This window comes from Ceratotherium simum, chromosome 40 (genome assembly GCF_057802395.1).
Source record: "Ceratotherium simum simum isolate JZ-2026a chromosome 40, ASM5780239v1, whole genome shotgun sequence".
Lineage (NCBI taxonomy): Eukaryota > Metazoa > Chordata > Mammalia > Perissodactyla > Rhinocerotidae > Ceratotherium > Ceratotherium simum.
The window spans coordinates 9,402,348-9,546,526 of record NC_141939.1 but is presented as its reverse complement, the minus strand read 5'-3'; the positions used below and the strand labels follow the sequence as shown (position 1 = coordinate 9,546,526).

At 40.4% G+C, this 144,179-nt stretch overlaps 2 protein-coding genes across 6 annotated transcripts; one reads left to right on the top strand and one right to left on the bottom strand.

Annotated features, from left to right (window-relative positions):
- Window positions 1-44,863: 44,863 nt before the first annotated feature.
- TMEM182 (transmembrane protein 182) lies at window positions 44,864-121,654 on the bottom strand. 4 transcript variants are annotated; one of them, XM_087426306.1, is made up of 6 exons: window positions 121,492-121,654; window positions 105,365-105,472; window positions 99,511-99,610; window positions 97,625-97,723; window positions 64,056-64,193; window positions 44,865-47,503 (listed from the first exon to the last, which is right to left on the bottom strand). In XM_087426306.1, exons 4-6 carry the CDS (start codon window positions 97,665-97,667, stop codon window positions 47,283-47,285), a joined length of 402 nt encoding a protein of 133 aa, XP_087282432.1. In that variant the 5' UTR covers window positions 97,668-97,723; window positions 99,511-99,610; window positions 105,365-105,472; window positions 121,492-121,654; the 3' UTR covers window positions 44,865-47,282. The 4 variants fall into 4 exon arrangements, with proteins under 4 accessions (XP_004435929.1, XP_087282432.1, XP_087282433.1 ...); XM_087426307.1 differs by having other exon boundaries at window positions 105,365-105,464; XM_004435872.2 differs by lacking the exons at window positions 105,365-105,472; window positions 121,492-121,654 and adding an exon at window positions 99,850-100,498 and having other exon boundaries at window positions 44,864-47,503.
- SLC67A2 (solute carrier family 67 member 2) lies at window positions 121,330-142,213 on the top strand. 2 transcript variants are annotated; one of them, XM_087426304.1, is made up of 6 exons: window positions 121,330-121,506; window positions 125,771-125,858; window positions 127,054-127,097; window positions 132,767-132,896; window positions 135,719-135,871; window positions 139,070-142,213. In XM_087426304.1, exons 1-6 carry the CDS (start codon window positions 121,348-121,350, stop codon window positions 139,858-139,860), a joined length of 1,365 nt encoding a protein of 454 aa, XP_087282430.1. In that variant the 5' UTR covers window positions 121,330-121,347; the 3' UTR covers window positions 139,861-142,213. The 2 variants fall into 2 exon arrangements, with proteins under 2 accessions (XP_087282430.1, XP_014647073.2); XM_014791587.2 differs by having other exon boundaries at window positions 135,662-135,871.
- Window positions 142,214-144,179: the final 1,966 nt, after the last annotated feature.

Genomic DNA, 144,179 nt, shown 5'->3' with positions numbered 1-144,179 from the left:
TTTGGAAATGGTTGAAAAGAACCTGGGTCCCTGGGGGTGCTGTGGAGCAAAGCTGCTAGACCTGCCTTGAACTCTCTATCTACTGACTTTCATGTTTGTGAGAAACAAATTTCATTTAGGTTGTTACTCTTTGAGGTTTTTCCTCTACTTGCAGCCGAATGTAATCCTAATTAATATGCCAGATTTACATAGCTAGAGTGAAGTAGAGATGTCATGCAATTATCAAATGCTTTGGGGAAAATTTGAATTTATACTTTAAAGTGGGAAGAAACATCACAGCTTATTTAATGTAGGCATTTACAAACCGGATATCCATTTGCTAAAACCAGCCTAGTGTGAAAAACAAATTTTAGCTCTTTTAATTGGGGCTCATATGTCTCCAGTTTGCCTCGGGCTCAAGCATGGCTCTCATGTACACCAGGCTTGCTGTACACATTTCTATACCTGCCTGGCTTCTTACATATTTGAAATTGCAATGACTAATTTATTCTAATCCAGATCCTTTATTTTTACATATGAGGAAGCAGAGACCAAGAAAAGTAAAGTAACCAGTGATTACAGGAGAATAACTACTAGTATCCCAGGCTGCTGGCTCCCAATCCAGGCTTCTTTTGATTGTTGGCGCACAAATAATCCCATGTGAATCACCCTGGGAAGAAATACTCACTGTGGGGATCATTCTTTCTGCATCCCTGCAGCCTCCCTGTGGGCCTAGCCCTTTCCTACCATAGCAGCTCCAGCAGACAGACCAGTGACGGTTCAGCCTGCAGTTGACTTCCAGTAGGATAGCTAAAGTCATCTTCATGCTCGACTGCCTAAACCTTGCCTCCACATGGGAACCTGGAGAGGCTGCATGGCTATGCTTTGGCAGTTGCTCTCAGCACTCATTTTTTATCACACAGATTGAGGGACCAGTGTATTACATTCTCAACTCTCTGTCATCTCATATCACATTAACGTGATATCATTTTAGTCTATTAGAGTGCCATAACAAAAAAAGAGAGGTGTTAGAGCATGACAGCACCTGTCAGAGTGTTGCAAATACTTATTTGAAATATTGGATTAAACCAGTTTCATGTGACATTAGTGGTGGCAACTTGTCCCTGTAGAGTAAGTTCATTTGTTGGCACTATGTAAATGAAAGTGTCGCATGCAGGCTATCATTAAAGAAAATGTCCCCTCACAGAATTATGGAATCAAAGAATGCTGGCATTGAGAGGAGCGTGGAGACCACTAAAGACCATGCTACAGCATTGCCCTGCTTTGAGGGCTTGCCGTCTCCCCATTTTCCAATGCAGAGCTCACCAGTCACACTGCCCATGAACAATTGCTAAGCTTCTCCAACCACATGGGTGAACATCGATGATTGATTTTTTTCAAATAGGGCTTTAAAATATCACAGCTTACTCTGTAATCTAGCTGCATCTGTATTTCTTGTGTTTCCTTGACTGTAGACGCCTTGAAAGAGTAGGGATGATCTTGCCCTCTTCCTCTTCGCCACAGCACCCGGGATCAGGCTTTCATTGTACCAACAGCACAGTGTTTATTGACTGATGATCTAGTGCAATTATTTTTTTTTTTAGCAGAGGAGGATAGCAGTCAGCATAAAAGAGTTATTCAGAAGGGGGCAGATGATTTAGTCACATTCTTTAAAGCACGTATGTCTTTATTATACAGAGCAACAGTCTCACTCCAGATGTATAAGGATATATGCAGACTCTACGAATTAAGATTAGGCCTTCAAATCTAAAAATGGGATGTGAAGTTATCAATCTGGAATTCGAAAACTTTAATTTACAGAGACATATTATTACAGGTGGCAGAACACAAAATATTCACTTTCTTACATCCCAACTATGATCTAAATTGGTGATGAAATACTAGGAAATATGAGCTATTCCCACTAACAGGCTCCTTGGAGAATAATACCATCGGTGATGATGACCATGGTGGGGATGATGATAAGGCAACACCAGCCATAGGAAAGAAAGCTCAAGGGCCCAAGCCACGGTCAAAGCAGAACGGGCCCTCAAGTGGAATTACAACCAGCTTTTAATGTTGATAACACTGCCGGCCTCTTTCCTTCCGGTTTCCATTTTCTCTAATGTGGGATCTGAAAAGTTTAGAAGAAGGAACTGTGACGTCAGCTCCATGCTCTAGGGTTTGCTGAACAAAAAACGAAGAGTTTAATAAATTTCACTAAATTTAATGCAGCCTGATGAAGAAATAGAACATTACATCTCCTGAGAAGCCCCCTCCCTGCCCTCATCAAAGGTGACCACTGTCCTGACTTCCATGGAAATCACGTCTTTGTTTTTCTTTGTCCTTGCACCCTATGAGCATGCATATTCCTAAATACCATAGTTTGGTTTCACCTGCTTTGAAACGTCTTTTGCTCAACATTATGTTTGTGAGATTCAACCATGGTTTTGTTTCCACCTGTAAGTTTGTTTGTTTTCAGTGCTGTATATTATGCCACTATATAAATATATACAATTTATTTATCCATTTTATTGATGATGGTAATGTGGAGTTTTTTCCTGTTTGAGATAATATCCATAATACTGTTAAAAACATTGTTGCATATATATATGTGTGTGTGTACTAAGATATACATATATATATAAACGCATATGTATATCTTAGTGCACACGTGCATGCACATTTTGAGGGTGTACATCTAGGCATGTAATTTTGGGGTCAGAAGTTTTGATTATCTTCAACTTTAGTAGATAACTCTAAGTTATTTTCCAAAGTGGTTCTACCAAGATTTGCCATCATTAACACTGTACAAGAATTAATGTTGCTTCTTTTCCTTGAACACATTATCAGTCTTTTAAAATTTCAGCCATTCTGGAGGTGATGTGCCTGGTGTATCTCATTCTGTGTGCATGTGTGTGGATGTTCCTGATTGAAAATAAGGTTAAGTATGTTTTAATAGATTTATCAGACTCTTTTGAGAGGTTTCTTTCCAAGTCTCTTCCTTATTTTTTGATTGGATTGTCTGTCTTTCTCTTACTGACATAAAAGAGTTCCTTCTACATTTTCAATACTAACTTTTGGGGTTATATGTAATACAAGCATATGCTCCAACTCTGTGACATTTCTTTTCATCCCTTAATGAATGTCTTTTGAGGAAAAGAACTTGTGAAATTTAAAATCATCACTCTCATACAGCAACTAGAAGGACGTGCGAGCTATGACAGACAACTATCTACTGGGGCTTTGGGGGAAAAAATAAATTAATTAATTAAATTAAAAAAATAAAAATAAAATAAAATCATCACTCTATTCTACTTCATATGTATGGTCATCTATCTTCGTGATAATAACACATTATCTTAATGTGTAATTTCTTAAAAGTCTTATTCTAGTAAGTTCCACCACCTTGTTATTCTTTTTCCAATAACGCCTTACCCATTCTCAGACCTTTGCATTTCATAGCCATTGTAAAACAAAGCAATAAATTTCCACAAAAATAAAAGTTGAATTTTGATTGCAATTGCTCACAACTCTAGATCAATTTGGAAACAATTGGGGTATTTACAAAATTGGGCCTTCCAATCCACAAGCTTGATATATCCCTCCATTTATTTAGGTCTTCTTTAGTTTCTCTCAATAAGATTTTAAAGTATTTTGCGTAGAGGTCTTGGACGTCTTTTTTTTAGATGTATTTCTGGGTATAATTATGTTATTCTAAATAGTATCTTTTTCATTTTAATTTTCTAATGATCTGTTGTTGGTAAGTAAAAATGCAATTTATTTATGAATATTTTGTGTATTATCTAAGTACTTTGTATATTTATATATTTGTATTTTTTATAGACTAAATGTTTATGTTCCCCTCAAATTCATATGTTGAAGCCCTAACCCCCAGTATGATGGTACTTGGTGGTGGGGACTTTGGGAGGTAATTAGATTTAGATGAGGTCACGAGGGAAGGACTCTGCCCTTATAAGCAGAGGGCTAGAGATATCTACCTCTCCCCTTTTCTCTCTCTCTTCCTCCCTCCTTCCCTCCCTCCTCCACTCGCTCTCTGTCTCTCTGCACCCGCACACCAAGGAAAGGCCGTGTGAGCACACAGCCAGAAGGTGACAGAGCTTTCACCAAGAACCAAGTTTGCTGGCACTTTGATCTTGGACATCCCAGCCTGCAGATCTGTGAGAAATATGCGTCTGCTGTTTGTCATCCAGTCTATGGTGTTTTGTTATAGCAGCCTGGGTTGACCAAGACATATACTGTTCAACTCTCTTGCTGAACTTCTTAATTATAATAATTTATCTATAGGTTCTTCTAAAATTCCCACATATGTAATCATATTTATATCATATAATTGTGGCTTTTTTATATATTCTTTTCCAATTATTACACTTATTTCTTTTTCTTACTCTATTCTATTATTTGAGTACATCAAGTATAAAATTGAATAGAAATGGTGACAGCAAAACTCTTGTCATTTTCTGATCTCAAAGAGAAAGCTTTCACATTTCACCCTAAATATGGTGCTTGCTGTAGGCTTTGTATAGATTCTTTTCAAGTTAAGAAAGTTTTATTCTATTGCCAGTTTGCTGAGTTTTTCTAAAATTATGAATGTATATCAAATTTTATTTAAAATTTTCTGCATCTATGCAGACGATCATATGCTTTCTCTCCTTTACTCTGTTAATATGATGAATTACATTGATTTTCAAATGTTAAATCAACTTTACATTCCTGGAATATACCCAACTTGTCACAATGGATTATCTTTTTTATAATTTGCAGAATTAGATTTGATATTATTCTGTTTAGAAGTTTTACATCTATGTTCATGAGTAAGAAGGACCTGTAATTTTACTTTCTCATATTGTCCTTACCAAGTTGTAACAACGAAGTTACACTGGCATCTTAAAATTAGTTCTGGAATGTTCTCTCTTTTTTCCCCTATTCTCTGTAAGAATTTATGAAATACTGATAATATTTATTCTTTAAATGCTTGATAAAACCCACTTCTAAGCCACTTGGGCCTGGAGTTTTATTTGTGGGAAGGTTTATAATTACACTCCAATTTATTTAAAAGTGAAAGGATGATTAAGGTTTTATATTTCTGCTTTAGTCATTTTGGTAACTTGCACTTTCCTACAAATTTAACCATTTCATAAAAATTTTCAAATTTATTGACATAAATTTATGATGTTCTGTTGTGATATTTTTAATGACTGTAGGCTTTTTACTGAGGTATTCTTTGGCATCCCTGTTATTGTTTATTTGTGCCTTCCTACTTTTTTCTAGATCTATTTCACAGGTGTTATTAAAGTTACAAACTCTTTTCAGTTAATAATTTATTATTATTTGTTACTATTTCAATTAATTATTAATTATCCTATTTTTGTTTGTTTTCTTTTTAATATTTTCAGCTTTTTTTCTCTCACTTTATTTGAGTTTAATTTGTTATACTTTTTCAAATGTTTGGCTTGAACATTTAGTTCATGTATTTTCAAACCTTCTTCTCTAACAAAGGCACTTACTGCTATAAATTTCTAAGTGTGGCTTTAGTTGTACTCCATAAGTTTGATATATATAGTAATTTCATTATTCATTGTCTGATTTTTATTGTGATTCTTTTGCTTTGATGCATAGATTTTTCAGACTATTTTGTTTTGTTTTGTTTTTGTACTTTCAAACTTATGAGGACTTTGTGGGGGTTTTTGTTATTGTTTTTATTGCTTTCTAGCTTAATTGCACTGTGGTCAAAAATACATGCTGCATGATTTCAGTCCCTTGAAATCCTGAGACTTGCTGTGGAAGATTGCATTGTTGCTGAAAACATTTACTGCCCCTTCCTCTGATGCTCCTCTCTGCAGCTGAATTCTCCTCCTGTACCACTGACGTCAATCTTAAGCCATATATCCTGCGTTATCCAACCAAATGTAAGTGGAAGGGACATGAGCTACTTCTGAGATCTCTTTTCCCTCTGCCAAAAGATAGTCAAGTGTCCCAGATAGAGGCAGCTACGCCAGCCTGAGTCATATAATGAAGACATGGAGAAGAGCCAGAGGCATTCTTAATGATATTTGGGGTCATTTGGACTACAGCATAATCTAGAGTGATAGGCAGATGCTAGGATAGCCTTCCATGACCTCTGCCTCCTGGATCCATGCCCTTGGGCAATGCCTTACCTTGAGAATTTAAGGACTCGTTTCCCATAAACAGAGTGCAGCAAATGTGCTGGGAAGTCACTTCTGAGATTAAGTTACAAAAGGACCGTGGCTTCCATCTTGGCCACCTTCTCCTATCCTCTGGTTCTCCCTCTCTCTCTTCCTGTCTCCCTCTCTCTCTATCATCAGCAGCTGCCATATCATGACGATACCCAGGAAGCCTATGCAGAGATTCACATGGCAAAGAGCTGAGGCCTGCCAGCAACTACATAAGTGAGCTTGGAACAGATCTGAGCCAGCACATAAGTGAGTTAGGAAGTGGATTCTTTAGCTCCAGTTGAGACTTGAGATGATTGCAGCCCTGGAAAATGTCTTGATTGCAGCCTCATGAGATTCCCTGAGCCAGAACCATCCCACTTAGTCACTCCGAGACCTCTGACCCATAGAAACCATGAAATAAATGTTTGTTGATTTAAGACACTAAGTTTTGGGGTAATTTCCTATGTATCAATAGCTAAAAAATACACATTTTGGTACCTGGAAATGGGGTGCTGCCATAAAAAAATGTGGGAATAGCTTTGGAACCAGACAGTTGGTGGAAGCTGGAATGATTCTTAGGAGCATGTTAGAGAAGCATACATTTCCTTGAACAGACTGTTAACAGCACTTTGGATTTTGAGGACACCAAGTGAGGACCTATAAGGAAATGACAAGCATATTTTTGGAAACTGGAGGAAGGGGGATCCTAGCTGTATAGTGGTGGAAAGGTTTGCAACATTTTCACCTGCAGTAACATGGAAAGTAGAACATATGTGAAATGAACTAAGGAGATTTCCAAGCAAGTTGTTGAAGGTACCAACTGGTTTCTTTTTGCTGCTTATAGTAAAATGGAAAAGGAGAGAGACAAATTGTGTGAAGGACTGTGAATCACAAAGGAGCCAGGACTCGCTGGATTTGAAAATTCTCAGACCCTCAAGTTGACAAACGATGCTACAGTTAAGAAATGGCTTCCAAGTAAAGTTCAAATCCAGGGTACTGTCAGCCAAATATGGTCTAGAGACGAAACTGAAGGTGGGATCATAAAATCGTCTGTTAAGACCTCAGGGAGATCACAGTTGGTGCTCCAGAGTACTATTCAGTCACACAAAAGGCCATTTAAAAAGCTTAAAGGTGTACCTCACAGATCCTCTCAGCTGAAAAATAGGACTCTAAAAAGCTTAAGATCTTACTTGAAAGGGATTTGGAGGTGTAGCTGTTGTTTACCGAAGTGAACCACATGGATTCTAAGGAGGTCTACAAAGTTTTTGAGAGAATTAAGAGAAATACAACTGGCTTGGACTGAAAGAGTCAGAGACCATACAAAATAAAGAGAGGCATTTGAACCCCCCTCCCACCATTCTCCTGGTAGGAAGCAGGCTCAGAAAACCACTTAGATGCAAACAAGTGCTACAGTTCATGAAAAAAGAAGAATTATTTTGAGGATGGAATCAAGAGGCATGGAGAATTTTTTTGCAGGCTTGAGACCTAATCAAGAAGCTTCCAATATTTTTTTCAACTAGATTTCAAAATTGCTATGGACCAGGGACTTCTTTATGGCCCCAGTTTCCCCCACTTTTGAACAAAAATGTCTATAGCAATTATCCTATGCCTGTCCCAGCATTGTATGTTGGATATGTGGGAGGACAGATAACCACTCTCCTTAGTTTCACAGATTTGCAGATAGAGAGGAGCTGTACTTGAGGAGTTATTCTTAAAGAACTAGACCTGAGGCACCTCATCCATACCCAGACTTAACTCAAATAGTGGAATTCTGAACTTTGAGCTGAGGTTATAATGGGATGAGAGTTTTGCAAGCCTTGAGAGGGTGTGAATGTGTTTGGTAGGTTAGAGGGAGAAGAATCATTGGGGGCCAGACAGAAGATTGTATTAGGCAGCCTGTAAGACGGCCCCAGTTATCTCCACTTCCTGATATGCACATCCTTGTGTAATCTCTTTCCCTTGAGGCTGAGCTGGATTTAGTGACTCACTTCTATTGCATAGAATGTGACAGAGTTGATGAGATGTCACTTTTGAAAGTATATTTCAAAACAGATGGTGGCTTCTGTCTTGAGCACCCTCTCTCACTCTCTCAGTTGCTTGTTCTGAAGACACCTGCTGCCACGTTGTGAGGTGCCCTCCTCTATGGAGAGGTCCATATGGTAAGGAACTTATGTCTGGCCAAAAGCCACAGAAGACCTGAGGCCCACCAACAGCCACATGTGTGATTCTGGAAGTGGGTTCTCCCTCAGTCAAGCTTTGAGTTGATTACAGCCCTGGCCAATACCTTGATTTTAGCCTTGTATGGGACCCTGAGCCAGAGCACCACCCTCCGACATCCAGCTAAGCCACTCCCTGATTCTTGATTCACAGAAGCCATAAGGTAATAAACAGTGTTATTTTAAGCCACTAAATTTTGGGGTAATTTGTTATAGAACAGTAGATAACTAATATAACTCAAGCTAACTGATAATATTGCTTTATGGACTGGAATAAAGTAATTTTTGTTAATGTTACATCATGCTTAAACACACACACACATTCTGCAGTTGTTGAATGGCTTTTGAATCTGTAAAAACCTTTCAGTCATTATCCCTTCAAATTTTGCTTCTGACCCATTTTCTCCTCCATTTGTGGTGGTATTCCAGTTAAACATTTCTTAAAACTTCACAGTGTGAACTCTATGTCTCTTACCCTCTTTTTTAATTTTTCTAACCTTTTGTTTTTCTGTGGTTGAATTTGATGGTTTCTTGTGAGCTATCACCCAATTTAATTATTTTTATTTTTATTTTTTGGTGAGGAAGATTCACTCTGACCCAACATCTATTGCCAATCTTCCTCTTTTTTTTTTTTTTGCTTGAGGAAAATTAGCCCTGAGCTAACATCTGTGCCAGTCTCTCTCTATTTTGTTTGTGGGTTGCCACCATAGCATGGCTTGATGAGTGGTGTAGGTCCACGCCTGGGATCCGAACCAGCAAACCCAGGCCACCAAAGTGGAGCGTGTCGGACTTAACTACTACACTATGGGGCCAGTCTCTATCACCCAATTTATTCTACTCTTTTTAGCTGTGTCTAATCTGTTCATAAAACCATCCTCTGAGATTTAAATTTCAGTTACTATATTTTTAAATTCCAGAATGTCCACCTGTCACTGACATCTCCAATATCCTGACCCCTGGATAGTCTGGTTTTTTCTTTGGTTTTATGTTCAGGATGTCTTATCACTCCAAGTTTCAATAAGATAAATTAATCAAATTATTACCCAGTTTTCTGGGTATTGGATTTGCAGAATTACATAGAGAAATAAGTCTAGGCCTTCACAGATGTTTGATGTTTGCTTTTCCCAGGTACCTGGGGACACTCATACTCTGGGATTCACTCCAATGTCAGTGATTGAGGTGCCATCTTCACAAACATATTTCTCCTCAGTTGTAGCAATTGTGGGTCCAAACCCAAAGCGGAGGTGCTTCACCAGAGCACTCCCCCTTTAAGCAGATCCTAGATACTAGTCCTTGTTGGCTTAGTCCCAAGAGGTTGTCAAAAACAATGCTCAGTCTCTCCTTCTTTCAGTCTCTCCTGTATGAATCATTATTTGTCCTTTGGGGAAAAGATGGCCAAAAGCCAATGTCAACTCTTTAGACCTCTGTCCTCCCTTTAATTCCAAACCACAATATAAATGATTTTATGTCATTACTAAAACATTAATAGGAAGCTCGCTTGGATCATACAGAGTCAAGGGGAAAGTAACTGACATCTGTGAGCAACTACGAGGTGCCACGTGTTTATTATATGACATCTCATTTCATCACTTTAAAAAGGTGATCTGTAAGGTAATTCTTTATCCTTATTTTTACATAGAAAAACCTGAGATTCTTAATGATTAATGACTTGCCATGATTACAGTCAGCAAATGGCAGAAATAGAACTTGTATACCAAGTTTGTCGACTTCAAAGACCCAGTTTCTAGTATGCTGCAATATTGTGATTTATAAGAAATATGTATTTGGTCATTCAGATGGCCCAAATATATTTCTCATATGTATTTGATCTTTGCCCATGTCTCCTGGCTCACAGCAACCAAAACCTTTGGAATTTCCTCAGAGATAAGAGTCATAGGAGCATCTTTTGTTATAATATTTGGTCTCTTGTCCTCAGTTCCTGAAATTGCTTCAGAGCCATAAAGGTGAAATGGATGTCTTGCTATTCATAACAATCCCCTTTCCACCACAGCTGGGTTTATGTTAATGAGGTGACTTGGAAAGCACCCTAAGCATGGGGGCTGGCTGCCAGGGGAACCAGTCATGAATAGAGGGCTGGAACTTTTAGTCCCATCCCCTGACCTCCAGGAAGGGAAGAGTGGCTGGAGATTGAATCAGTCACCAATGGCCAATGATTTAATCAACCATGCCTACACAACGAAGCCTCCATAAAAACCTAAAAGGAGGGTCAGAGAGCTTCCAGGGTGAGGAACCAGAATGTTTCCACGTGCCACCATGCTGGGCCCCAAACTCCACCGGGACAGAAGCTCCTGTGTTCCTGACCTCGACTGTGCATCTAGCTATTGAGTCCTATCCTTTAATATCCTTTGTAAGGAACCAGTAATTTACTGAGTAAACTAGTTTCCTGAGTTCTCCAAGGCACTCTAGCAAGTTAATTGAACCTAAGGAGGGGGTCAAGGGAACCTCTGATTGATAGCCAGTTGGTCAGAAGTATAGGTTACAACACGGACTTGCCATTGGCATCTGAAGTGGAGGGCAGTATCGTGGGACTGAGCCCTTGACTTGTGAACCTGATGTTCTCTCTGGATAGATAGTGTCAGAATTGAGTTGAATCATAGGACACCCAAGGTAGGACCAGACGTAGGACATCTCTGGTGTCAGAGAATCGCTTGTTGGTGTGGAAACACGCCCTCACACACATACACATTAGAATTGGGTGCAGAACCTTTATATGCTCTCTATGCTAACCTCTCCTTAGGCTCCCATTAGAGTTAGAAAAGAGAAATATTTTCAACATTTTAGATGCAAAGAACACAATAAGCAATAATCCACTTTGCTGAGCCTCTGACAAACTCTTTCTGCTTCTTATGACATATGACATTCACAATAAAGAGAGCAACAAAGTCATAATTGTAGAATCTGGTCAAGAATAATCTATACTCATGGTACTCTAAGAGTGGTCTGCGGACAGCCTGGTCTGCTAGTTATTTCCAGTTCCCGAGGAGAAAAGGACAGGCAGTCGAGAGCAAGCATTCAGAAACCTGCACAGCAATTTGGCATTGCCACAACATTCAGTGTGTGGCCAGTGGCCTTCTCTGCTTGAACAGGTTTAGATTTATCTGGGATTTGCTGAGCTCATGCACTGAGTCACATGTGGCATAGCACATGCTAGCCCGGCACAGTAAGACACAGTAGGACAGGAACCACTGGAAATTTTTAAAACATGTCTTTCACGGCAAATAATTTGAGGAGCACTGATCATTTACTGGTGTCAGTTTATGGGCTCCTCTGGGTAGGCACCCTTGCTTTGCTTTCTGATGAGAGTCACCCAAGCAATGGTTGACTCTTGGACTGGTCACTCCTGCTGCGAGCCGATAGGTCTAGGAGCCTGTGCATGGTGCCAGCTCTGGCAGGCTTATGTCCATGGAGGCTGGCTTCTCTGGTGGCTACTGGGACAGGAAGGTGACAAGACCCAGAAGTGGGGGGAACATCCCCTGGGGTGGTATTAATAAACTGGGGATGAGAGAATAGAGAGAGCTGGTAGATAAATTCTTTTGCCTTTCTCTCCCCAGGCAAGAATCTGAGCTTGTTACAAAGTGATGTCCAGCTCAGCAGTTCAGCAGCGCACACCGCCGTATGTGTCTTCTCTCCTTTCCTGCTTCCTGTTTCTTCTTTCTCTCACCCCAGCATCCCAGGGACTGTACACCCCAAGAAAGTGTTAGCATATAAGCTTTTGCCTCAGGCTCTGTTTCTAGAGAACCTGGACCAAGACGTGTATTATGTAAAATGAACTGATGAAATGCTTTTCTAATGCTTTAGACGGGTGGTTCTCAAAGTGTGGGCCCCAGACCAGCATCATTTGTGAAATTGTTAGAAATGCAAATTCTCAATCCCACTCCAGAACTAGTAAGTCAGAAACTCTGGGGATGGGACCCAGCAATCTGTTTTAACAAGGCTTACAGATAATTCTCTTGCAGGCAAGTTTGAGAACCACCACTTTAAGCTGGCAATTAGAACTGGAAAAAGCTTCTTCCTTTACAAAGTGTAACAGTGCTACCACACAAAATTGGGGTTCTCCTACCCAACGCGCACACAAAAAGCCAATTTTATGGCATCAGCTTTTGGGAAAAGAGAACAGCTTTATTGCTAGATTGATCTGCAAGAAGACAGGTGGCATATGCCCTCAGATTTGTCTCCCCAGGACTTGGGGCAAAATTTGTGGGATTAAGGGGACAGGGGTCTGAAGTGTAGAGATAGATGACTGGAGGTAAGGGGAAGTGAGGTAATTGATGATCTTTGCAAGCGTGGTCAAGCTTCATGGCTCTTCATAGGATGAATGTTCACAAAATGGTGGTGTTAGCATGATCTGAAGGTGGACTTTTTAGCCCTTGGATATTAATAGGGTCATTTATCAGGCATTTTTACAGGCCCAGTTGATGCGTTAGTGGTCTCAACCACTCTGAACTGGACAAGGGGGGACACTGAACTTGTTCCTGAAAGACAGCTCTTAATTACTCTGTTGATAAGATGGGGTCAGGTGAACTGGTCCTGGTAGGCCCATGGTTACAACAGTACACTAGAAGCTTAGCTCAAGAATGGACCATTTCTTAGGTGATATTCATGACATTAACTTGACAATATTATAATGGTTTATAATCTAGTAGCTAAAATATAACATTTCTGACATAGTACCAGATTAATTAAAAAAAGAAATATTACATATAAAACTTGTCATGACTTCTATTTTTTTAAATCTTCACTTTTATTTTTTTTAAATCCTTCTTTTATTTTGTTTATTCATAACTTAGACCAACACAGAGAAAATTCAACCCTCCAGATTAATGCTCTTGCTTTTTTAGAATGGGACCATCCTTCTGTTGTGGAATTTATTTTACATTTCATTGCATCCTTCCTTCTTGCTTTACTCTCTAAGATAGCTTTCTAAGATAATAACTACTTTGTTTTAAATAAAGAATATTAAAACTAATTTTTAGACTTTTGCAACACTCCTGGAGATCCATAGGGACCCCTGGGCTGTTGATCAGCCACATCAAGGTTTAGAACCCCTGCTCTCATCAGTACCTGGGTGCATGTTAGTGATGAGGTTCAGGGCAGGCCACCCCAAGATGTGCCACTCTAGTATGCAGATTATTTTGAGCTGAAGACAATAAAGGCTCAGAAAACTCAGGAAGAACATTTGGCCTTCCCCCAAATTGCCTAAAATAATTTAAGATAGAAGGCCTGTCCCTAGGACAGGCCATCACCATAGATAACTCTGGGTATGGATAGACTGGGAGGGTCCTTGCTAAGCCCATTCTTATCAAAGCTCTGAAAACCAAGTAAAAGTAGAAGTTATCCTTTGTAAGACACATTTACGTTTATAAGGGAAATCTCCATTTGTAAAGGTATCTCTGTCTCTGTACCAGGAAGAAGGGGAGATGACCTTCTCTCTAGAAACTCTTATCCATGCAGAAGGCAAGGACTTCAATCTGCATATTAACCTTACTCTTATGTACTGTGCTTTTCTGGTAATCTGACTCCCCCCACCTCCAACATCCTCCTTCCTCTTTACCGGAATATGCTATTTAAGATGAGAACCTCTGCCATTTTGGTGAGTTACCCAGTTTTTCTTGAGTCTCTCCCATGTATACATGTTATAAAGCTTTGTTTGATTTTCTCCTGTTACTCTGTCTCATGTCAATTTAATTCATACCCCAGCCACAAGGACCCGGAGTGGGCAGAGGATAGTCTTCCTCCCCTACATTAGAATCACCTGAAGAGCTTTTCAAACATACTCATGCATCAGCCCTAAACCAAAGAAACTGATTTAGTTGGTCTAGGGGTGGGAACTAGGTATTGTCTATTTCAAAAGCCCTGAGGGGGTAGTCTGATGTGTAGCCAGGGTTGAGAAACACTTTGAGGCCAACTCGAGCTCACAGTGTGCTTGCTTTTTGCTCCTTGACCCCATAAGCCCTGGGGCAAGCACACTATTTCCTGTGTTTCTGCCTTTCAAAGGTAATTTAAAAGGACAGCCACCACTACCAACACCTCACAACAATCATCAAGAGTTCTAGTAAAACTATATTCTAGAAGTTGAAGTCAAAGGACAAATCAGAGTCCAGTTAAAATTACTCTCAAACTGCACCACCAACAGATATAGGGCTTCAGGTTTCATTAAAAATGCTTGCAATCTTCTCAGGGACTTGCTATTGCCTCTTGTATTCCCTGCTCCATGCTGTAGTCAGAGCAAACTTGGTGTCCAATAATCCCAACCCAAGGACTGCACCCTGGTGTTCTCCAAGGTAGATGGCAGTGCGGGAGGGGTCTGCACACTAGCCCAGAACATGAACTGCCCTGCTCCATACAGCGCTTGGGTGCAATCTCAGGGGGCTGAGGCCTAGCTCCCAGGAAGGCTTCAGAGACACAGGCCGCCCTGAGCCAGCACCCCAGACTCCACACCCCAGCCTTCAGCTTTATCTTGTGCATTGGTTTGTGCTGAAATTTTTGTGTTTGATTCTCACCTTCTATTCCCTTAGTGAAAATCCCATTATCTCTAACAGCTGTGTGTCAAGAAAAGACATGCAGGGGCCAGCCCGGTGGTGCAAGTGGTCAAGTGCACGCGCTCCGCTGCGGCGGCCCGGGGTTCGCTGGTTCAGATCCCAGGCGCACATTGCTTGGCAAGCCATGCTGTGGCGGCATCCCATATAAAATGAAGGAAGATGGGCAGGGATGTTAGCCCAGGGCCAGTCTTCCTCAGCAGAAAAAAGAGGAGGATTGGCAGATGTTAGCACAGGGCTGATCTCCTCACAAAAAAAAAAAAAAAGAAAAGAAAAAACATGAATTTTGTGTAACAACAGAAGGCCACCATATTTGTTTTTCCAGGTAGCCTTAGGCAAAACCATTTTATCTCTCTTTATTTATTTATAATATAAAGACTTAAACCTCATGCAGAAAGAGGGTAGGTCCTTTTGGATGGGAAACTTTTGAAAGAAAGAATTAAATCTCTACAGCAGAGAAGGAAGTTTATAATGACATATTTTTTAAAAAACAGCCTGGGCAGAAGAATAGTACAAATTTGCCACTAAAATATTATTTGCAATTTATCATTTCTAGATAAATTCATAAAGTGAAAGAAAACCAGGAAAGTGACATACACTGCTTGTGTAAACCTTGAAATTGATTTCAGAAGCACCAGCACTCACTACAAAAGAACTTCACAGTTTAATTAGGATGGCTCAAATCCAGCATCTATATTTAGGATAAGCTGGAAATTACAGTGTAGAAATGAAAATCATCCAGCAACAGTCTAAATGGGGGAAAAAAATCTATGACAAAAAACACCACAGCTTTTCTCAGCTAACCATAAAATTTCTTAACTTTTGCTTTTCATTGGACACAAAACGAATAATCTCTAAGGATTTTACCTGTTCAGCTGAGGAATGCATTTTAACTAAAATTCTCTAAATATGAATTTCTAAATCTACACTTATACATATTACCCAAATTCTCTTTAATACCTGTATGATCTGCTTAAGTACAGATAAATTTGGCATTTAACTTATAACATATCAGGGAATCTCATTAAAATTCTGAATGTATATAAACATATTTTGTACCGTTAATATTTTGGCTTCTTTTTTTAAGTGGTTGGCAGAGTTCTCATGGCACTATATCATTAATTCCTTAAATATTCTTGTTTTCTTCTCATCATTGGTATATCATCAAATAAATTAGTTCAAACCCAAAATGTGACAGAAAGAACCATATGATTGATTTTTTTTCTTTTTTTTTTTACTTCACGAAATGTTTTAAATGATTTTGTACAAATTATATTGGCTTAACATCCAATAATTTATTAGAGGAGCACATGATTATTTATGACCATAATTATGGTTTTTGGATGCGAACAAGGGTGTTTTTTTCTTCCTTTCTCTTCTTTACAGTGACCTGGGTCTGGGTTTAAATGTGCTTGTCAGTAATTTCCCTAAAAGCAGTTTAAATGCTCTAAATAATGTACTCAAAATTGTTAAGAAAATAAACCGCTTTAGTGAGCTGACCTCGTCAGCAGAGATGCTCTATCACACAACGACTATACAGCCAGAAAGATGCAGGGAGAAATCAGAATCACAGCAATAGAGTCTGAACTTCCTTCAAATTAAAGTTACTTTCCTTGGCTGAAGGTTTAATTTTAAATTACAAGGAAGGAAATACTCCAGGTAAAATAGCTCTTCACCAATTTTAACTAACATATAAATTGCGGCTATTGGGTTTAGAGATTGAGGATGCACTCGTCACATATTAGGACTTACTTTCTCCTTATTTATTAATCTTGCAATCATTCAAACACTGCCCTACTCCGTCATTCTAATGTCAGGCCTCTCATTCTACGTGATCAGTCAAATTTAAAAATGGCCTGAAATTCACCAAACTCCAACTCTGAAGACCCAGTGTAATTACGTTGAGTTTGCCGGCTGGTTGTGTCAATGTTAATTGACAGCCACTACTTGACAGGTGCACCAATTAACTCACTTAATCCTCATAATGGTACTTCAGGATAGTTGTTCACATTCTGCAGATGAGTACACTGAGGTTGAGCATGACTCAGTAATCTGGGGCCAGAGCCTTGATGTAGAACCACTTCCAAGTCAACACTGCTATCCCCTGTGCTGTGCCTGTCACCACGCTGGGTTTCCGGTGAAGCAATTTTGGAACAATGTAGCTGATCAATCCAGGAGGAGCTTCATATTAAGAAGAAAAAATGGGCACTTCCTGTTTCTCTGAAACTATCTTAGTAATTGAAGATGAAACCAACAAAGTCAATTGTTCTCTTTTGTGGAGAAAGCAGGAGAGTTGGATGAGTGTCAAGGCTGAAATATACACCTTAGGCTGCCATCCTTTTCTATCAAATTAGCCAAAACACCCTGAATAAATTAGTGCTTATTTTAACTCACATCGAAAACCTTCAGTCTCCAACCAAAAACCTGTCTTATACTTTTGAACTAAGCAATCTAGAGGAGAGCTGGTGATTTCCATGACAAGGCAGGCAAACCAGGCTGGTCAGATCTTGTTGGCCATCCTCCCTACAGGCACTGAACGGACGCCAGGGTGAGGGGCTGTGGGCAAGATGAGCTGCCAGCTGGCTTGACGTTATTCATTTTGCATGTGCAGACGCTGCTGTGTCTGGCAGGCGCCAGGAAAATGCAGAGAATTCAAGGAATAGGAGGGGCCAGGTCAGTTACAAGGTGGAGACTCACCGGAGAAGGAAATGCTGTGCCTAACACTGCCACCAGGTGGCCTTTCCTGGGAGAGATTAATTACAATAAAAACAAAAACCTCCTCCGAGTTTATCTTGCAAACGATCAGAATCTAATTAAGTCTCAGATCTATCAGCAGTTTACATGCCAAATGGCACTGGAGGCTTCAATCACCAAATCCAGAAGGCATGAATCTTCAGGACAAATAATACACTTTCTTCAACAAATTAATGGCAGGAAGAAAAAAAAAGAATGAAAGGAGGTAGTAGGAAGGCAGGGAGGAGAGGGAAAATGACTTTAAAAGACACTTAAGAGATATAGCAATGAAATGCCCTCACTGTGTGCATCTCATTTAGATCCTGATTCAAATAAATCAACTGTAAACAGATATTTTTTAATTAGTTGGGGACAATTGGATATAGCCTGAATGTCAGATGATGTTAAGGAATTATTAACTTTGCTGATAACAGTATTGAGGTTTATTTTTAAAAGAGGGGCCCTTTAATTAACAGATAGATAGTATCCATTGGTGAAATAATATAGTAGCAGGGATTTGTCCGAAAATATTCCAGAAAAAAGTGGGGTTGAGAATAGACTAAAGGGGATTGGAAGAATGTTGATATCTGTGGATTCCAGGGAATGGGCCCATGAGAGTTTATGACACTGTTCTTTATATTTGTATGTTTGAAAATATCTTCAATAAAAAGGTTTTTTAACTGCTAATTTACAGGGAAAGTTATTGATAACTGTAAGTTAAATATATATTTTTTATCCATCCTGTGGCACATTTTCTTGAGCTCACCGCTTTTCTCTTCACACACACAGATACACATATTTACCATATCAGCTGCTACTCCATTTCACACGCGTTACTGTAAATACTATACATCAAACCCTACAAAAGAAAGTTGGCTTCTGAAACCACAACTTTATTAAGCCAAGAATCCACAATTCCACTTGAAAAGTCTCGCAATGTAAGGAGTCCATTTTGTCTCCTCTGGTTAAAGGCTTTTCTCAGCGAAACCCTTTCAACTCTGTAAGGTATACATTTTCCTCTTCATTCATTTCTACCACATGACAAGATAGAAAACAAGCATATGAGATTATTTCTCTTTTTAAATATCTCATTCCTTGAACACATCTTAATATATTTTTCTAGGACTTGGGGAAAAAACCCAACCTCTTTGCTAAAAATATAACACAGTATCTGAACTCTGAAAGTCAAATTAACATTTCGTATTTCAATTCCATTCTGTATTCAACTTTTTTGTTGTACCCTCACAATAAGACTTCATTTACTTGTCCAGGAACTAAAACAAATCAGAGCATTCTCATGAAATTGGGCGCCAGTCGGCTTCAATTTTCTGCTTTGAATTTTGTAAGAACAAGAACTACGACCACAGTACAACCATGGGTTTACAAGAGTTTAGAGCTATGAAGGACAAGGAAAATTTTCCCAACAGGTAATGGTAGTAAAGATTTTTTTCACCGAATTAAAAACATTCTACTAGAAAACTAGCTACAAAAAATATTGCTCTCCAAATCATTTCTTAGTTTTTGGTGCTTTGGTTTTTTTTTTTGTTTGTTTTTTAATAGACTTTATTTTATTTATTGATTTACTTTTGTTCTTTATTGTGAAATTTTTGTTTTACATTACTGTTTGTCAGTCACCATATAAACGCATCCCTTCTTGGGGCTTTGTTTTATTTTGCTTGAGGGTGGGTGGGGGCGGGAGGTAAGTAAATATACTAAATACGATCAGTGCAATGGTAACTCTCCTTGTTAATACATTTCGTGTTTCTGAATCAAGGAGATCACTTCAGGTGATTAAAAGGTACTAAGAAATCATTGGATATCTTTCAGTTTTCCCTCAAATTGCCATTTCCCCCAGCACAAGACAGGAGGACTGGTTTTGCCTCACCCCTTTCGGGAATGTCTCCATCTCCGATCATACACTCTGCAGGGAGCCTCGGAGCCTCTCCTTGGTCTCTCTCAAGACTGAAGCTGGTCTATTGCCACCCAGAGGACCGGGGCTCTGCACTGCAGCCGGGGCGCAAATCCCAGCGCGGTCAGCTACTCACTTGGCGAGCAGAGCACTTGACTTCATCCCTGGGTTTCCTCGGTTTTAAAATGGGCATGATCATACCATTGTTGTGAGGATCCAGGGCAGAGCCCTGGCAGAAAAAGAACAGGGCAGAGCCCCCAGGGAGCTCAGCCGCCCCGGGGCGCGCGCACATCCCCCCACGGGCACGCGCACATCCCCACGGGCACGCGCGTGCAGCGGGCGCTGGGTCTCCGCGGGGCAGCGCTGCGCCTCCCGCCTGTCCTGTCCTTCCCCGTGGCGAGGCTCCGGGCCCACTCCTCCCTCTGCCTAGGAAGCTTCTCCCGCTCTGCCTGCTCCCCAGGCCAACTCCTGCTTCTCCTGCGTCCCACCCTCACCGCCAGCCCCTCCGGGAAGCCCTTCTCCGCCCCGAATTGACCCCTGCTCCTGGAAGGTGAAGTCCCTCTGCGCGTCTCCCGGTGACTCTGGGGTTTTGCGTGTTTATTGGTGGGGGACAGTAGGTGCTCAGTTAAACACCACTCCCGCTAGACTGTAAGTTCCAGCAGGGAAGGACATTGCCTGTTGGAGCCACTGCTCCGCCCGAGGGCGTGGCACACAGTAGGTCCAGAATAAACACGTGCGACAGGAGGACAGGAGGGTGGAGAAGAGACAGGGCTTCATAGAAACCCGCCGAAGGACAGCCAGCCCATCCTGTGGGAGGGAGGCGGTGTTCGGGGAGGCTTCCAGGAGGAAGTGCGCTCCTCTGGCGTAGCGGCCGGCTGTAGACCCCCACAGAGATGCAGGAAGATCAGGGCAACAGGGCTGAGGCTATGGATGGCTTACAGTGTGTCCAGCACTGCTGTGCAGCCAGCGCCTACCAATTCTAATCCTTCCAGCGGCCCTGAAGAATTGGGAATTGGGATTATTTCCCCTTTACAGATGCAACAGTAGAGATACAGGGAAGTTACATGAATGTCCAAGGTCGCACTGCTAGCGAGCGATGGAGCCGTTCATGGACAGACTTGGGCAAACGGGCCTGCCCCCCCTTACCACCATGCTGTGCCGTGCCGCCGGCCCAGTACCTGTGACAGCCCCCCCATCCACAAGGGGATGGACAGCTGCACGGAGACCCACAGCCAGAGACGGAGTAACAGGAAAGACGCGGAGGAGAAGGTCTTTCCTCCTAAAACCGTATTGCAAGCACGTACTTTTTTTGGTTATTTCCTTCAGCTTGTAGAACAGGACTACGTGTTAATAGGTGCTTAATAAATAACTGTTAAATGATCAAGTAGAAGGCTCTTCCCTCACATACTGCTAAATTGGTTCCTGATAAAGAACTGCCAGATTTCTATAATTGCCAGGAAAGAATTAACTAGTAATAGTACTTATAAGAGTACTCTTAGAATTCTTATTATACTTATAAGAATATTTGTTATAAAAATAGGAGCTGTGTAACTTTCGACAAGTTACTTAACCTCTCTGTGCCTCAGTTTCTGCCGCTGCCAAGTGGGGTTAATGAGAGTACCTGCCCCGTGTGGTGGTTGTGAGGGTTAAGTGAGAAAATCCGTTCACTCGGTAACTGCAGTCATCACTCAGTATGTCACTAGTACACTAGGACTGGCCACTAGGACTGGTACACGAGCAGCTCCCAAGGCCCAGGAGGGAACAGGGACGACATCGGAAGACAGCCCTTTGGCTTTCCCAGGGAGCACAGCCCTTGACTGTCACCCTCAGAGCCACACTGTCTCTGCCCCCAGGACGTAGGTAGCCTTCCCCACCTTGGCTCCAGCCGTTGCTGTTTTCCCCCTCGGGGAAGACTTGCTGCTTTCCATCAAGTGACCAGAGCAGTTGTAGCAGTTTGGGTCTCAGAAGAAGAGACATGGGACACTCGCAGCAACACCCTGAAGGATGTAACTGTTAGGGTGGAAAGCCCTTTAACCTTAGTGATTGGACCTGGGTCAATGCCAGAGGAGTGGGCAACCCTTCTCCCCATCACCCTCCTCCACCCCTCCCCTCCCTGTCCCCCTGCCCTGGCCGGCCTTTGCCCTGTAAAACCAGTGCAAGATCCTCAGCTGAGCTGTCAGCAGAAGGCAAGGCAGGGCCGCGCAGAAGACAGCCACAGGAAGAAAAGACATTTGGCCCAAGGCATTGGCCTGGCTCCAGCCTGTAGTGACCGTCCCATCTCCCAGTCAGGAGGGCCTGGTAAGCAGATCAGGCCTCCCGCCTGGATGCAATTAGCCATCGACAGGCTCCGGGAATCTGTATGCAAATGTACCCATAATGCAATCTTAGTTATTTTCCAAAGCCATAATTTTGTTTTTAAAAAAACCTCATGCAGGGATAGAAATATCCGAGACAAGGTGGCCTCTGCTGACCACCAGGTCACCATAGAGGTTCCTGGTCACAAACCGCTATCCATTAATCACCCTGACAGGAGCAATTACAAAGCGGACATTCTACAAAGGGAATGCTGCATTTCCTTGCTGCATGTGAACTGATGAGGGAATGGATAATTGGAAGCATTTTTGGAAAAACAAATACTATAATCCCCAGTTCCCTTTAATTATAAATATAAGCAGGTATACATTTCCTCCATTCATTCAATAAATATTTATAAGACATGGTATGGTAGGAGAGAAACATTTACACAATCAGCGTTTAGCAGTAAGAGTAGTAGAGAAACATTTAAGCATTAAGCATTTAAGAGAAAAACATTTAAAAACACGTTCAAGACTTGTTCTCTGCTTCCAAGTGGCTTACGACTAATTGGGAAGATGCATTATATACAAGTGAAAAGATACATGGCAATATAAACCCATGTGTGATAAATGTTCAGTGAACGGTTTAGACCAGCAGTGATGTGAGAGCTTGGAGAGCTCACAGTGCTGTGAGATGTTATTGACAACTGAAGAAGTTTCAGGAAGGGGCTGGGACATAAAGAGAGACTTGAGTAACAGAGAGGAGAGGAAATTCCACGTAGAAAAGAGTGAAATTTATTAGGAGAATCGCCTGGTTTTAGAGAAGCGATTTCTCAGGGAATTGTGAGAAGTAACATGAATTAGGTAGATTGGAACTATCGTGAACAGAATAAATCTCCAATTATGTATCAGGTTATGGACTGTCATTTGCTAACGAGAGAGATTGACTCTGGGTGACTTTAATAAAAAGGGAAAAAAAAGATTATTTATTAGAGGATGTCAGGATATCATATGATGGGGCAGACCTGAGCAGCCAGGGCTCAGGATGGGCAGAACTGGGCTGTGTCTGGGAACCTCAGCATCAAAAGTTCATAAGGAGAGGGGTTACCGTTCATGGGACTCAGTTTCCATGCCTCCAGATGTCTCTTTATTTCAGGTTTCATATTCCTTGGAATAGCATCCTTCTGTGTACATTGGATGGGAAGCCTACACTCTGCGTCAACAGCTACAGCCAAGGGGTGGTGCCAGTGGCTCTGCTATGTGTTAGGACAGTCCCTGGAGAAGGGAAATGGCTGTGATGCAGGCAACCACCGAGAGGCATCGATGGTAAGTAAATACATGCCAGGTGCCAGGCACTTTGCTATGTGGTGACATCATCTGACTGTGAAGTTAAATCCGTCCTGGGATGGGAAGTCATGAAAATGTGCAGCAGGGAAGAAACAAAATTCGTAAAACAAAATACCTAAAAATATGGCTTTAAGAAGAGCATTCTATCAGTAGAGTGCACTTTGGATTTAAAGGCAGAACTGACGAGGTCAGAGATCTATGTGACCGTTGATTCGCAACCAAATCTGGAGTGTATGTGAAGGCCACGTCGTCCTGGGCCCCTACACTCTACAGTTCTGATGACATGGGTCTGGGGGGCTTGGAACCGGTGTTTGGGCAAAGCTCCCCAACATTCTCAGGAGCCCCTGAGGTAGGAAACCAGACTAGTAATCCTGCCAACAAGCAACACAGAAGGAGCAGGCAAACTAAGGAGAAGGTGCAGCATTCGACAAGGGCATTGCCTTTCAGGGATCTGTTTGGATAAGGGAGACAGTGATGAAGGAGAAGTTGAGGGGAATCCAACAATTCAAGGCTCAGGGAAAGGGAACAGCACCAACAAATGGGATAAAGCAAGCACAAAGGGACGTTGGACCATAAAGATAAGGATGTCGCATTAGTGTCCTAACGGGACATCCGAGCAGAGACAGTCAGTAGGCATTGGGGCCCACACGAGATAAGTGAGTTATCTTCCCAAGGGTTATAATTTATACATGGGTGATAATGTTTGAACAGAACTATTCAAAATGAAACTAAATATTAAGATAATAATGGAATCTAAACAGTGTTTCAGTGATGTGTCTGGATTCAGATTTAACTAACCGTACTAGGAGTTTTTGTGAATATCATTTTATTTAACCTTCGCAATTACCCTGTCATGGAACCGAGCATCGATGCTCTCAATTATGTAAATTGTCCAAAGTAACACACACGTGAGGATGCGGAAGTGAGAATCTCAATCCAGATTTTTGGATTCCTGAGTTCTTTCCATGACATCAAGTTACCCCCCCCCACACACACACAATTAAAAAACAAACAAAAATATACCTATCCAGACAGCCAGCAAATAGGACAAAAATTTATATCATTATTGACACTTTGAAATGCAGATATCTATCTTTTCAATGAAGACTATCTGCCCCTTCTGTGTTGCTTGTTGGCAGGATTATTCAATATGAATAACTGTTCTGTTTCTTATAACTGGAAAATCCAGGTGAACTAGAGAGTTCAGAGACAATAGTCATTGCACATTCACAGCACTGGAGTCAGTGGAGGGAGTGTTTTTAATTCCTCTGTGTCATTGCTATGTAGCCTGTGTGCAGTTTTGGTTCAAGGTCTTTTATTTGGGGCTCAGCTCACTAAAATGCAGCTCCTTTTCTTCTCCCTATTTTAATAATTCCACAGTGACACCTGCTGGAAAGAAAGAATGGCTCAGCCCCCGGTCCCCCGCCAGAGAGCTCCACGGAGAGCATGATGCATGGTGTGTAGCAGGCGGCCTTTGGTTCTCCCCATCCTTCTCCACGTAGCCGCTCTTGTATCACTGGAGGGTAGAGCTCTGCCTGGGTGATTAATACCCTGATTCTGGTTCCCTGCAGAGCAGGGCCAGGGTTCCATCTGGGGCCTAAAGCAGCAAGCCCTCCAAGGGACTGGCAAGTGAAGGGGACATCCTACAATTTTGTCACCCTGTGACTATCCTAGCTTCCTTTCCTGTCTCTGCTTGTAGCCATTCACTCCCTCCATACACCCCACCCTTGACACCGCTGTTTGTTTCTCTGTGGATCGCTGTGGTTCTGTACTTAATAACCAAGTAAAATCGAATAAAAGTCCCCTGGCATAACTGAGAACACGACGACTTCTGCGGAAAGTGCCAAAATGTTTTAGAAATAAACGGCAGACAACAGAGTCGTTGCATATTTCACGAGGCAGGGTAGTAATTTATGTAATGTATTTTTAACCGTGAGAAGTGCTGGGGGAAACCACTTAAATATAATGTGAGTTGAAGATTTGTCAGTTATGTAGTTCATGCAGTGGCAGATCTGGAAAATGTTATAAAAATTGAAGGATTACCAACAGAGAATGCCTAAAATCGGAGCTCTTATTTGAGTTCTGACTCCCCCTATCTCTGGGAATGTTCTGCTTTCTGGGAATATTCTGCTTTCTGAGAAAAGAATTGGAGTTATACATCATCTGTCAAATGTTCTTTTTTGATTACATTTCTTCATTTTTGTTTTTATCCCTCAGCACTCTTTCAGCCTCTCTGTGATGCTGAGGAGGCCTGACACTAACTCGGTGCCCTCTCTTCTCTGTGCCGGAATATCATTGGTTCCTGCCCCTTTTTAGGTGGACAGACCCTTTGGAGTACAACAGAGCATTCGCCAAATCTGGATCCCCTCCACGGAAGAGTTGTATTGGAATAAATAGTCTTGAATTTCCCCCTGGAATTAAGGCTGGATGGATTGAGGCCACAACAATCAGGAATATACAGTGTCTTAAGCTGTGGTGACGTCACACTTTGGCACACACCTTTCCCCAAAGTTACCCGAGGATATAACTCTCTATCACATGCCACCCCCGTATCCCCCCTATTCCCACTATCCATAGAGATGTGCTCAAAAGCTTTTTGGAAAGTTCCCGGGTTTTCAATGGGAAGATTTCTTTATAGACGAAATGAGCCCTCTAGTGGCACTTTTGCAAGTTACAGCCTCTATTTTGATGGTTTTGAGGATGCTGGTTCAGTTTCTTCTTTCTTCTAAAGTCGCACCCAGCTAGTTCTCACTATGAATTGATGTAAATCCTATTCCTTGTACTTTTCCCCCAAACAATTCTACACTCCTTTTCCCAGTTTGCAGCATCCCTGGGAATCTTTCTTTTGTCTGTTAAAATCGGTGCAACTCATTCTCGCCGACTGGCTGCCAGGGGATCAGTTGGGGGATCCTCTGACTGCACGCACTTCTCTGCTGGAGGATTGCTGGCCTTGTGACTTCATAAGTCGTGTGCGGAGAATCATAACAACGCAGTGGAATCCTCCAGGTGGACTAACAACACTTCTCTTTGAACAGAAATGTCACGCACACACGGCCCTCCTCACAGAGGGCTTATTTCACAGTCTGGCCAGGAATGGCAGCTACCAGTGCGTTTGAGTTCTAAGATGTTTCAATATTTACCCAAAAAGTCATATTGTCTGCCATGTCAATCATATATAACACCTACATTTCCGCTTGTATAGTGCTCCAAGCAAACTGAACAGACCAATTTTGACTATTTAAAACAGGGTTCTGGGAAGTGTAAAGCTTTAGACCCTCACAATGGAGATGATGTGAAGTCACAAAAAGCAAAGAAACCAGAAATCGACGCTAACTCACATGTGCACGGTGGTAGCTGCTAATTGCCCTGTCTCCTTCTGTTCCAGGCATTGACATCAGTAGAGAAAATCCACATAGCCTTCTAAACAGCTTTGGTGTTCTCCTTGGGATCCTGATCAGTCATAAAGTGGCATGTATCTAGCAACCACTGTTTACGCTATGTGAAACAAACAGTTACAAAGGCAAAAACAAGAATCTTAGTGACCATGGTGCTCACGGTCAAATGAAGGAGGGAGCAACTGATGAAAATCAGTTGAGAGCCTGTTTATCAGAAGCATAGAAACACAAGCACAGTTACTACGAGTTACTCAGTGCTGACTGGGGTATTTCTACTACCGAATGCCTGTTGTTCCCTCGGATGAAATACAGGACTTGGTTTTTACTACCTTGGAGAAGACAGCTGGTCCTTAACCATTCTTGACTTCTCTCTCTCTCTCATTTTTAACATCCACAATGTATCTCAAATTCATTCTCTTACCACCCTTCCTCTGCCAATGGCTTGGGTGAGGTCTCAAGATCTCTGCCTAAACAGCTGTGAGACTCCCATGGGCTCAGATTCCTTTGTCATCTCACCCCAGGCCCTCTCATCCTTTCTCCACAGAGCCCCAGAACTGTTTCTAAGACGTACGTCTGATCTCATCCCCACTTTAACAGCCATCAGTTACCTCCTGTTGTCCTCCACAATAGTTTCCAAAGTGTTTTCAGGATTTTGACTCCTCAGGATGTTACCACTGACAAATGAGAAGGGTTATCCATTTGGGAAATGGCAGATGTGTGTTGTGAATTACCGAGTGGGGCAGAGGGAAAGATAGAGACAGTACATAGGAGTTTCCACCCTGGAGTCCTCTGGAAAGCCTTCCCTGACCATCTGCAGCTGAATTAAGTCCTCCCTCCTCTGTACATCCTTAACATATTATACCCACTTACCCCATGACACAACACTATGTAGTTGTGTGCTTTACACCCTGTTAAAATATGAGCCCTTGAAAGGAGGAACTATGTCCATCATATCTGTAGTCCACTGTACCAGGCAGCAGAACTAAGAAAAAAATATAACGACTTTCTTGAATCAACAAAATTAGATCCTAAGTTCAAGCTATTTTATTTGTCAAAAGTCATAATTGAGCTTCATAGTTTTCTGTTTTGAAATTTAAGACTTATATAACCTAAATCAAACTGGGGAAATGTAAACACAATGTCATTTTTGGAGGCAGAATTGGATAATTTGGTTTATAATTAGGCTTATCAAGTAGAAGGAAATAAGACTTCTTGAATTTGTAAATGGTCATCTGAAAATATTAATTATTATTTCATAGTAATATTAATTTCACTGTACAGGGGTTTGTAGCCCATGAGTGGAAATCCACTAGTTATTTCTTCTTACCGAAATATAAGGAGCTGAAACAATGTGCCTTGTTCATTTTCACTTAATTTTATTCTGGTAAAATGAAGGTGTAGGTTAAGATGGAGGGCTGCCTCCTACCTGACATAGATTTGCTACAAAGATAAGAAGAGATGTTAACGCTGGGGCAGGGCCAGCGTCATGGGTGAGCGACCTGTGCAGTTATACAGGGCCCCACACTTAGAAGGACCCGCACTTGGTTGAGTGCTCTGCTTTTGAAATGTTTAATAATTTTTCAACAAGGTCCCTATTTTCATTTTTGCACTGGACTCCGTAGATTATGTAGCCAGTCCTGCCGCAGGGAGCTCTCAGAAGCTGCTTCTGCGTCCCTCAACAGGCGACTTCCCTGGAAGTCCTCTGCCGAGAGCAGAGAGAGACACCAAAACCAGCCTGCATTGCTGGGTCATTGGAAAGCACAGCAACGGAGCTAGAACCAAATCCACGTAAGCCCCTCTTCTGCTACCCGGTCAAGTGTGCAGCTAACCCTGCATCATGGCTCTTTTGCTCCAGTCTCCACCGTGGCTTTATTAACCACATTTCACAAGCGGGTACCAGTGGTTCCCTCAAGGTGGCATCACAACAGCTCTGGAGCCCGACAGAGCCCTCAGCAGCATGGCCACACAAAGAGTCTACAAGGCCTGCACTGGCCTCTTCCGCCCTAACTCTGCCGTCAGTTCTAAGAGTTCTCATATTTTCAACAACGGAATCTCCACCCTATTAAAAACAGCAAATTGTTCTATGGAATATCTGTAGAAGTTAGTCAACGCTTTCCTGTTTGTGCTTTTCTAGTCTCTAGTTCCAGTTTTGCTTATTTGTCTTTATAATTCTTGACATTTTTGGAATTACAACCCCCTAAATTGAAAAAAAACATCCACAAACTTCACCTTCTTATGCCTAACATTTGTTTTTAAAATTGAATTGGGTTGGAACTAATGTTCTAAGAATTCTCTATTATGGATGAAAAAATTAGAAACACCACGGGGTATTATAGAACTGGGAATGAAAACTACCTGAGAAAACAGTTAACACAGGAGGGAGGTACCGTAATAACATAGAGCCCTCATCTGTGTTTCGTATTCATGCACGGGGTAGGCGACATATTGCAACCAGAGAGCAAGGCGATGCTAAGTTTGTGTGCTGCACTCAAGGGAGGTCCTCTGTCTCTAATCTGAGCATTAAATTAAATGTGTTCAAAATAAGCACTGTATCTGAGAAGCTTGAAAGGGCCATCATATACCAAGACTCCTCAGTGTAAACCCAAGGACGCACGCCTTATATTGGTGGCAATCTTGATGTGATTAACGGCTGAAAAGTTGTGTGGTATAGAGGGCAAGGTCGACAGAGACCAGGTTCCCTTCCTGTGTCTTATTCTAAATAGCCTGATTTCCAGTGAGTCCTTTAACAGATCTGGGATCAATGTCTTCCTCTGTAAAAGGGGGTTGTGGGCGAGCACACCAGCACTGTCACAAGAACATGGGCTGCTTCACGTTCACAGGGAGCTCTTCTGAGCACTTAGCTTTGTGCTTACTACTTACAGGACCTTGGGCAAGATATATAACCTCTCTACACTTCCCTTTACTTCTCCAAAAAGTGGAAAGACAAAATCACAGCATTTACCTCGGAGTATTATTGTAAGGATTAAATGAGATCATGGTTTAAAGCATTTAGTCTAGTGTTTGCCACATATGAAGCACTCAAAAACTTTTAGCCTAATGACACTACACACGTATTAGAATGGCCCAAATCCAGAACACTGACACCACCAAATACTGGAGAGAATTAGAGCAACAGGAACTCTCAAACACTGCTGGTGGGAATACAAAATGGTACCGCCACTTTGGAAGACAGTGTGTGAGTTTCTTACAAAACTAAATATACTCTTACCATACAGTCCAGCAACCATGCTCCTCGGTATTTACTCAAAGGAACTGAAAACTTACGTCTACCCAAAAACCTATACACAGATGTTTATAGCAGCTCTATTCATAATTGCCAAAACTTGGAAGCAACCAAGATGTCCTTCAGTAGGTGAATGGATTAAAAAAAACGGTGGTACATCCACACAGTGGAATATTATTCAGTGCTATAAAGAAATGAGCTATCAAGCCAAGAAAAGACGTGAAGGAAACTTAAATCCATATTACTAAGTGAAAGAAGCCAATCAGCAAAGGCTACATACTGTATGGTTCCAACTATATGACATTCTGGAAAAGGCAAAACTATGGAGCCAGTAAAACAATCAGTGGTTGCCAGGGGTTAAAGGGGAAGGAGAGATGAACAAGTGGAGCACAGAGGATTTTTAGGTCAATGAAATTATTCTGTATGATTCTTATAATGGTTGATACATGTCCTTATACATTTGTCTAAACCCATAGAACGTACAACACCAAGAGTGAACCCTAATGTAAACTATGGACTCTGGGTGATTATGACGTGTCACTGTAGGTTCATCAATTGTAGTAAATGTACCACTCTGGGGGAGGATGTTGATAATGAGAGAGGCTGTGGGGAAACAGGGGGCGTTTGGGAAATCTCTGTACATCCTACTTAATATTGCTGTGAACCTAAAACTGTTCTAAAAAAATTAAGTTTGTTAAAAAAATTTTAGCTGTGGTTAATGTTATATAAAACCCCTTCTAGCATTCGATTCTGATGTTATATGTAGCCAATATGTCTTTGTTGAATGAAGTTAATGTTTACCAAGCATTTGTGTTATCCTGGCCTCTGGTGCTGAATTTGCAGAGATGTCGTAATTCTTACTACTGCATTCAGCATTTCCATAGCACTTTTTCCTGATTTAGGTTTTTCTGAACTGTTACAATTATCGAACCTTTCCCACCCCCACCCCCCACAATTGCTTTGTGTGCAGCTGATTACTATTATTATCCTTAATTTCCAAAGGAGGAAACAAGCACAATGGGTCCTCATCTAGGAGGTGTTATTTGGGCATAAATAACACCTCAGGTGAAACAGGTGAGGCACAATTTGCATCTTGGCGTCACATTAGAAATAGACCCCAGGAATACTTTATTCCTGAAATAACCACCACCAAGTGGAAAAACCCGAGTGATTAACTAACGTTCCTTGGCTTTCATAATAACTTGGTGATAAATTCAGAGTTCGCACCACCAGCTTATAGATTGGACTGCTCTGGACCCACAGGGGTCAGAGCCTCTTTTGCTGGAGTGAATTGAGTGTGGAGGCAGTTCAGCGGACTAAGTATCAGAGAACCTGGATCCTATAACTGCCTCTGTACTGCCACAGCCATATAACCTGGGCAAGTCCTTGAACCTTTCTAAGCATCGGTTCATCAGTTTGTTTTTTTCAATTTGTGGAGTGGAGATAACACTCTCTCTGATTTTGCCACCTCCCAGGGCTAAGGAGAAAAAGAGAAATGTGGCATATCCAGATAGAAAAGACAGCTCCTGAGATGGTAGCTGGATCAGTGCTTCTTTCTTTAGGTGGACTGTTGTGCACAAAGCTCATCAATGGATAACCCTTCCACCTTAGAATCAGACCCAGGGCAAAGGAGAGTCAGGAGTTGACTCACTGATGGCTGCAAACAGGCACATTATTACCAGAGATGTATTTAGACCTAAATACATCATAATGGTCACAAATCATAGAGCGTGGAAATGAAATATGCAAGCCCAATCAATGATTCAAAGCATTGAATACTTGCTCAATGCACATACATGCTGTTTAAACTATATGTCCACTAAACTAATAATTAACATAAGGTTAGCTAGATTCCTTTGCTAACTCAAGAGCCACAGAAATGGAGTAAGTTACATGTCATTGACTTAGCAGACTCCGCTTTGATTTAGCTTACCATCACCAGTAACGGGATATATTAATGTCCTGTGCCTCATGATATGATGCTCTGAGAAGGATACACCATCTCTGCAGTATGCTTTCCAAAATCCATTGCTCCAGTTTATCAAAACATCAGACAAAACCAAAATGAGAGACACTTGACAAGGTACTTGGCCAGTACTCTTCAAAAGTGTCAAGGTCACGCAAGACTAAGGAAAGGTCACGGATTGGAGGAGGCTAAGGAGACATTGCAACTAAATGCAATGTGGGATCCTGCATCAGATCCTGGAACAGAGAATAACAGTGGAGGAAAGACTGGTGAGATCCAAAAACGGTGTGTGGTTTTAGTTAGTGGTATTAACTAAATTAACCAAGCTTAATTTCTTGAAAGGCATACTGTGGTTTCTCGAGATGTTAACTTTGGAGGGAGCAGGTGAGGGTGTCTGTGGGAGTTCTTTGTTCCACCTTTGTAACTGCTATGTAAGTTTAAATTTATTTCAAAAAAAAGAGTTAAAAAAAAAAAAAAAAGCACGGTGCTTGATTTTCCAGTCCCCATGCACAACAATTCCAGGGAGGTATAGCGCCAGGATTGGATGTGGTCGGGGGAGGGGAATGATATCTACGTTGTTTAAATTGATGTGAAGGGTCAAAGTTAACACGGTTGGTATTTCTACAAAAAGTATATTCATAATTAATTTATACCAGACTGTGAACAAATAACTGAGAATTAGTTTGATAAGCTCCTGCCAGCAACCCTAACCCACCTAACCTCCAACCTTCCACCTGCCTGAAAAAGAGGAACTCCTCCATGAAATCATCGCATGTTCCAATTTTTGTGTCAACCACTGCAAAGGCCCCAACTCTTTTCTTTTCACATTGTTCTCGAGAAGTATGCCGTTAGGGGCTCAGAATAATAAAGACCGCTGTCATAATTAAGCTCCGGGATATATTTCAAAGACTCACAGACATTAGAGATGAGAAAGACCCAGCAGGTCATCCAAGCCTGTCTCCCTGCCAGTGCGGGATGGCTGTGTGCAATTTGGCAGATCTGTTATCTGGCTATAAAAATTCTAAACTATTCTAAAATTACCACATTGTATAAATTATGGTAAAAAGTTTACCTTATTCCTGGGCGATTCTTGAGGGTAGGGGAAAAAAAAAAGTAAGTCATGAATAGCTTCCTAAAAACAATTACTGTCCTATTTAGAATACATTTTCCAAGGTGAAAATGTGGTTATTTTCCCTTCAATGTGACAGACTGTACTTATTGTTATGCAAGAGTTGCCTCTCTGCATCTGATAATTTAAAATTTAGCACTGACCCCAGCTGTCCCTCCAATGATATTATAAATGTGGTTTGTAGTAGTTCCAACTTCTTCTGGCTTATATTTAAGTGCTGGACTTGAACACAGTGGTATATGATTCTGCCTTTGGCTCAGACATCCAAGTCCCAGTGTCTACGTTCCCTGAGAATGAACACTAGAAAGAAACCCTCCACAGGCCTTCAAAGAATGATACTCAAGCCATTGTACCTTATCAAGTTGGATGAGGCCTTTTCCAGTCAGAATTGTAAATTGACTACAATGTACATATTAACATATAAATCCAATAGAAAGGACAACAACAACTACAATAATAACGTTTTCAATGGATAGAACTTGGAGAAAGATTGAAAAGAATTGTTTAAATGGAAGGGTTAATTCATAGCCCAGAAATACATGCTTGGAATATGTTTTGGTTATGTACAAAGTGGAAACTTGGCAGAATAAAGGATGTAGGCAGATAAAGCCCATGAAAGGTGTGACCACGGCATCCCTCAAGACCAGATGTTTGTCTGTCAATCTTCCATGCTGGGCATAGGGAAACCGGACACGGCAACATGAAATATGTCAACATTTTCCATTTTTCTTAAGTTTTCTCTACTTAGTATACACACGTCACCTTTATATAATACATAAGAAAATGTAGGTCTGCGTACTATGAAAGAAAAAGAGCATTGTAGCAAAAACTATGCCTAGTCCTTCTATACAAGTACCGTATTTGTTGGGCACATGGCGTCTGCAATAAGTCATGGTGGAAACTCACGTTAAGAAGCATATCCCAAGAAACAGAAGTTCTGCATTTGAAATCCTTCATCACTCTTCTTTTATCGTGACTGCATGGAAAATGTACGCAAACAGAACCCTGCTTATAAATGGTTTGTGTTCCAAAATTTCATTTGTTAGTTGGTTAAAACTTAGAATGCACTTTCACAAAGCTCCAGTGTTGTAAAGGATAGCTTACCTCCCAGGGTAGGTCACAAAAGCCCTCGAACTCATTATTAGAGCTGGTATCATGGCCTTAACCACCTCTACATACAGAATGCTTAAAACCTAAGTGCCGAAAGCGCTCTTAGTTCACACACCGTCAGGGCTTAATGCCAGCAATCCAGCACTTTTGAATTCTGACTCTATAGCGTAAGAGTGGTCATTTGTACGAAACGGTTGTCAAAAATTGATTATTTATTAAGTCTGAGGATTATGGTGTTTAAAATAATAGGTAAAGGTTCAGACACATGAAATTAGCAACAGTAATAAGACATCCATATCACTATAACAATGAATGGGAGGCAGATTAAAAATCAAATATTCTGTGAGAGAAATGAACCCTTAGACAGAACAGAGTGAATAGTAAATTTTTCAATTGATGCAACTTTCTGGATTCTCTCAATGGTATACAAGCAATATGAACATACTTCCTGTTACTCTTCAACTATTACTCTTACAGCTAAAATGGACATTGACCTATTGGGAGGGGAAAACTGCCCCTAAATTTTCCTTTTCTGTTTTGGTTGGCTCTTGGGGTTGCCAAGAATGAGAACACCCTCAGTCTAGCTTAAATGGGGGAGGGGAGTGTTCAAGCAAAATATATGGTACAAGAAGGGAAACTCGCACAAAAAGCCAAGAATGAGACACACAAAGACCTAGGCGGCCTGCATCGTGGAGCTGGAGGCCAGGAGGCGCCGAAGCCTGCAGCAGCAAAAGCCTCTGGATCTCATGGCAGCCATCTGGTACTCACAGGACTCCCCTACACTCTCCATGTGGGTGGCTTTCTGACATGATGGCAAAAATCTTCACGTGCTTTCTAACGGTCTCCGTTAAACCCTCTGACTGTGTGTGGCCCATCACCATCTCCACTGATCCCATGATGACTTTGGATGTATCCTTTAGGCTTCTGCCTCTGCTTCTTCCTAACACCTTTTGATCTGTCCCCAGTATAAATTACTGGGAGGGCAGCAGTAGGGGAAGAAGACAGGAAGAAAGAGGGAGGGGAGAGGGAGAAGAACCCAACTGCCCAACTTTGCCCTGGCCTATGGGTCATAAGTCATGAGTAGTTGGGTTGGCTGTCCTCGGACCAGGGGCCCACCTTGACACAATTAGCTGCACTGGTGCTGCGGCATAAACTAGGGACCTGCTCCCTAGAAAGTCTAACAGGAGCCAGCTCTGTGACATTATTAGTACCTTTTCTTATGAACTACATTTTAACAAAGTGCTCCAAGGGAAAAAGAAATTCTTCATCCAGTAATGCTCAGTCTAGATGATGGAACTAGCACTACCTGGTGAGAAACATCAGCTACCCCATAACCTCAGCCTTGCACTTAAACTTCTCCTGCTGGGGACTGAAGGAATAACTTGCTCATTAGCATATATTAAAAGAGAAAGACAGAATCCAGTATATTTGCTAACTTCTGCTCTGTTCCAGCTATTTAAAGGAATGACTTTTATTTTTCTAAATGACCATAATAGGCCACAGAATAGTTGTGTAATATAAATATGTACGTGCTGATTCAGTTTCTTCTTAGTCATCAGTAAAGGTGACCTTGCTCTGGGTGAAAACTTCACAGCACCTTGATCCATTCACTTCACTCAGTCATTCATTCAGCCAATGTTTACTGAACACCTACTGTGGAGACTCGGTCAGAGAGGAGTTAACACTAACACTCTCCTCACCTGAGTGATCACTCGGGAGAGTTAACTACCATGACCCACAGGTCATGTTGCACCAGAAACAGAAGGGATGTCAAAATCATGACCAGTCTTCCTGGTGGCTTTCTTGCAAAGATAACATGTGACAATCTGCGACATGAGCTGGCTACCTTGTTTTTCATGCTCTCTAAATGACTATTTCAATTTCACAGATAGAAAAAATAAGTAATGTCTCTCTTAAGATTACAACATATTTCAGCCATGAGTAGAAGCAGTGTCCTCACCCCACTTTCCATAAATACTAGCAATCCCATTAGTTTGTTCCACCTGGGATAACTCTATTACACGTGGCCTGAGACACATTTAACACTCTGATCATTCATAGGGTAGGGATTTTATTTCTCTTCTCTGGTTAACAGCTGCACAGAGCAATATCTCCTAACCAAGTCACATTCCAAAACATTTTTATTTCTCTAATCCTAAAGCCACAAGTCACTATTATCTGGTGTATGTATTAGCCAAATCTTTTTGGAAGTTGCTTGTTTGTCTTTCTTGAATATTCTATGAAATATAAGTATTGTGTGATAATGAGGCTTAAACCTTCGCTTCTAATGCTCAACACTCAACTACACCTCCAAATCTTGTCTGAGGCTTCTTAGGCAGGGGCAAAATGGTTTCTTTTCAAGAAACAATCTTCCAAGATCAATGACGCACAAAGTACTTTGAAGCTTAGGCTGGAGGGCCTTGAAGGTGGGGACGTTTTTGAAGTCACTCACAAATGCTCTATCTACCCTTGACAGGTCATTTCATTCCATTTAGCACTTTTTATTCTCCGCATTTAGAAGCTCTTAAGCAAATGCAGAAGGGAGAAAAAGCTAACGTATCTGATAATACAGCATATCAGACTGACAACCTAACTGAATTTCCCCTGTGGTACAAGCAAGACACTGTTCCAAAAAGAAAGAATGCTCCAGAGAGGCAAAGAGGATCATAGAGATCATGCCTTCCCATTCAATTTCAGAGAAGTAGACCTGAAGTTGATTTCTGTTTAGATCAGTTGTATACCAGTTGGAACACGGGTGCCTAGCACTGCAGTGCAGTAATGTGATCTGTGCTTTAAATAGCTGCCAAATAGCCATGTGGTGGCTGGCAGCGAGCTATGTGTTGCAACGAGAGCGATCTGTTTCAAAGTGAAGCCACACAACAAAGGGGAAAGTAAAGCTGATGTGCAGGAGAGCCGTTTTTCATTATCTTCCTGTGTTTTCCTTTTTATATATATTTAAATGTATTTCCTCATTTTAAAAGGGCACTAATTCAATTTGGTTTTTTATTTTTTGGTTGGCCAACCACATTATGGAAACCCACCCAAGTAATTTCTGAGATAACTTCTCCTGTTTGGTTGTCTTTTTTCTCTAAACAGGTTATAATATTACTATTGTCACCCCTTATAAATAAACTTGTCACCCAAGTTTTTCTGGCTCTCCTCACATTCCTGGGCAATCTTATAAAAGCAGAGGCAATGAGATGTGGGATGTTCCTGAGAGTAGGAATGAGTTAAAAAGAAATGGTGCTCGAAAAATTGTATCCACTGATCTTTGAAAAGTAAGGTAAGAAATCCTAGGTCAGAGGCTGGCCCCATGGCATAGCAGTTAATTGCGCGTGCTCTGCTGCTGGCGGCCCAGGTTCGGATCCCGGGCGCTCACTGATGCACCGCTTGTCAGGCCATACATACTGTGGCGGCGTCCCACATAAAGTGACAGAAGATAGGCACAGATGTTAGCCCAGGGCCAGTCTTCCTCAGTGAAAAAGAGGAAGACTGGCATGGATGGTAGCTCAGGGCGGATCTTCCTCATAAAAAAAAAGAAATCCTAGGTCAGAAATTATAGAAACGTGGTAATTCAAAACTATAATAATAATAATAATAGCCACAACAGTGGATAACATTTATTAAGCACTGACGCTGTGACAGGCACTGTTCTAAACACCTTGCATGAACATTTTACTGTCTTTACTTCGTGGATTAGGAGACTGAGGCATACAGATGTTATGTAATTCCTCAAGATCATGCTGCTAATAGTGGAAATCAGATTCCAAGCCTGGCTGTCTCTTTCTCTCTTAGCTGGAAGTCCTCTACCCGATACTCTAATTGGCATTGAGTGTGAACTCTGTTAAAAACAACTATAGACTGGATATTGCACTTGGGCCTTTGCCAGTTATGTTATTTGGAGAAAAGTGAAGAGGCTCCATAACTTGCCTGAAGGCACAAAGAGGTTTTAGACTCAGAAGTCCACTGTCTTCCCCCTACCACATAGCTGGATGTCCTCTCAACAATGTAAGCAATGACTTCCGATAATAATGCCAGGAAACCATTTCTCCACAGCAATACCCGCTTTCTAAATAGTGGGCTTTCTATCTTGCCCTCAGAGTGGCATAAGCCATTAAAGTGGCTTCAGATTCCTATTGCCTCACACCAGATTCTAGGTCACTGAGGTCATATCATAGAGACCTTGACATATTGCACCATCCCATTTAATGCTTGAAGCCCAAAGACTACATCCAAGTGAATGGTCAATGGAGGATTTAAAAGTAGCTCACTTTGTGCGATTTGGTTTTTTATTCATGCAACTAATCCAACATGTAGCCCTAACCATTCACAGAAATCTTTCTGTTTTTAGTCAAGTATGTTCAAAACATTTTCCCTCCACTATTAGGGAGAAGCCAATTGGTATTATAGAAAGATCACAGAGATTCAAACATCTAGAACTCGCTGCCAACCCTTCCTAGATGTGTAGCCTTGGGCCAGTTACCTACTCTCTCAGCTCCAGTTACCTCAACCACCCAATAGGAATGACACCACCAGACAACGGACAAAAAGCTACCGGTACATAGAAAGTGCTCAAAAATCAGAGTTGTCACCATTGTTAATCTTGCCTTGATTTTCATTCAGTAGAAATTTAGAGAGCACTCTTTATTTTTCTAATATGATTTTCAATCATTACAATTATTTAACTCACAATAACGTAGTGTGGATGGTCACTATTCCTCCTCCATTTTAAAGTATGTCCACATGGAGAACAGCAACGTGACTCCAAAAACCAGTGGGGATCTCTAAAGTCAGAGACTCAAACACAGACTGGGTCAGCATGCTTCTGAGCCATCTGGCTTGGCAGTTATTGAGAGTGTAGACAATCTTTGAAATATTTAATGACACAAAGTGTTAAACCTATAGTATTAAGTAATAAACTAAGTTTACAAAACTTTGTTCTGTAAGACCCTCTTCTAGTTACCTATTAGAACTATTTATACTGCTTGACTCTAGTGGTGGATTATGGGTGAAACTTGTTTCTTTCTTTTTGCTCATTTGTACTCTCTGAATTGTCTAATGAATATGTATTACTTTTGTAAAGAGAAACAGCTTGGAGAATTAAAAGATTTCTTTAACATCTTTCTTTTCTTTCTGTCCTATTGTGTCTGTGAATAGGCAGAAGCAGACCTTGGAAACTCAATTTTTCTGAAAGCTTGGTAGGTAGTGAAATTGTAAGCCTTGGGCTTCACCATTTTATATTAAAACAACGACATTACAAAGTAACAAGATTAATCAAACATCTTGCTATCTATGAACAATCATGTGCACAAGTCAAAGTATTATAAATCATAAACCGTGTTGATAATGCTGGCAATCAATCAAAAACTACAGTATCTACAAGCATAAGATGTAGCCCCTATTCCCAGGGGCCTTGAGATGTTTCACTGATTGTGCTAGTAGTCAGTCAGGCCAATTATAGAGTAGTAAAAACAACTCTTTTTCTATATTCCCTTTTAAAAATAAACTCTTCTAATTTTATTAGTGATGAATTAAGAAATACAAGAATTTCTTAGAATCCAAATTGAGCCAATTTTTAAAATCCTTTCTGATCATTTCATTTCATCACCCCTCTTTCATTTACTGTCCTTTTCCTTTTATCTTAAGGTCTTTTCCCATATCAAAAATGGACAACCTAAAACGAATACTCCAGAATCCAGATCCAGGGTTCTAGTGCAGTATCCAGTATGTCTTTTGATTGTCCTTAAACATGAAGCTGAGTATTCCCATCATACCGGTGGATGGCTTTCTGACAGTCACTGGGGTTCTTCTAGATAGGAATAAAACTAATGCCATCAGATATAAGCAAGAAATCTCCTTCTCAAATAGTTATCTAGAGAAGCGAGTCAGGGAGCATTTAACTTCACTAGGAAGATGGAATCTTCTAGATGGGCAGTAACATCCTGACATACTGAGTCTGCTGTCATTTTCTATTCTTACTCAAAATTTTAAGAGCTCTATCTTTCAACTGTGTTGACTCCCTGGGGTTTTATGTATACGCCTGACTGACAAGCAACGAAGAGTATTACATTTGACCTATACAAGGTGAATGGCCAAACTATCTGTAACCCCAACACCTAACATTAGAACTACTACATGGTAAATGTACAATAAGATTTCTGTTTATTTGTTTTTGTTTTTTGTCAAATTTCATGCAATGAGTGTTTTCTACATTCTGGGTATTTTCAAGTATGTGACCTCCTTTGAGCGAGGCAGGTACCATTGTCCCTCCACACACACTGGCATGCTCTGTGACTCCACTCTGGTCCTGGACCTTTCCCACATCATCAGCTTCTGCTCTGGACAGAATAATTTTCAAAACACACACACTTGCTCTCATTTTCCCAGGTCTTAAGAATGCTTTCTCTGGACCTCACATTCTTTTCTACCCAGATCCAAGACTCTTTGCCCTCCTTAAGAGATAGTCTTCTTTTAGAAGTTGCACAACGAGTTTTCTCCACTTTCTCACCTCCCATTAACACCTCATACCAATCAAATCTGGCTTCTGTTCCCACCACTATGCCAAGACTTCTATTGTCATTGTCACAAACAACCTCCAAGCTTCCATAGCCAAAGGTCTCCTTTCTTTCCCTTAGTCATCTTCTCAGCAGTGTTGGTAAAAATCAAAACTCAGTCCCTTCTCAGAACATTCTCCCCTCTGGGCTTTCTTGATATCACATTTCCCATTAATCTTTCTTTGCCTATTTCTGGCTTCTCCTCAAGCGCAATCATCTACTCATTGTCTAAATGCTGGGTTCTCCAGTATAAAGAGAGTTACTCTCTCCAGCCATCCTCCCTAAGGCTCTCATCTTTCCCATGGCTTTAAATTTGGTGACTCCCAAATGTGAGTCTCCAGCTCAGATTGCTCCTCCAAGCTCCTGACTGCCATATCCAATTGTCTACCAGTGTTTCAACCTGGATATTTCACAGGCATCTCAAACATTACATCACCAAAATGAACCATGGACTCCTTTCTCCCCCAAGCCTGTTCCCTTCCTGTTTTCCCTATTCCAGACTTCTCCATCTACCCTTTCGCCTAAGCTAGAAATCTGAAAGTAATTCTTGACATGTCCCTCTCCTCATCGCATATCCAATCCACCAGCAAGTTCTTTCAATTTTACCCTTCAAAATATACCATAATGGCACAAAGGCTCTGAATGATTGAGGACTTTCTCACTTATCCAATTTCATCACAAACTCTGCCGTTCAATAGCCAACCACCTTGCTGTTCCTAGAACATGTCAGGCTCTTTTCTACTTTCAGGCCTTCTCTCCCACTAGTCCCCCTCCCTGAAAACTTCTTATTGCCAATTTTTAGCCAGATGGTCCCTTTGTATCTACTATGTATCAAATACTCAGAATTCTCTCCTTCCAAAGAACTTCCCTGACTATTCAACAATCATGGTTTTATCTGTCTTGTTTTTTGTCCTATAAAGGATTTATCACAATTTATAAATTCATAGTTCTTTTTTGTTCACTTTGTTGTCTATATTCCTTCCTTGAATCCTAGTCTGAAGAATGAAAATACCACGTTTGTCCTGTTTAGTAATATAGAGCATATCCAACATACCCAACATAGAGCACCATTTGTGACACAGAGTATGCACACAATTACTATCTGCTGAATAAGCTAGTAAATATTTTAGATCAAGAAACTGAGCCAAAGTGAGGTGGAATAACTTGTCAAATTATAAGTTTCAAATCCAGGATTGGAATGCAGGTCTTCAGACACAGATTTATAACCTTTCCCACCACGCCATAGGATCCTCCCTACAGGTAACCCACATAAGGAGTTCATGGGGAATCCAGTTGGCTTAATCTTCTACAGAGGGATTAAATGAATGTATTAAGCAAGGCATGCAGCTTTAGAAAAGAATTATTTTTTCAAAAAAAATTTATAACTATTAAATAAATATTCATCAACAGCTATCAATTGCTAGGTATCAGTTGCTAGAAGATGTTCAAAGATAGGGTCATTGCCATTGGGCATTCATAGGATAAGACATGACCAGTCCATTGCACACGCATCACCACATATGCCCTGGATTCAAGGAAGAGAGGCCATGATAGCACCGAGTTTCCTCTGAACCCCTCACTCACCACTAGGACAAGCATGCAATAGCATAAAGATAAAATGAGCTCTCCTTTTCAGCAAACCTTAAGAACTCAGGTATGCCTGAGACAGATACTTGGATATGTGTACATGCACATATAATATAAATATGGACATTTCTTATATATAGACATACATACATTATAGATGTACAAAATATTTTTATAAATATGCCTACATTATATATACCTGTGTGTATTCAGATGTATATCTATTGACAAACATATACGCAGTTTTATCCAAATTCATATATACATATGCCTACAAACCAAATATGTACATACATATAAACACACGTAGGTATATGGGTATATGTGTACATATACACACACACACACATACACACACATGCGGAGGTTAATCCAACTTTGTGTTTGACATCTCTCCAGATGTTTACATATACCTATCAAGTTCTTGAGAAAAAAAATGTATTTTTGGGGGGGTGAAGACAATATATCAATATTTCTTATAGTGTCTTTGTATATGCTATACTAAAATATGAGGCAATAAGAATGAATCTTCACGTATCACTCTTTTTTAAGCTACAATGTTTAAGTACCTATTTGTTTAGATTGTTTTCAATACAAATGTTCTCTGCAAACAATGGTGAATTTTTTAACAGTGGCAGTCTCTTTTTAGAACGAATGAAAAAATAAATGCTAAGAAAAGAAAAAAGGAATCACCATATTAAGGGGGAACCATCTACATTTTCAGTGAATTATGTCACCATAACTCCTGGACTCCCAGAAAAATGAGAATACAAAAAATATTAAAATTTTTGCTGTGTGTGTACTGATTTTATCCCAGCAAGTCCTCTCCCCTGTAAATTACTACATAATACTCAGGATCAGTGCAGGATGCCCTGACTCCAACCACTTCATAAAGACAATTTAGACTGTCCTTGTCATTTGTGCAAACCAGAAAAATCATCATTACTTGAAAAATTCAGAATGGTTCCAATTTACTTACTTATCAATACCTTATAGACAAATTACATATATATGCAGGATAGAATTATTAGACACCCCATATGATTCTTTATATCCATAGGTAGATCATTTTACAAAGTTCAACCGTCCAATCGCCCCTTCAACCTTTCACAGTCATAGCTACACACTAGTGGGAAAAACGACCTTTCCAAAGCCAGAGTGGGACTCTTAGTACTTGTCCACTGTCATTTCAGACTTGTTCTCTAGAGACTTCCTACCCCCACAGGCTGGTCCAGGCTGATGTTAATGTTCTTGAAAATAGAGCTCCTATCCCCTGCCTTGGTTAGACAGTTCAGAAACTCTAAGCTCTGCCTGGACATTTTTCTTTTCTTCTTCTTTTCCTGCTAACCACATTAAATGTTCCTTTGCTTAGTTTATGCTTATTATAATATGCATGATATTACATATTTCCCCACCCTCCTTAGTTTTTAACATTTCTAATATACTGTCTTCCTAAGTTTTTGTTGGAATTTCTCTACCTACACTTGATTTTCATTGAGAAAATGTCTCTATATATTTAACTCCTTCAGACAAGCAACAAAAATTTAGTTTCTATTTCATCTCTTTTGTATGATCCCCTCATTCCTGGTGGAGTCCCATCAAAATTAAATTAGGGACCCATCCTCTTACTCATCAATATATTTCTCTCCACATAACCCCAGCACTACTGGTCTTTCCCCACAATGCTAGCCACCTGCAGGCGTATGTCCAGCTTGGTTTTCACTAGCATCGCATATCTGCCAAACCTTTCGGACATTCTAAGTCTTCGTAAGCCTAATTTGGTTACTTTCATGATAATATGAATCAAATTATGTGTTGAACTGAATAGACCATCATAAATTGAGTAACACTGTTCAGGTGGCACTTGGGGAAACATAGCTATATTACTGTCTCTGGTGAAACTGATTTTTTAAAATTTTAAATTTTTAAAATTTAAAATTTGCTTATCTCAAATACATTGATTTCTATCATTCACTTTATCTCTTTCTACCCAAACTTATCATTGCAACACACACACGTTAAGTCTTAATGACAGATGGATAGATAATTACCAGATACTGACACCCCCTCCATCACATATCCTTATAAGTGGACTTTTAATCTTCAAATTCAATAATTATATCTCATAGATTAGTCATAAAAGTGAATACGTGACCAGTAAGAGCACACCTAACAGCATTTTTAAGTCCTCCCCTCCGCCCCTACACTGAACGCCATCATTCAGCTTCTCTGCATGGTTTTTCCAGCCAGCTTCAGCACATGTGCTACCCGACACCCAACTCAGCTAAACCCACTGAACAAATACAATGTGGAGAGATCACGGCTGTCCCCCAAGTCCAAGGGCATAACTCACCGTCTTCTTATTTCACTCTTTCTAGAAAGGTCACCAAAAAGATATCTTATTTGTTAAATCGAAACTTTATGATGCAAAATCAACACTCTTCGAGATTTTAGCACTTTGGAAGCTTCTGAAAATTAATCAATACACCGAATAGAGAAATAAAAGGAAACACACTATCCCAAATCAGATATAAGGCTGTTACAAGAATATATTGTATATCTCTGCTGTTTTTAAGTATATTTTACTCATTGACATAGCAAACACAACTCACCTTCCTTCCTCCGTGGATTGCTGGTAAGTAGATCAGGAAACGTGTTTGAATTAATGTGATTGATGCCTTACTACTATGAAATACTTCTAAAGTGTGGATCTGTGTAAAAGTGTCATACACATCAGATATTCAGCCAATTGCCTTATGATAAATATATGGTAGCCGCATAAGTGTATTAGAAAGTGAGGATAACCATCTGAAATTTATAAATATTCAAACCTTTACTGAAAGCAGCTTGTATGTGAAATTTAAATGACATATAATACATCAGATAAAGGCTCTATTCCAAAGTTCTACAAAAAGGAATTGTATTTACAGATGACATGAACTAATCAAATACATCTAGCATCGTCTGGAAAAACTTAATGGCATGCCACAACTTAATATCACAGTTAATATGCATAACAGAACCCATAATTATTTTTCTAATAATCAAGCCAAAAACAAAGGAATAAATGAAGCAATATAAAAATGAAACAGAAAAAGACAAAGGAAAGTATCACAAAATCATTTTCGATATTATTGAAATGGCTTGAGAAACCAGTTACACTCCTGAAGCTTTGTGTCTTTTCTTTTAATTATTACATGCAAGTCCTGTCACCTAACACTACAATGCCCTCATGATTCTGTAGATACCTCATACCTTTGCTACTCTCCCCCACTGAAATAAGGTTTAATGGAAAGCATGGGCTGTGTAGAGAATACTTGGGCAATCTCTCCATCACAGGAACAACTTGATGGAAAGCAACAGTCCCTCTGTCCCACAGCATCTTCTATGTGGTCTCTCTTAATTTGCCTCTGAGTCCTGTCTTTGGTATTCACAACAGCTGCAGAGTAAAATGCTGCCACTGGAACAAAGCTCCCTTCCCACGCGGGTTCTCTGTTCCTTCACTAACACCAAACTCCTCCTTGGTGGAGGCTTCCAAAATGCAAATACAACCTAGGCTTCTCAGATGGATTTGATTTCAATCAAAATTAGTGCCAAACAAACATCTTTGATATGCAAAATGTCTACACTAGTAAATAATAAAGAATTATCGCCCCCAGTCCCCTTGCTCACCCCCACCTGCAAAAAGTTTACTTCCAAGAGGTTAAAGGAAATAGCAGATCTGTAAATGTTAATATTCCTATTGTAAAGATGAAAAAATTGAGGGACAATAATTAAGAGAATCAAATGATCAGAAGAACTACAACCCATGAAATCTTGGGAAAGTTAATTATTTCATAGTCTTTAATAAAGCAAGGATATTATCATCCTCACATGGAAGTATTTTGAAAGTTTATAGCTAATGCATATTAAAAGCACATTTCATCAATAAATTTTCACATGCTGAACATATTAACTATTTTATTTTATTTTAATTTAATTTAATTTTATTTTATTTTTGAGGAAGATCAGCCCTGAGCTAACATCCATGCCAATCCTCCTCTTCTTGCTGAGGAAGACTGGCCCTGAGCTAACATCCCTGCCCATCTTCCTCCACTTTATGTGGGACACTGCCACAGCATGGCCTGACAAGCGGTGCGTCAGTGTGAGCCCGGGATCTGAACCCGGGCCGCCAGCAGCAGGATGCGTACACTTAACCGCTACGCCACGGGGCCGGCCCCCAACAATATAATTTTAAATGTGAATTTTAAAATACCAAATAGAATTATGTACTAAGCTAAGGTGCCTGGTTTTTACATATTTTCAACCATATTACATATACAATTAACCCACTTTAAGTTCACAAAAATCCTATCTGCATTATAGGTAATTTGGTATACAGATTTGCCCTTTCAAATATAGTTTAAAGTTTGTGTAAGCATGCACAATTAAATGAATAAAATCAGGTAGCCAAATGACTGTTGGTTAGAAAGTGGAATAAGTACACGTTCTCACTTTTGTTGTGGCCCATTTTAACTAATGAGTTTGCATGGCTCCTGCTACCAGAACAACTGCTCTCTATTTTTAAATAATGAATAATTTGCCCACAGGTGTCAGTGAGTGTGTATGTGGATATGTATGTGTGTAGAAAAGAAATGGAGTAAATTCTCTGAAAACATTTGTTTTCTATTCTTAATTATTGTCCAAAGATTTTTTTTAAGAGCAACAGAAGTGAACGCCAAGGAGGCTTTAAACCAAATCTTGATTGGCCCCAGGTGATGGTATTATGCGATCACCAGGCCTTTGCAACCTACATGAACTCCACCAAGTACAATGAAACAGAGGCCCCTGTTACCTGCTCCCTAGAGAACTAGGTTCTTGATAGCACTTAGAAAAGATGGAAGCATGTTGGTGTCTGGAGAGTGTCTAGGACCTTATTAGAGGAAATTGCAAGTAAAATGGTTAATTCAAATATCAGCTAAAAAGTTAGATTAACTAATTTGACCCTGGGATGACTAAAACAAAACGAAAGAATATACGCTCCGTTTTAAAATCCCCCGAGAAAGCACTGGTGGCAACAGTTGGATTAGTGATGTATCTGAATATGCCGGCCAACAACTAGAAATAGTAACCCAGCTAGCAAAGAAAAAAATATCCCCGCTGGGGCCAGGAAAAATGACCAGCCGTACAGAACAGAAGGGGTGAAATCCACGCAGTCTCTCATTTTCATGTTTTTGTAGCTTTCCATGTCAGCCACCGCCTGGACCCAGATGACATACAGCATCACCACCAGAGAAAACAGGATGCCTGAGAAGGACAAAACAAAAGACCTTTAGCCTTTCCGAAGATATTTTCCCAAGAACACTAACCAATCATTTGCCTGATGATATGTCTCTAAAAATACGATTCTAGCTAAATCACCTACTTTGTGTCAGACCCTTTATTATGTGCTTCACATGCACATCATTTACCTTTAATTTTCCAAGCATTGGTATGACAGCCATAGTAGCCTAAGAACAATGCAACAGCTGACACTTGTTTATTGAGTACTTACTGTGTGCCAGGCACTGTATTAGGTGCTTGTGAACATGAGTCAAAGATCCCTGCCTAGCGGAATTTATTTTCTAACATTTATCCATCTTTACTGTATGCCTGGTTTGGGATGAGCACTGTAATACATTATTTCTTTCAATATGTACAATAAACTGGTGAAATAGGTACTATTAACCCTCAGTTTTAAGTACGTGCAGACACAGCTAGTAGTTTCAGAGCTGAGTCTCAGCTCAGGTCTTTCTGACTATGGTTCTATTATTATAACACAGCTAACTAGTGCTGCAGTTAAATATGGCAATGAAAATAGAAGCCAAAGTAGTACCAAACAAGAACAGAGATGAAAGTACTGAACTACAGTCACGCACGGCATAATGACGTTTCAGTCAACGATGAACTGCGTATACGACGGTGGTCCCATGAGATTAGCACCGTACAGCCTAGGTGTGTAGTGGGCTACACCATCTAGGTTTGTGTAAGTACACTCTATGACGTTCACACACGAAGAAACCACCTAATGATGCATTTCTCAGAACATATCCCCGTTGTTAAGTGACACACGACTGTAATGTAAAATAATATACATGATTCTTTAAAATTGAAATATATACGCCGAGGATTGATTGCAGCATAAAGAAAATATTGCCCTGAAAGAATGACAGTAAAAGATTCTGATAATAAAAGATTCTGTGGAATATAAAACCACAGGTTTGAGATCAAGAGCCTTGTTAAACAAAAGAAAGGAAGGAAGAAGGAAGAAGGGAGGGAGGGAGAAAGGAAGAAAGAAAAAGCAATGCTTAGCCACTAACTAGAAGGCCACATCACAATTTATCAACGGTTTCAATGTAACTGTAATCCACCTATTCAAAAATACTGCTGGAATTATAAGAGTAGAGAAAGTGTTATAGTGTTGGACCCGCAACCTTAACAAGCGATATGATGGAAGAGCTTCACGAATGCTGAAATTTGAGAATACCACTAAGAATATACTTTTCCATGTGACTGTGACTATAAGAACAGAAGGGAGGGATACCACTGCGCTGAGCTGCAAACTCAGGAGAGTCAGCTAAGCTGATTCACTAGTGAGTGAGCCGCAGGTCCCACATGCAAACCCCACAGCCTGAGAGATTCAGATTTGTCCCTCAGCAAAACATACTTGAGGCCACAGGCCATTTGTCCAAAAGTTCAATCCAAACATTTCAAAGATCTATTATACTCTTTGAATTAACGGGCTGAACCATCACGTATAAAATCCCCATATTCTGATCGCTAGTCTGTCTGAAAGGTAGACACGGCCCTGTGACTAGGAGCAGAGACGGAGGCATCTTGGCAGGAGAGAGCAGCTTTTAAGAGCCTAGCCATCAATCACCCTTCTAGAGTTAATTGTGCTCCTACAGTTTTTTAGGATGTGCTCTCTCTCTGGGGCCATCAGTTTCATAAAGAATCTTGAGAAGTAAACACAAAAGAAGAAGGCCTCATAAATATGTCGAAGTGTGTCAGTATCAGAGCTTAAACTTTCTCATAATCATGATACAAGCTACAGAGCAATGAAGAATCAACCTAGATGCTTCACTAATAAGACGCATCCTTCACCCCGTGGTCTCTAATGTAAATGCAAATACTGGAGCACAGAATAGAGCAATTTAACCACTGAACAACAACTCTATCACAGAGCAATAGTGAAGTCATAGCCGGCGAGCAAACTCCTTACAGAGCCGTACCTCACATTTTGACAACAATATGGCAATGCCATGTGTTGTCTAGCAACTCGTGCATTTCAATACGTTTTTTCAGCAGATATATAGACAGAGTTCTCTGCTAACGTAAAGGTTTGGCTTAGTTATTTGCAGGCTATATGCCTTATGCAAACACACTGCAAACCTTTGTTATTATTTGTTGATATGGTTTTTATCTTCCTTGCATCATGTGAATCTCTTGTGCTTTCAGATATTTCTATAAAAAAAGAAATTTGCGGGGCTGGCCCGGTGGCATAAGCGGTTAAGTGCACACGCTCCGCTGCGGCGGCCCGGGGTTCACGGGTTCGGATCCCGGGCGCGCACCGACACACTGCTTGTCAGACCATGCTGTGGCGGCGTCCCATATAAAGTGGAGGAAGATGGGCAAGGATGTTAGCCCAGGGCCAGTCTCCCTCAGCAAAAGGAGGAGGATTGGCAGATGTTAGCTCAGGACCGATCTTACTCACAAAAAAAAAATGTGGTTTTGCCCAAAGGCAATTTTCTTTTTTTTTGTTTTTTTGTGAGGAAGATCTGCCCTGAGCTAACATCTGCCAATCCTCCTCCTTTTGCTGAGGGAGACTGGCCCTGGGCTAACATCCTTGCCCATCTTCCTCCACTTTATATGGGACGCCGCCACAGCATGGTCTGACAAGCAGTGTGTCGGTGCGCGCCCGGGATCCGAACCCGTGAACCCCGGGCCGCCGCAGCGGAGCGTGTGCACTTAACCGCTTATGCCACCGGGCCGGCCCCTCATACACATTTTTTCAAAAGTTGCAAAACCCATCACTGAATTTAGAGTATTTAAAAAAATGTATTGGAGGTAATCCTGTAGATGATTCTTAATAAGGAAGAAGTAACATATATAAATATTACAGTCATTTGAAGAACAATTACATCCTAAAAGCAGCAACTAATAGGTGTTTCTACCACTACAATCTTTAACTTGTTTACTAATTGAAGATACAGTCCATTTAATTCATATCAGATCAGTTTATGATTATATCTCATCCATGGGGTAAAACAGTGTTTTCCTATTCATTAAATTGCCAATGTTTTATACATATGTGTGTGTGTGTGTGTGTGTGTGTGCGTGTGTGTGTATGTATGTGCAGAGAGATAGACAGAGAGAAGGGAAATGAACTAACAAACATGGGGAAAGTATTTACACCAAAGGCCAATGGTTTAGCTGATATGGCAGTAAGAATTTATGATGGGGGCCTGCATGAGGTACGTGGCCAAGAGAAGTGTTAGGAGACTGTTACTTACAGGTAGACTGAACAAATAAATAAATACATTGAGGCTAATTGCAGCCATATTCTTCACTGCCTGAAAAGGGAGTTAAAAATTTGAAAAGGAGAAAAGCTAGAACGAATTCTATGGTGTTTGTTTGGAATTGAATGTATCAGTGTGAATTTATGCTTTTACGTAGATAGATAGATAGATAGATAGATAGATAGATAGATAGATAGATGGATGGATAGATAGATGAATGAATATAGAAGTAAAAGTTTGTGTGTTTTAAAATACATACCTAGATATATTTCATAACTCTGTTCCCTGAGAGGGTTTGGGAGCAACAATACCTCAGTAGCATGGAACACATCAAGTGTCCACATCTTGGCTTCTAAATACCAGAAACCAGGGCATCTCAAAGAAATAGTTGATTCCAGGCTGGCACAGAAAGTACAAGAATGAGTCTGGAGTGTCTTGTTATACCAAATAGTAAAAATGTGCTCAAAGGATGATGGGGGTGTTTCAGAAGCCAGTTTGATGGGGCTTCCCCTTGCCAATTCTGAGACAATTTGATTACCAAACAAATAATGATAGTGCTATTTTATATCTCATTGAATAAAATAAGAATCCATCAGCCCACAGTGATATAAATAAATGAATGAATAAATAAGTGAGGAGAAGAGAAAAATTTTCCTTACAGAATGGTAACATAAATGTAGAAGAATACTTAAATTAGAAATCACCATTTGGTGATCATTTAAATAATAATTCAGGCAAGAAACAAAAATGAATGCTAAAACTAGTGGATGAAATTTAGATGAGAAAAAAATATTTACACAGGCTCCAAGTCTCTTCCCACAAAACACTTATCAATTGTAAAGGGGAAAATAGTAACTTTCTACTAAAGAAACCTGGCAAATACTACCTTACTCAAATGACCAAAGTTAACATCACTAGTGACATGACAAATCGATGTCGCTTACCACCTCATGAGATGCAGTAAGAAGAACACAGCATCACTGCTATGATACTGCAGCCAAAAATGAAGAGCCTAAATCCAATCATGAGGAAACCCCAGACAAACCAATTCAGGAACATTCTAGAAAATCACAGACATGAGTCAAGGTCATGAAGGTCAAGAAAGAACTTATTCTGGTTTGATGGAGACTCAAATGACACAACAACTAAGTGCAAAGCATGTTCCAGGACTGGATCTTTTTGCTACAAAAGATATTATTGGAACAATTAGTGAAATTTGAGTGGAGTCTCTGGGTGAAGGGATTTGCAACTTCTGTGTAAATCTGAAAATATTTCAAAAGAAAACAAAAAAAATGAATGACAAAAAAGTGTGGTGGAAGTCTGTGGCTATGTGTGTTGGAAAGTGCATATGTTGTGGGGATGGGAGGAAAGTATGTGTGTTCATACACCCAGAAAGATACATCTTCTTTTGACTATTAATATTAATATTAATATTGACTATTAGTGAATAATAATATTACTGGTTTGGTCCAACTACCAAGTGGAGAGTCTTCTCTGGGACAATATTAATACTACGGAAAAATCTTAATTACTATCCCTTAATACCTTAAGACCCTCATTCATAAAAACATAAGGGATAACTGTCTTGAGTAATAAGTGAGTTACATTACAAATCCACTGGTCACAGTGATTTTAGCAGGAATAGAAAATATTGCTAATATTTAGGTAATAATTTGTTTTTAAATGAAGTTATATTTAAATTTGGTCATATATTTTTGAAAGCATAATTTATTTCCAATTAAATTTTATAATACCTATTTTTTGAAGTCCAACAAAAATTCATAAAATAGCTCACTGGAGGCATAATCAAAATATGGCCCCAAATCGCATGAAGATTTGTGATCATAATAAAACCATGGGCAAATAATTAAGTCACACCAAGAACATGTTGGGTGTCTTCTCACTGGCAGTATGGGGAAGGGCCATTCAAGCTTACAATTTTGCATGGATTCTCTCACAAAGTTGAAAACTTGTCTTTCTAAATATCATGAATTCGATTTGGAAAGCAGTTTTTCTGAAACAAAGGTCACATAAAACTTAGTCATCAATGACCATTAGGAACGCAATTGCAAATGATAAACAATATGGAAATAATCACAATATGGAAACAAAAATAAAAGATTTTCCCCAGCACCAAGTCACAGACTGAGAAACAAAAACTGCATGTCCTCAATATTTCACAGACACGAGAATGGAAAAAGAAGCCATACTGTAAAGATCTGTTATACCATATTATAAAAACCAGATTTAAAAACACATTCCTAGGGAAAAGTTAGCCACAGCAACGAAAACTTTCTTCTTCAAAAAGACAGTCAAATGTCAAGCCCCTATATTCTTGCCTAGAAATACATAAACCTGTACTAAAAAAAAAGCCTTTTGGAGTTACTGGAAAACAATAATCCTGATCTTTAACTGTTTAGATGTAACTGAACTGTCTTTGAAACACGCTTTAACAACCTGAGTCGTGGGCAGTTATTGGTTACTTGGGGAAGAATTGTAAATTCAAGCTGGATTCATTGGCCTCTTTCTGTCATGCTTCCACACAAACTCAGTGGCAACTCATTTCAGCTTTCAGCGGGCATAGGAAAGGCCACAGAATTCCATAGTCAAAAAAATGCATTATGAAGGAAGTTAAACTGAAGAGTAAATTAGAATCAGAAAAAATCGTCTTTTCTCTGTCTGGAGGACGCACACACTCTAGAGATAGGGCAACACGCAGCAAGGGCAGCTACATAGAACTAGAAAGTAAGCTTCATAAAATTTTAGGGATGATAGCATCAGCTTACTCATTGCGTCTATTTTCAGAGGATGAAAATGAGGTCTGCAGTAGGTAATTGTCTACCAAGATCGAAAGTTTATCCTGTGGCGTAATTCAAACTGAAACCTTGATAGATGTAACACAGTCTGAAGACGTTCAAAAACATCCTACAATAGGGAAAATATTCCAAGGAGGTGGTATGAGACTAGGTTACTTTTCCAGGTGGAGCTCCCTGGAGGGCAGTGGGAGAGTTGACGCTAACTGTAGAAATAAAGAAAAACTCTGGAGCATGAGTGAGAGTGCTCAAGATCGCTGCATTAACGGAATGGTTAGCCTAGATCCGACGTGCCCAGGAGAAACAACAGAAAGGAAACTTGATAAGCTGTGTATTTGCTATCATTTTGTAAAAGGAAATATAGCAATTCATCAAGAAATACACAATGAATGCATAGAAGATCTGCATAGGAACACTGACCAGCATAACTGACCACATCCCAAGTGGCTGCAGCAGAAGTCACATAAATAGTCTTCACATGAACATTTCTTAAGTTAGCCCATACTAATATTTGAAGGCATTATATTAAGCTCCAATAGTTTGAAGGTTTTTTTTAATGGGCAAAAAGCACTCCAGGTTGTTTCTCTTTCTCATTATTTTAATTGAGGTATAATTTACATAGAGCAAATTGTATGAGTTTTAAGTATATGGTTTGATGATTTTTGATAAATGTAAACATCAGTGTAGCCACCACCCATTAAAAATAGAAAATATTCATCACTGTCACTCCAGAGAGGTTCTTGCCTCTTCACTCCCCTACCCCAAGCATCTATCACTCGAGCACAGTTTTGCCTTTAGAACTTCATAGAAATGAAATCACAACAGTCTTGTTTCTGGCTGTTTGTAGTCAACATGACGACTGAGAATTCATCCATGTTGTTGTCTGCGTTAGCAGTTCACTCCTTTGTACCACTGAGCAGTATTCCACCACGTGAATATTCCACAGTTTGCTTATCCATTTACCTACTGGTGAACATTTGGGGTCTTTCCAGGCTTGGGCTATTATGAATTAAGCTACTATGAGTATTTTGGTTTGTGATGTTCTAGTTCAAACATAGAGTCTTGAAATGATGGATACATTTCATTAGATAAATGGTTTGGAAAAAAATTGGCAACAAAACCTTTTTATGAAACGCACTCTTACACCAAATGGATACAATGGTGCTGGGTTTACTGATGCTGTGTCCGTGACCTAAAGCACACCCACTCAAGCGTACCCCCAATGCCCTAGCAGACCTGCTAAGCAATCCTAAGAATACAGTTATTTAAAAAAACCACTTCCTTACATTATCTTCCTCAAACATTAATTTTGTCAACAAAACTTTCGATGGTCGTTCAATGGTGCTCACTGGGCAATTATGCTCTCCAGGCGCCGAGAGCACAGGGATTTTTTGTGACTGATTGTTTTCAGTTTCTTAATTCTTTTTTTAACTTTCATTGTGTTATCTGAAACATACAAAATATGACATATAAATGAATGTTACGAAGTTTCACTATAAAATAAACCCCTGTGAACTGGTCCCCACTCTTGCACCGTGTTCTCTGGGATCCTTTGGAAAGAGAGGTGCCCCTCAGCTACTTAGGGAGCATCTGTAAGCTTTAATTTAGAAGATAAAAAACTAAGACTAAGGAGAATGAGCTAGACTCTCTGAGAATGGGAAGGGATTTGACCTGTTGGGATGAAATCACAGTGCTCCCTCACGATCTGGATGACATTAGGGTCCATTCGTATTATTTGATTTGAGCCCTACATTCATAAAAGACTTTGGATAATATCTGCAAATTAAGTTTTATTTGGGTCATTACATTTATGTATTTATTTTAAAAGCATAGAGCATTAACGTATTAAATGTAAACACTTAAAAATGTCACAATATTTGCAAACCAGTTTGACATGTAGTAACTTGTAATGTTCTAGGAATCTTTAAAATTGCAGTGTTTGAGGTCTTGCTCAACTTCTATGAAGCCCTATGTGTCATGCTAAAGGAGCAAACACGGGTACAGTGCAGGCGGAAGCTATTCGCACAGGTCCATTCCAGAGTCCAAATTGTACGCTTATTTTTCTAACAGAATATGATGAGGAAAGGAAAATTTGCCAACTCTACATTTTCTGAAGAGTAATACCATTGCCATTGCATTGTAATATACTTTCAAAGTAGTCTCGTATCTATTATTTCATTCATAAAAAAATTAGTTTTTCTGGGAAAATAAGCTAGAAGTTCTTAAAAATAATTTAAATTGTATTTTGGTGCTAGTTCTTTCTTTACATTAAAATGCTACTGCTTTCTTTTATAATTAAATTATATTCATCTTTATATATCATATTGCAGAAATTGTAAAACTGCTAACGCACAACGGTTAACCATAAACGTTCTCGGCTTATCACTGTTCTTAATTTTCTCAGACTCATTTTCCACTGATTTTTCTCCAATTTTCTGAGATAGCCTGAATAACTTACAGAGATCTAATTTCATGATTATATATTTTCATCACATCTACCTGAATTCCAAATACTCATTGCTGCCCACACTTCATCACACTCCTTTCCAAATACATTCATCACCTCTTCCCTTTCATTTTCTGGCCTCGTGTTTTTATTTAGTCAAGTGAATCTATACAATGTCTACCCGATTTCTCAAATATTTATTATTTTCTTAAATTGGTGTAACAATTTTAGGCATTAAACATCCTGTATATTCAACACTCTGTACTCTCTTGAGAAATAATTATTGATAGAGGATGATCATGAGGGTTTATCCATCTCTACAATAATCAGGGATTTAATCTGAAACGTCAGAGCTTCGTTTAACACCAAGGCCGTGTTGACTCGCAATAACTGAGTTTCAGGAAGGAGGAAGTCGTTGAACAGCACAGGCCCGGATTCTGACCACCCTGGTCCAAATCTCACCTCCAAGCTTTACTGTCTAGAAAGCGTTACACCTTACCAGCTGAGTAACCTTGAGTAAGGTTTGCACTTCTCCACGTCTCAGTTTCTTCATTGGTAAAACAGAGATAACGCAAGTGCTGACCGCAGAAAGCAGTCATGAGGAGTTAATGGAGGTAAAGCGCTTAGCCAGGTGCCTGGGACACGGCAAACACGTGATAAGCATTGGCTAGTTCTGTTTTTATCGTTATTATTATTAAGCTTTGGCATGAGCTCCTGCTAATGGCTAGCAAATATTATTCTCTGAAATCTTTTAGAGCACCAGAGCTTCTCATATGACTGGGCTATTTCAGGACTGGCCAAGAGACAAGAGAATAAACTTGCCAGCGTGCCTTCTAGTTCTGAGATTTCATGAGAAGTGAGGGAGATTGCTTCCAACGTGTCAGCCAGTGTCTGACTGGAATTCTCCACCAGGTGGCACCGGTCACTCCACAGTCCCGTTACTGAACATTTCGGAAAGAATAACATCAGGTGGATCCAGACTTGCTCACCCATACGAAAGGACATTTTCTGCTTTAAGTGTCCAGTGCAGCAAACCTCCTGCCCGTCCCCAATAGCCCCTTAGTTACAAGAAGCAAAAATTCTTTCTAGGACAGACTCAGCATATGTCAATCTGTCATTCAGGGGAGTCTGTACCTCATGTGCTTCTCTTTCTACATGAGAAAGTATAGAGGGGAAAAAAAAGGCCTCAGAAAATGCATAACAAAATTTAGTAGAGAAACCAATATGCCTTAGCCACTCATTACTAGTTATTTCTGAGCAAAGTGACTATTTTGGGGGAAAACTATAGAGTGAAAAAGAATATTTGCAAAGAAATTAAATCCCTTACAGTACTGAGTAATTAGTGGATGTTAACGATACACACACTCTGGAAAAGGAGAACGAAGCAGGCGGAAACTCATTCTGCTTTTCCACCATGACAAACCTCATCCCAAACCAGAGATCCTATTTATAGGCCAGAAAGAATTTTGTCACCTTACACATCTGAAAACTCCCTTTCAGGGTGGAGATTACTCATACCCTGTAACAATATGTCCTCTGAGTGAAAGCATTCATTAGCCAGCCTGTAGCTCTAGTTCTCAGAAGAACAGCCTGGATACATTTTTTAAGGAGGGTGGGGAGCATTTATTCAAGTTTTAAGTTAAAGTTTTTCCAGAAAAGTCCGACCAAAGCCCTTGCTGAGCTGGCCTCTCACACCCTAGATTTGTCTGGGCAAAAGCTAGACCACAACCCAGAATGTCTCCAACAAGGATACACATAACAAGCCCAGCGTGGGGTAGAGGAGGAGGAACACAACGGCTCTCTCCAGAGAAACGGCCCTGTCCCCTCTTTCCTCGCCACGCTCTCCCTCCCTTCCACAGCCTTCATCTGGCTGAGATGTTGCGGACCCATAGGACTGGGTTGGACATGTCCCTTTTGAAATCTTCCTCTGGGGACTTGTCTCCTCATTTTACCACCATAAATCTACCATGTTGGTGCTCCATTTGAAACTGAGTCAGAACAAGTCTGATCCTAAGAGCCTGTTGCACACATTTCAACTGATAAGCAATGTGGGAAAAAATAAACTTTCGAAGAAGTACCTGAGAAAGAAAAGCAATAAGGCTTTAAAATATTTTTGTAAATAAAAACTCCACACAGCTCCTTTCTATTTAATATTAACCAAGGATGACTTATTCTAGCACTTGACATTTATATGAAATGTCAGATGGAGGACACTAAAATTCCACATCAAAATCTGAAGGAAGGCCTTGCCGCATTATAATGGTATCACTATCCCAAGCAATAATTTTCCTGAACAAATTCCCAAATATGACAACTGAAGGCACAAAGCAAGTGTATAAAGCAGGTACTTTTAGAAACATCAGGGTGACTAGTTCTTCTAGAGCTATCGAGAAAGCAGATCTAACACACCTCAGCCTTTTGACTGAGCAAAGGGAAATTTCATAAAAATTGGAGAAACTAATTCTACTACAAGAATTAATTTGGCCGATATATCAGTAACCTATACTTTTTATTAATCACTTTTTTCTTGCCACCACTCACCTCCAACAAACCAGAGCCCTGAATAAAATGTTAAGTGCTGGACTTTGGTGAAATTTTCTGTTCCCTTTTGGGATATTGTGTTTGTGATTTTCTCCTGAAAGCCTATTTTTTGTGCACCAAGAAAGACACAGAAGCCGTAGAAAAGCCTCTGGCAAGCATTCACTGGCCTTCTGGGCCTGTTCTCCCGACACAGGGGCCCCTTTGCTTGTCCAGGGTAAGCGGTTGTTTATAGCCCGAATCTTTCACTATATAGACATGGAGACAGCAGGTGCAAGCAGGGAGACGCGTCTCCCTGTAAGTTTAGGATGCCTGCCTCTAGGCTGTCAGCAATTCTTTCCTAATCCCTTCCTGGTCTTGGCCTTCTGTTTCCTCCACAAACTCTTCTCTCGGTCCAACGGCTGCCACGTTCTGCTTTATCTGGAGAAAGACGTGAGGAGCAAGGCATGACACGAAGCACCTCCTGTGAGCCTTGCATTCAGTCTCAGCCAAAGGAAAATGAAAGTCTGAAATACGTTCCTTCGCTTCTGTTAGCTATTGTTTTCTAGGATTAAGGCAAAAAACAAAAAAGTCTCTTGTATTCTGCATTCTTCATATCTCTTGTCTCGTGTAGAAATAAATGTGGTGAACTGGTGAGCTACTATAAATACCATTGACCTTTTGAAAGGAAAAGGAAAACAAACTACAAACCTGACTTCCTTCTGATTCAGTATTACCTTCTAGATATGAGAATTTCATATTCCCTTCATATCCACTTACCTTTCCTACACTGCTTTCTTAAAAAACTACTTTTCACAGTGCTACACTTTTAGAAAGCAAGGTCCTCCAGACAGGAAGGGAGGAGGAGTAAGCCATGCAGAGACGTGCTGCATGACCCACATGGCAGAGGACTTACACAGCTCACCCCACGTCACTCGGCTCATACCCCTGGTGACCAACAGCAGCTTGGGAAACAGCTCTCCAGGCGAGGAGCACACCCTGTGGTCACAGAACGGGGCAGGAGTCAAGCGGCCACTTGGCGTCCATCATGCTCCCAAGGACTGATCACACTACAGAGGTATCCTTTCCTCCCAGTAATACCTCCAGGGCCTATAATAAAGCCACCACAGTCCTCTGACTTACAAGATGTCTATGCAGTCTCACCAACTTCAGGGTCTAGCAAGAGATTTAGCCAAGATTCAGAAGCTTTTCGGGCACCTCTACCTAGGTGAGATTCTATCTAGATCTACATTCAGCAGAAAAATGTAGCCCCAGTTTGTCATTCAGGAAAAGGGGATTTCCATTGTGGAAGAAAAATCTTTCTACTGTGATATGCTGGTAAAATACCGATTTCTAGTTTTTATAGCTTATCACTCAATGCCAGTGTCCCAGAACATCCACACCACATCGTTATTCCTTCTCGTGCACTTAGAGGACTTACTCATGCACAGCAATTCCTGTGTTGATGTCGCTCTGCCCAGGCATTAGGAATATTCAGCTGTATGATAATTTTCTCCACATAACTCAAATGTTTAATAATGTCATGCCTACCCACTCTAACTCTCTCTGCATCTCTCCTCTCACCTCCACTATCTCAGGGATAAGAGAAGACAGGTGTCGGCCCCTTTGCATCTCAGAGTTCTCTGGGAGTCCATATTACAACAAATTTCAGCAACCGTTTAGGCACTGTGGAGACGTGTGGTGAGATTCACTGAAATATAGGCTTGGAGTCATAATGTCCTGACGATTCCCATACACTTGGTCCAGAACTGATCTTCCAGAGGGAACACATGGCCTGGCTGGTCTGAGGTCTGCCCAAGTGCACGAAGGGGCAACACACCCCCTCCAAGCCCTGCTCTGAGCCTGTTCACAGAGCAAGAGGAACACCATGGCCCCCACTCCTTCCTCACACCAACAGCTGTGACATCAGCGCGCTTCAGCCACGTGTGGAATGCCCAAAAACAGACTTCTTGCCGATGCCAGAGAGTCTTTCTACATGCACACACCCAGCAGTGGCCATTTAGAATTTGGTTCTGCCTTACCCCTAAGGCCATCTGTCCAAATAAAGCATGTCCAATCTCTTTTGTGGCATTGATAAAGCAGCCACAGCCACCAGGGGCCCAAGCAGCACCTGTTCCTAACTGCCGGGCAGAGCACAGCGTGTTGGCATAGGGCAGCATCGTGACTCGGGTAGGAGGGGAATGATGGGGCGACCCCTAAGACGAAAGAGATTTTGGAATACTAGGCGCATGGAATGAGTTCTCTGCATTTTGAAAATATAGAATCTAACCAAAGCATTATAAATTCAATTCAATTTAACTCAGTAAGTGACTATATGCACAGCTCCATATTAAATGTGGCACAGAAAAACCTCGGCTGGTCGACAGACCTAGTGTTTACTCCAGATTTTTCTCAACTTTGTATAGCATGGCACATAAATTTCCATCTTCAACTGTGAAAAGATAAGTTGCCTATTAACATTATGTGGGAATGTTAATAATAGAGAATTCTAAGATTTTAAAAATTCTTCTGTGAATAAGTACTCAACTTTACGGATGACTTATTGGCCCCATAACTGTCTTAAAAGATTGTGTCTTATGGCAGAAATTGCTACTGAACAGTAAACTTTAGTTATTTCTGAGAACACCACTTCTCCTACCTGAACTGATAAAATGAATAGCAATATTCTATCTCATCCAACAGAATATTTCTCTCTGTTCTTGGGAAACAAACAGTCTTACACAAACAATAATGAATTGTGCCATGAAGGAAATTAAAAGTCAAATTTGGGGGCCAGCCCAGTGGTGTAGTGATTAAGTTCATGCATTCCTCTTCAGTGGCCCGGGGTTTGCAGGTTTGGATCCTGAGAGCGGACCTATGCACCAGTCATCAAGCAATGCAGTGGCGGCATCCCACATATAAAATAGAGAAACATGGGCAGAGATGTTAGCTCAGGGCCAATCTTCCCCAGCAAAAAGGGGAAGATTGGCAACAGAGGTGAGCTCAGGGCCAATCTTCCTCACTAAGAAAAAAAAAAAGTTAAATTTGAAAGGCAGTCTCCTCATAATTGTCTAGTTTAGTGGCTTTTAGAATAGGCTCCCAGAACACCTTAGACACCTCTTAATCTCAAGCAGGCTTTTGCATTAAGACCTGAGCAAGGATGATCGAGCTTTATACCCACACCAGCAAAAGATTCACTAAAAAAAGAAAATCCACTGGTAGCAGACATATGAGTATGTATCAAATGCTTGATCTCCCTACAGAGTTCTCAGCCAAATGCAATTCTTTGTATATACTACTTTCTCATACAAACTATAAATTCAACAAATTCAACACAAATTATAAATTCAATATATTTTCTTTTTTTTTTTTTGTGAGGAAGATCAGCCCTGAGATAACATCCATGCTAATCCTCCTCTTTTTGCTGAGGAAGACCGGCTCTGAGCTAACATCTATTGCCAATCTTCCTCCTTTTTTTCCCCAAAGCCCCAGTAGATAGTTGTATGTCATAGTTGCATATCCTTCTAGTTGCTGTATGTGGGACGCGGCCTCAGCATGGCCGAAGAAGCGGTGCGTCGGTGCACGCCCGGGATCCAGGCCCGGGCCACCAACAGCGGAGCGCACGCACTTAACCGTTAAGCCACGGGGCTGGCCCTCAATATATTTTCAATGGAAAAATGAACAACGGTTTTTTTTTCAAAAGCACTAAACACACACACAATTCTCTAATAAGACCAAACACAGGATCAGAGAGTTTCCGAGTTTAAAACAATCATGCTACCCATAATGTGTGAGTAGTAAACTACTGCTATTACATATTCCTTTTGTTGACAAAGATTAAAAAAGAAAATCAAGGAATGAGAAGAAATAGTCACACATTTTTGCAGAGAGCTGTTATTTCTGGCAAGATCATGGAAAAATATGCACCCTAACTAGACCTTTGCCTGAAGCGAGGGGAGAATGTGGTTTAGGGGAGAAAAAATATTTGGCAAAGAAGATGCTTAGTTTTAAGGCATATAAGGGGTTCGGGCTTATGGAATTATGAATTAAAGAAGAGAGGTCATAAATTATGAGATCTAAGTGAAAGGAGCCAGACACAAAGGCCACATATTGTGTGATTCCATTTATATGAAATAGCTAGAATAGCCAAACCCACAGAGACCAAAAGTAGATTAGTGGTTCTCAGAGCTGGAGAGAGGAGATGTGGGGAGAAGATGAGGTTTCTTTGTGGGGTGATAAAAATATTCTAGAATAAGATAGTGGTGATATTTGCACAACTCTGTAAATGTACTAAAACACACTGCATTATATACTTTAAAATGGTATATCTTGTGGTATGTGAATTATACCCCAATTTTTTTAAGTTATTAAAAAAATTATGAGCTCAAATGAGTAAATCCAAGCCTTTGATAAAGGCGCTTGAAAAACCAGTGAAGACAAGAGTTGAAATAAAAGACAAAAAGAAAGACGGAATAGGTTAAATAGTACTCTTGTTCTCAGAGCGGGTTTTTTTAGCACTTTGAGCAGAGGATCCATATCTGATTATTTTTTTATTCCCTCTACAGAATTAAGCGCCATATTACGCAAAAAGAACATTTAAAGGAACTGTTTGTTAATGGACCATTGATTAAGGGATGATGGGCAACATCATAAACTGTCTTTGAAACGGTTATAAAGACAACAAAGCTATCCATTCTGTTCCTTTCCTTTATTGTCACTATAATCTCAAGTAGAAACACTGTCTTTCTCATCCGATGTTACAATACAGTGCAGTCACGTATGGTTTGGTCTTGGTCATATTGAAGTTTGTCTAATTTTCTAGAAGTGTTATCTTTACAAATAACCTTGCACTTATGTTTTCAGGTTAATGTTCTGGCTTTCACTTCCTAATAAAATGAAACAGTCTTAAAATTCACAAGACTCACCTATTCAATTATTTTTCTATTTGTACTATGACCATTTTAGCAGGAATTAGAAAGACTGGTGGGAAAGCTGACTAAAATAAATTCAGGTTTTACAAAGAAGAGAATGTGTTTAGATAATGCACATGAACCACAATTAAGAAAATTGAATGGTGATGTAGAAAAAGATGCTTTTTACCCGTGATAAATAAATCATGACGGTCTGTAACGTCTTCATGGGGCTATCTTTTAAGAGCACACAAAAAATTTCAGCCATATCCTGACGTTACGGAGAGACATGTCATGACCTCCAAGATAGAAAATTAACAGGTAAGAGATGGAAAGGCTCCTGCAGCAGAACTTTCCCTTCCAGTGTCTTCTTTCATATAATGTGGATACCGTGAGCGAACACCGCGTGCTGGGTAAGTGTGTTAGCACATGGGAAACGGAAAGACCCTGGAAAAGCATCTGACGTGGTTAGCTCTCAAGAAATGCTGTATATGAATATCATTGTGTTACTCCTACTAGAAGCCTGATATCTGACACTGGAAATGGAAAGTATGAGGATATGGAGAAAGGAAAAAAAAACACAGCTGGAAATCATACCCTTTGCCTTATACATACCTGCAGCAATATATGAGCCTCCACCGGCTTTGTAGAGGAAATGGCTGGCGAAGGGGGCTGCACAGATGATCAAAAAGCTCGCGGTCACCACAGCAACTACCCCCAGAAGCATCAGGACTGCCCAGAAACCACGGTAAACTGGAGACCCCAGGAGAAAAGGAAAAAAGAACAACGCAATTAGATTGCGCACACAGCAGACCGTCACACAGTTTCTTTCCTCTTCGTTTTTCTAATTCCAGCCATTGCACTGCTAGACGGCATCCCAAGCTATGGGTCCTGAGTTATCTTTACAAGAAACTCTTACCAGAGGACTTCGGACTCAATGACGTCAACCTTCAATCAACTCACGCTCGGTATTTGCACCACACACATGCTTAATATGCTCTGGGAGCTCATTTTTCACCAGATTTTCCATTTTAGAAATGGCAACATCTAAAGTTCTAGAAAGAGTCCTCTTGAGTAAGTATGCAGTTGGGTCACGTATAGGTGTTTCATATCAAATATACATGAAAAGACATTCACATCTACAGACACTGTCTCTTACTTCCTGCTCAGATCATGCAGTGACCCCTTAGAAGCTGATAATAATCACCCCAATTCCATAACAAAAAAGTATACTTTTATTTAGATTGTGACTCCATTGGAAAATAGTCTTAAGGTAATAAAAATGGCAAGCAAAACCAAAAAAAAGCTTCGTACAGACTGAGATTTTAAATCAGATATATTTAAGCTACTTTCTATTGATATTTGTTCTTAAAAAGATTCAAAATGAGAAGTATACAGAGCGGTCTCTTAGTCAAGGACCAGCAAGGCTGAATTAATGGACGCAGCTGGTGATAAATGGGTTGTGGGTTTGGTGATATATAGTAATCAAATAAAGAGGAATTCTAATGATCATTTTTGAACAGGATAATTACCGATCTATTAAACAAATTCATCATTTCCCAAAGGCTAAACACTAAAATAAATTCCTTTTGGTGTAAATGAGGGAAAGCGTAGTGAAATATATTAGTCAAATTACAATTTTTTATGAAACTACAGAAACTTTATAAGAAAGCAAAGAATGATTTTTCTCAAGAAGCCCGCCTGGCACAGAAAAAATATGTCAATCAACTGGAATCTCAAAGAGAGAAAAGAGGATGGGATGATGGAGATTTGCAGAGAGGGGTCACTGCAGTTAAATGGGAAAGGAAGGCTGAATTTTTGTGTGGATAACTAAGTCTCGAAGACAGGAATAAAGGGGAGGTTTTCACCTCATGGACCAAAGCTGTTCATTTGGCAGTGACTTCCAGGTTTGCTGCGTTAGAGTGTATTCTGTGGTTGTATTCAGGCTCTGCAGGGAGCAGAGCAGTAAAGTATTGATCAGCTTTGAGTGTGGAAAGTAAGAGTGACAGACTATCAGCCAAATATTTCCCATCCCAGTCCTACTAGAGTTTACTAGATAATTGGCAAGCTTTCCACTTCATGTTTTCATTCACCTCATTTACTTCGTTGCCTACCACATGGCAGGTTCTGTGGAAAGTGCCAGGGGTATAAGCACTCATAAGAGGCAGTCCGGAGAATAGGAACCCATTCTATCGCTCCTCTGATCACACTAAAACTGGACAAATATGGCAAACAACTCTCTGAGGATTCTGAAAAGTAAACAAAACACGTGGATTAAGAAAGGAAGTCAAACCTTAAAGAAAGATCAACTCAATTACAAAGAGTTTTCTAGGTTTTTCCTTTTTTTCTCTTTCTGGATTTGGCCTGAAGGCAAGCCAAACTGGGAACTTTGTAAAAGATGTAAACAGCAAAAGATCCCCACTTACAGTCATCATTCTGGCTAGAAAAGCAGGAAAGGGGGCCCCTGCAAGCCACAGTATGGAGAAAATTGTCATGTTTATCTTTCTCTTTTTATTCTCCTAGTCCCGCCTCAAGGCCAGCCTCAAAAGTAGGTGTGCACTCCCACCCCAGCAGAGGCAGGGGCATTTAAGATGCTGAAAGGTGATCCAATTCTTTGGATAGAAGAATCACAGAAAGGGACTCCCATTGTGCAAAGAGTGGGGCCATCAATCTGATACATTTTCTCTTTTCTCTTGCTGCTTTGCACTGTAGTGCAACTGCATGGAACCGTGCCACAGCACAGGAGGCCAAAACTCCAAGAGGACCCAATAACTCCTGCCAGAGAAACTGGAAAAAGGGGCCCTAGAAGCCAGAGAGTGTGGGGGAAATCCCACAGGTGAGAGAGAGCTGGAGAAGAGAATCTCTAATTCTGTGTTTGAATCTACACAAGTAATGAGCTCACTCCCCAAGTTACACATGTGTAGAAAATGCCGAGAGAAGTACGGTAAAGGCTTTGAGAATCAAATGATGGTATAAAAACCATCCGAGTACCAGAGCAAGCCCTGAGTGGTGCATGCCCAAGGCAGACCTAAATAGCATAGCAAAGGCTTCAAAAACTGAATTGACATTGAAACTACTACCACAGAAGGAAAAGACAGAAGATGCAGGTTGATTGCCTGTTCAAACAACAAAACAATAAGATTCTCTAAAGAATTTTAACAGTATGCAGAGTCTGACAATGTAATATTCAAAATGCCCAGGATACAATCCAAAATTACTTGATATACCAACAACCACAAAAATCTCAAAACCAATTCTCAAAGGAATAAGCAATCAGCAGATGCCAACCCAAAGATGATTCAGATGTGTGAATTATCAGACAGACTTTAAATCAGCTATTAGAACCATTTTTTATGAACTAAAGTGAACACTCTTGAAGTAAATAGAAAGATAGAAATTCTCAGAAGAAAAATAGCATCTATAAAAAAAGAACTAAATTGAAATTTTAGAATTGAAAAATATAATATCTGAAATTCAAAAGTCCATTACGTGAGCTCAATAGCAGAAAAGAGATGAGAGAAGAAAGAGCAAGTGAACTTTAAGATAGAGGAAGAGAATTTATCCAATCTGAACAACAGAAAGAAAAGAGATTGAAAACAATACTGACTAGAGTCTCAGAGACTTGGGGACATTATCAAAAGATCTCAACATTTGTGACATTGGAGTCCCTAAAGCAGAGGCAAAAGATATTGATGCAGAAAGAACATTCATAGAAATAATGCCTGAAAATTTCCCAAATTTGGTGAAAGACAAGTTTACAGATATAAGAAACTCAACAAACTCCAAAGAGGATAAACACAAAGAAACCAGCCCAGACACATAATAATAAAATTACTGAAAACCACAAAGAAAAAGTCTTGAAAGCAGCCAGGGGTGGCAGGGAGGGGAAATGACATATTAAATATGGAGGAACAACTCCAAAGGCTTCAAGTTTCTCATCAGAAATGATGGAAGCCAGAAGACAGTGGAACCACATCTTCAAGGTGCCAAAAGAAAAGACTAGTAGCCTAAAATTCTGCTTCCAGTGAAAATATCTTTGAGGGACGAAGGTGAAATAAAGCCATTTCTCAAGGAGGAAAACGTAGAATTTGTCACCAGCAGACCTGCCCTACAAAAAAATGCTAAGGGAATTTCTTTATGTTGAAGGGAGATGACACCAGAGTTCACTTGAAACTTCAGGAATGAATGAAGAGATACAGAGAAGATGAATGTCTGCATAAATATAGATGGCTACTATTCTCATTTTAATTTCTTTTAAATATATTTGACTATTAAAAAAAATATCTTGTCAGCATAATGCAGTAAAGAAATGTAGGTTTTGGAATCAGAGTTACCTGAGTATTTACCACTTATTTGCTATGTAACCTTGGACCAGTTACTTAAGCTTCCTGAACCTCTATCACTTCTTCTGTAAAATAGGGATGTTTGTATCCATCCTTTAGAGCTATTGGAAGAATTATTAATAATGTATGTGAAGTGTGTGGCATATAATAAGAGACCAAGAATGGCATTTATTTTGTGGTTGCTTTTATTGCTGTTATTGTTAAAATTGTATTAACGCTACATAGCAGGTAGTATTATGTTCAGTAATAGGAAAGAGAATTACTTCCCTCAGAGAGCCTTGCACACTCTTTTATGTACCATTGACATGTGGAAATCCCTTTAGATTATAGTTTACAGTGCAGTACAGAAGTTTGAGCAAAGTAGACTGCCAATACAGAAAGTTCCACCAAGTTCTCATAGTGTCTTCCATGGGAAATTTCCCTGTCCAGTAACCTCTAAGAAGGCAGTGGCCATGTTTTATATCATGTGCCTCCACTCCTAAATACCCAAAATACAAACAAATGGGGTCAGACACCTGACACAAAGACAGCCAAAATATGGCAACCCCTGACCCACACCTTAGGACCTACGTTTTGAAAAGATGAGTTGGGCAAATCAGTGTGATTCCTTGAGAACTGGAAAACTGGAAAAGTGAGAGGATTAATAGCAGAGTTGAAGCTCACAGGAAGCACTGGCAGGTGCATCCAGAAGAGTCATTGTAAGCCGAGGCCACATGCAAGCAAGAGGGCAGGAATTATGAATCAGGCCACGGAGAGGACAGAAAAGGCAGAGACGCCTCTCCACAGAGAGAAGCAGAGGGACGGTAAAAAAGAGAGAAAACTCCTGGTGTGGGAGAGAGAGGAAGAGAGCCAGACAGGAATGGCGGATAAATGCTCCCCAGAGCTGCCGCCTTTCCTAACTACTGCAACTTCCTCTTCCTTGGTTTGCTCTAGCACAACAGCCTGACTTTTGATTCTGAGTCCTCAGAAAAGACGGGAGCAACAGATTTGTACTTAAGGGAAGGGGGGACCTGGCTGCCTGGAGAGTTGTGACCATACAGAAATAGCTTGCAAGTGAGATTCCTTCCTGCAGTCGCCGCCTGCTTTATGTTTCTGCCTGTGCTTCAACATTCCAAAGTGCATAACTTCAAGCCTATTTCAACATTTCTTGGAACTCCGTTTCTTAGCTAATTATGTTACCTAGTTTGCATATGTGGCACACTGTGATTCCAGAATTAAAATCTTCACTTGTAAAGAAGAATTGTCTTGTGGAACTGGGTAGTCTTTCACCGTCTGAAGTGACACTGAGGCAACCAGAGAATCTTCAACATCAAGAGATCTACATGCATGTGTTTGGGGAGTCAAACATGATATCGGGGCCCCTCCACTTACTAATTGTGTGACTCTGATAGACCATAGTTTTCTGATATGGAAAATGATATCCTTCACATAAAGTAAGGATTAAGAAAATATATGAAAAGTAGCTTCATGTAGTAAGCACTCAAATGCATTTACTATTACTATCATGAATTATTACACACTTTGTAATAAAATGTTCTTGTCAACAATGCAGTTGATGCTTAAAAGATATCTTCTAGAGTCAGCCCTGATGACCTAGTGGTTAAAGTTCGGCAGGCTCTGCTTCGGCAGCCTAGGTTTGGTTCCCGGGTGCGGAACCACACCACTCGTCTATCAGTAGCCATGCTGTGGCAGCCGCTCACATAGGAGAATCAGAAGGACCTAAAACTAGAATATACAACTAAATACTGGGGCTTTGGAGAAGGAAAAAAAGAGGAAGATTGGCTACAGATGTTAGCTCACAGAGAATCTTTCCCAGCAGATACAAAGGAAGATATCTTCTAATCTCATGGATCTAGGATGGGGACAAGCTTTCAATTCTAACACATGTACAATTTTGGTGGGAAGGATGTTTTTGTTTGGTCAGTGGTTTATATTGTTTAAAACTCCTAGATGTTGAATGTATCTCAGGGAACACTTAGTTTATTTCCTTGTTCTTTATATGAGCCATAAAAACTGCAAAGCTTTGTCTTTGAAAGCTTTGGACTATGCAAATGAAAACATCTCTAAAAATCCATTTGTACCACTAAATACAATTCAATGCTTAACTTAAAGAATATTGAATTCCTATTAGAACATGAAGCAAGATTTACAATATAAATAGATTTATATGTAATCTTTATCATCACAATTTGGATTAAAGGAAAGCTTCATCTGAATCTGGGAAAGTCCAGAATTAATGACTATTTGGACTATTTTCTAAGAAATGAAGTTCCGTTGATTTTAAATAAATTGGTGAAGTAACCTAACAAAGTGCTCCTTAGTCAGGTGTTGTAATGAGAAGGATGACTAGTTTAGTCTAACACTGGATGTTATAGAAATTGTTCTTCTAGAATACTCAGTTTATTTTCCTAAATAGATTAAACTTTTACCCTTACAGTGTTACTTTCACTACCAATTTACTTAGTAACTTCATTCCAGTAGATCTTGGCTGAAAAATCATCAGCCTGGAGTATACTGAAATGTCATATCAACATATTCTGTGTAGTATATCATTTCATATTTGCATAATATTTTCATTTATATACAGTATTTTTCGTTTTCATTTGAAGACTATCCTATTGTTTGTTAATAAAGAAAAGAGACATCATGAGTCATTAGAGATTGTCATTTGTTAAATAAGAGTGTATATGGAATGCAAAACTATGTTCAAACTGATGTCTCAGTTTATTCATAAAAAGTGCATATTAACTGCACTGAAGGAGTATTAACTGTATTGAAAATTCAGATTTGAACATACATCAGAGCAGCTCATATCTTGGGGTGTACCTAAAAGGTCAAATTCCACAGTGACACAAATAGGAAGTGTAGGGAGACATCTATCAAGAATCCTTCAGGGGGGACGGCCTAGTGGTGAAAGTGATTAAGTGCACGCGCTCCTTTGCGGTGGCGCAGGGTTCGCCGGTTTGGATCCCGGGCGTGCACCGATGCACCACTTGTCAAGCCATGCTGTGGCGGCGTCCCATATAAAGTAGAGGAAGATGGGCATGGATGTTAGCCCAGGGCCAGTCTTCCTCAGCAAGAAAAAGAGGAGGATTGGCAGATGTTAGCTCAGGGCCCATCTTACTCACAAAAAAAAAAAAAAAAGAATCCTTCAGAGAGGAAACATAAAAATCACCCAAAACATCAGGACACTGAAGGCCATGAAATAAAGTGGACTATTAATTATGCACATTAATATGTGTGCGTGTGTGCATGCACATGTGTGTACGTGTGTGTGTGTGTGTGTGTGTGTGTGCAGATTACCATAGACCAAAGGTGGGAAGCTAATGGCAGAATTGGCATCAGTTCTGAATTTCATGTAAAGGGTTAGGAAAATAAAGCCCTACAGTCTTTTTTTTCCCACTAGGAATGTAATAAAAATGCATTAAAGCCTCACCAATGTAGATGATGGGCAAAAGCAGCCTGAAGTTTTCACTCTGGATTATTTTAGAATAAGTTCCATTCTAAGCCATTCACATCCATCCAACATCTCGAACTGGTGTCTCACCAGGGACCTCTGAGAGGGACCCTGCCAGGCTTGCTTGGTGAACGGGTACGTTGCTGACAACCAGAAGCCCACTTAATTTAGCAAACATATTCTGATCACTTTCTAGGTGCCAGGCACCAAAAACTGCTAGAGTAAGACATAGTCTTTGCTCTCACAAGTTCAGCCCAATGAGGGAAAAGCAAATAAGTTTATCACTGTGTGATAACTGCCCTAGCAGATGTACGCACAGAATACCATGCAGCCAAGTGGACGATTGTACAGAGAGGCCATGATTTCAGGGCTGAATGGTGGTGAGAGAAGCCTACTGTCCTGAGTATAGTTGAACTGGCTCTTAGTGTTCCGCAAGAATTCATTGGGCAGAAGGCAGGAGGAAAGAGCTCCATGAATGGGGGAATAGAGAGCAGCCCTCGGCAGCTGCTGCCCAGGTGGACGAGGGGAACAGAACATGAGGAACGTGGAAAGGTAGTCAAGGCCTCACATGCCACTCAAAAAGGGCTGGTCCTTTATCATACGCGTCCTAGGGAGCCCCTGAAGGTCAGTAATCAGAAATTATAGCCACATTTGTATCAGAATATCACTCCTGTAACTGTATAGAGAATGAACTGGCAAGAAAAAGGATACAATAAGGACAACTAGTAAGGTAGTTACTATAGCAACCCAAGTGCGGCCTAATGCCGGGCAGTGGGGAGGGAGATGCAGTAACCTCTACTGACACTGTTGTTACTGGTGCTGAGAAACCACAGGAATCAAGGCTGTCTTCATGGGTTTTCCTTTACAAGCCAAAAGAGTTTGTTCAGTTAAGATATTACCAACTCTCCTCTTGATTTTGTAATATTTTAATTTATACAACAAACCGTCTTTCATACAGAGCATAGAGGGAAAACTCAACCCAAATGATCCCAATTCCAAATTCATAGTGTTTTGATAAATTAGTTTGTTGTGTATCTAAAAATGTCAATATTGTATTTGCAGTTTAAAGATAAACTCGTGTTACTCATTTTTCAAAACTTGCTATCTTGCCTCAGACACCTCACAAAGCTAGTTCATAAAGCTCATCCTGTGTTTCGACACAGAATCAAGCACACACAGCGTGAAGTGCTATAAAACGTTCCAAATGAAGCCAAAACAAAACGCGCCACCCGCCACCGTCCTCGGCGGCAAACGGGAGCCTCCAGCATATGCTGCGTAGCTCCAGGCAAGACGCTGCCGTTCCCCAGGCCAGCACGCCTGTCCTGCATCTCCGGATACTGCTCGTCTTGGCAGCGCCGGGCAGGTCTAAAAATACAGCACCGCCTGCACCGGAGCAGAAGGATGCGCTGCACAGGGTGCCCGTGTCTCAGCCCCGCCACCGAGGCGCGCCAAGCCATGTGCTCTGCACGGTCCATTGCTGTTTTCAGGACAAAAAGAACACCGAGGGCCCACGCAGTTTATCTACCTCCCTACTGTAAATGCCGGCAGTGGAGGAGACCTGAGAGGGAGGAAGTGCCTGGGGCAGGAGGGGCAGGGCCCTCACCCCTTTCCACGCTGGCTGTGACCCCAGGCAAGTCCCTGAAGCAGCAGGATCATGGGGGTGGGGGGGCGCGGTGCAGAGAGCTTTCCAGGTCTGAGAGAGCATCCATAGTCATTACCTGGATTGCTCCTCCTCAGGATCCTGGGGGGTAGGAAGGAGGTTTGCTGGGTGCTGGGAGGATGGCTTTGCAGAGTTAGAGGGAGACATGGTGGTGGCAGCAGTGATAGGAGTAATAGTGGAATGCAGCTTGATAACACAGCAGCCAGCAGCCTGAAGGTCACAGGAGCCAGGAAACCAAGGCTCTCGGAAGAGGTGAAGGGGATCGGAATACGCCACCCCTAAATACGCCATCCCCAAATATGCCACTTTGGCATTAGGATTATTTTGAGCTGGAAGCAAATGAGAATCGATGCATGCAGAAAGAAACCTTCTAGGAGTTTTCCTTATCTGACTAAAGCAGAAACTTCTGAGAAATGAGGGCTGCCATAAATCCTCTCTTCCAGGGGAGTTTTTATGGCCATAAAGAAGACAGCAAGTCAGCACCAACATAGGTCTACAAACAAACCTTATCGTCCAGTAGTCCCCTTATGTATTTCCTAGTCATTTGCCCACAATTACCACCCCTAGACCAAACCCCTTTTTCCTTTGTCTTGTCGCATCTCCACATTTATCATTCTTTGTTAAAAAGATATATAAGCTCTCAGGCCCATCCATTTCTTTGGGTCTTCATTTTTCCATGAAGGCCTCCATATACATACATAATAATAAATCTTTTCTGTATCGTTTCACAGTTTAATTTGCAGGACCCCAGGTACAGAACCTAACAGGACAGAGGAAAAATTTTTTTCCTCCCCTACAGAGTTGTTGTGTACAGAGCCACTCAGATCCTAGTACAGGGGGACAGGTGAGCATCCTGGGGTTAATCTCCAGCTCCAAGGTCTTCCTCTGACCCCTGCTGCCTCAGAGGCCTGGACTGACGGCTCCCATCCTTGCCTGAGCAGCAGAGCCATTTGGAGGACTTGGACATCATACCCAAGTCAGGATTCCAAACCAGACTGACTGAATGAAAATATCTGAGGGGCGGCACAAGCAACTATATTTTTAAAAGACCCCTAGGAGAATGAAATGTACAGCCAGGTTGAGAACCACTGGCCCCTGGGGCCTCTCTGGAGCTGCCAATTTTTTTTGAGAGAGTGCTGTACACTATGCAGTGGCTCAGTCTTTGCAGGAACTCTTTCCTCTGTCATCACAGCATTCCCTATTTTATGTCTTATAGGTAAAGGCTCAGAGAGGTAGAGCAAAGTTTCAAAAATTAAACAGGCAGTAAATGACATGATCAAGATTTGAACTCAGTCTCAGACGCCATTAGTCTCCATGCTCGTTGCAAATTGCCACTGCTTCGTTGAAGCCTTCTGGGCTCAAATCCTCCCACTCTGGCTCCTCCTACTCTATCCTCCAGAAATGCCGAAATTATACTGAAGTTTCAGGGGGGTGTGGGGAGGATGCTGTTATCATGCCCCTAGGCTTCTGCAATACTGCTTCCCCTAGCTAGAAGAAATAGCCTTCCTACTTGTCATTCTAGGTCCACTCAACCTCCTTCCCTCCTTGAAGGGACAAAGTGGAGGCATTTCCTCATCTCCACTAAAAGGCAGGAGACTGCAGAATCAGTAGAAGTATAGACAGACTCACGAGTTGATTCCCTTACCAGCTGCGTGACCTTGGGCAAGTTACTTAGCCTCTCCATGCCTTATTTGCCTTCCCTACAATGTGATAATAATGATACTTATCTTATGGTGTTGTTAAGAGGATTGAAGAGTTAACAGAGGTAAACACTGACCAGAGTGCCAGGGCTTCATTCTCAGTCAGTGTTCTTGATGCACGCCAGTCCCTGGACTTAGCCCTCTGTATTGTCTCTCTCTCTTTGCATCCCCACCTCCACTTCTTGACTGTGAACTCCTTTGCAGCGAAGACTCAGTCTTGCTCATCTTTCTAACCCTAGGGGAAGCTTTATGCCTGGCATGCGATAGATGCTCAATAAAATATGAAGGAGTGACTAATCAATAATTTATCACTTAGTCTCCACTGAAATCTCAAGTTACGCAGCAAAGGTTGGTGGGATATTTAATGGCCATGGAACAGGATGAAGCAAACTCATTCAAATGGAAATAAATCCATGGTCTTGGCCTCATTCCCACAATCGCTGGAGAGTCTTTATCACCTAAATCCCTACTAGCGAGAAACAAGATGAGCTGAGGAATCAAGTAATGAGACGTTAACACCTGGGTACTAAGTTTGACTATGGAAGACTATGGAATCGTCCTGTCAATGCTTCTGAATACCCAGTGCACAGAAACAAATCAAGATCATCAGGGATTTCTGTAAGTGCTCCCGCCTAACTCTAAAAATGCCAGAAGAGAGACAAATTTTGTCATTCACCAATTCTCTTTCGAAAAATCAGATCTGGGACTGGCCCAATGGCTTAGTGGTTAAGTTTGTGTACTCCACTTTGGTGGCCCAGGGTTTGTGGGTTCGGATCCTGGCACAGACCTACACACTGCTCATCAAGCCATTCTGTGGCGGCGTCCCACATACAAAGTAGAGGAAGGTTGGCACAGATGTTAGCTCAGGGACAATCTTCCTCGAAAGAAAGAAAGAGAGAAGGAGAGAAAGGAGAGAGAAAGGAAAGAAAGAAAAATAAAAAATCTGATCTATATGTGAGAAGACTTGCTATCCACATTAAGCCATGAAAGGAACATTTTTAGGACCATTTTATTTATATATTTTTTAAGTGTTAAATTTGAACCTGCTTGTCCAAAGTTTTTGTACAGCTAATGGAAAACAATTATAGCAAAGATTTGCTTACCTAGTTGTAAGTATTCTACTGTAGTAGTCTAGGACCCCTGAGAGTCTTCATTTTCATATCCTCACGTGATTTGCCTCTTCAAATCTCTTATGTCCTAGAAATCACATTTTTCCAGGGAATTTTATGATCTTCTATCATATTAAAAATATACATCTAAGAATCTTCTTCTTAGAGATGTGACTCAAATGTAGTTTCTACTATTTTTGCATCAGAAAAGTTAGTTTAGGAATTCCATAGCACTAAGATGATTTACTATTTCCCCCTCTATTTTTATCATAAAACACCCAATGAAAGAAGTTATTAACAACTAAATTGAATTCCACACTTTCATTCTCCCATACTCACACATTGATTGAAAAATTTACCTCACATCTGGCACTGTGCTAGGTTAGCACTTACTGGTGATATGACATAAAAAAAGTACCGTATGTCCCATCAAGCAGTCTAATAGGAGAGAAATTCACAAACAGATGACTATCAGCATGTCAAGTGCAAGGAGAGAGCTCTATGGTATATTACATAAGAATAGAGGAAGGGTACTTGACCCAATCTTGGCATAGTGCAGAAGGCACCTTGGAGGAGGTGATTCTCAAAGGGGAGAGCAGGAATGCAGGAAATGGAGGCAGAGAGCAGAAAGCACAAACAAAGGAAACCAGGAGGAGAGCAGGTGTGTGCAAGTAACTCAGTATGGAGGCACAGAGAGTGAAAAGCTTTGGTGTTGGGGAAGTGGCTAGAAAGAGGAACTAGGAGGCAGATCATGATGGTCCCTGTAGGATATTTTGGCCCACGTTGTGTGAAACTTTCCCTACAAATGATATGAAAAATAACTGGTTAACTTAAATTAAAAGAGGCTTTTTGTTCATATGGAGCTTCAATCCATCAATAATCAAACCACTGGGAAGAGGTTTGCAGTCTAGTTTTTTTGGAGGGAGGGGTGTTTTCAGTGAGAAAGATAGAGAAAAAGGCAGGAAAACACATTCACTCTTTTCTTTCTTATAGAAATTTATATTTGTATGATATTATTTTCTTAAGGAGTAAAATACTATTAAATATAGGCACCAGAAAATCTGACACTACTTCAAGGAAACTAGCCTGCCTTGTGGGGAAAATGTGATGGGCAAGGAGACCTTATCAAGGAACTATAACAGAAAAGAAAGGAAGCTAAAAAGTTCTAAGAAGAAAATAAAGGTATAGAGATGAGAGTTAACTATTGGTTGCTGGGGGGAGAGGGTTATACAGGCAAGTAGTGGCCTGTCCCTTCCAGCAAATGCCTTGGAAAAATACTTGGCCAGCTCAGAATAACTTTGGGATGTGAACCACTCACGCAAGGAATGCTAGCACAGCCAGCATAAGAGGAGTGTCTCATGGGGACATACAAGATAGCAGGGACATAGCTGGAATCTCTCACAGGGCCAGCATGCCTCATTTACTCCAGAACTAACATTTGCATTTTGCTTATTCAACAACAGACTGAGAGTCACATTTTCTCCACTTAGCGGGGAACATGATCTTTGTGGTTTAAAATCAAGATTCACCAAGTACAGTACCTAAAGGCCCCCGTGAGCATCTTTCATTGACTTGGCCTCTTCTAAGCACCAATCTCAAGGAATGTGGTAGAAATGCCTACTGGCAGCCTTGAGTTCTCCTAGCTGACCTGCCTACTATTTGCTGTGTGATTTTTACAGCGGAGTCACTTAACCAGCCTCACTAGTTTTCTGTTTGTTTCTTGATAAAAAGGTAGAACTATCAGTCTCAGAAGTCACTTTCAACTCTTCTGGTTAAAGTCCCAGCAAGTGGATGGTCAATATTTCCCTTTGATAATGAACTGCATAGACTGAACCTCCAAGTCTCCACTCGAAAAGACCAGCCCTTCAAAATTGTCCATTTTAAGCAGAAAATCATTGAAAAGATCAAACATAGCATTTCCATAGCTACTCTGTACATGGTCTAGTGGGGGATTTGGTTTTATTTACTTATTTGCAGTGATAGGATACATCTTTGGAAGACTTCCCTCTCTAGCTACTCAACACAGCAAGCTGTTACAGCAAATACCCTCCATATTGCATAACAACAGCTGTTGCTCTGGAAACACGTTAACACTAAGCGTTCCAGAAAATGTTTCACTTCCACTCTCAGACTTGAAGCAATGAATATGAGTACTAGGAAAAGCACTTCATAAAAATCAATCATATTTTAAAATAACTATTTAAAAGTGACTTTAGTTTTATTTCTATACCCCCAAACTTGTTTGTAAAGAGTAATAAATAGTAAAAGAAAAACTGATATTGACTATCAGACCAAAACTAAAAAGTAAAATAACAGAACTTACCAATTTTTCTCTAATTAACAAATAGATGTTTTTTTTTAAAGTATATACTGCTTGTTAAGAAAATGAAACGTCATTTCCTTTACAGTGTTACCAAGAAAGTGATTATGGAAACAGATACAGCTCACTGCAGAGCATGATCTTTGAGTTGGGGGACCTAAATGCTCTCAGTTTCCTTGGCTTTAAACTGGCAGCAATAAATCCTACATCATGGTGCTGTCATCAAGACCCAAAGAGACAATATTATAAAGCAAAGTGGGTGGGCTAGAGCTATGATTGCACATAATAGGAGCTTGTAATAAGAAATGCAAGATGTCATTTTGTTGTGACATTAATGGTTTCTATAAGATAAATAAAATTTTTCTTTTTTATATATTTTCTTTTTTATATATTTATTTATATATATATTTATATATTTATATTTGTATATTAGTAGGTTTCAATAGGCAGAAACAAAAAATAAGAATACAAATGAATAGCTTTGAAGAAATTATGGCGGTGCCTCTGAGCAACTTATGGTTCCAGTTATCGATAAATTCACTGGGTCTAATTCCTCATGCCAGCACTGAAATTTATCAAGCAGTACTTATGTCTGTCATTCATATGTTATCATCTACAAACGGAAGAAAGAAAAAAGAGATCACACAAAATGTGATCTGTTAAAGGGGAAATAGTGGTAGCAAGCCTGAGAAGGAAGAAATCCAGGTTGCAAAACATGAAGCCAAATTGCTGTGGACAGCCTGCTAAACCCAAAGGTCAGATGTCAGTACACGCCTGACTCTACTTCTGGCAGCACTGACGAAGCTTATCACTCCCTCTTCTGAGAAAAACTTTCTCTGTCCAATTTCCAGAATACCACACTCCCCTCGTTTTCTTTCTGCTTCCCTAGCTGCCCATTCTCAGCCCCTTTCGTGGGTCCCTCTTCTTCTCCCTGATCTCTTAACAACAGAGCATCCTAGAGGTTAGTCCTTGGACAGACCTCCTTTCTCTCTACACTAACTCCCCAAATGGCCTCATCTTTTCCCATGGCTTTAAATATACCTCCATCAGTGACTCCCAAATGTACAGTTCCTGCCCAGACCTCCACCTTTAACTCCAGGCTCTGCAATCCAAAAGCCTACATAACATCTCCACTAGGCATCCTCAACATGTCCAAAAACTACCAAAGCTTCCTCTTAAAAATCAGCTCTACCTCAGCCTTCCCCAACTCTAATAAAAGCAACTTCATCCCTGCAGTTGCTAAGGACAGAAAGGGTCATCATTGACTCTGATCTTTCCTCACTCCCCACACCCAATCCATCAGCAAATCCAGTCAGCTGTTCCCTCAGAATACAACCAGATAAAGTGAACTTCTGTTTCCAGGAAGATGAAGCAGACATACTTTTCCCTATTGCTTCTTTTAATCACAACTAAAGTCCCTGGATATTATCTATGAAACAAACAGAAGATTCAGAAAGATAAAGAAAAGAGGCAGACCACCTAGGGAACTTGGAACCCAAGGAATGATGTGGTGGTGAGTTCCCTGGGTTTTCATTTTGCCTCTTTCATCCCATACTTGGAGCTAGGGGAGCCAATAACCAGGAAACGGCAATGGACACAGACAACAAAAGACTGGTCAATCTAGACCAAGTACTAGGTAAAAGGCAGCCTTTCAAGACAGAAAACATTTAGGCAATAAGTGTTCTACTGTAGTCAAACACCACAGAAGAAAACATCAGCAAAGTCTGAGAGTCTAGATTCCACCCTCACCAAACCATAAGTAGCACTCCAGCCACCCTGCTGGGGTGGTGTCAGAGGAGGAAAGAAGGTGAGACCTTTATCACCACCAAGTGCTAACGTTCAGCCCCCATTCCCTGGTGTCAGTGGAGATAGAAAGCCAGCAACCCAGAAATGCCAATAATCACAGACAAAAAATGCCCCAACAAAAACTGTTTATCCAAAGGACCAGATAAGGGGCCACCTAGAAAGGCAGGAAACTTTGGCCCCCAACCCCACTCCAATCAGCAAAGACCAAGAAGGGAGACTAGACTTCGACCCTTGATAGGTTGTAATAAGGTGCCCCAATCCCCCTGTCTCCCCACAAGGATGTGCCAGAGAGGACTGAAAAAGGAGTGAGGACTTGCATCTCTGCAGTGGTAATGAGGCCACCATTCACAGAGAGAGTAGAGACCATCCAGGGACCCACCCCTACAAGGTGGAAATTAGACATCCTACCCCACTAGAGGGGTATCAGAGGAGAGGTTCAGGACTTTTACCACACCCAGTAGTAATGAAGCCTCCCTAACATACCCACCATGTCTGTAGAAGCCACGGTAGAGCTGTAATGATTCAATCCTGCCCCTCCTGGCCAGGTTGGTATCAATGAAGCATAGTGGGAAACCAGAACTCTCATTACTGCCCAGCAGTACAAAAGAGGGCTCCTCCTCATGTCAATACAGACTAAATGGGGAACCTAGAATTCCACCCCCATCTGACTTTATTGAGGCAATGCCAACCCCTTCTCCTGCAGAAGCAGTATCAAAAGAGCCAGCCAAAACAGAAGATCCAGAGCATCATAACATAATACCCCAAATTCCAGATTTTAATTTTAAAAAATGACTAGTCATACCAAGAACCAGAAAATCTCAACTTCAATGAAAAAGGTCACTCAATAGATGCCAATAGAGTAGAGATGTTAGAATTATCTAAGAAGGATTTTGAATGATTTATGATAAAAATGTCTCAAAGAGTAAACATGGACATGCTTGAACCAAACTGGAGAGAAAAAAAAAAGCTATTGGCAAAGAAATGGAAGATATAAAAAAGAACCAAAAGGAAGTTTTAGAAATGAAAAATATAGTAGCCAAAAATTAAAAACTCAGTGGATGTTCTAAACAGTGGAACGATGTGGAGAGAAGAGATGTACTCAAAAACACTGCAGGTAAATCAAAGTGAAATGGAATTATAAAAAAATTCAAGTAATCCATAGGAAGTCAGGAAAAAGAAAACAGAAATGAAAAACAAATAGAACAAACAGAAAATAAAAATTAAATTGGCAGGGTTAAGATATAACATAATAATGACATTAAGTACAAGTGGTATAAATACACTAATTAAAAGGCAGCTTTTAATTAGTGTATGCATCTAACAACGAAGTATCAAACTATGTGACACAAAAACTGATAGAACTGAAAGGAAGAAAGGATAAGTCCACTATTACAGTTGGAAACTTCAACACCCCTCTATCAGAAATGGACAGGCAGAAAATCTGTAAAGACCTAGCTAGACTCAACAACAGTATCAATCAACTTGATATAATAGATATCTATAGAATACTTCACCAAACAACAGCAAAATACACATTTTTCTCAAGCTTACATGGAACGTTCACTAAGACAGACACATTCTAAGCCATAAAACATACCTTAACAAATTTAAAAGAATAGAAATCAAACAGTGTCTGCTCTCAGACTACAAAAGAACTAATTTAGAAATTAATAACAAAAACATAACTAGAAAATCCAGAAATATGTGGAGACCAGAAAATACACTTCTAAATAACACACAGATCAAAGAAGAAATCTCAAGAGAAATTAAACAATATTTTCAACTAAATGAAAATGAAAATACAACTTATCAAAATGTGTGGGATGCAGGGAAAGCAGTGCTTAAAGGGAAATTTATAGCATTGAATAAATATATTAGAAAAGAAAGATCTAAAATCAATAACCTAAATTTCTACCTTAAGAAACTAGAAAAAGTAGAGCAAATTAAATCCAACGCAAGCAGAAGCAGAGAAATAATATGAATTCAAGCAGAAATCAATGAATTTGAAAATAGAAAATAAGTGGAGAAAATCAACAAAACCAAAAGATGATTCTGTGAAAAGATAAATAAAACTGATAAGCCTCTAGCTAGGTTATCCAACAAAAAAAAAAAAAAAGAGAGAGGACATAGATTGCTAATATCAGAAATGAAAGAGGGGACATCATTACAGATCCTATGGAAATTAAAAGGGTAGTAAAGGAGTGTTACGAACAACTCTCTGCCGACAAATTTGAAAATGTAGCTGAAATAGACTAATTCCTTGAAAGACATAATCTGCCAAAACTCAGACAAGAAGAAATAGACAATCTAAACAGGCCTATATCTATTAAAGAAATTGAATCAATAATTAATAACCTTCCTAAACGGAAAGCACCAGGCCCAGGCAGGTTCACTGGTGAATTCTACCAAACATTTAAGGAAGAAATTATACCAATTCTCTACAATATCTCATAAAATAGAAGCAGAAGTAATACTTCCTAACTCATTCTATGTGGCCAGCATTATCCTAATACCAAAATAAGACATTAAAAGAAAACTACAGACCAATATCTCTCGTGAACATTGATGCAAAAAGCATCAACAAAATGTGAGCTGATCGAAACCAACAATGTATAAAAAGAATGATATAGCACGATCGCGTGGGATTTATCCCAGGTATGCAAGGCTGGTTCAACATACAAAAATCAATTAAGGTAATCCATCACATCAACAGGCTAAAAGAGAAAAATCATATGATCATATCCATAGATGCATAAAAAGTATCAGACAAAATCCAACACTCATTAATGACAGAAAACTCTCAGGAAACTGAGAATAGTGGGGCAATTCCTCAAATTGATAATGTATATGTACAAAATATCATAGTTAATGGTGAGAAACTCAAAGTTTTTTCACTAATATCAGGAACAATGCAAGGATATCCCCTCTCACCTCTCCCTATCAACATCACACTGAAAGTCCTTGCTAATGCAATTAGACAAGAAATGGAAATAAAAGGTATATAGATTGGAAAGGAAGAAATAAAACTATCTTTGTTCATTGATGACATGATCATCTATGTAGAAAATCTGAAAGAATTGACAAAAAAACTCATAGAAATAGATGCATATAAATATAGTCAGCTGATCTTTGACAAAGGAGCAAAGATGATAAAATGGAGCAAAGAAAATGCTGCTGGAACAAGTAGACCCCAGCACACAATAAACTGAATCTAAATACAGACCTTACACCCTTCACAAAAATTAATTCAAAATGGATCATAGACCTAAAAGTAAAACACAAAACTATAAAATTCCTAGAAGATAATATATGAGAAAACCTAGATCTTCTTGGGTATGGTGATGACTTTTTAGATACAACACTAAAGGCACAATCCATGAAAGAAATAAATTGATAACCTGGACTTCATTAAAATTAAAAACTTCTCCTATGCAAAAGACAATGTTAAGAAAATGAGCAGACAAGCCACAGACTTGGAGAAAATATTTGCAAAAGACACAGCTGATAAAGGACTGTGATGCAAAATATACAAACAACTCTTAAAACTCAAAACTAAGAAAACAAACAACCCAATATTAAAAAATGGGCCAAAGACCTTATTTAACAGACATCTCACCAAAGAAGATATAAAGATAGCAAAAATGCATATGAAAAGATGCTCTGTATCATATATCATCAGAGAAATGCAAATTAAAGCAATGAGATACCACTACACACCTATTAAAATGGCCAAAATCCAGATCGTTGACAACACCAAATGCTGGAGAGGTTTAGAGCAATAGGAACTCTCATTGCTGGTGGGAATGCAAAATGGTTCAACCACTGTAGAAGAGAGTGTAGCAGTTTTTTATAAAACTAAAGATACTCTTGCCATACAATCCTGCAATCCCTCTCTTTCGTGTTCAAAAGGAGTTGAAAACTTGTGTCCACATAAAAACCTGCATGCAGTTGTTTATAGCAGCATTATTCATAATTGCCAAAACTTGGGAGCAATCAAATTGTCCTTTAATAGGTGAATGGATAAATAAACTGTGGTACAACCAGCCAATAGAATATTATTCAATGCTGAAAAGAAATGAGCTATCAAGCCATGAGAAGATGTGGAGGAAACTTAAATGCATATAACTAAATGAGAGAAATCAATCTGAAAAGGCAACATACTGTATGATTCCCACAATGCGACATTCTGGAAAAGGCAAAACTATGGATACAGGGAAAAGATCAGTGGTTGCCAATGTTAAGGTGGAGGGGAGGTATTACTAGGCAGAGCACAAAGGATTTTTCGGGCAGTGAAACTACTCTACATGACACTGTAATAATGGATACATGTCATTATACATCTGTCCGAACCCACAGAATGTACAGTGCTGAGTGTGAGCCCTAAGGTAAAATATGGACTTTGGGTAGTTATGATACATCAACGTATGTTCATCAGTTATAACAAATGTACCACACTGGTTTCAGATGTTGATAACGGGGGAGCCCTGCATGTGTGTGGGCAGGGGGTATACGAGAAATCTCTCTACTTTCCTCTCAACTTTGCTGTGAACCTAAAACTGTTCTAAAATTAAAAACAGAGAGACAGCTTAGCAGACTTCATTTAAAAAATCATCCAACTATACGCTGTCTATAAGACACTCACTTCAAATATCATGATACAGGAATGTCGAAAGCAAAAACATGAAAAAAATATACCATGTAAATATTAATCCAAAGAATGAAGGAGTGTCTATATTAATATCAGATAAAGTAGATGTTAGAATAAAGAAAGTTACTGGAAACATTACATGATGATAAAAGGGTCACTATACCAAGAAGACATAACAATACTAAATGTGTATACATCTGAAAACAGAGCTGCAAAATATGTGAAGCAAAAACTGATAGAACTGAAAATAGAAATACATAAATCCACAATTATAGTTGGAGACTTCTATACCCCCTCTCAACAATTAATAAAACAACTAGACAGAAAATCAGCCAGGATATAGAACTCAACAATGTCATCAACCAATGGTTTCTAACTGACATTCATAGTACATTCCATCCAACAATAACACTGTACACATTCTTTCAAGCGCCATGGAACATATAGCAAAATAGACCACATCCTGGGCCACAAAACAAATCTTATTAAATTTAAAAGAATTTAAATCATACAGAGTATGGTCTTTGATCACAGTGGAATCAAACTAAAAATTAATAATAGAAAGATTACAGGAAAATCTCCAAACTCTTGGAAACTAATCAACACACTTCTATAATAATAATCTATAAGTCAAAGAAGTCGTCTCAAGAGAATTTAAAACACACATTGAATTGAATAAAAATAAAAATAAAACACATCAAAAGTGTGGAAAGCAGCTAAAGCAGTGCTGAGAGTGAAATCTGTACCAGTAAATACTTACAAGAGAAAAGAGGAAAAAAGATCAATAATCTAATCTTTCACCTCAAGAAACTGTGAAAAGAAGAGCAAGACAAACCTAAAGCAAGCAGAAAGAAGGACATAATAAAGATCAGAGCAGAAATGAATGAAATTCAAAACAGAAAATCAATAGGAAAAAAATACAAAAAAAAGCAGGATCTTTGAAAAGTTCAATAAAACTAACAAGCCTCCAAAAATACCGACAAAAAATAAGACACAAATTACCAACATCAGGAAAGAAACAGGTGATATCATCACAGATACTACATACAATAAAAAGGGTAATACGGGGGGCCAGCCCCGTGGCTTAGCAGTTAAGTGCGCGCGCTCTGCTACTGGCGGCCCAGGTTCGGATCCCGGGTGCGCACCAACGTGCTGCTTCTCCAGCCATCCTGAGGCCGCGTCCCCAATGCAGCAACTGGAAGGATGTGCAACCGTGACATACAACTATCTACTGGGGCTTTGGGGGGAAAAGAAAAAGGAGGAGGATTGGCGGTAGATGTTGGCTCGGAGCCGGTCTTCCTCAGCAAAAAAAAAAAAAGAGGAGGATTGGTATGTATGTTAGCTCAGGGCTGATCTTCCTCACAAAAAAAAAAAAAGAGAGAGAGTAATAGGGGAATATTATGAACAACTCTATACATATAAATCTGACAACTCAGATGAAATGGATCTATTCCTAGAAAAACACAAACTATTACAACTGAAATAATATTAAACACATAATTCCCTGAAAGTTAAATCTGGCCCAGATGGTTGCATTCTACCAAACATTTACATTTAAAGAAGAATTAACACCAATTCTCCACAATCTCTTCCTGAAAATAGAAGAGAGGACACTGCCTAATTCACTTTATGAAACCAATATTACCCTGACACTAAACCCAGAGAAAGTCAGTACAAAAAAGGAAAACTACAGACCAATATCCCTCATGAATATAGACGCAAAAATTCTTAACAAAATATTAACAAATAGAATTCAGCAATATATAAAAAGAATTATACATCATGACCATGTGGAGTTTATTCCAAGGATAAAAGGCTTGTTCAATATTTGAAAATCAATAAGTGTAATACATGATATTAATATGATAAAGGGGCCGGCCCCATGGCTTAGCGGTTAAGTGCTGCGCTCTGCTGCTGGCGGCCTGGGTTCAGATCCCAGGTGCGCACCGACACACCGCTTCTCCGGCCATGCTGAGGCCGCGTCCCACGTGCAGCAACTAGAAGGATGTGCAGCTATGACATACAACAATCTACTGGGGCTTTGGGGGAAAAAATAAATAAATAAAATTATAAAAAAAATATATATATGATAAAGAAGAATAATCTTGTGATCATGACAATTGGTGCAGAAAAAACATTTAACAAATTTCAACATCCATTGATGACAAAAACTCTGAGGAAACTAGGAATAGAGGGAAACTAGGAAAACATCCTGAATTCAATAAAGAACATCTGTAAAAAGCCTATAGCAAACATCATACTTAATGAAAAAATATTGAATGGTTTCTCCTGAAGACTAGGAACAAGGCAAGAATGTCTGCTCTCACTGCTGCTATTCAACATGGTGCTGGAAGTTATAGCCAGTGCAATAAAGCAAGAAAATGAAATAAAAGGCATATAAATAAGCAAGGAAAAAATAAAACTGTCCTTATATGCCAATAGCCTGATTGTCTATGTAGAAAATCCCTAGTAATCTACCAAAAAAATCCTCCTAGAACTACTAAGTGAATTCAGCAAGGTCTCAGAATACAAGATGAACATTAAAAAATCAATTATATTTCTGTTATCAATAAACACATGGAAACCACAATTAAAAATATAATACCAGTTATAATTGCTCAAAAAAATTGAAATACTTAGATGTAAATCTAACAAAGCACATTCAGGAGTTGTTTGCTGAAAACTACAAAACACTAATGAAAGAAATTAAATAATATCTAGATAAATGGAAAGATTTATTGCATTCACAGATTGGAAGACTCAACATACTAAAGATTTTAATTCTCCCCAAATTATATACAGGTAATTCTATCATCCAAGAAAAAGTGTTTTTTTAGATACGGACAAGAATATTCTAGAATTTATGTCAAATGGCAAAGGATCTAGAATAGCTAAAATAACTTTGAAAAAGAAGAACCTAGTGGGAGGAATCACTCGACTCAATTTCAAGACATAAAGCTAAAGTAATGAAGTTGGTGTGGCATTGGTAGAGGGAAAGACACATAGGTCAATGGGATAGAATACATGGTCCAGAAATAGTCCCACACAAGTGTATATGACCAACTGTATTTTGACATAGATGCACAAGCAATTCAATGGAGGAAAGGTAGTCTTTTCAACAAATGGTGCTGGAGCAATGGAACATACATTTGAAAAATAATAAGTCTTATACCTTATACACAAAGTGAGTCAAAATGGACCATAGATTTAAATGTAAAACATAAAACCAGAAAACCTTTGGAAGAAAACAGGAGAAAATCTTGAGGACCTGAGGTTTGGTAAACAGTTCTCAAATATGACACCAAAAAGTATGATCCATAAAAGAAAAATCCCATAAATTGAACTTGATCAAAATTCACAACTTTTACTCTGCGAAAGACCTTGTTAAGGTGATGAACAGACAAGCTACAGACTGGGATAAAGTATTTGGAGGTGACATATGCAATAAAGGACTCATATCTAAAATATATAAAGAATTCTTAAAACTCAAAGTAATGATAGTAATTCAATTAGAAAATATGTTGATAATTATTGAAGCTGGGTGATGGCAATATATGGGTTTATTTTACTCTTTTCTCCATTTCTGTAAATGTTTAAAAATTTCTATAATAAAATAGTTTTAAAAAAACGGAAAAAAAATGGAATCCAGGACTAACATCGTTTAAGGTAGATAGCCACCTAGACATAAGTGGTTTCTGTTTTGTTTTGTTTTGTTTACAAGTATTGTCCATTTTAATAGATTTCTTTACTGGTTGTTAAATAATTTTAATAGGACCATGGCAGAATCAGACAAATTTTCACCTCCTAATATCCTGGTCTCACCACCTGGAATCTAGCAAACCTCCTCACTGGGCTCCCTAATTCCACCCTTGCCTCTCTAGAGTCTGTTAACAAAACAACAACTAGAGAGATGCTTTTACAATATGTATCAGGTTAAAACCCTCCATTAGCCCCCATCTCATTTCATTGAGTATGCGCCAAGGTCCTTACACTGGCCCAGCCTCCCCCACACCCTCTACCTCTGACCATCCCTTCTGCTCTCCCCTCACCCACTTTTCTCCTGCTGTGTCGGCTTCTTTTCTGTTCTTTGCACACATCAAGCACGTCCCAGCCTCTGGACCTTTGCATCTGATGTTCCCTCTGTCTGGAATGTTCTTCTTCCAGAAATCACATGGCTCATTCCCTCACTTTCTATATGTCTCCACTCAAATATCGCTTTCTCAGAGGCATGCTTTCCTCTGACCACATGATAGAGTTCTAATCAACCCCACCTCTGCCACGCCAGGCCCCTCAGTCTCCAGGCTCTTTCCATGTTGTATGTTTCTCTGGAGCACTTGTCATCTTCCAATGTACTATATAATTAACTTGTTTTACGTTGCTTTGTCTGTCTCCCCTCACTAGAATGGCAGCCCCGCGAGGGCAGGGATTTCCACCTTTTTTTTTCACTGCTGCTCCCCAGAACCTAGAACAGTGTCTGGACATAGTATGTGCCCAATAAATATTCATTGAGTGAATTTTAATTAATATTACCAGATAAATAGAGGTAAATCTTGGTCAGTACAGATGGCAATATTAACTATCTTGTACTAGGATGATGGTGATCATGATAATGATAGTGAACATTATTTATGAAGCCCTTACTCTTTGCCAGAAACTCTGCCAAATGCTTGATATGGCTACACACACACACACACACACACACACTTCAGAGAGCAGGAAGTGTTTCCCAAGGGAGAAGCTGTGATGAATTTGTGTGCCCTGTGATGACCCGTGTTCAGTGCTCTACGTTGGTGCATCGCCATAAGAATAGCGGACATTTATTGAATACCAGCTTCATGGCAACCACTCTGTATCAACTGTATGAGGTTGATACTATATTTATCTTCCTTTTACAAACTAGTGTGGTGAATTTTGTGGAAATCAAGAAGCCAGATCAGGGAAGAGGCGGCCGCACGTGGTGAACACAGACACCTTGCCTGACAGCCCAGCTTGTAACCCCCATAGAACCCTTACCAAGAGCCAGACCCTCTGCTCAGTCAGCACTCTCTGGACAGCACCCATCTAGTCCCCGAAAGATGGATTAGGGAACCATGACAGCCTAGATGGATGGCAGAGCCCCACTCAACCCAGGGCTGTCCAACTCAAAACAGACACCACCTTGTCTATGAGGTTCCCTGGTCACCCTCATTAATACTGAGACCCCTCAGCACACACGCCTTCCCCTTTTATTTCTCTCCAAGTACTTGACAGACTTACTTTCTTTACTTTTTCCCTCCCCACTACAATGAAAGCTGGATGAGAGCAAGAATTTAGAGCTGACTCTGAAGCACCCAGAACAGTGCTCAACATACAGTAGGCACTCAATAATTTTCTTCATCAAATCTAGTTAATTCTCTCTTCTGAGAAAAGATCTGAAGGTTGGGGCAGAAGCGATAATGTTTAAAGATAAGACAGGCCTAGAGGATCTCGTGCTCCTTTTTTATTGAAATATTCTGCGTGAAAGAAGGTAGAAGGAAACTAACCATTATTTATGTGCTCTGGGGCCTGGAACTGGAGCTGGGCGCAGAGTGTAGGCCACACGAGTATAACTCCAAAGAGCTTCGCCCTGGTTGGAACTGTTGGGAAAGAATGTCTGGAATGTCCCAGTGGTTCTCATCAGAAGTAATTTTGTACCCACCCACCCCAGGATATTTGGCAAGGCTTGGAGACATTTTTGATTGTCACAATTGAGGGGTGCTACTGGCATCTAGTGGGCAGAGGCCAGGGGTGCTGCTAAACGTCCTACAATAGACAGTCCCACAACAAAGAAGTACCTGGCCCAAAATGTCAATACTGCCGTGGTGGAGAAACTGTGTCTAGAGCACCAGGAGGATCCCTATCATTAGAGGAGATTTCTACTTCTGAGCATGGCTGACATTTTCACAGACATCACCAGAAGCCTCTGTAGAGGCTGGAGCCTGTCCTCTGTGAAGGGAAATCAAGCCACACTGTTGTCAATAACCACAGTCTTGTTTACAGAAAGCAATTGCCCCCATTATTGGAGGGATATTACATAAACTGCCGACCAGTCCTTAGATGCCCGTGAATAAATTATAGAGAAGATAAAATAGCACCCTCTGAAAAAGTGATTTTTAATCACAGCTTAGATGTTGGGCCCTGTCTCCTCACGAGCTGCACACGTGAAAAGTGAGCAAGCTGCCCCGTGAGCGGCTCTCTGAGCTGAACACAACGTAGCCCACGCTGGGCTCCCAGATGAAAAATCAGCCAGAAATCAGGAATTGCAGCCACGCTGTAATATGAGGCTGGGTCTGTGGTCATGGCTGCGTGATCCCAGATGTTTGAATGAATAGTAGGAAATTAAGTGGACGTTAAGGTGTTTCCAAATATCTAGGTTCTTAAAATTTATGACCAAAAAAAAGAGACTGAGTTGTATTTTCCATTACATTTTGCAGAGTATGACTTTTTTTCTACATAACTAAAGCAGAGCAGAAGTGTTTAAAAGTATTTGTGAAATTTAAGACAATGTCCGGAATTACCATACAGGACCACCAAAAAATTGGTAAATGAGATCCAGCTACACCAGCATAATTGACCTGCAAGTTTGTGGGGGTGGGGGTGCATCCCATCCCAACTAGATTAGATACCTGTGACATGTTGATATGTCTCCTCAATTATTTAAGAATTTATATTTATATTAACTCTAGACTCAAATCTTAATTGATTTCTGTGCCGTTTAAAACTGTCGAATCTAAGGGCATTCATGTTTACATTTTATCTCGCCTTGTAGAGTACAGCAAGAGTTTGTGTGTGCACGTGACTGTCGCGTGAGGACCGTGTACCCTCTGTAACGCTGTGCTCTTTCCATAGCTATCCCACGGCCAAGTGCTGGCTAATTGCAAAGGTCTCGACTTCCTCACTGCCCACTCCCTGAACACCCAGTGCGAGCTTTCACATTCCCGGCATTCTGCTGCTCCCCTGCATTGTGAGGATCCCTGCTTCCTGACTTCTCCTTTGCGAGAAGAGAAGGACGAGGAAGGCTGAGTAGGGCTTGGCTCTCAGGAGGATCAGTCAGGTGACAGAATGTGTAGGAAAATGGAATGGTTCCCTGGGGGAAGACTGGCCTTGCCAGGAAAAGAAGGCAGGGCCCTCAGGTCCAATCCAAGGGAATGGGCGGTGAGCAGAAGTGGGATACAGAGCAGAAGGTCTGAGAATTTCAAGTCAAACCAGCAGGGCATGTGGGTTTAGATTTAGACGGAGGTGCCTGGAAAGAGTTGCCTTTATGGACCTCTATGGCTGAGCCCTTGGTGGAGAGGAAGCTATCAGGGGCCACCAGAACTTTTGCATTATCAGCATGGTATCCAATTCCTTCTTGCTCCCTTCTTATTCTCATTCATTCTGCATTTTTCCTGGAGGACCATCACCTCCCTCCCAAGACTCTCCCCTCCACCAGTCCCTTAGACGACACACCAGCCTGCTCATTTGCTTGCTTCTCGATGCTTCTTTCTCTTTCTCCTTTGTGAACTGTCTCTGCTTCTTTCCTTCTCCCTCTAAGTATAATTGATATTTTACCACCTTATTTCCTATGATGTTTTTTCTCAAAGATTATGTCTGATATCAAAAACCACTTCTGCAATTCCTCATCAGTTTCTGCTGTGCTAACTAATGTCTTTCAGGAAAGTCAGTTTTGCACATCAGGCTACTTGCTGAATTATTTCAAACTTGTGTTCCACCATAAACCCAATTTTAATATGTTTAAATCCAAACTAAATCTCCATCCTCCACTTCAAAACATGTCCCTTCTTTTTGATTGTCATAGTTCTGTCCTCCTTACAAATTTTCTTGTTGAAATCGTTCACAGTTCAGTACTGGTTGATAAGCAATTTGGTACTATCACACAATAACGACAACAAAGAAAACCTATCCCTATCTTGTGATTCACCAGTCACACTTTTGGGAATGTAATCTGAAGAATTAATACAAATTATGAAAAATGTTACACTCATAAAATTATTTTTGGTGTGGAAGTAGCAACTAACATATTTAAAATTTGAGAAACCATTAGGTAAGAACATGGAGAAATGTGTGCTAACTTAAAAATAGAAAAGTGAGATATACATTTGTATTTACAATGATTAAAACTATATATAATATGCATATAAAAAGGAGTGGAAAGAAATATACTAAAATTATATTTATTGTTTGGAGGGAAGTGACCATATTACCTTTTATTCTATACTGTTTAAAACAAATTATACCTCTTCAAAAGGAAATTTCTTCATCATCCTAGATTCCTCCAGCTTTCTTTTGTTTGGCTACTGAGTTTTACACATTAACTCTTTAAATATCATTTATATCCATTATTCCCTTTTCATCTTTGCTGTCCCCTCCTCGTTCAAGCCCTGATGACTTTCAGCCAGGATTACGATGCTAGTCCCTTGAGGAGGATCCTGCAGGTTGATCCACTCAACACTCCCTCCCAGCCCTTCTCTCTTCCCCTGCTCCACCGTAGTGGCTACAAAGCCAACAACGCCACGTCCCAGCCTTTCTCTGATGAAGAAAGCACTGGCAGAAATCTACTGGAGAATTCTCGGGAGCATTCTGCTCTTGTGAAAATGGAAGAACATGACGGTGACTGTCTACCAGTCAAGGATGGTGGGCGAAAAGGTTGAAAGAGCCTGGGTCCCCGGCAACATCATTATGACAGCTGCTTCTGAACCACTTATTGTGGGAGAAAAATAGCCCTTATTTTTTACTTACTGTTTTCTGTCACTGACAGCCTAATGTGCTGCTGACTAATATCATGCCTAGCTGCCTTCCTGCTTCTAGTCTTACATCATTTACTTCACTCTACATTTTTGTATAAGGGTGAAGGATGAAAAGAGCAGGAAAGAACACTAAATAAATAAATATTGACAATAAAAGCAAAGGACAGCTGACGTGAAAATGATGTTGAAGACCTAAAAAAATAAAGAGTATATAAAAAAAATTTTTTAAAGTAATCTAGGTCCATTTAGTAAAGGTTTAAAAAATTCCTACACACATCAGCAGTTACTTAGGGCATCAATATTAGTACCACAGAACAGGATAGTAATGGAGACTCTCAAGAAATATTCATTCTACAAAAAATATTCAGTCTATAGTGAATACAGTAAGCCACACATGAAAGACTTCACTGCCATGGAACTTAGAGTTGAATTGGGAAGAAAAGATAGGAACAAAATAATTATGCAAGTAAATAGTTATAACCTGTGCTATGAATTATCAAATTAAAGCATGGGTTTTATAAAGGAGAACCTAGTCTAGTTCAAGTGTTAGTGGGGTGGAGAGCCAGCAAGGAAGGCTTCCTCAGAAAACTGAAGTTTGAACAAAGAGGATAAATCTCTTTGTGCCAGAAATGAAGGGGTGAGGGGTTGGGAAGAGAGGAACAGCATTAGGGGAGGAGGAATGGCACATACAAAGGCTCTGGGACAAGAGGACAAAAACTGATTCTGAGGAACTCAAAGAAGATCATGGTGGCTAGTCTGTGTGTGTGTTTGTTCCAACTGATCAAGAAAAGGTGAAATTATGTTCAATATATTCTGCTTAAGAAGAAAGCCTGTATGAAATTTAGTTTTGAAAGTGTCCCACTTAGAAAAATTAAAATCAAAATAGTCTATTGCTGAAAATACTTACTGTAATTTTTACATTGTCATTCTACACAAATATTTAAGCATCTGCTAAGTACCAGGCACTATACTAAGTCCTGGGGATATAAATGTGAGTCGGTTACATTCTGCGCCTTCAGGGAGTTGCAAAGATAATGAAGAAACTCAGGGACACAATTACTATTAAATATAATGAGCACGTTGATGGAGGCGTGGTCAAAGGATATGGGGACACCAAAACGAAATGATTAATTCACTCAGGGGTTGAATTATCCTCAAAACTAATCTACATTCAGAACTTCATTACCAAATGATACCAAATAAATGCACTGTGACTGAATTTAAGCATGAAACAAACCAGAAAATCTAAATTCTGACAGATATCAAAAGGTAATGGAATTGTTTAATGGACTTCGAAGTACACATTCCTACCTCAAAAAACAATTCTGAGAATTAGATCACCCACTCTACACTTGGGCAACCATTCAAACAACTAGCTTTGAGCATAACTGAATTTTAGAATATGTGTTTGAGATTAAAAAAAAAAAATAAAGGAGACACTGAATTAGACCTGACTGTATACACAGATCAGGATTAGATAGAAAGGTATAAAAAGCCAACATAAGTTTAATTTGTTCTTTTGTTGAGGTCCAACTAAAAGATTTATACTTAAAAAGATTTAATAGTAAGCACTAAAATTAGCTTTTCCATTCACTTTAGTTTATAAAAATTATCAATAAAAAAATCCGGAAACTTGGCCCTTTGCATTAGTTCTGCCAATGATCAGCTGTATGAAAACAGTCACATGGATTCTCTGAGACTCAGTTTCCATATTATGAAATGGAATAATTTCATCACTATCATCCAATGATTCTAAAATAGTTGTTTCCAGAAAAATCATATACGACTATATTATTCTCACTGATTTCAATATTGGCTAATTGTAATTGTAAAAACTCAGGGGAATACAAAGCCATTTTACCAATAATTTGCCAGGCCAGGATACATCAGATTTTAGAAGAAATACTTTGAATTTACCCAAGATAAATTGGCAAATGTATAACGCCTGATAATTATGAAGCTACATGAAGCCAAAGAGTGGTTCTGGAGTCTAGTGAAGACTACGTGGTCTCATTAACTAAAAAACACACACTTTCAGTCAGGTAGAATCCTTTTGACGAAATCCATGCCCTTCTCTTGCGTAAAGAAAACAATAGAAAAAAAATCACCCAAATATAATGTCTGAGATCATCGTACGTTATTATAAAGATAAATGAAATGTGCATATACTATTTCTGTTGCATGACATACCTCTTCCTATCTCAGTCATTTTTACTAAAAGTGTTCGATGAGGTGGCTTAAAGTGAATGTTACAATATGTGTGCCAAAGAGGAGTTTGATAATTAAGAAAACATATTGGAATATGGTTTTGTCACTAGATCCAAAACATGACACAATTATATGCAGTGCTGCATAATACTTCTAAGTGTAATTGCAGCATAATTTTTTCTGACATGCATTTACTATCCATCTCCATCATGATTATTATGTATATATTATGTTATCTTGTTTTTCAAGTTCCCCACTCTCTCCTTAAGGGGCAGACTTTCCAAGTATGTAGATTCATTTAAAAATATATGGTGCCTATAATACCTATCTCATCACAAGACCTCAACATATGAATATCAACAACAACAATACTAATATTTATGCGAATACCTCATGTTCTGGAAAGGCAACCTTGGACTACTTCTTAGTTCATTTGACAAAAGTAAGAATGTAGGGAAGGGATACTTTTCTATAACTTTTAGTAACATAAAATGGTTTATCTTGCTCTTTGCTATGCCATCTCTTCTCTCATCAGTGAGAAGGTCCTATCATACATGATGCAGGAGGCTCTGACACATGTGAATGAGATGCCTCCTGCAGTTTTTAATGGGAAACAGCATCCACACCACACATGTTTTCAAGACCCACAGCCACAGTCCTTCTGAGCACAAGCAACCCTGACGGATAAGCAGGGCTACGTGTCAGCTCATCTCTTTTCCCATCCAGACCCCACACCCGCTCCAGAAAATGTCACGTTAATGATGTGATATAAGCAAATGCTATATTCTTTGACAAACTTAAGACAAAATTATAATTTATGGAAATACATATTTTACAGAAAGATGAAAAAATGGATGAAGGATGTAAAGATTTGCTAAGTTCTGTGATGGTTCATTTTAGCTTGGTTAGACTATGGTGCCTAGCTGTTTGGTCAAACACTCGTCTAGATGTTGCTGTAAAGGTACTTTTTAGATGTGATTAGCTTTTATAATTAGTAGACTATAAGTAAAGCAGATTATCCTCCATAATGGTGGTGGGCCTTATCCAATCAGTTGAAGGCCTTAAGAGCAAAGACTGAGGTTTCCTGAAGAAGGTTCAATTCTCCTCAAGACTGCAACACAGAAAGTCTACCAGAGTTTTCAGCCTTCAGACTCAAGACGACAATATCATCTCTTCTCTGAATCTCCAGCCTGCAGGCTTGCCCTACAGATTTCAGACTTGCCAGCCTCCCACAGTCACATAAGCCAATTCTTTAATATCTCTCCCTCAGTCAATCAATCAATCTATCAATCTCTCTCTCTCTCTGCCCCACCCCCACCCCCACCACCCTCCCTCCTATATACCTCCTATTGACTCTCTGGAGCATCCTGACTAATATAAGTTTATTCAGAACGTTAAATACATTAGGTACTCTCTTTGAAAAACAAGTATTTTTTTGCTCTGTTTGTGACATTGGTAAATTCTGTACAAAATCCTTGGTTTTAAGACTAGGATAAACACCCTTTATTAAAAACTTCATGAAACCAGCTGAGAATTAAGTTGACATATTGAGCTTATGTACTTTCTATTAAACTAGATTTATGTACTACATATTTTGTACTTTCCATAGAAACTCAGTTTATATACTTTTTATAGAACAAATAGTATGAAAATACAAAAGAAGCTAGGTAATCACAACTCCCAGTTAGCATCTGCCTACCCTATGGGCTATCACACATAACAAAGTCCAGTCATGTTGTAGAAATACAGTAGCATAGTCATAGTCTCATGTGGAACAATTTCAAAAAAGTGTTCTAAAAGAAGGGTGTATATTACAATATTTTCAACTGTAACACTAGTTTTAGGTCAGTTAAAATAAACCCTTATGAAGCAATTCTTCCTAATGAACATCACTATTTCCATATCAGAAAACACAGTTCTAAAACATTATAAGTAACAACTAAATTACAATGGCTTTACTTCTAGACCAAAGTTATATTCTATTAGAATTATAAATGATTTGTTAAAAATGATATCCTATTCTTTTATATATAGCAGATTGATATCAGAGAAAATGTTGAAGTTATAGATGTTAAACTATATTTTAGTTGCCCACAAAAATTTTGTGGTGGACATCTTTCAGAAAGACAAGTCCCTCTCAGAGGCATTCTGAGGGCAGAGGTACTTACTAACTGCAGAGTCATAGGAGGTAGAATTGTGCTCGCCTCTCATGAAGGGATATGGCGACAGGTAGGCGTGCGTGCAGTTCTTGGACGGTGGCTGGTTGGCTAGGAAGGAGACCAAAACAACGGTATTTGTTATTGGAAGCTGAGTGAAGACTCTAGTTCCTAATAGAACAGAAATATGGGATCTGGGGGTACACAAGTTCTGTGATGGTTAATTTTATGCATCAACTTGGTTAGGCTATGGTGTCTAGTTGTTAGGTCAAACACTCATCTAGATGTTTCTGTAAAGGTACTTTTTAGATGTGATTAGCATTTATAATTAGTAGACTGTAAGAAAAGCAGTAAACCTAAATAAAATTGCCAGTTAGATCAATAAATTCAGAGAATCGTTGAGTGAGGGGGAAGCACTTCCTAAAAAAACTCATATTGAGAAGGCCAGGGGACCTGGAAAGGGGAGGCATCCAAAACATCTAGCTCATGACATAATTCAGTGCAGAGAATGTCCTTAATATCACCTTAAAATTGAAGGCACCATATTTCATTTATTTTCACAACCATACTCTCCAGTTCCTAACATAATGCCTAGCACATAGAAAGTATTCCAAAAATAATCGTATTCAAAATCTAAAAAACTTAGATTTAAACTTGATCAGTTCCAATTGATACACAATTTCTTCTATATTCTATTTTTAGGGAAAAGATGGAAATACAAGTTAATAAATCAAATGCATTTTTAGCATTTGAAGAAACTACAGGAAAGAACTTCTATGCGGTTTGAAAACTTGAAGATTTCGTTGTGTACCTTTTAAGGAGGAGTGAAATATTATTCCTTTCTCTAAGTCCTTGGCAAGATCTTCCTCTTGCACAGTCTGACTTACTCCACTTTACCAAAGTCTAAATAATTTTCACTGGCAGACTGCAGGCTTACTCTCCCCCCCAAAGTGACTCTAAGGTAGTCTATCAATTATTCTCAAAATGTCATTTTATCGTTACTTTGTTCCTTTTACATATGCCAACTTGCCATCAGTTTGCTTAAGTCTTCTGTGATTTCATATTTTTATTATATAGTCCCATAATCTTGACCATTGTATAAATACCATACTTTGATTTATCACAGGAGTATTTGATAAAGAGACTAATAATTTCAACCCACAATAAGCTTTAGGGTAATAAACAGTTCTTTCGTTGTTGGATGCAATAAGATAAAGGCTAGCTATTTTCAATAAATACATTTTCAAAGAATAATACAATATAGGAAATACAGTTAAAAGAACACATTGTATTTTTAAGAAGCTATTCTATTTCAAAAAAGAACTTTCAAGTTTCTATGAGAGGATATAAACATCAAAAGCAAGGCATTTCTTGATATTGGCCACAACCTGGTTTCAGCCCAAATAGAGCAAGCTGTCATCTGCTGCCGCCGGTAATTAAGTTTCATTATGAAAAAGATTTTTTTCAACTTCGAAGCCACGAATATAAAATAATACGTCTCTATTTCTAGATTTTTAAATTTGAGCTTTCAAGGGTTTATAGCCAAAAAAATTAAAACACTTGTGTGCAACATAGCAACACCAGACACTCAGAAAAAATATTACAGATAACAACTGTTTTGTTTGTTAGGGTTAGTGTATTTTAAGTGTGAGCAGATAAACAGCAGATAATTCAGTTTCGCTGTAAATATCCTGACTCCTATTTTACGTTAGAATAAAATAATTATTCCTATAGCCACTTCTACTTACTGAAAAGGAATCACTTCATCAACCTTTTGAAGACATCCTACTGAGATTCTACAACTAGGAATCTAATCCTATCTTGTAAGTGACATGTACTAAATAAGAAGTTGTTCATTTTTATTTTAAAGAAGGAAAATAAAGCTAAATTGCACTTACTGTACCAGAACTTCCAGATATTGGAATCATTCCCTTCCACGATCCCATTAAACCAACACCTCCAGAAGAAGCCTTCATGGTGGAAAGTGACATTCTCTATCTGCACAGAACACAAACGAAGTAACTTGCTGTCAACACAAGGAACATAATCTAAATTATTACATCCAGGAGAATTTTTAAGCAATTGTATTTTATCCCAAATAATGATGATCGGTAGCTTTCTATGTATCTCTTCTATGAAGAAATAGACACTCCACTGCTATTCTCTGATTTTAAGAGGATACATAAGCCTATCCTTATCAGTACCAAATACATCAATATTTTGAAGAAGAAACGCACATTCTGTTCACCTGAACACTTTCCCACTTCAGTCGCAAGTAGCCAATAATCTGATCCAAAAGCCACCAAAAAGAGTAAAACCCCCAAAGCACCAAAGAGAGCCCCAAAGAAGATGGCGATATTTAGTCTCATTTTCAAGTCACTGGTTTCCCTTTAAATAAAATAAGAATTTAAAAATAGCAGACACCTAGCCTCTCAACCAAAAAATAAAAATAAAAATTTTTGAACAAGTGGAATCTTCTTGAGAAGCCTCTCCTAGTTCATGTGTTGATGGCTTCTCACTCACTCCTAGCTGGAGGATCTGTACTCCCCTTTGCTCTCCCCTGGAGGGACTCCAGCTCAGCAGCTGAGAATGGCTGGCTATTTTAGGATACTGATTGAGGAGCTCTCTCCCATGGGGATCAAAAAATAGCTGACCTTCCCCTGACTGTAGAGAGAAGGATCAGGAGCTGGCTAGAATTATCATTATTGCTCTGGGTAATCCATAGAAGTGGAAAGAAGATGAAATAGTATGAAGTCATTGACAGTATTGGCCCAAAGTCTTAAGTGTCTGAACAAGCTCCTTTTACTCTACAATGACCATTACAACCCCACAGACACTCAGGACTCTCTTTGAAGTCATATAAATCATGGCTAGAAGGAACCACAAAGACTTCTCATGAATACAATTGAAGGTCTAATTAATTTTTTAATTCCTTTTGGACATTTTTGGGATAGAAAATAATTTATGGGTCAAATGGTCTAACATAACACTGAGTACAGTTCAGATTTATAACCTAGACATTCAGATGTATACTTAAAAGATCAAGAATATGGCAAAATAAACTAAAGTGTAGAAAGAGTGCCTTTATGCAGCATACACTATTGACATAAAAACAGCACTTTCTACAGCAGCTCCCAGATCTTGTACAAGTTATTCCAAATGCTCCTCCCAAAAGTGAACTGATGAAAAAAAGTCTTAAAAATATACTGTTTTCTAGATTAAGACGAAAGAATCTGGTCTACTCTTTCTTTTGTTTTCTTCATTTTAAATATCCAATTTCCTCAAATTAGGAGTCATACTTGATACCCATACCACCTAATAGCAAGGAATCTACACTTTCTTCATGCCTTGTCTCTCCAGTTCGTTTTTCTTTTCACGTCTGAATATGCCAGTGAGTATTTTTTTAAGTATTTGTGTAATATTGTAAAACTTGTCCTGTGCCTATGGCTATTGTTTTTTTTTTTATAATTTTATTTATTTATTTATTTTTCCCCAAAGCCCCAGTAGATAGTTGTATGTCATAGCTGCACATCCTTCTAGTTGCTGTATGTGGGACGCGGCCTCAGCATGGCCGGAGAAGCGGTGCATCGGTGCACGCCCGGGATCCGAACCCGGGTCGCCAGCAGCGGAGCGCGCGCACTTAACCGCTAAGCCACGGGGCCAGCCCCTGGCTATTGTTTTTTATATTCTCAATAGCAACATGGGTGACTGTATCTTCTAAAGAAACATCTGAACTCTAACAGCTTCCATCACCACTTCTTTTGTTTGGCATGGGATAGCTCAATTCTTAGATACCGATTTGGAGAAGGCAAAAAAAGATGACTCTTTAGCAAGGATGTAGGGCCCTGCCCATCTCTGGCTATATGCAACTGGAGGTGCCCAAAGGTCGTGGATGGAATTTTAAGTCATAGAATCAGTGACTGTGAGGGTTAAATGGACTTTGAGAGTACGTCTCAGCTGATCCCTCACCTAATGCTGACATCTCCATTCATCAAGCCATACCATTTCCAGCCTGTTGCATTTAAGGACATCAATAATGTCCACACAGCTCTGCCTTAATTTCTGCCCAAAGCTGCTTCTCTCAAGTTTCCAGTATTAACCCTATTCTGTCCTCTGAGATTGCACAGCACAAATTTAAACCCTTTGTCATGCAACAGAACTTTTTGATATTTTGAAGAAGCAATCATCTCATGCCTCCTCAAACCGCAACCACCACTCCACCCCAAAATATAGGTCTTCTTTTTTCTAAGCTAAACATCCTGTTCCTTTAAGCTTCCCTTAGACTGGCACAACTCCAAATCTCCTTGCTGTTCTGGTTTTTTGCTACAATTTTCAAGTACTTGATTGAAGTGAGGCATTGCAAAATATCCGGGGTATAGGAGAACAACTTAATACCACCACTTTTCTTATTTGGATGCTGTGATAAGCAGAACAATGGCCTCCCAAAGATGTCCACACCCTAATCTTAAACATAATCACAAAATCTGTGAATATGATACCTTACATGGCAATATCCTGGGTTATACAGGTAGGCCCAATCTAATCACTTCAGTCCTTAAAAGAAGAGAATCTTTCCTGACAGAATGGTCAGAGAAACAAATGTGACTCAGAAAAAGGGTTGAAGAGTTGCTGGTTTGAAGATGGAGGAAAGAGGCCACAAGTCAAGGAATGTGGGTAGTTTCTAGAGGCTGGAAGAAGAAAGAACAGATTCTCTCTGAGAACCTTTAGAAAGGAACACAGCCCTACTAACACCTTCATTTTGGGATTTCTGACCTCTGGAACTGTAGGATAGTAAATTTGTGTTGTTTTAAGCCACTAAATTTGTGTTAATTTGTTATAGCAGCAACAGGAAATGAACACAGATGCTATTCTATAATCAATGCAATATCCGATCAAATTAAGGTTTTTTTTAGGAAGGTGGGAAATACACCTTTAAGAAGTGCATATTGAGAACTTGTGAGGGTCCAGGCATTTATAAGATATTAAGGTTACAATATACAGGCCCCGATCTACATGAGTTCATGAGGTAGTAGGAAAAAATGATTCATTAGAACGAAGAACATAGAGGTTGTAATAACAAGCTTCTGGCCACCCTAGACACACTCTCCTGCTCACCCACACCCCCTCCCCCAGGATTAGTGTGTTTGTGGTTGTGCAGCAGTGGTTGTCGGTGACAACGTCGTTGTTTGGAGAGGAGGAGGAATCTTTTCAGGAAGGTTTTATTTATTTTATTTATATCTCAATGGTTTATGGTAAAGATCTATGCATTAATACTAAATCTTTATCACACACACATTCACAAATATACACACATACAAACAACTACATTTTTAAAATAAGTAGAAAAGAGTGTAGGACTTCTTCATTTTTACAATTCATCTCAATTTTGGTCTTTGTCACAAAAAAAATCATCTTTTTGAACAGGTCCATCAACTAATAATATTTTCTCATCATTTTTGGTTTATTCAAAAATGTATAAGCAACGTCATAGAAATGTATATTTATTAAATCAGTTATTAATGTAACTAATCAATTTCCAACCATTTGTGTGCATCTATTTGAGACAAACACCATAAAATAATTTTGACATCATAAAACTGAACTCCTTTAGCTCGGTTAGCCCCAGTGCTTATCATAGTGCTTGAAACACAACAGGCACTGAACTAAGATAAAAATGAATTTGTATTAGGATTCATGGCTGAGATACAAATGCATGACCTCCTGAGCTATCCAATTGGCAGTCCAGCCCAGAAGACATGGACCTGGGCCCGCCCAGCCTGTTCGTTGTGAGCTTGGAGAGATGGATTTTAGCAGGGTGTGTGCTTCCTCTGCAGATGCTCACAAATCATTTTTTAAAAAATCCGTATTAGACTCTTATTGAGAAATGAAATGGAACTTACCATCCAGGGGTCAAAAAGTGTCTTTTTTCTTCCAAAAATTGATCACTTGCCTGTCATTTTAAACTCCTCTAATTTTCCATATTAAAATATTTCTAATAGGTATTTAGAATCTCTTCCCCATCTTCTCTCAGGAGCCAAAAAATTGTCTATGCACCAGAAAGATTGTTAAACGGCTGCTGTGTTCTCATGATCTCCTTACAAACTTGGACATAGGTTGTCTTTTTCCTTTCACCCTCTTTTCTAGTGAAAGCCCAGGAAACGACGAGAGACAAACATACCTGAGCATCAACCTCAACTCATAATAATCCTATAATAAAACGACTGCGTTGTTACTGCCTGGCCCTATCCCTTATGTGAATATTGAATCCATTTTTATGTTGATAGGATTATCACACTGAATCTGTAAGGCCATGAGCATAAAGCATGGTGTCTCATGTTCAACCTTGTGGGAGAGCTTGACTGTCAAAAATGGAAGCCAAGGTGAATAATAACAGCTAATATTCATGAGCATCTACCATGTGGCAGACACCACCCGAAGCACATTAAATACTTTGAATAAAACTAAGTCTTCAGGAGGGAGAATATGAAACAACCAGTTTCTCTGTGGGCGTCCGCTCTCTTGGGCAGGAATTTTAGCATCTAAAAATCTTCTTGGTGGTAGGAGTTAAAGATGTTCTGGTCACAGGAAGCAGGCCAGAGGTAAGCGAAGAGAGATCTGCATGAGTTCTCACTGCCAAAGGCCATCGACAATAATTTATGGCTTATGTTTTTATGTTTATATCCTAAATGTTACCCCATAGCTTTGTTACAACTTTCAACCTGTTCTCTGTGCCCTCAAGGCTACATGAGGAGTCAAGGTGGCTGAGTGGAGACTTGGGAGTGAACCTCCAGGATATGATGACAAGACTAGGAACTGCAGGTACCAGCTCCGTTCTCCATGTTCTCCCTCATTGCCAATCTTTTAGAATGAGGATTTCATTGAATTAAGAAGAATGGGAGTTTCCTTTCATAGACAAGTGATCTTGGGCAAATTGTTCAACCTTCAGAGTCTCAGTTTTTTTATATGGAAAATGGGATCAATGCTGCAGAGGATGATTGGGAGTATTAGGTAAGATGAGGTGTGTCAAATGAGTTGGTGCATCATACACATTAGGCTTCTCCTCTATCCTGCCTTTAGCTGGAGATCATTCTTGAAGAAAAATTAAAAAAACAAAACTAAAATAAAACTCCTAGCATTCCAGATCTGACTCAGGTTTATTTCAACAGACTAACTTCTCACCAAGTGTCCCCAGCCCTCCCCACACCCATATATACATCCTCCCTCCTAGGCCATCAGCAGTTTCCCAAATCTTGGCCTGTTCTGCTCACCTCTGATTAGAAGGCCCTTCTGTTCCACCTCTCCAATGAACTCTTCATTAATCCATTCGACAAATATTTACTAAGTCCCTACTATGTGCTTCATGCTCGTCTAGGTGTTGAGTTACCAGAAGCACTCTCCCAGGAGACTGTATTACACAACCTGTAACACTTTCCCATATTTGTTTAATTACACTCTTGCTCTTCTAGACAGTTTTTAAGTCCCTGTGTCTTGGAAGAAATTAGGTCAAGAATTACTTGTTCAATGAACAAATTAATTTAATAATGAATGAAAGTCCCATATAAACTTTGTCCCCTTATTCTTCAAGCTGTGACTGAGCATGTTGGTCCCTACACCTACAGTGTCCCCTCATGAAGACCAGGAGGAAATTTCTGAATGCTAAAAAGAAGTTGCGTTCCCACAGAACACTACTGTTATTTTTAATCTCAGAGACACTATAAATCTTGATTCATTTGACAAATATTTAACACTTACCTGTTCTAAGACGGAGCATTGTGTTCTAGAACAGCGACAGTGAATAATATGAGCTTACATTCTCATGGCACTGCGAGTGCTTCTCTCTTCACATTGGTACCTGGAAATCTCAGAGGCAAATGTACAAAAGGTGATGTCCCAGCTTCCTGCTCCCCTCTGCCTGCCCCACTTCTTCCCTGCTCCCTTAGTTCCTTCCTGTGTGCCCCTGACTTCCTCTCTCACACATACCTTTTTAACCTGTTATTTTGTATGTGTTTATGTAACCTACTTCAAATACTTTTTTTTACTAGGACTTTCCTTTGGGGTGGGGTTGCACCTGGGGTTCCCAGGTCCCAATCATCACTCAGTGTGGGGTGGCCCCTCAGGACAGAGCAGCCCAGACCACTACGAGGAAGGATGAGGGTGACAACCTGGGTGGGCATGTCCACATCTCCTAGTGAACACGACAGTGGAGCTCAAGGATACCAGGGCCTGGGGACACACTCCTTCAAACACTTTTGAGAACAAAATAAAGACTAAACAGTGAAGCAAACAAACACAGACACTTTGTGAGATCAGATATGAGAAGGCACAGTGTGCCCGGCTAAGAACTGCCGACTGAGGAAAAATCACTACAATTTAAACAGCAAATATTTATTGGGGAAATTAGAATTGTAATTCGGGGGACACAGACTCAGGTGGAAACCTAAAACGTGTGTCCATTACAGGAAAGGGGCTTAGAGTTTTTATGGGAAAAAGGGAGGATGAGGCGAGTTGTAGGAAGAAAGAGTCCATTGGTGCTAGAGAGGCCAGGCTAGGTTTGTACTTCATAGATTGGCTTGAGATTCGGTCATCAGGCAAAAGGCTAGACTTGTACTTCATTGACTGGTTAGCATTCGGTCATCAGCAAAGTCCAGTTTTATCAGTCCTTACAAACAGGATAGTCTTGTCCTTACCAATTTCTTAGAATGTTGGCGGTTTGGCCCAGTTTGGAAGATAAAGAAAACAAGATGCGCAAGGCAATTCCTCTGAACTGGCCGCTCCGGCTCTATTTTAATATGGCTCCACTCACGTCATCTTTCACAGAACATGGGTTTGGTTTTGTTTTTCCGTTCTGAAAGCTCTTTGAATTCTTTAGTCAACTCGGGCTTTTTTCTGCTCATCCTGATTATTTCTACTGTCATAATTTCGGTTGGAGATCCTTCTGACGTCCTGGAAATAACTCCCTATTAGAGTCTCTTGTCACTTAGAGAAATTGTGGCAAAAATGTTTTTAACAAATTTTTTAATTAAAAAAAGTTTTATAAATCAATCGTTTAAAATCTAGAGTATACTGAGATCATTAGCATTCCAAGACAGTGTGGTAATTTTCCCCTTATTTTTTACAAGTTAAATAAAACTTGAAAACCAAAGCCTGGATCATCAAAAACAATGGAAGTTTTTGCCTATTTTGATCCAATGTATTTTATTTAGTTAACTGTGTTTTTTATTGGTAAATACACTGAAACTTAGCAGAAATCTCAAGTCAAATTTAATTTGTGAGTGATAATGAGCAAAACATTCTTTTTTCTAAGGTCATAACTTCCAATCTTGATATTGCAATTGTCTTCATTAGCTCAAAATATCTAATGAAACTATTTAAATAGTCTCAAAACAAAATTAATTCTGATTCACTTTAGGTTAAAAAAATACAAGAATGACAATGCCCAGCACCCAATGATGCTGAACAAATTCGTAACAGATATAGAAATCAAACTCGCACAGTTTCTACAGACCAGGAATCCATGTTCCAGAAAACTAAAATGGTTTTTTGGAGATTTTAGGGCAGGTTCTTTTTTGTCATGGAATGATATATTACAGATCCACAATACTTATCTGCCATTCCAACATCCAAAATCTCTGAAAACTTTTGCGTTTGGCAAAGCAGACCTGATTGGCATGGGGATGTATATAAACTACAGCGTGAGCTCTCAGATATTTCATTGCATTAAGTATGAATGTGTTTCATTACAGGCCTCCCCAGGTTCCACTGGGAACGTTAGGTAAAGTACAGTATATGTATATTGTTACTTTTGAAAAATCCCCCAAATACTGAGTACTAAACACATCTGGCCCTAAGGGTTACAGATACAGGATTGTGGTCCCACAGTCCTAGACATAAGACAATAGTCTGAGTGATGACCCTAAAATCATTTGCTTCCCTATGATCTTTGAAACAGATTTTTACTGTCAGTGAACCACTACCATGTGTCTCTGTGACTCTAATGATCTTTTAAATCTCTGTTTTGTGTTATTGGTCTTGGTTCTTGCATGACATCCTTCCCACTACCTCCCCCCTCCACCAATATGACAACAGGACCACATCCTATCATTTTAAGAGATTATTCACAGGCCTTCTCATCTTAAGCATAATACAAGAACAAATAAACTCTATGGGGGTGATAAGTAGTTCTATTTTTGTTTACTGCTGCGTCCCTAACACCAGCACAGTGCTTTAGGTAGGTGCTCAGTAAAAACTCAGCCAACCAAATATCAATTTTATTGAGTTGAGTTGAATTGGGTTGAACACTACCATCTGCTGGCCACAGGTAAAATTTGCATTCCATTGTACACTGTGGTCAGTTGTTGGGATTTTCATGTAATGCAAATATTGTAGTGTAGAGCTTACTATTTTCAGAGTGTTTGATGCTGAACAGCCTTAAGTAAGATGGTCCATCAAAATACCAAGGCCCTAATGAATAGTTTACGTTTATTACAGCTGTAGCAAGATCCATAGGCTCATTCACTTCATTAAGGTAGGCAGTTTACTCTCCATGAATTGAGAGGTACTTACACAAGTAACTCACTCACACAAAGGGAGTTATATTACAAAAATATCCTTCACTTTGAAAAAGAGTTCGCTGCCTAGCTCTGTGTTCAATTCCATAAAGAACTCGATTAGCGCACTAAGTGCATTAACTCTTGACAGGAGCAAAAAACTTAGAACTTACTTGTTAAAAACCTGCCTTCAATTGCAATCAACACACAATAAAACATTTCAGAAGCAAAATGGGACCAAAGCGGAAATATTCTGATACATAAAACTAGAAATCAAAATGATGTAACTGATAGGAATGTATCTATTGTACTAATACACATTTAAAGGATTGTAATTTTGATTTAATTTACTCATCCCTTTGTTTAGTTGTAATTCTTTCTGAGGGTACACGTTACAATCCATATGCCAGAAACTGTATGAATGAAAAGGTTCCCCTCTCCTATCCTTGGTTGTGAAAATGCTTTGTATGAATCTTGTGTGCAATGACTTGAGTCTTAATTTAGAGAGAGACATTTTTATTTATCCTTGGCACTAGGATATTTTGCCCTCACCTTAAATACCTTTGCCACTGGGTCCTTCTTTATCCACAAAAATGAAGATGGATTTTTAATTTCTATTCTGGATGACCCTCCCAAGGAGGGACTTGTAAGAAGCTCAAATGAGCCCAGGGTCTGCGAGCCAGTTCACGTCATATGCCCCAAAAGAAAGACAACCCAATCCATGAGCAAGAGAGTGGGGGAGGAGGGGAGATACATCCCCGTGACCTTAGTGCTATCAGGTCTCCAAGAGGAGACAATAGCTAGTGTTGCATTGGTGTGAAAATACAGACACAAGCTGTCAGCGGAGGGCCCCTGTCTGCAGGATTGCTAAAGGACCCGCCAGAGATTCTGCATAGACGGCTCCACGGACTTCTCTTCATGTTTGCTCAGCCAAGTCCTCTAAGTTCTGTTTAATTTAATTACACATGAAGTACGGAGTAAGTGCTTGAAAATTAAGACATGCCAGTTTATTCAAATAACACAACAGCTAAATAACAAAAATGATAATAGCAGCAAAATAATAATACCCAGCACTTACTTTGTCCTGAGCACTATTCTAATTGCTTTGGGCTTATTAACTCACTTAACCTCCACAATAACCTACTGCAGTAAGTGCTATGATTTCCTTCATTTTATCAATGAAGAAATTGAGGCAACTCTGAATCTCTCTATGGCAGAGTTTCTTATTATGGACTGATTTGTGCCCCCTCAAATTCATATATTGAATCCCTAATCCCTGATATGACTGTATTTGGAGAAAGAGCCTATTAGGAGGTAATTAAGATAAAATGATGTCATAAGGGTAGGGCTGTAATGTGTCACCCCAGGACTTGGAACTAAGGCCAGGAGTTAGATGCTCTAGGAAGATTTCAGTTCAACATGAGTTGTCAAAGAATTATTACAATGTAAAAAAGTAATAAGCCTTCCATTTTCATCTTGGAAGTGTAGAGAATTGGAAAGAGCATTCTGCCCACCTTTCTACAAACAAAAGGCTAGACAAACTTCAAATTAATGACTTTTCTTGAACCAATGAGAGAATTGAGGTCTCAGGTAAACAACCAATCAACTTGTCTTTCTGGGGAACAACAAGTGCCTTTAGAGAGAAAATGGAGCCAAGCATATGCTAACCTACAGTGGATGATGCTGAACGGCATTTAAGTATCTAAGACTATTCAGCTAAAATTTTCTAATGAATTGCTACAGGCAAGTGTGGCTAGTATGAAGACTCTGCAGGTCCCAAACAGAGGGGATTTGTACCAACTTGCTTTTAAATAAACCCTACTGGGTGCTTACAGAGAAGACTGGGGAGAATCTCATCCTGCTATTGGCTAGCGGAGCAGAAAATAGCTGCTGGCAAACACTACCAACCTACTCCCCTATAACAAAAGCTTTAATCTGCATTGAGAAGAGCCACAACATTGTCATATTAGGGCATTGCCTTATTAGGGCACTACAAAGGTGGAAACCCTTTATAGCTGAGGAAGACAAAAGGTTAAAAAAAGCAAGCAAGAAAGGAAGGAAGGAACTTTTCTCGTGAGATAGAAGCAGGAATATGTACAGAGCACATAGTTTAGAATTTAGAATTTTTAGAGCAGTGTAACTCTTCTGTATGACACTATAATGGTGGATACATGTCATTATACATTTGTCCAAACCCATAGAATGTACAAGAGCAAGAGTGAACCCCAATGTAAACTATGGATTTTGGGTGATAATGATGTGTCAGTGTGGGTTCACTGAGCACAACAAACATACCACCATGGTACAGGATGTTGATAGTTAGGGAGGCTGTGCATGTGTGGAGGCGGGGATACACAGGAAGTCTCTGTGGTTTATGCTCAATTTTCCTGTGAACTTAAAACTTCTTTAAAAAATAACATCTATTAAAAAAAATCTTTGTCCCAAAGATTTTTGGCGCAAAAGCTGAAAGAGGGATATGAGCACTTGTGGAGGCCACACCCCCAAGACTCAGGTCCCCAGTGCCTGTCTAAGATTATGCCAGCTGAGACACAGTCAGAACATCAGAGAATGCTCCCCTCCCCTGCCAATCACCAACATGCTAACCTGTGTCAAGTAGAATTAGCACCGGAACACGCCCAAGAGAATTACAAAAGAAAGTTTGTCTCTGAGGGACAGTGCAGAGGGAAGACCCAATGCCAAGAGGGGAGCAGATATAATGAAAAATGCTCTAGCAAACTAGCCCCCACTTTATAAGATAGCATTAGAGCAGTGTTTCTTAACTTTAATTTAGGGACACTGTGTACTGGCTAATTCCCTGTGTGGGGAGCAGGGTGCTGTCCTATGAGTTATAGGATGTTTAGCAGTATCTCTGGTGTCTATGCTAGTAGCATACCCCCAGTTGTGATCATCAAAGATGTCCCAGGCAGTCCAAATGTCCCCCAGCAGGCAAAACCACTCTCAGTTGAGAACCACTACACTACAAAAACGTCAAGCCTATGGTGCGCTGAGGATAACCTCAACAACAACAAAATTCAAATTCAGACCAACTCTTGACTAGATTAACACACGCCCTCACACTGAAGGACTAGCAGAGGAAAGGTGCTCTCAACTCTTTTATATATACACACACACACACACACACACACACACATAATACATATATATACATATTTATCTCACTATCGACTGTGCCATACAACCTGCCAAGCTTTCAAAAAAATATTACTGGACATGTGAAAAGCAAGATAAAAACAGAATCGGAGTTCCACTTCCAGAATGGCAGTTTGAGGCGTACTGTGGATCCATTCCCTGATAAAACAAGTATAACTGGTGAAAACTATTTAAAATACCCAACTATTTAAAGTCTAAGGAAATTCTCCTGAAGACATACAGCACATGAAGGAACATTTATTTAAAAAAACCAAAAAACTTGTTAAGAACAGCAAGAGTTCTTGGCATTTGAGCCATGGCTCACCCCGCACCCCCCACAAAACACGTAAAAAATTAATTCACAATGGATCAGAGGCCTAAATGTAAGAGCTAAAACTATAAACCTCTTGAGCCAGCCCTGAGGCCTAGTGGTTAAGGTTTCGTGTGCTCACCTTTGGGGCCTGGGTTCAGTCCCTGGGCGTGGAACCACACCACTGGTCTGTCAGTAGCCATGCTGTGGTGGCAGCTCACATAAAAGAACTAGAAGGACTTGCAACTAGAGTATACAACTATGTACTGGGGCTTTGGGGAGGAAAAAAAAAAAGAGAGAGAGAGAGGAAGATTGGCAACAGATCTGAGCTCAGGGTGAATCTTCCCCAGTAAAAAAAGAAAAAAAATTAAAATAAAAAACAAATAAAAAGTACTTATTTAATAAATAAGTACATATCGCATAAAAAAAACTCTTAGAAGAAAACATGGGCATAAATATTCATGACCATGGATTAGGCAATGGTTTCTTAGATATCACGGCAAAAGCACAAGCAACAAAAGAAAAAACAGATAATCGCAACATCATCAAAATTAAAAACTTTTGTTGGGGCCCGCCCCGTGGCTTAGCAGTTAAATGCGTGTGCTCTGCTACTGGCGGCCCAGGTTCGGATCCTGGGCGTGCACCGACGCACCGCTTCTCCGGCCATGCTGAGGCTGCGTCCCACATACAGCAACTAGAAGGATGTGCAGCTATGACATACAACTATCCACTGGGGCTTTGGGGAAAAAAAAAAAAAAAGGAGGAGGAAGGAGGAGGATTGGCAATAGAGGTTAGCTCAGAGCTGGTCTTCCTCAGCAAAAAGAGGAGGATTAGCATGGATATTAGCTCAGGGCTGATCTTCCTCACAAAAAAACAAAAAACTTTTGTTCATTAAAAGACACTATCAAGAGAGTGAAAAGATAAACTGCAGAATGGGAGAAATATTTGCAAATCATATATCTGATGAAGGACTTCTATCTAGACTATATAAAGAACTTACAACTCAATAATAAAAAGACACACAACTCAATTAAAAAATGGGCAAAGTATCTGAACAGATATTTCTCCAAAGAAGATATGCAAATGGCCAATAAGCACATGAAAAGATGCTCAATATTATTATCCATCAGAGAAATATAAATCCCACACCCATTAGATAATAAGTGTTGGTGAGGATGTGAAGAAATTAGAACCCTCATACACTGCTAGTGGGAATATAAAATGGTGTAGCCACTTTTGAAAACAGTTTGACAGTTCCTCCAATGTTTAAACAGAGTTATCATATCACCCAGCAGTTTTACTTCAAGAGAAATGGAAACATATATCTTCACAAAAACTTGTACATAAATGTTCATAGCAGCATTATCCATAATTTCCAAAAATTGGAAACAACCCAATGTCCATCAACTGATGAATGAATAAAGAAAATGTGACATATCCAGCCCAGGTTCAGATCCTGGGCGCACACCGACGCACCACTTGTTCGGCCATGCTGAAGCAGCGTCCCACATACAGCAACTAGAGGGATGTGCAACTACAATGTACAACTATCTACTGGGGCTTTGGGGAGAAAAGGGAAAAAAAAAAAAAAATGGAGGAGGATTGGGAATAGATGTTAGCTCAGGGCTGGTCTTCCTCAGCAAAAAGAGGAGGATTGGCATGGATGTTAGCTCAGGGCTGATCTTCCTCACCAAAAAAAAAAAAAAAAAAAAAAAATGTGATATATCCATACAATGAATGTTATTTGGCATCCATGCTACAGTATGGATAAAGCTCGAAATGATTATGCTAAGAGAAAAAAGCCAGTCACAAAGAAATACATATTGTATGATTCTATTTATTATGAAATATCCAGAATAGGCAAATCTATAGAATCAGAAAGTAGATTAGTGGTTGCCTAAGCTGAGGAAGGCTGCAGGTTAGGAGGGTGATGCCTAAGGTGTGCAGGTTTTCTTTTTGGAGTGATTAAAATATTCTAAAATTGATTGTGGTGATGGTTGTACAACTCCATGAGTATTCTAAAAGCTACTGAATTGTAAATGTTAAATAGGTGAGTTGTACAGTATATGAATTATCTCTCATTAATGTTGCTTAAAAAAAGGAAAAAAAAAACACAGTCTGAAGAGACAAAGCAATCTTCAAAACCAGACCCAGATATGCCACAGATGTTGAAATTATCATACAATGGAACTAAAATAACTATGATAAATATGTTAAAGATTATAATGGAAAAGGTAGACAACATTTAAGACCTGATAGGCATCTTCCGCAGAGAAATGTAAATTATAAGAATCAAATGCAAATTCTAAACATCAAAACACAATAACAAAGACGAAGATTTCCACTGACAATTTCATCAGCAGACTAAACACAGACAAGGGAAGAATCAATGAACTGGAAAATAGGTCAACAGAAATTATCTAAGCTGAAATGCAAAAAAAAAAAAGTGAGAAAAAAAATAAACAGAATATACCATTCAAGATCTGATGGGCAATAGCAAATGGTCTAATATACGTATCATTGGAGCTCCAGAAATAGAAGACAGAGAATGGGGCAGAAGAAATATCTAAAGAAATAATGGCTGAGAATTTTCCTAAATGAGAGACACACAAAACAACAGATCCAAAAAACTCAGAGAATACCAAGTAGGATTAATACTAAAATAGCAAACACACAAGTAGGCCTATCATATTCAAACTGCTGAACAGCCAAGACAAAGGTAAAATCTTAAAGGCAGCCAGAGAAAAAAAAGACAAGTTACTACAGAAGAATAAGAGTTACAACAAACTTTTCCTCAAAAAATCTATAAGGATAAAGAAAATGGAGTGAAAAAAACCCCACATATTCATCTGGAATTCTATACCCTTCAGAAGTGAAGGAAAAATCATACCTAGGCATACAACAAAAACAGAGGGAATTCATTGACAGCAGATATATTATATAAAAAATGTTAAAGGAAGTTCTTCAGGAAGAAGGAATATGATATAAACCAGAAACTTGGTTCTAAACAAGAAATTAAAATTGCTCTTCTAGTTTCCTAAAATAGAATGTTAGATTATCAATTTTAGATCTTTCTTCTGACATACACATTCAGTGCTATAAATTTCCCTCTAAGTGCCACATTTGTTGCATCTCACATTTTGACAAACTGTATTTTCATTTTCATTCAAACATATTTTTAAATTTCTCTTGAGATTTCGTCTTTGAACCATGTGTTATTTAGATGTCTTATTGATCTCCAGATATTTTTGGGTGTTCCAGCTATTTTATGTTATCAATTTCTAGTTTAATTCCATTGTGGTCTGAGAGCATACTTTATAGTTTCTATTTTTTTTTTTTTAATTTGTTAAGGTCTATTTTATGGCCCAGAATGTGGTCACTCTTGGGGGACGTCAATGTGATCTTGAGATGAATGGCTATTCTACTGATGTTAGATGAAGTATTTCATAAATGTCCATTAGATCCAGGTGAATGCTGGTGCTGTTCTTTGGCTTTATGCATTTTAAATAAGATATGCTTCATGTAGGATTTTTGGTATTTATCCTGCTTGGTGTTCTCTGAGCTTCCTGTACCTGTGGGTATTGCATATGTCATTAATTTCGGCAAATCCTAGGCCATTGTTACTTCAAATAATTGTTCTTTCTTCTTTTTCTGGTATTCCAATTATGTATATCTTATGCTTTTTGAAATTGTCCCATAGTTCTTCAATACTTTGATCTTTAAAAAATTTTTCATTATTTTTTGTCTTTGCTTTCCAGTTTGGAAAATAAGGTGTTGGGGAGGGGAAAATTTCTATAACCTTATGATTAAATCTCAGTGTTTTAGAGTGTTTGAGTCCTTGGATTGTCACTTCCAGAAGCATTTGTTACCCTTTTTCTCCCTTTATGTGAGAGAAAAATGGTTACAGAGTGCTGGAGTGGTCTAATTGCCCTTTTTTACAGGTCAGATAAGACTCTGGTAAAGTAAGTTCTCTCATAGGGCACACCTTTGCTATGGAGAATGCCCTGGGTGTATTTCAAAATAGTTAATTTCCCCTGGATGTATTTTCAAATGGTTACTTTTCTCCTCTCCTTGCTGGAAACATGCAGGGCTTTTCTCAGTTCTTCACCCTAAGAATTTGGTGGAGCTTCTGGTGGTAAATATCATGAAAGTAGGAGTATCCCTAAGACTGGGCCCCCAAGAATTTTTAACTCTCATGCCACTCCACTTTCAGCCCTCAGAAATTCATCAGAATTACCGTGGAAGTGCTCCTACTGGTTCCAGTAACTTCTGCTCCCATTATGTTGACCTCGACAGTAATTCTCTGTATTTGTCTGTCTCTCGAGATTTCCAGGTAATGGCTTGCCCTGTGACTTCAATTCTCTGAAGCATCTATGAAAAGCTGTTGGTTTTCAGTTTTCTCATCTTTTTTTCTTATTGTAAGAATGGGAGTTGTAACTTCCAAGCTCTTTACATATTGGATCTGAAACCAGAGTTCTCTAAAGTCATTATATGAATAGAATCAGACAGTATGTATTCCACTTCATTTGGCCTCTTCAGTCAGCATAATTATTTTCATAGTTCTTCAGTTTTATTGCTAAGTGGTACTCTGTTGGATGGATTTACCACAATTTGTTTAGCTATTCACCTGTTGATGGTATTTGGGTTGTTTCATTTGGGGACTATTACAAATAAAGCTTGTATGAACATTTGTGTACAAAACTTTGTTTGGATATATGCTCTCATATCTCTTGCATAAATATCTCAGAGTATAATTGCTGAGTTATATGGTAGGTGTATGTTTAACTCTTTACCATTTTAAGAAATCTCCAATCTATTTTCCAAATTGGTTGTGGCATTACACACTCCCATTAGAATTACTATTCTATATCTCACCAAGTCTTGGTATAGTTTTTTCATCTGTAGCCATCCTAATGATAAACAGTTGTATCTCATTTTAGTATACTATAAATGAGAATGATTATCTTAATAACATTCAGTCTTCCATTTCATGATCATGGTATATCTCTCCATTTATTTAGGTCTTTGTTCATATCTCTCAGCAGTGTTTTGTAGTTTCAGTGTACAGGTCTTTTTTGGGTCTTTAATTTGACCTTAGCTTATTTAAAACTTAAGTTAGCTTAGTACAGTTTCATAGATACCAGCAGAAGACACAGGACACGTGTCAGAGACAAAAGACCTTCATTTCTCACGACGCAATAAGCAGTATAAACGTCAGCTTGTTTGCATCAGTTTCTCTTGCCTCTACATCCCATTGGAATGATGCCATGGACCCATGTGGATTCTGCACAAGTAGCAGTTTTTAACTGCAAGTGAGGAACACTGAGCTTGGAGTATCTATCACTTTTGTAAGCTGTAAGTAAGCTTTATCTTTAACCAGTGGGGACACGTTACCTCATCTTTCAAGGTTACCAGCTATATAATCAGCCCTGGGAAAATGGCACAAATAAAAGAGTGGTTAGAGGTTTACCATCTTGGTGTACTCACTAAGAAACACAGGAGTTGAATAGGTCCAAAGAGGATTGTCTCTGCACATTTTTTGGTCAAATGTATCTCTATTTCATATTTAATGTTTCCAAAATGGTTTTCTTTTTAAACTCCAATTGCTAATTGTTTATTGTTAGCAGATACAAATAAAATTGTTATTTACATATTGACCTTGTATTCTGCAACCTCACTAACTCACTTTATTAGTTCTAGTACATTTTTTGTAGATTGCTTAGTATTTTCTACATAAATGACCATGTGATCTATAAATAAAGACAGTTTTATTTCTTCATATCAAATATGGATGTCTTTTATATCTTGTGCTTGCCTATTGCACTCAGCTGGGACACTGACGCAACTCACTGGGAAGCCACCAGCTGATGTACCTGTGGAAATGGCTGGGGAATTACTTGATAGGGTACCTGAGAGGTTCACTTGGAAACCAGCTCATATGCCAATGGAACTTGCTGCCTGCGTGGGAGCCAAACTTGCTGGGGGCTAAGGACCACTAGGTGTCTTGCACTCTTATGGCTGCACACACACCACAGGAACAAGAAGAGAGAAATCACATTAGTCTGGAAGAGAAGCTCCTTCTTCATGCAGTGTCCCTCAGCACCATCTATTGACAAAGTTTAACATCATGCCAGCTAGTAAAGGAGAAATGTTTACAAGAGTCCAGCTCCAATATCACACAGCAGGGCAATGATGGGTATATTTGGAGCTAACAGCAATAAATTGATAACTGGCCCAGTCCATTCTTTGGCTACTCAGCTTCCAAATGCATGCCTCTGTTCAAATTTCAATTTTCATAAAACAATTCTATTGTTTCACCTACCAAAAGGAAACAGTCATTGTCTCAACAGTCATTGTACCCATTGCTGACTATATTAATTACTCCTCAAATTTAGTCACAGTCTCACTGAATATTCTATTACCCAAAGACTAAATTGTAAAGTTAAGCTCTAACCACTCATATATAAAATTATACTTGGAAGAAGAAGACAGAAGGAGAAACTGGTTAGCATATACAAATAATCATATATGTATAACAAAGAGAAAATATGCAAAGCTTCTACAGTCCTCACTTCTGTAATTGGGTAAAGGTCATAGTTGATATCTATGTCTTCCTTCTTTTGCTACCCATTTCTTACTTCACTTGCCATCAGCCAAAATCAGTTGGTCAGCGTTCTTTACCTCATGGAATGATGCAAATCTTCATTCATGAATGGTCTGATTCTTCAATAGTTCTATCTTTTTTTGTTTGTATGTTTCTGTAGTTTTTCAGATATAGTCCTTCTTTACCTCATTGTATAACAACAACCCAATTTCTCCTCAGTAATCAGGATCAATCACTCCAGCCGGTAGAGTAACCCCTTTTTCTTCCTGATGCCTTAGTGGCTTAAGGAGGCCAAAACTGCCAGGTGGTGGTCTCATCTTCTAATTCAATAGAAACTTTGTTATGCCCCCTGGTGGAAGCATTGCCCTCTTGGGATCAAAGACCTCAAAACCAGAGAACTCCAAGCTGCCAAGATGGGAAGCAAATGTCCTATAAGTGAGTTATTAGGTATAGAAGTGAGAGGAGCCATTACCATTTCCATCCTTGATTCCCAAACTATGTCTTCTGGATATGGTAAGACAGCACCATATAATGATCTCTAATTCAAAGCATACACTATATGCTTTAAGACAGAACTCCCTTCTTTTAGAGCATTGTCTCCCATCTAGCACTGTCACTGAACCTTCAGAAAGCCATTTCTCCATTCAGTTAGGCCAGCCTTTTCTGGGTGATGGGGAACGTGACAAGATCAGTTAATTCAACAAGGATAATCTTACTGCTTTACTTCCTTTGCAGCGAAATGAGTACATTGATCAGGAGCAATACTGTGTGAAATGCCATAGTGGTGGATAAGGTATTCTGTGAGTCCATGGATAGTGGTGTTGTCAGAAGTCCTACGAATAGAGAAAGCAAATATATACACAGAATCTTTGTTTATTCCACTGAGGATGGATCTCTGCATCTTCCATAATAGTAGTGGTCCAGTACAATCAACCTTTCATCAGGTTGCTCCCCCAGAGAACGGTGGCATAGCAGGAACTAAGTGTTGGTCTCTGCTGTTGGCAGATTGGCATTGAGCAGTATCATTGATAAGAGTAAGGCTATGTTATTGCGTTCACATAGTGTCCATCTCTGCCACCATGGCTACTTGGTTCATGAGCCCGATGAAGAAACACTGGTGTGGGTTGGGACATCCAAAAAGCACATCATTTTCTCTACATGATTATTAGGAGCCTCCTCTGCAGTAGATACCCATTAGTGGACATTCACACAGGCCAAAAGTATCTTCTGCATCTTGAGCTCCTTTGAGACATCCATCTACATATCTCTTCTCTAGACTTCTTTGTCATTCATCTTCCAAGTCTGCTACATCTAGCCTAACTGTGAGATATTGCCCATGAACAGTGTACTTGATTTTTGGCCATCCCTTACTCCAGGTAAAGTGAACAACCAAAGTGCCACTTGAAGTTACGACTAAAGGTAATTTTCCTTCACCATTATCCTTCAGTCACCCTTATGTAGTACTGCAATGCTACAGCTGTCTACTTTCAGGAGGTATGAAAATATCATGCGGATATATTTGTAAACCAGCCTCAAGTTTTTTCCATCAACTGGTTGTAAGGAATTTCCCAAGAGGCCAAGAGGATCTCCAAGGTCCCTGTTGATTATATATCAGCAGAGCCTTTCAATTCTTTTGGTGTATAAGCAATTCCTCCAAGGTCATAGCGTCTATTTGCCTGCTGGAGCATGCTGAGATTTTACCCTAGCTACTTATCTACAAAACCACAGTCCGTGGTTTTGATAGGTCTTGAGGAACATGAGTATCCTGCTTCAAGGCATCTACCCCAGATAGGGTAATTACAAAATTTTCAAGCACAGGAAGGCTAGTTTCCTCAGATACAGAAGGACAAGCCACTACTAACAAACAGGCTCAGAGTGACTTATGGATTCAAGATTGTCAGTTTCATCTGGACCCAACCACATGTCTCCATTCTAAATTTCAGGATCTCATTCTTTCCTAAACAGTACCATACCTTTCACATGAGAAACTTCGCAACATTGAATTCAACAGATGATTTAATTCAGCAACCTGCACAATTAAATGGAGATTTTCATCAAAATATCAGTAAAATCTGACTTTTCTTGATACCAGAGCAAGAGAGGAGTAAGTGACGAATTAAGCTCTTGAATAAAAGAGGGACAAGTAACCATAGTTAATATTTATTAAGTACTCACCATGTGTGGGGCTCAGCGCTAACGGATTTAGACACACTATTCGGTGTCATGCACCACTTACTTCCTTTCATTGCACTCAGAACAAAACCCCAAAGCCCTGCCACGGCCTTTCAGGTCCTGAGTGACCTGCTCTCCCGCCTACCTCACTCTCGGTTTGTTCAGCGAGTTTCAGCCGCATATATCTCCTTTCAACTCTTCTCAGCTTCATGTCCCCTCTCCCAAGCCGCCTTCCTCGAGCCGCTCACTCCCCATCTCACTAGTCTCCACCTCCAGACCCTGGTTTCTCATATAACGTGTCGCGATATTTTAATTTACTGCGCGTTTTTATTCTTTTACCTATTGTACGTTTATTTTTATGTATCGTACGTATTTACTGTGTGCTTATGAATCCTCCGGGAAACCGTACCCTCCACTCGGGCCGAGACCACCTCGGTCTTGTTCACACTGCAGAGCACCCGAGTGCTCCCCAAACATCTGCAGAAAGCCTCACCACCCTGTAAGGGCAGTCCACAGTATTTCCCCCTGCTTTTCAAGGAGGCAAAACCGACGCTGGGAGGAGGCAAATGAACGTATTTCAGGGCAGTCAGAGCCCACCAGTGCCCTGAGTCGGCGAGTCTTGCAGCTGGAGCTGGCCCCACCAAGGACGACCCCAAACTGCGGTGAAGCGCATCACAATTCGCTCCCGCCCTCCGCCGACGGCAGGGACAGCGGGGTCTCCACCCGGAGGAGACGTGGAGCCTCGTCGTTGCCCCCGCACCAGCAGCGCGTCCCCCCGGGCAGGCGGCGCCCCGCGTCCACTCCGCCCGGGGCGCGAGCACGCGGCCGCGCCGGGCCCGCGGCGCTCCCTCCGCGCAGGCGCACGCCGCCCGCTTCCGCTCGGGGCGGGGCTGGCGCGCCCGGGCCGCGCTGGCGGCGGCCGCCGGCGCCCGAGGGCCCTGCGCGCGTCCGCATGGCGCTCGGCAGCCCCCGCGGCCCGGGCGCGGCCCCGGGGCTGGCCTCCGCCGCTCGAAAGCCGCGGCAGGAGCCGAGGCCGGGGGCCGCGGCGGGGGCTCCCGGGGCTGTCCGAGCGCGCCGCCTCCTGCTCTGTCTCTACCTGGTGGGCTTCTTGGTGAGTGCTGGGCTGCACGCCAAGTGCTGACTGCGTCCGGGACCTGGGACCCAGTGAAGGGTGTTGTGTCTTGAAGCTCCGGGGTGCTTGTAAGGCCCGCCCGGGGTGGGGAACCTGCGATCTGCCTGGTGGTCCTCCTACCTCTCAGGCCGCCTCTTGCCCCCTAACCCCCTCCCCTCTGCAGCTAGCCACACCCCGTTATTGCCACCCCGCCTCCGCTCGGGCCCAGGCCAGGCGCCGCCCCTCCCTCCCTCCCTGTGGCTTGTGACGCTCCCGCACCAGCCGCAGGTGTGGCTCCTTGACCCAGGAGCCGTGCTCCAGGGTGACCCAGGTGTTAGCAGCTGTAGCAGGTGCAGCGCCTGCCGGGGCGTCGGGGCGAGCTGGGGAAAGCCCAGTTGTCAGGTGGCTGCGGTGCGGCGGGAACCCACAGGGCTTTTTACTAGGCCAGGTCGGGGAAGTCGCTGTTGATGACCCCGCTTGGACAGAATTAGGCACATTTTCATTATGGTTTCTGGTAGACTGGGACGTTTAAAAATGCAAATCGCAATGAATTATGCACACCTGCCTTTCGACAAACTGTATATTGCACGATGCGGGTTTGGTTTGGTCCGGTCATGATTTGTGTGTGTGTCCTGGTTTAATAAGGACAATTATTATCACTTTTCCGCGTAGAATGAAAACTTAGAAAGCTGAGTGTATGGTAGGGTAGGTCATCCATCCATCCATCCATTCATTACTCTTAGAATTTCTGAAAACCTGCTATGTGGTTGGTGCTGTGGAGCACCAATCACTGTAATCCACAGTCCCTGCCCGCAAGAACTTACAACTTTACTAGTAAGTTTATGTTGGTAATTCATGGGCCACTATCTATGAGAACCCTGGACCACCTCTTCACTCCTCTCTGTCCAAGTCTAGGCTGGTTCAGTTGCCCTGTTGTGAGCTAGTCCAGGTTAGGACAGAATTCGGATGAGGACCCAGTAGGATTTCGTCTTTGCAGGGCCTGAGACTGTATCTTGAGAACAAAAAGAGCTGCTCAAGTTATTTGTTGGTGCGAGAAGACTGCCTGTTGAGGCTGTTAAGAGAGTCCCTGATGGCACTGGCAAAGAGGAATTATTGTTTTCTGTCCAGATGCGGGTTAAGACCACTGCTTCTCCCCAGTCTGATGCCTCTAGAGTTTGGATTCGGAGCCATGCTTAGCTAGGAAAGGAGTAGGGGGCCAGTCTCCCTTTCCGCTCCTCAATGCAGGGTGTTCCACAGTCTGTAAAGTTTTAATTTGACTTACTAGTTCCTACGACAGTGATGAAAGCATAGTGACCAAATCACTGTGGGATCTCTGCCTCCAGGTAACATTGCAGACCACCCCCAGGCTCATTGCCTTTGAGTTCAGAGCCTGGCACTCCTTCTGTTCCTTTCATCTTTTTCTTAGTTTAGTCTCAGGATGTAGGTGCCTCTTCCACTTTCCAGGCTAGTCACCCAGAATTCAATACCAGGGAGTGTGTGTGGTTCTTCAAATTTGGAAAGGATGTTGGCTGCCATCCCCACTCTGGTAGGAGATGCAGACCCCAAGCTACTGCTGCCCGACCTCAGATGGTACTACCCTGTGGTTCTGCCAGATGAAGAGGATTTGGTCCTCACCTGGAAAGTCCATACTAGGGTTCCTAGAATTTTGGAAACCAACATGACCTAGAATTCAAAATAGTTAATTTGAGTTTTACAATAAAGCAAAGAAATTCACAGATCATTTTGTTATGGTTGGCCTTCCAAAGCAAATTTGAATATTCAAAGCTTCTCATCTGTTTTCTGTGTGCTGTGCACATGGCGAGTATAATCTAGCAAGCCTGATGTATAATTTTAATAATTTATTCAAGAGAATCATTAGGTCTCTAATATCTTAAGGGGAAAAATAAGATTTCCCAAAAGTTAAAAGAGAGTAGGAATTTTTTAAATGGCAAATGTTGTAAGCAATTAAAATATATGCAACTTTGGATATCCTTGAAGGATCTAATGGCTCTTTGTTAGGTAACATCTAAGGAATATTATACATAATTTAGTTATAATTTTTAATATATTAAGAGATGTAAAGACCCCTCAGACTTTTGGGAAAAAGGTTTCTGATTGGGAGGGGAAGGGAACAAGATTAAAGAAGTCATTTGCCAAAATATTCTGGTTTTAGCTCTTATCTGTGCTTCCAGGTTTGAATTTGTTTAGGAAGGAAGACAAAGATGACCCGTTAGGCCCTTTTTGGTTAGCATGCTAAGATGCTGCTAAGATCTATGATTTCAGTCCCTTTTTTCCTCAAGATTCCTGGTGAGATTTGAATTCCATTTCACCAGCTTTAATCAGGTGATAATTTTTTTTTGAAGTAATCTACTAATCAAGAAATATTTGGGTTCCTATCCTGTAAAAGGTCCTGAAACTTTTGAATGTATTCATCAGTTCTCATTGAGAGATGTACATGTTCCCTGAAAGGTTTAAGTGGCCCCCTCTGACCTGATTTCTTTATAAATGGTTACAAGCACACTACCAGTTGTGAAATTCAGAGTGCTCAAAGAGGGTGGTTTTGAAGATGATACCAGATTCAGAAGAGAGGAATTGCCTTTTATAGTAAAGAAGACAGTTTTAGAACAGAACTTCCTGAGAGGCAAGAGCTAGTAGCTGGCGTCCTTGGAAAAACATATTTTTCAGGCTCACAAAGTGCTAAAATAATGCTGGTCATCAGTTTTAAGATGATGATCTTAAATGGCTTAGTCTATATTTTCGTATTTACCTTCCATAAATTTCAGCCTATCTACTTAAATATTTATCTCCCATCCTCTATTTAGAATAACTATTTGAATATTAAATGACATATGGTACTGGGAATTCTTTTGGAAAAAAAATTTTTTTGGACAGTTGAGTTACCTTTTCTGAAAGATCCAGAAAACTCAATAGGTAGCTGATGTATTTAGTCTTTTAAGTTAAACAGAACATCAGTAGGCTGATGGGACAAAGCTGACAGTAAAGCCCAAAAGAAATTGACTTAGACCCACAAGAAGTTTTAAGTAGTGTTAAATTTGAAATAGTAAGCCATAGTTCTGGTAGTGTAAATTTATGAGGTATTTAAGATTACTGAGTATTAAATATATGGCCATCTAAATATGTAACCATGGAAAAGGGCCACTGAAAAGAATATTTGGAAGTTCATGTTTCTATAATTAGGTGAATGGATAGCCACCAAGAGAAGTGGGGAGCAAAGGATTAATTGTGGGCCTGAAGAAAATATGTTTTTCGTGCATATTCTTGCTTTCTGTTTGACTAGGATTATAGGAAAAGGAATTCAGGTCTAATATGAAGAAAACTGTGTGTATGCAATGTGTTTTTCTTCTCCTAAACCAGTTGTAGCAGGTAACCAAGGTAAGTAGAAATGAGAACAATCATAAAGGAAAAATTAAGTCTTTCTGTTAACTCAAATACCTAGCAAAAAGGATCAGGACTTATCCCCAGAACTGAAGAAAAGAGAAAATATGTTTGAGCTTCTATTTTTTGTGAGACCTTTCTCAGCCATCTTAATGTTCCTCATATTTCTACCAGGCAGATAGTATTATCCCCATATTTTATGAATGACGGGACTGATACTTGGTGACATTAAATAACTTTGCAAGGACACATGCCTAGTAAGTGCTGGGGCTGGAATTGAGACCTGTCTGACCCCAGAGCCCAGGCACTTGCTGTGACTTACTGCAGAAGAGTGGCCTTCCCTCAGCACCCCAGCCTTTTCTCTCCTTCCTGCTGTACTGTGACTTTCTTTTCAGGTAGCATTACTTTGTAAGGCCACAAACCACAGATTAGTTGCCTTCCCTAACTCCAGGAGGAAATTCATCTTATTAAACAAGAGCTGCTTTGCCAAGAAATATGCCATATCCCTACCTCCTTTCACACTTCGTTACCCACAAAAATTTTTTTTGTTTTTTCATTTGAAGAACTTCTGTAGCACATCCTCCTTGAATATTTTAAGGATCGATTACAAAGAAGCTAAAGTTAAAATGGATTCTAGGTCGGGGTGATCCAGCCATTTACAAGTGGCAGCTGTTATAACACATGTATTTGGATTCCTCGATAAGTTTAATCTGATGAGTACAGCATACTATAGAATACAGTTATGATTTCTTGTTTGCTCAACATTTTAGGTATTGGTTTTATTTTTAAAATCAATTTATAATTAGGATCACCACTTTAAAAACACCTTCGGTTTCTAACTTGAGTTAATCAGTGTTTTGTTGTTTAGGATTTGTTTGGTGTAAGCATGGTTGTCCCTTTATTGAGCCTTCATGTCAAGTCTCTTGGAGCAAGTCCAACAGTTGCTGGAATTGTAGGTGAGTGGTTAATACTGCACATCTTGAAAATGAGCACTGAATTTTAAATCCCCTGAGCTAAGTACCTAAAAACAAATCAGTCTTATAGTGAAATATGATCCAAAGGCAAATTGAAAATGGGATAAAATGAATTTTCAGAACACTTAAAAGTATTACCCTGGAGCAAATGTAATTCATTCTTTCCTCGACTGCCTGTGTTCAGAGAGGTTTCCAGGTTTAGCAGATTCCCCGTGCCCCATGGCACCAGTGACGTCACAGGCCCTCCTTGAGCCTCTCCACCTCCTTGAGCTGGCTGGGTATGGACTCCGGCCTACAGGAACCCCTAACCTAGTGTGAGAGACCAGAGAAACGTAATCTACAGAAATCATACCAGGCAGGAATGGGATGAGCCTTGGTAAATCGGTTGCAAACTTCCTGCACCACCACCACATCTTAGAGAGTGCAGCATAAACTCTCCACCTGTGCAGCGTAAAATCTCCACTGGAAGTCTTTGATTTACGAAAGAGGCAGGAAATAGCGGGGGTTAGGACTATGCTAATTAATGAGAAATTGTTAAGACTAATAGCCCTTGATCATTCACAAGCTAGATAAGCAAATGTTGTGGGACAGTTTTGTACACGATATTTGGTGAGTCCTGCCATGATTTGTATTTCCCTTGAAAAGTACACTTGGAGTTATACTGGACCACCCAGTAGTGTGAAGGTTTTTATGAGAGCAGAAGGGACATGTTATAATGGAGGTAGAAGCACTTCATAAAACTTTGTAAGCTCTTTATAAAACTAAAGCATTTTATAAAACTGTGACATGTTAGAGATGTATGAGATAATGTTAAAACTTTAAGACTTAGTAGAATTTATCTAGGATTCAGATTTCTGCTCCCCTGACTGCTCTGTGCAGTCCTCTCAGAGCCGCACGCTCCTCACGCAGTGGAAGAAGGACTACCCCTCAAGGTGACCCTTGCCTTCAGTCTCTTTCCTGCTTACCCTCAATTTTATTTTGAAGGCCTTTTATTAAAAGTTGTATGACTTATACTCTTCCAACTGAAAAAAAAAAAATCGTGGGGTAATTTCCTTTAAAAGAAAATGGTCTTTTTTGGCTAATTTTTTTCTGTTAATTTTTGTGTAATTGTTACCACATTAATCCAGCTTTGAGATGGGTCTGGATGATTTATTGATGCTATTGCTGTTTTTTGCAGGCTCCTCCTATGGTATTTTGCAGCTCTTTTCTAGCACAGTGGTGGTGAGTGATCTTCCGTCTGGCATCTGGAAAGCATAATCGTACACCTCTGAGGGCCACTCATTGGGAGTAAAGGGAGGGCTTGAGGTTTCCCGAAAAGGAGATGTGTGCGTGATTGGGATATACGGTGTCGTTAGGTCAAGAAGGGTCCTTCAGTCCTCTCTCTTCCTCATTTGACATCTGAGAAGGCATAGGCCTGAGGGGTTAGATGGCTTGTTCTGGAAGGAACACATTGAGTCAGAATGAGAACCTGCTTTTTAAATTTTAACGTGTCCTTCCCATGATTCCATGCAAACTTTTTACTAGGAGAAAAGAATATAAACAAAAGTTATTACTAATTTTGTTTTTTTCAATTAATTGACGATAATCAAATCCGTCCAAACTTCTAGGGTTCAATTTGAAGTTGAGCATTTTGAACTATATGGCTTATTCATTATAAAACTTAAATGCATAGACAGAAGGAGCCATTTGAAGTGGTTGGTTGAATATGGACAACGTGAAGTAGAAAGACCCAGAACTGGTCTCATCACTTCTGCTTCTGACCACTCAGTTGTCGAAATTCAGAATCCTTAACTGATCCGCCCGTTCTCTCTCCTTTGTGCACTCCACTGTGGCCACTCTGGACTCGAGACCTTGGCATCCAGTGGTTCAGGGAGTTCAAACAGAGCAGTCAGTTTAGTCCACGGATTGATCAGCTGTGACCTTGGTCTAAAGAGCTGGCCGGTATTCTCACAGTTAGTGAATAGGACGCACAGTGCTGTGTTTCCCAAGAGTGGTTTGCTTATAAAATGTGTTTTAAAATATAAAAGAAATTTGGTCAGATTCCATAATGAATTCTTAAATAAAATAGCTGCTCCCATATTTATCTGTTTTAAAGTCTTCTAGGTGTAAAATTTGCATATCAGTAGTAGTTTTATTCTCATGTAACCTTTACAATGACCCAGCAAAGTAGTTTGTTATCTCCCTTTTATATAGGAGGAAATTAAGACTCACAAAGCTTAAATAATTTGGTGAAGTCACCTAATCTCAGAATCTAGACTCTAAGCCCATATGTTTTTCCTAAAAGTCAGCTGTCATTGCCTTGATGCTCTAAAAAAGTAAAAAGTTAACGAGTGTCAGGTTGTACAGGAGACTAATGCACTTGCTGGTAGGGCAGGGGTCATAGTTCGTATTCTCTCTTGTGAGAGAACAATTTGGGCTACATCTTAGTAAACGTCTTTTCTGTTTTATTTGGAAACTTCTACCGAAATATTTGATATAGGTGTTTATATTAGATCAGTTAATTCACAGTGTATTTTAATTATTCAGGTGCCTTTCTCCTACTGGCTTCTGACCTCCCTGACGGTAAAGACCAGGTTTGATTTAGCTGTGTCTATCACTGTCATTTATCAGAGCACCTGGCACATAGTAGCATTTTATGAATGTGAATTTTTATTGCCAGCTGTGGCCAACTCTCTTTTTCAAATTGATCCTTTGCTTTGTTATGCTTGTGCTTACGAAACATATTTCATATGTCTTGTAGCTGTAATTTAATGAGAGCCTTCCTTAGAAATCCTTCAGATAGAGGAATGCCTAACTAAAATTTCCTTTTTAACCAATACTTTCATAAATACGTATTTTAATTATGTTTCATAAAAACATTTTAATTTTAAAAACAAATCTTTATGAAGAAAAGATGTGCTATGTCAGATTTGGCTAATATTTTTTTAATATATGTATTTTAATAAAAATCACCACCATTTATTAAGTACTTATGTGTCAGGCCCTGTTCTGAGCACTTTATTACATTTAATCGTCATAATAGCTAGTCTCAACCACCTATCTGGTGGTTATGGGTCTTTAATGACTCGTTTTATATAAAGCACATAGCAAGTGTTGAGGGGGGAGAAGAATCTCTGAGGCACATACTATTATTCCTATTTTACAGATAGAGGAACTGAGGCATAGAGCGCTGCCTCTGTATCTCATTACAGTAACTAATATTAGCTCTGTGGTGTGTGTAGTGATAGGAGTTCAGAGTTGAACCCAGACAGCCTGGCCCAGGGCCCAGAGTGTAACCACTAGGTTATATATATCGCTGCCCTGTGAACTAGGAGGCCAGTGCCCTCTTACCTAGATTGAAAGAGTGTGGAGAATTTCAAAAATTCATTGAAATGAAAATCGGGTAAAAGGATTGATGACATTTGTAGAAGGATGACACTATTTTGGGATTTACCCTCAAATGTGGAATTTTGTTAACAGCTTATGTCCTTATGTAACGAGATCTTTTGGGTCTTTAAGAAAAAGATACACACATCAATGAAAGTTGGGGGAGGACGTGAACAAGTGTAGTTGGCTTTTGGCAAAGAAACGAGGCCGGCTCAGATTACCTGGTTAGTTGGCGAGGGTGGAGAAAGGTCATGAAACGTCACTGAGGAATGAGGGAAGCCGGATGAGGATGCAGTATTGCCCACCTTGTAGCCAGGTGCAGGCACGGGGCCATCCAGGCTGTCTCCCAGCACTGCAGACCCTGTTGTTGACCCATCTCAGACAATGCTCCATCACTATTATAGCGGTGAGCATTTTTTATTTTAATGCAATTACTTTTTTATGAAACAGAGCTTCACCCAGAGCCAGATATATGTAAAATGGGTCAATGTGGAGACACTGTAGGTAAGCTGGGCTTGTCAGTGAGGCTGGTGTCCATCTGCCTGCAACAGAGCACATCCAGAGCGTGAAGAGACAGAGTGAAGCTGACAGCCCAAGGCTGTCCACGTGTCTGAAGTGCTGCTGGAGACCCAGGCTCCTGCCGTCCTCCTGCTCAGCCGTCCTTAGCTAGATGGCTGCCCCACCTCCAGCACTGTGGGAATGCTCTCAGCAGGAAAAGGGAAGGATGAAGAGGAAAAGGCTGTTTGCCACTACCCTCCCCACCTCTGAAGAACTTTCTCAGAAGCCTCACCCAGTGACTTCCGGATGCGGCTTCGTGGGTCAGAACTTTCAGCCTGCAAGGGAGGTTTGTTTTGGTTAAGCACATTGCTGTGGAATACTGAAAAATAGGTAAGTAAAGAATGATCTAGAAAGGCAGCCCTGGAGCTCTGCTCACTATGCTGCCCTTTATCCCCTGAGGGAGGTATCTCTGACCACAGCACCCCCCTGCCCCAGGCCTCCATGCAGCACACCATCTTTCTCTGTCTTTTTCTTCCTCACTGGCTTGTGCTTAGGTCTTCCCTTGTGTGCCTCTCAGCTTCTGCTCCTTGTGGGCTCTGGCTTCCTCTCTGTGTGCCTCGCTTTCAGACTCTCAGAGAGGCGCTGAGGCGCTGCTAGTCACCCACTGGGCGAGCTTCACCCTGGGCTGCCTCTGTGTGTTACCAAACCTCATTACTTGCAACAAGAAAGGTTCAGAAGGGAGCCCATGCCTGACAGGACTCTGAGGCTTCCCAGATGTGGGAATTATAACTGGCAGACTTAAATATAAGACCTGAAACCATAAAACTCCTAGAAGAAAACATAGGGAAAAAAGCTCCTTTGACATGAATCTTTTTAACAGCTTTTTGGATATGACACCTAAAGTACAAGCAACAAAATCAAAAGTAAACAAGTGGGACTACATCAGTCTAAAAAACTTCTGCACAGCCAGGGAAACCATCAACAAAATGAAAAGGCACCTTACAGAATGGGAGAAAATATTTACAAATCATATTTCTGATAAGCAGTTAATAAGATCCAAAATATATAAAGAACTCATACAACTCAATAGCAGAAGAACAAATAATCCAATTAAAAAATGGGCAAAGGACCTGAATAGACATTTTTTCAAAGAAGATATTAAACTGGCCAATACGTACATGAGGATGCTCAGCATCACTAATCATTAGGGAAATGCAAATCACAACCACTATGAGTATCTCCTCACACCTGTTGGAATGACTGTCATCAAAAGACAAGAGATAACAAATGTTGGTGAGGACATGGAGAAAAGGGAACCCGTATGCACTGTTGGTGGAAATGTAAATTGGGGCAGCCACTACGCAAAACAGTATGGAGGTTTCTTAGAAAATTAAAAATAGAACTACCATATGATCCAACAATTCCACTTCTGGGTATATATCAAAGGAAATGAAATCACTATCTCAAAGAGATATCTGTACCACCATGTTCATCGCAGCATTATTTACAAGAGCCAAGACATGGAAACAACCTAAGTGTCCATCAACAGATGAATGGATAAAGAAAATGTGTGTGTGTGTGTATATATATATATAGTGGAATACTATTCAGCTGTTAAAAGAAGGAAATCTTGCCATTTGTGACAACATGAGTAAACCTTGAGGGCATTATGCTAAGTGAAATAAGTCAGATAGAGGAAGATGAATACTGTATGATCTCACTTACATGTTGAATCTAAAAAAAAAACCCCACCAAACTTATAGAAAAAGAGATCAGATTTGTGTTTACCAAAGGCAGAAGTGGGGGTGGGGGAATTGGAGGAAGGTGATCAGAAGGTACAAACTTCCAGTTATGAGATGAATAAGTACTAGGGATGTAATGTACAACATGATGACTGGAGTTAACACTGCTATGTGGAATATTTGAAAGTTGCCAAGAGAAAGATCCTGAAAGTTCTCATCACAGGGAAATAAAAAGCATTCTTTTCTCCTTTTTTGGTATCTATATGAGATGATGGATATTAACTAAACTTACTGTGGTAATCATTTCAAAATATATGTAAGTCAAATCATTAATGCTGTACACAAACTTATATAGTGCTGTATGTCAGTTATATCTCAATAAAACTGAAAGAAAAAAAATAATGTGGGAAACATTACATCTCAGTGGTAATCAAAGAAATTCAAATTAGAGCAATGAGAAATCATTTTAATCTATCAGATTGACATAATGATAAAATTCACAATCGTCAATGATGGTGGGGAACAGACTCTTAAGCAAAATTTTAAAAAGGCAAATTTTAAATGACATGGAATGATGTTCAAGATGTATTGTTAAATGGAAAAGCAAGTTACAAAATAGAGTGTACTGTATGACCGTTTTGTTAAAAGTATACCATGTAGGGGCCGGCCTGGTGGCGTAATGGTTAGGTTTCTATGCTCTGCTGTGGTGGCCCAGGGTTCACAGTTCTGATCCCAGGCGTGGACTGATGCACCGCTTATCAAGCCATGCTGTGGTGGTGTCCCATGTAAGGTAGAGGAAGATGGGCACGGATGTTAGTCCAGGGCCAATCTTCCTCAGCAAAAAGAGGAGGATTGGCAACTGATGTTAGCTCAGGGCTCATCTTCCTCACACACACACAAAAAGTATATCATGTAAATTTTGGGATTATGAGGTATTTTTATATTCATTTTGTTTTTCAGGATTTTCTAGTTTCTAAACAGTGAATATGGTTACTGGGGAGTTGAGCTGCATAAAGTAACAAGAATGAAGACAAAAATGAGGCTTTATAAATTATACTTCACCATTTCTCCAGCCATTCTTAGCTACCAGATCATCATAGATGCTTTCTTTCAGTATCTTAGTCTTTTTTTGGCTAAAAATGACATAACAGAATTGAGCATCTAAGGATCTTAAACCAAATTCCCTGATATTTTCCACTTGGTCACATTTTGGGGGCATTTCCATGGTGGTGGTGGAGATTGTACAGTGAGTCAAAGATTTTCGCTGTTCCTTTCTCTCCTCAGGGTTGCTGGAGTGATGTGGTTGGAAGACGGTCGTCCTTGCTGGTGTGCATTCTGTTCAGTGCCTTGGGTTATCTTATTCTTGGAGCGTCTACCAATGTGTTCTTGTTTGCCCTTGCTAGAGTCCCTGTAGGTGAGTTCTTGCCCCTGTGTGTGTGTTTTCATTCCAAATAAATCAATTATATGTATATTTGAGGGAGCCTGTCCCTGCTTGCCAATGCCTCTTTGATTAGAGTTTACGTAAAGAGAGTATAATGACAATAGCGATTATACCTGTAACACCAGCAGCTGCTGTTGATTGAGCACTTAGCATGTCAGGCTCTGCTGACCAGTCCTGAGCTACAAACCAAGTACCTGACAGAGCCTGGAGCCCTGGGCGGCTGTCAGTGGGAACAGCTCTGCTCCTGCAGCAGGACCTGTCTCCTTCCTGTTGAGCTCTCTCCACATTCAGTCAGTAAGAATTTGTTAAATATTTTTGGCCGGCACTATGGTTTCCTTCTCTCCCTCGGCGAGCTTAGAACTTTGACATTGGCTCCCTGACTTCAAATTGAGATCGACCGCTGTAGCTCTCCTGAAGCCTTCTGTAAATCTGACTGTTGCTTGCTGGAAACGCTGGGATTACGATGCAGTGGCTCAGGGTTTAGTTTTCTGTTTCCAGACTGGTCTTGAATGTTTGTACCATTTTTGAAATAGCTTTTATTTTGTCCATTCATTGAAACATTTTCTCCATTCTTTGAGACACTGCCTGTGAATGCCGGTTGGTGTGCGGGGTAGGTGGTTACCATGGAGGCTCTTCGTTCTCTCTCTGCCTTTCTTAGTGAGTAGAGCCCGGGAGTTTCAGTGTTTCTTTCTCACCTTCCTCATTAGAGCGCTGATAGACTCTGCTCCGCTGCTGGACAAGTTTGCAGCACTGGGCCTCTGCCCACATTCAGTTAAGCTGTTTGTTTTTAACTAACCCCAGAGGAACAGAGCATGGCATAAGTTGTTTTAACATGCAGTGGGTGATCAGCTTTTTTGGGATTTCTGCACCATTTCTGTGACATGCATACTTACTCTGAAAGTCCTTTGGGTTCACCCTCCAAAGTTCACGCTGTGTCTTTGTTGACTTAAGAAAATGCTTACGAAGGTCTTTGCTTTAAATGTGATCAGTCATCCTAACAAGCCCCACTACCACGCACAAAACCCAGCTGATAGCTGTTCCATGTGCATCTCACGTTGAAGTTATTGTATGTTCTCAGTTTGAGTGGCGATGTGTGTTTCTATGGTATGATACACTCCACCCTTCAGTGGTACAGGTGAGATGACTAGAACCCACATTTGTTACAAAATAGGTAGAAATTTATGGGCAGGATTAAAATGTTTTTACGTAATATGAATTGAGCCTTGTTTGAGTCGTGATGGTTCTGTTATATGAACATCATACCCTTTACCAATAGGAGTGCTATACATACAAATTCTTTCTTGCCGTTGGAATCTCTACAGTGTTTGGTGGTCCATGAACATGAGGGAGCCCTGGGGAGCTTTGCCAGGGTTCTGCTGAATAATGTCCGTGGTAGGTGTAGGTCCTTGTATCCTGAAAGCGAGCCTGAGGTTGAGGTGCCAGAATTAGACACATGGTTTTCCCCTCCTCTCTCTGTCCACCAGCCCAGCCTCAGAAGGGCAAGAGAAGGCTAGTCTGAGTTGCTCACGGGACTCTCTTACCACAGTCCTCTTCCCTCAGGTGTGCAAGGTGAACCCAACATCAATATCATTTCACAAATAATCACGGAATTCCTATAAGATCTCTTAGGAATCGTGTTCCAGCGCAATCCTTTCTCACATTTAAGGAAATAGATCTAAAGAGAGTCAGTCTACCTAAGTCCAAAAGGGACTTATAAATTTGCTTCCCAAAGAGGCTGGTTATCAGGCAAATACCCACTCTCATTTTGAGGGAAAGCTGGGTATAGAACCCAGGACTAATGTGCTTAAGCACCCATAGGCATAGTGATGTGCAGAGCAATACTTCCTTCAAGGAGATCACTGGAAACCATTGTGTCGCATCATGGTTAGGAGCAATTCAGGCAGACCCACCAGCAGCATTTATTGAGTTCCTACTGTGTATTGATCAAGATAATGGGCAATCTTTGTTACCAGAAATCATCAGTCTATTTATGAGTGTGTTCGTCCAGCATATGGGTGTGTTGGTGCACACGAGTCAAATACATCAGTGGAAGTATCAGGAATATAAAGTTGTTACATACACTTTAATCTCTTTTTAAGTCATGTCACAGCTTTCAGTTTGTGTAGTCAGCAAATTCACAAGCCTCTTGCTAATAGAAAATCAGTTGGTATTGGTTCGATGACCATGTCATCATATTTTGATATTTTTACTCACTCCCTATCCTTTTTCCCTGCTCTATTTCTCTCCATTGTACTTACCACCTTTATATATATAAACACACATACATATACAGGCTCTGTGAGTACAGGGATATTTGTCTTATTTTTTGCTCTCTGTTCCTTGCATTATCCTCAGCGTGAGAGTCAAGGTTAGTGCTGGACATACAGTAGGCATCAGTAAATGTTTATTCACTGAGTAAATGAACAAAGAAAGATAAATCTCTATATAGAAACCGCCATGAATTGCACTTGGATAACAGGGAGGACTGGAGATACTGGGACGTCATGATGAGAGGTGGGCAAGCTGAGGGTTCAGGAGCTTGGTTACCAGAGATGAAGTGACCACCTAGAGTCGTGGGGCTGAACCAGGAGTCCAGTCACGGTGGGATGGAACCTGCAGGCTGTAGAGGTTCAAAGAAAATGGAGCTCAGGTCAGGGATAGAGATGAAGTGCAGGATGACAAGCGAGATACTTTTGATCTGGAAAATGTTAAAGAGCATGTTTCTTGTCCCCTTGCAGGTATTTTTAAACACACTCTCTCCATTTCAAGGGCTCTGCTTTCTGATCTGGTTACAGAGAAGGAACGGCCACTAGTAATTGGACAATTCAATACAGCGTCCAGTATGGGCTTCATCTTGGGCCCCATGATCGGTGGATATCTTACTGAATTAGATGGTGGATTTTATCTAACAGCCGTCATCTGTTTTTCTGTCTTCGTTCTCAATGCTGGTAAGTTGACATTTAATCGTGACAAGATTGTTTGGTTTATACCTTCATACTGCCCAACCTACCTACTTTTCTCTTATCTCCTTACAATTTGTTTTTCTTAGAATAGGCACACTCATTTGGAATTGAAAGTTGGACCATGCTGTCTCCTGCTGCAGACCCCTCGTGACTGCCCGTCATGCTAAAGCACAGCCAGCATGGTTGTGGGCGGCCCCTCTCTCTGCCCCCCGCCATGTGGTCTGGCCACTCTGGCTTCCTGGTCAGTCATACGCATGCCAGGCTTATTCCCACAGGAGGGCATTGTAATTTGCTCTTTCCTCCACCTGCAGCATTCTTCCCACACATCTTTCCTGGCTCTTCTTATCATTCAAGTCTCAAATATGTGCTTCCTTAGAGAGACCTTCCCTGATCATTTTGTCTAAAGTCAAACTTTCTTCATAGCACTTCTGAAATTATTCATTTGTTTTCTTGTTTATATTCTGTCTGTCCTTCCCCCTCAAGAAAAAACCCCATACAATTAGAAAGTAAACTCCACAAGGGTACAGATTCGTTCACTGCGGTCACCCCTGTGCAGAACAGGCCAAGCATACAGCCGATGGTCAATAACATTTGATGAATAGGGCCGGCCCCGTGGCTTAGCGGTTAAGTGCGCGTACTCCGCTACTGGCGGCCCGGGTTCGGATCCCGGGCGCGCACCGACGCACCGCTTCTCCGGCCATGCTGAGGCCGCGTCCCACACACAGCAACTAGGAGGATGTGCAACTATGACATACAACTATCTACTGGGGCTTTGGGGAAAAGAAAAAAAAGGAGGAGGATTGGCAATAGAGTTAGCTCAGAGACGGTCTTCCTCAGCAAAAAGAGAAGGATTAGCATGGATGTTAGCTCAGGGCTGATCTCCCTCACAAAAAAAAAAAATAATAAAATAATAATAATATTTGAGGAATAAGAGAGTACATACAGGACTGTGAGCTCCTAGGATGCAGGACCAGTTTCTTAAAGCAAAGAGGATGAGCCTCTTTGCCCAGAGACTGGTACATGGCCAACCCTTTAAACAACTTTCTAAACAAGAATATTCATGTTGTTCAGTTTTCCTTAAATTTGATGATATTCTACTTTACTGCAACTTTTTGAATCTTCATATTCAAGGCTCCACGTTGAGCAATGAATTCCATGTTGGGTTAGGATATCAGACTCAGGAAGCAAAGTTTGTGAGTTTAATCTCAGTCCTCATAGGAATACTTGTGATTTTCTGCCAGTTTGACCTGTAGCTTCAGCCAGGAGGTGAGGTGTGATGGAGTAATGTAAATCTAGATAAAATGCCTTCAAGCACATGACCACCTGGTGTGGCCAGGAACCTTCCCACATAAAGGAAGGTACCTGGATGTGATATCACTGGAAGTCGGAAGTTATGGAGTTCTTCCATATTCTTATATTATAGAGTTCTTGTATCATGGAGTTCTGTTTTGGATTCCCTAAGGACAGTGCTGTTGAATATTTTGCCCAAAACTAAGCCTGTGAAGGACTCTGAGTTGGTTAGGAATGCATTGTGCTGCAAGTGTTCCCAAGTACAATGGCTTCAAGTAATGGGGATTTCTTTTTCCCCATTGAGAAAATAGTGGGGCAGGCAGGCTGAGGTTGATGCAGGGAATAGCAGAGGAGGAGGAGGAGAGTGGCAGGGCTGGACGCAGGCGGCGTCTCGCAGTGGGCCGCGGCCTCCCCGTGCAGTGAGCACAGTGGATTGCTGTGTGCTCCAATCCTGCCATGCTTGTCTCCTCGACATTTGCTGCTGTTCCTCAACTGTTCCATCCCTTTAGCTTCTTAGGGCCTTCCTCTGATCTGCCACTTTGCCTGACAAAGGCCTTTCATGTCTTTTTTCCATGATTTCTGTTTTTGTGGTTAAGAACTGACTCTGGAATACAACAGACTTGGGTTCAAATTCCTACTTTGCCACTTTTTAGTGTGGGCCTTGGGCAAGTTGCCTCAGTTTCCTCATCTATAAAATGGGGTAACAAAACTCATAGACCTGTTATGACAACTCTAAGAGGTTTTGCATATAAGCAGTTGACCCCATTGCCTTGCATTGGTAAACACTCACTAAATGTTAGTTGCTGTCATCATTTTCATTTTTATTATTATTTTAATTACACTCTTCCTTTTAGTCCATCAGCAACAGTTCTTTCACATTTTATCAAGATTCTGTGAAATGTCCAAGAACCGTTTTAAAGATAAGAACAGATGAAAAGTAAGGCCTGTGTTCTCATCTGGTTAGTTTTCCATCATGAATTGGTGCCTGGCTAATAGTTTTCTTACGTTATATTTGGAGACAGCACATGCACAAAACAGCATGAACAGCATTGGGTAGCCACTGCTCCAAGTTGAACTTAGAGCTGGAGGACTGAAAAACCAGCAGGGATGAGTTTGGAAAGATGTCCAAGAATGGCAGGCTTGGATTTAGTTTCAAGAAAATTTGGGGGCATGGCGTGGTAGGAGGTCATTCTGCTTGGATGGCAGATAAAATAAAACGACTGAGGAAGGACAAGCTGGTCACGTGAGGGCAGAGGTGGGATTATCTGAATAGGATCAGAGCTGCTGACTTGTGCACGTCACACCTCAAAACCTCTGGGGGTGCCGTCTTCCACCTAGCGCTCACCCTGAATCTAATTGCCTCTTTACTTGGCCAAACTCCCTTTTAGATGTAAATTCCTTGAGGGCACAGATTCTGTGGGCCTTGTCTTGTTTGTTGATATATTCCTAGTGTTTAGCACAGGATTTAGCATTTAGAAAGCATAAGTATTCAGTATTTGGGTGGATGAAGGATAGGTGGTGAATGGATGGGTAGGCAGATGGTAGATAGAATTAGAAAGGTAATGAAGCAACGAATTTAAATGTAAAGCATAAGAATTTAGATATGAAATGATGGGATAGAGGAAACCATCATAGGCTCTTGAGCTGGACAAACAAGTGAATATTTTGTAGTCTAGATTTCTTAAGATCAATAGCAGAATTCTGATATCGAGATGGAGTATAAGTCGCTGTGGGAATGGTTAAAAACTGGTTCAGAAATACAGATTAGTAAATTGACTAATACAAAAATACAGAATAGTAATCTAATACACATAATTGCCTATCCCGCATGGAGAGACTGCGTGAATTCAGTGCGTTCAGCCTGCTTGAACAGATCCTGTGCCATTTTCACAGGTCTCATTTGGCTGTTTCCATGGAGTGAAGTAAAACTCAACAGTACAAAGAATGGCCTGCCGTTGAATAAGAACCATGCACTTTTGGGCGAGAGACACTGTGAAGTGCGGGAAGCGACCAAGCCCCGTGGGCCCCCGGTGAGTGGGAGGACGGCTCGGCTGCCCTGGGGGGACGTCGTGGCAGCGTTGCGGGGCCTGAAGCACCTGATCTTCTCTGAAATGTGGGACATATTTCTCATGCGCCTGCTGATGGGCGTGGCCATCATGCTGTACCACAGTAACTTTGTCTTGGCCCTCGAGGAGCGCTTTGGGGTGAGGCCCAAGATGACGGGCTACCTCATCAGTTACAGCAGCGCGCTGGGGGCCCTGGCTGGCTTCGCCCTGGGGCCCATCCTGCGTCTGTACAAGCACAACTCCAGGGCGGTCCTGCTGCACTCCAGCGCGCTCACCTTCACGCTGCTGCTGCTCTACTCCACGGCACACACCGTGGGCGTTGTCGTCTTCTCCTCCACTCTCCTGTCCTTCACCACCGCCATTGGCAGGACTTGCATCACCGACCTCCAGCTGACCGTGGGCGGGGCCCAGGCCAGTGGCACCCTCATCGGCATGGGGCAGTCTGTGACGGCGGTGGCCCGGGTCGTCGCCCCCCTCCTCTCAGGACTGGCCCAGGAGGTTAGCCCTTGTGGCCCCCCCAGTCTGGGGGCTGCCTTAGCCTTAGTGGCTATTATCATAATGTCACGAAAGAGACCTCGCTATGGTGGTGATGGGAGTGATAAAGTAAAAAGTGAGTAGAGTGGATTTGGACAACACCAGGAAACAACCCGAGTGTGTGAATGAGGGGCAGAGGCCATGGGGAGCAGGGTGCTTTGGAAAGGGTGGGTGGTGTCAGTGAAACGATTTACTTCCACGTGGGTGTCCTTTGTTGGTGGCTTCCAGCTCAGCCTTCAGCTCTGCATTTAGGCCTGTGGGGTGATCGCAAGTCACAGTGGCACAGACAAAGGTTAGGATTGGAGCAAAGCTTTGCCAAAGGGGAAGGTATTTTACGTTTACCTAAAAGTCTCCGCTTCCCACCTGGGCCAGTGAGGTTAAAATTCTTAATAGGAAAAAGCTACCAGCTACATGATAGAGAAAGAGCGCTGGGGTGACAGAACATGATATTTATGCAAGAGGAGAAGAGCACACAAGGATTGCCCCATTACCTAAAGATAGAGTAACCCATTAATAAAATGCTGATCAGCTGGGACACAGGTTTCATGTTAAATTCCATAAGCTAAGAGGGAGCTTTTCTGCCATCAGAATCCTAGAGATTGAAGAAGCTGCTTTGTTAAAACCAGCCTGTGGCTTTCTCGAGTCCTAACAAGGTTATGATGCTAGTCCCACCCGGGGAGCAGGTTAAAAATCAGATGCCTGGCCTCACCCCAGAGACTGATTCCATGGGCCTCGGTCAAGCCCAGGAGTCTAGTGTATTTAGTAAGCACCACTTGCATGGAGGTCGAAAAAAGATCATTCTGAGACAAACTGGTTTTGATTAAAGGAAAAGCCAGAGACTTGGTGGTTTTTATTGACAGCTAACTCAATTTGGACCGTCTGTTAAAATCATGCACAATGTTACACTCTCCCCAGCTCATAGCAGTTACACGTCATAACAGGAGAAACGGGTTCCTGGGGCCTGTTCCCTGTGTCCGTCCGTCACCCCTGAGGCCCACACTGCAGAGGACTGAGCTCGTCAGTCTGAGCGGATCTGCCTGCAGATGGGCCCTGGTGATCTGCTCCTGGAAGCCAGCGCTACAGCGGACTGCATCATGCTGGTTGTGGTAGAACCCCGGGGGACAAGCCAGAGCACAGGAATGCTTCTAGGATGAAGGTTTTATGCAGAGTAAGAGAGAGTCAGGTGTCATGTGATATCGGTGTCACTCTACAGTGTTTTCTGTTTTAAAATCATTTCCTTTATTTCTTTTTACTGTCACACCTGCAGACAGAAGAGCTGTGTTGATCTACAGGGAAATGTTTTGGAGTACCTTTTCCTAGGGCTAAACTGCCGCTCCAAAAGGAGCCCACCAGGGGCCAGCTGAGAGGCCCAGTGAGAGTCAGCATGGACTCCCAGGGAGGCGTTTGCAAGGCACTCGCTGACCATTTGGGTGACAATCAATTATTAATAAAAATTATTTAGGAGCTGCCTCTCTCTTCCTCATGCAGACTACCAAAGGCCACATTCCTTTCCGTCCTCGTAATGAGTCCACTAGGATATCATTCCTGTTTCCAACCTAACACATAATTGTAAATGGTATTTTAATTCACTAATTTGTTATAACTTTAATACTTACTGTATATAAAGCAGAAAAAATATTTCTGTAGTTTTAGTTGTGTGGGGGGTAAACTCAAATATTTGTGGTAAAGAATTAAATGGAAGTTTGAAAATTGTCTTTTTCCTATCTAGCTACAAGAAACGTATTAACTTTTTATTAAGTGTTGTAATTGTGAACTTTTATACAAGTGCTAGGTGCTTTTAAAGTGACCAAAATATGATATAAAATGGCCTTGCCCTTAAGGAGCGTACCAAATTGTGATGGAGGTTAGACTCAAAAGGAGAATAAATAATCAAGGGTTTATGCAACAAAGAAGGATTTCAGAAGAATTTCTCCAAAATTTGTCTTTTCTTCACTCTCAGAAGAGCTTTCTTAGAAGCTCTTAAATATAGCCATGTTTTATTTTTAAAATCATGGCACTTTATTTTTGAAGTTAAAAAAAGCCTATAAACTTAATGAGGCTTTATAATTAATCATACATTAATATTAAGAAGTGAAGATGGATCTTAGTATAGAGAACATTTTTGTTATTTTCCACTACTGATTTTCGTGTTCATGGGGTTTTCTTTTTTTAGATAAATATTTTCTTATAGTTTCTCTTAAGCAGTCTAATGTGTTTCTAGTCAAAGTGTGGTCTGGGGACCAGCAGCGTCAGCTACCCTGTAGCTTGTTAAACACGTGGGACACTCAGCCCCACCTCAGACCTGCTGGGGGCCATTGTCACGAGATTCCTAGCGGCGTCGCCTGCACAGTCAAGTTTGAAAACCACTGGCCTAATGGACAGTATTTGTATAGTTTATGGAATATGATCTCAGGGAAATTAAATCTGCTCAACAAAGTTTGTGTTGTGTTGTTTTTTAAATTGTCTTGAGTGACTCCTATTATGGGCCGGCCCTGGTGGTCTAGTGGTGAAGATTCAGCGCTCTCACCGCTGCGGCGGCGTGTTCGTTTCCCAGTCAGGGAAGCACACCGCCTGTCTTATCAGTTGTCATACTGTGGTGGCTGCGTGTTGCTGTGATGCTAACAGCTATGCCACTGGTATTTCAAATACCAGCAGGGTGACCCATGGTGGACAGGTTTCAGTGGAGCTTCCAGACTCAGACAGATGAGGAAGAAGGACCTGGCCACCCACTTCCACAAAAACTGGCCATGAAAACCCTGTGAATAGCAAGGGAGCATTGTCGGATGTAGCGCCGGAACGTGAGAGGATGGCGCAAAAAGACCGGGCAGGGTTCCATCTGCTATACGCAGGGTCGCTGGGGATCGGAACTGATTGGATGGCACTAGCAACAACAAAACTTCTGTAATCCTTTCTAAAGTATATTGAGCCACATGAAATTGCTATTTTTGTAAGTCAAAAAAATCTGCAGTTTTATGTGTTTCAACTTAATATTATATGGAATCTTACTTTAGAGGCATCGAACTTGCCTGAAAAGTTTGTAGAGGAAACGACCCCCTTTCCAACATTATGCTGGCCACAACTGGCGAGTACTGTGAAACAGCCTCAGGGCTTGGGGTTCTAGATGATTTGGCTGGCCTTTCCATAGGGAGAAGATGCCTCTCTGCCCTCATGCCCAGATGGGTGAGCAGAATTCAGAAAGGGCGCAGGGTATGCCTGGCCATGGGAGGAACCGTGCAGGGCTCCAAACCCCAGGTTGTGTGGCCTCCTGGAGCAGTGAAGTCTAGCAAGAGTTACGCCTGGAGCAAATGGAAGAGGCTAGATTCTGGTGCTCTACCCTGGCTGCATATTAGGGTCACCTGATGTCCAGAGCCTACCCTTGAGCTCGGAAACCAGACTCAGAAGTGCCCCCAGTGTATCTAATGGGCACCCAGAACTGAGGATTACTGGGTTAGATCATGAAGGGGCTCATCTACCATGCTCAGGGGCAAACTTGACTCTGACAGGTGAGGGGGAGCTGCAAAAATTCATGCCGGAGAGTGCTCTGAGGACCTTTCTGTAGTAGAAAGATCCCTCTGGCTGCAGCCAGGAGGAGTAACTGAAGGCTGAGAAAGGAGCAGTGGGGGCTTTGGGGCAGTAATCCAGAGGAGCACGAGGCAGAGGTGGTCACTGGGATTGCGGGAAGCATGCAGGAGAGGAGGTCTGGGGCAAAATCTGAAAGGCCTGGTGACTCTCAGGTTGTGGCCTCCAGGGAGATTCCGGAGGGGCTGTGGGTGACGCCCAGGTGTCTGATCTGGCCAGACTCGGGCAAGGTAAGACAGGCTGGATGACTGTTGAGCACCTTCTAGCCCGTCCTATGTTAGCCGGCAGAGAACGTGGGCATTCATGGGAGTTCGTCCTCTGGAACGTTCGGAACATTAAGAAGGCATCACTTCCCGAGGACACTTCCGTCAGATATTGAGAAATCTGTTGGGAGTGGGGGTCAGTCCAGTCTAGGGAAAATTTCAGGCATTTGGGCACATGCTGCAGAATAGCTTTTTATTTGGAGTGCACAGTAAAAGCCGGCGTGGTGCCTTTTCAGGCCCCATTCCCCCCAGAAGCAAACTTGAGCCGTCACGCAGTCTCGGAAATAAGGTCACCACAGATCCACCAGGCTGACGTGTAATGCAGCTCTTCTCAGACCAGAGTGATGGAGTGAAAAGTCTCTGTTTCAGTCCTAAATTTTTTTTCCTGAAGAACGTTCCAGTTATAATTTTCTTTAATAATAAAATCTCTTTAAAATTGTAATAAAGTGTTATCATTTCTTCTAAGTTGTCATTTTTAGAAGTCGTTGTATCCTGATGTTTATTTTAATTAAAGGTCCTGCAGTGCTTGAAAATTTTAACATCTTGTGTGCCAAAATACAT

What these genes read in the sequence shown, in the direction of transcription:
- TMEM182 (XM_004435872.2), bottom strand. Translation starts at nt 99,981, where the DNA reads ATGAGACTAAATATCGCCATCTTCTTTGGGGCTCTCTTTGGTGCTTTG. An exon ending in AGTGTTCAGGTGAACAGAAT is followed by an intron (nt 99,611 to 99,849) that starts GTGCGTTTCTTC and finishes TGTTCTGTGCAG; the next exon opens with ATAGAGAATGTCACTTTCCA. An exon ending in CTCCTATGACTCTGCAGTTA is followed by an intron (nt 64,194 to 97,624) that starts GTAAGTACCTCT and finishes TGGGGTCTCCAG; the next exon opens with TTTACCGTGGTTTCTGGGCA.
- SLC67A2 (XM_014791587.2), top strand. Translation starts at nt 121,348, where the DNA reads ATGGCGCTCGGCAGCCCCCGCGGCCCGGGCGCGGCCCCGGGGCTGGCC. An exon ending in AACAGTTGCTGGAATTGTAG is followed by an intron (nt 125,859 to 127,053) that starts GTGAGTGGTTAA and finishes TGTTTTTTGCAG; the next exon opens with GCTCCTCCTATGGTATTTTG. An exon ending in CCTTGCTAGAGTCCCTGTAG is followed by an intron (nt 132,897 to 135,661) that starts GTGAGTTCTTGC and finishes GTCCCCTTGCAG; the next exon opens with GTATTTTTAAACACACTCTC.